Below are 144,179 nucleotides of genomic sequence, written 5' to 3' on the forward strand. Positions count from 1 at the left end.
AGGAATGGCTGCGAGGCTGCTCCGTACGGTATCCAGCATCGCCCTGTAATAATTATTCAGAAATTGACTTCCCTCAACAAGCATGGCGTTCGAAAGCAAAACCACGACGATAGGAGAGATGTCAGTTCAATACACAAGAGACATAACATCATTAGTTATATCCCGCACCCCTTTCAGGGGCTATTTTGATAGTCTGTTCAAAATCGCTAAATGAATCGTTGATTCCGACAGTGATAGTAGTTGGTTGTATCATATGGTAGCCATTAAGCTGTGGTTGCAATATTTGGACGTGTTTTTACTGTTCGGGCATGTCTTTAGTGTTTAATACTCTTTGCTCTGAACGTGGCATCGCTTGTCGCGATTGCGTCCGCGCGCGAGCTATAGGATGCGTGACGTCTCAGCCGAGTACCCGGACATCGCGCCTGCATTCTCCACCCTTCTTTATATGACGCGGCCAGGCAGTCTCCACCCCCTCCCGCCCATCCGCTACCGCTCGCTCTCCCTCCTTCCTTATCATTCTCCGACGCTGTGGCTCAGTGTCTGTACCGTCTGGAGCGCAGAGCGGCTCCGTTACCGGCTACGGCGAGTGCTAAGTCAGTGACGGCATAACTCGAGACCAAGCAAGCACCGAGCGTCAGGCAGTCACCACAGAGCAGCCAACATGGTGAGGGCTGTTTGGGGACGGGCGGCCCGGGGTGGGTCAGTGGCGGTCCCCGATTTCAGAGCCGCATTGCAGAGGGAGGAGGGGGATGACAGGTTATATACATTCGGGCCTGCGGGCCTTGGAGGAGCCTTTACTCCTCTTCTCACCTCCGCCCTTTGCTGGGTGCAGCCGCCGCCTGTGACAGTCTGCTCCTGGCATGATAAATGTATTTTGTGCTGTGTGTCATGAGAGTGTGAGGAACGGCCTGTGGTGTGTAACGTGTGGTTATTGTGTACATACGTGTGACATGTATAGCGGCTGCTGTTGTTGGTTTAGCACCTGCTGACAACAATTCCTTCATCTCCTGCTGGGGGCTGATGGGACTTGTAGTGCGTTGACAGCTGGAGGGCAGCTTTTGCCCTAGCCTTGCCCTGTCCAGGGATTTTCAGCAATATCCAGCCCTCATTGATCTCTTTGATCCCCCTCACCGTGATTGAGATGCTTGTCCCTGATGGGGTGGCCCTTATTAGGTGACATTAAATCAGCTGACCTTTTCATTATTTACTATAAGTGTTATCATAGGCTTCTAGGCTTACATCTTGGCAGCCAGTGGGTTAACTGTGGCAATGGCGTATGATCCACAGGCAGTGTGCATATGAGGGTGGGAGAGGATATAGGAGGACACATCCACCATAATGAGGCATTTCCCTGCGCATTATTCCTGTGCATTCCCGTCGTAGCCTCTTCCACCCATCATCCCTGTCGCTCCGGAGACCCCTCTCATTTAAATGCTCGTTTTCTCTTAATGACTCCATATACCCTCTAGTGAGTGCCGCTGGCTTAAAGCCAGACACTTTTGCATCAAGCCCTAACCGCTCTTGGAATAATTTGTGTTAAAATCTGCCCAAAATCCCCATTCTTTTTCTATAGGGATTGATTTATTTCCGAATCTAGCTGCTCAGCGCCGTCTTCTGCAAAACGTTGACGTCGTGTAAATACTATTGTTTTTGTTTTCTTGCTCGTGAAAGGATTAGAGCCATACAGTGTCGCACATCCCCGTTCACAGGAATATGTTTCTGTTCAACTAAATCCATAATTCTCAATATTCCATAACTGTATATGTATATATATATATATATATATATATACACTCTCACACACTGCATAATATTCTGCAGTGCTTAACAATGTCCATATATTATAATGTAGAAGAGATTGTGTATGCCTGGGTGCTGCCCCTCGGCTGAAAGCTATAATTTTGAAGTGTCGGCATACCAAGGGTTTTAAATAAAAAGCCATTTCTTTTAAATGTAGGGTTTATATAGAAATCCTTGGTATTTGGCTTTTGGTTTTAAAAGTCCTGGTGTGCCTTAGCATGTAGATGATTTCTACATACTGTAAGTGTGTGTATGTGTGTATATTATATATATATATATATATATATATATATATATATATACACACACACACACACAATTGGTATAATTTGCATCACCTGTGAGTTTAATCCACTGATGGCAATAATGTTACATGTAATAACTGAATGAAGTGTGATTAAAACGTAGCTTTTTTATTTTATTTATTCTAGAGTAAATACATCTCTTTGTAAGCAAATCACTTTATGTATTCCTATATTAACACTTTGTGTGACCTTTTGTCATATTGCACTGGCAAGTAAAACAGATTTCCCTTTTCCTGCTTTCCACATATAATCAATTTATTAATCAATGTCTTAATCAATGTATCTATGCGGTATCGTTAGTGGCTGCAGCTGCCATGTATGTGTTTGTATCACATCATGAATATACATACATTTCTGAATTTGGGTTAGTGCGAATGGTATATTCCAGGGGTAGCCTTGGTTATATATTTTCTATATGATGGAAGAGATGTATTGGTGACTTATTTGAAGACGGTTCATTAGGGCAGCTGCCATTTGTATTTTTATAGATCTTGAGTTTGGTTAATAAGTCAGCCAAAAATAGTGATTTCTTTACAGCCTGTCTTTGGACTGACACATGATATAGTAAATTCACATAACCAGTACTTAAATCGGTCAGTACATGATATACGGGAACAGAGCGAACCTACGGCACGTGATGGACTTTGTGCTGTCGTATTACTACATCATGCCTCGAATTAAATGGGTTGCTTGCTTTAGTGTGATATTTCTAGAATAAACTACCATGCTATTAAATGGCTTGTATTAGGAATCTGTTGGTATTGCTCTGAGATACCAACATGCATCTGATTGGTCTGTCTTTACCTTGTATGCTTGTGATTGGCTGCACGTTATTTTCTATGCCTGAACGCAGGCCACATAGATTATACAAGAGCAAATGGTTTTTATTGTCATTAGTGGTCAAAAATACATCCAGTAATATCTGATAAGTACCTTAAAAAAAAAAAGTTAAGCATTGTGATGGTCTTAGGAGGCATGGGTCTCACTAGTGAAAAAAAACAAGCGTTTTTGTCTTTTTACATTTCCCAATGAAAACTAGCTTTATTTTGTTATTTTGCAGACTTTTCTAACCACGGGTTCATCAGCTTGATAACCTGATTTGCATCTGTCCCACTATTATATATCAATCATAAGGGTTTTTTTTTTGTGTAGCGATAGAACAATTTGTTGCGTTTATATTTTTTTTATGTATGTTGAGGAAAATGTTGTCTTGTGATTAGAGGAACTGATAAACTTCACTTATCTTAAATCTTGTTTAAGTTCAATTGTAGATTCAGCATTATCTTAAACCTGATGGGCTTTAAAGGCACCGTCTGCAAAACATGGTCTATTATATGATAATAGTGCATAGAAACCAATCCATCCATTTGTGGCAGAACTGCGAATCAAGCAAAATTATATTTCTGCGTAGATTGTGCTGTTGCCTTATAGCACCATATATTCTACATTGCTTTATTTTTTTGCATATGGTGTGTTGTGATTAAAATCGGTCTCTCCCAACAAACTCCAAATCCTCTGTCTTGGCTCCATAGGTTTATCTTAATGTAATGTGTACATCACCTAATAATACCCTTGCGTAACAAGTCCCTTGAAATGAAATAAATGTTTCACATCGTATGTGGGTGTTACTAAATGTTACTGGTAACAGGACACTAATATGGGTAAAATCACCCAGAACTATTGGACTTCCGTATGCCTGTCAATGTGTAAAGCTGTTGGGTGGAAGCGGGAATCTCAACTACAGGTATTCACGTTACTGGCTTTTTCAGTTTGATGTTTCCATCTACGTGCTTCTGGAATGATTCTATTTCAAAACAGCGAATCCATTGACATCTAAAGCGAGTTTTAACACTCATCCTGCAAGGGTGGTCCCGCTGCATTACCCACAGCTCGCCGCAGCCAAGAACTATCCGCGTGTATATACTTGTTTAAGAGTGTGGGTGGTGGAAAGCCATCTGTGCTAAACCTGCAAGATCCGAATACAGCCAAAAAACATGAGTAAGATCTTTGGAAGAGCCATACAACAGATCTGCTCATTTCTTACTGTAATCCACAAACTTGTTTTTCACGCATTGCCGTTGTTTTAACACATCAAAAAAAAAATACTGGTGTCCGTCAGGTTGCCTGCCGTATGACAGATTAGTATTACATGAGTAAAAATGGAGGCTCCCACCTTTTATATCATTTTTGTTTTAAGGAACGTTTATGTAATATTTGTCTTGGCTAATTGAATAATCGTTCTTTTTTTGCCTCATGTGGCTGTAAAATATGCTTACGTGAGCCACGGTTTGTCGAAAAATACTTTACTCTGGCTTTGCATACAGCGCTTCTGACATCTCAGACTAGTATTCAGTCTCAGCGTCCCAAATTCTGCTAGAAAAGTAGACTCACATCTATAGTGAGTACTGGCTGTGCACTGGGAAAACGGGAACTAAGGAACACCCATGCAAAACTCTATAACTTTTCCTGCTCTTCTGCTTCAGGTAACTGAAACCTACTTTGCATGTATTGCTAGGTATGCTGCGGACAATTTAAATGCCACGTACAGAGAGAGTAGTGGGAGTTACCCTTTAAACATTAGGATACCTTAAATTACCATGAGTGGCTCACACAACCAGTATATGCCAAGTTTATTGTTTTTAACTAGACATACACGATGCGCGACTAAATACAATATAGTGTGGCATAGTAGTAAAAAAATAAATAATAATAATAAAATATATATGTGTGTGTGTATATATATATATATATATATATATATATATATATATATATGTATGTGTGTGTACAAGACAAAGAATGCATCTTTACTTCTCTTGCTTTAAGCCGTTGCCGTACAGAGGTATGTACCCAAGCCAGCCAAAAAAGGAGCTGTATTTTTTTGCCACCAGATATGTTTTTGTTTTTATATATTTAAGATTTTTGTCGTATCTCCCCTTTCCTTCTTCGTCGGTAATGCTCCACCAAAAATCCCCTTGCTAATGATAAATATATCATGATCAAGAACTATGTCCTGTTTTAAAGATCTCACAAAATATACATAATAGAAAAAAGTTTTAATAAAGTATTGATCTATAATTCAGTGTTTGGCAAAGATAGTGAATCCATTTAATAATTGACAGAAGAAACAAATCTTTTTAATAAGCTGCTGAATACATTAGGTTTTTAGTAGATCAAGTTAATATTGTATCTAGCTTACACACTCTTAACACCGTACAGTAATACACACGCTAATACCACATGCTCCTGTACATGCATGCTAACATCATGCTATAATGTACACAAACTTTGACATAGATTCATACTAATGACTTCCACTATACTCGTACCACCACATGCTCATATGCACCAACACCACACTCTTATACATGTGCACCGACACACGCTCCGTGTACACTCACACACACACACTCCATACCGCTCTGCACTGAGTGTGAGCTGCCTGCACCTCCGCAGGGTCACGTAACACAAGCGCCTGGGCGTCTTGCACCATCACCACAACCCCGCGTTTGGCCGGGCCGGATACATCAGTGCTGGACGCCCTCCTTTAGCTGCAGTAATAAGGCTCTGTTATCATTTTGTATTCATATTCGTGATATATCTTCTATCTCTTTATCCCAGAAACAACTGCTGCCTTTAAAATAGCGTATAGTTCTATTAAAGGCATGCACTAGTAAATCTGTAACCAAGTCATGTTTATTAAAGATAAGTTTTATAATAGTGTTTAAATACCGAGCGTCAAGGAGCCGTGTATTCTAAAACACTGCAGTAAACCCAACATGTACATTTCTCTAGCTTGTAAAAAAATTTGCTCTGACTGAATAGTATGTGTTTGGAAACGAAGGTTATTTGTCCTAAGAAGTGTAAGAGTTAATCATGTAGGGATCACATAACATGAAATGACTTTGGCACCCCTGTGGGATTTCAAGTCCCCCTCCATGCTAGGCTATATACTCACCCCTGAGGCCTGTGTCCTCCCCTTGCGATTGTTAGGTCTGCTGTATCTTGGATCACTTGATTGATCTCAAAACCACTCAGCAGTAGCCTGTGACAGTAATGCGGTTATAACGCCGCTGCAGTGAGAGAGCGTGTCGCAAATATGTTGCCAACTCTGGACTTGCTGAATAGCGTTCCCATTTTGGCGGGGGCCATCTGCATGTTGAAGTTCTTCTGTAACCAAGTGAGGGGATGTTTATAACACTGCTAGGTCCTCAATCTCATAATAGACTACATTAGACATATAGCGTGCCTGGCCCAGCTGATTATCTCTGCCCGCCGTCATAATACAGTCATCGGTTTCTTCAGAAGATAATGGACGGTTACCAAGGTACACACTCTGCTTAACTGCAGCCCCAAAGCTGTTACTTCCATTGTTCTGCCTTGTATAAGATGCCCTGATCTGCACAGGCAAGTAGGCTTTAGTGCTGCACAAGCGGGGTCTAAAATTCATGGTTTGTCTAGTTGGCATTTAGGTAGGAAATAGTTTAGTGTTTACTTGCTGTGCAGGGACAGTGTGCTTCTGCTTTGCATTAATACCAAGGTCGGTTAGCTCAACACACGGTGTCTAAGGGTGATTGATGCCAAGCTGCCAGCTTGAAAGTGTTCACTTTCTACACCCCTCCATCTGCTTTTTTTTCTTTCTTTTGGTAGAACTCAAAATTCTTCACCTACAAATTTTCCGCTGTGCATTGACCATTTATGAAGCGTGGACACCATTGTTTTTCCTGTTGCATTTGACAGTGTTCCCTCACACCTAGATTATAGCACACCTTTTGTTACTGTATTTCTTATTTGCTTTAATTACAGGCTTCATAAAGATATGGTCTCAACTACTCCTGCGTAGACTAGAATACATGGATTAGGCAATCTATCTGAGGGATACATATGGTGTGCCAAAGCCTTCAGAGAAGCTTAGAATGTTCACGTTCTCTTCCTTGTTCATTTTTTCCTTGTTAGCTGAGGATAATACTGTAGCAGATTTCTGTAAACACTAATCCACTTTATACACAAAAGGTTGAAACTTTTTGCAGTAAACATAATAGCCTTTCGAACTAGGGAGAGGATGCTTTGTACACTGTGTAACGATTAATGTGAGCAAGTATGTTCCTTGCAGGCATCCTGGCTATCTGTACCCAGAATCTTTCTTTGCGTTGGCTAACATGTTAGAAGTTTTGTTATCCTATAGACATGGATAGATTGTTTCATATGAAGCCACTAGCTCCTTCTTCTGAAGATCTGAAAGTGGTCAGACTGGACAGTGTTAGCCATCTTGGATTAAATATAATCATTTTTGGACAGTTCAGAGGCCTGTTGATTTCCCCCCATGTTTGTTGGGCAAACTTGGACTGCATGGACTAGCCCTATGCGGTAGAAAGCCTTTTGCTGGGCTTTGTATAACGTGGTAAGGTCACCTTTTTTCTTTAGAACAGAACATTGATGAGTTTATGAGATGTTACACTTTACAAAACAGACAGTTAATTGTTGTGATTAATAAATTATTGTGTTATAAAGTACAGTGAAGGCTGCGTGGGAAGTTTTGCTGTCTGAGTTGGAATTAAGTAAATCATTAGCAATTTTTTTTTAAATTATTATGAAAATAGACAACAGTATTAGATCATGATTGATTTTCATAGCAGCGTCATATTCTGCGGAGCTCAACAATGGCTTTAATCTGCCAATTGCTTGTTACAATGGATTTGCTCTAATGCTTTTGTACAGTGGTTCAGGACCGGTTCATGAAAGCATGGACTTTCAAGCATTCTTTCTATTTACGTTTCCAGTCTGTTCCTTTCTGTTACACGAGGACACCTGCTTTCAGCCTACAAACAGTTCCTGAAATGAGGAAAGGACATCTGCATCTTCTGGCCTACAGAGTAACAGCACATGCAGTTTGAAATATTGTAAACAAAGCTGTTTGTTGCACGCATATAGACCCATCAGTCACTTTGTACTTTAACATGCCCTGTATATCTGTGTTCAAGGCAAGCGGGAGATGTATGCCCCACATGACATCTCATGCAAGCTGAGGAGCTAGGAGTGGGAAAGGAGGCAAACGCTTGCCTTTACAAGGGGCACAAAATAATTTCAAAGGAGGACACTCTGCTATCCTGTGTATTAAAATGTGTGTGATGGCCTTGTTTCCCTTTAATAAAATGAAATACCACACCAGAAGAAAACTATTGCTTTAAAAAAAATGGCCCCAGAGAGGAGATGTGTATAGACGCTAGAGTCATAAGACTGGGGTCTATTCATTAAAGGAAGAGTTTGCAGAAGAGGTTATGGTTTCAACTCCTTATTGCTATGCATTATGAAATTTCAGCTCAACTGAGCCTCCTCCTCTGTATAATGCAGTGAGAAGTCTCCTCAACCACTAAGTTATGCAATGTCCAGGGCCAGGTCAGCCTTTCTTTCTGGATAAAAGTCTGTGAGTGTTGGCTCTTCATCCTATGAAACGTCTGTACAATGGAGCTTCTCTGTCAGCCCAGATAGCAACGGGAGTTTTCTAGCTCTGAGCCTTTTGTCAGTTAATGTCAATCAGTCACTGTCCATGTCATCTGTCTCTTTCCAGTAGCGAACAGTTTGCAGATCCCTTTATTTCTGGAAGGGCTTCCCTGAGCATAGCATTTTGTGAGGTGGCTTTTGCCTAGTTTGGGTAGAATATTAGCGCTGGTCCCGGAGCCCATCTCGCCACAATGTGATCTTTTCTGATGCCTGGAGCCTTCTACGCTGATTAGTTTTATTTGCAGGCAGCAGGGAGTGCTCTGTGCTGCACTGAAGTAATGTGCGTTGGTGGAACAATTCCTCCACACTGCCACGGCAAAGTGCTGTTTGATTGGAATTTTATGTTTTTCTACACCCACCTCCAGGACAGCAATAAACCAAAGGAAAATGTTACAGATTTTGTTCTTTCTGGGATTATCCGTTAAATGTAATTACTATGTTATACTTCAAACCTATTGTTTCTATTTCACAAAGTTCTTGTTTGTTTACGGTGTTCCCGGGTAGCGTTTGGCCCTTGTTTTTTACATGGTAAATGTGGCAAAATGCTTGGATACTGAAATAAATGAAAGCAACTCACAATATTTCATTTGGTCTTTAATGCCAGATGGCCCGAGAGCCAATTGAATAAAGGGCAATACTGGTGCAAACTCAATATAAGGACCCTGGCAACCGATGGAGTGCCCCCGTTTCTCCACTGTTACCAATTTTGCAGTAGAACTGCAGTTTAAACAAAACCCCCATCCTTTCCAGAAGCAGAAGGGAACCTCGGTGAAGTCATGGCACCTGGAGAATCTCGGGTTACAAAGGACTCCCTTCTTCTGTTCCGTGGATCTTAACGGATATAGGCGTAATTTTATTGTCCAAAAGGTTCTGTAGTAAATCATGGATGTTTTTAATGCTTGCTGATACACTAGGGGAAATGTGATCATTTTAATTAGTGCTTTTCCTGCCACCAGCTTTTTTTTTTTTTTTATTATAATCCTGTTCAAAGAAACAAATCTGTTCAAGTACATACAACATGAAGTTATCTTTATACTACAGAAGCATCTAAAAACGTAGAAACATGGATTTTGATGGCAGGTATGACCAATTACTTGGTCTTGTCTTTGATTCAGGACAGCCATGCTTATCCCATGCACACTTAAACTCCCTTACTGTTAACCTCTGTCACTATTTTATAAAAATGACCCATATGACATCATGGTTCCCAAGCTACACAACGTTATAATTAACATCATCTCAAACATACATTGTATTGTGGATGGTTTGGTAGGAGGCAACATTGCTCCCCAAAGCATGGCCCATTTAGGGGGTATCCCTTAATAGTCAGACATTACAACATCCTCAGAGAATCTCTGCGGTCTATAACATGTGGTGTTGCTATCCTAGACTGAAATGGATACTTGAGCGTACTGAGGGGGAACCCTGGGATGTACAGTAGTATGCTATAGAATCTCCAGAGTCTGTGGCATCCATGTTTCTCTTACTTAACAACCACAGGGGTGTAATGTATGCAATTCGCAAGGATTATTTTCCTTACAGCTATGTTGTGCTGTCAGAAGCGGCTTTAATGGAAATAACCTAATGGTTCCAGTGCTTGCATCTTGAAGCTCCTGAGGCTGTTGGTTCTGCCCTGCTTTTCTAGAAGGGACTTCCCAAGTGTCACTGAAAACGTGACATTTTGTTTCTGCTCATCTCTGTGCTCAAACCTTTAGTAGAATATGGATTGATGCACCGGTTATGATGCTGCCGTTGCCACACAATTTTTTGAGTTTATCGTTGCGACACACACACACACACACACTTCTGCTAATGAAACTAATGGTAATTCCTCATAATATTGTCACACATCAAGTATTAGTCTTTCTATAATTTTTTTTTTTTTTTTTAAGCGGTTGTGTGATTTCCCCCCCCCCGTTGTGAATTGTGAATTGTGATTTGTGTAAGGCGGCTTGCATTATGAGGAATTTTTGATCAGTTTTTTAAATGTTTACATTGTATTGCACTAAAGCAGAGGTGCGGATCTCCAGTCCACGAGCACCTGCAAAGAGGCCAGAGATTCTGTATATTCTTACCTGCAAACAGTTTAATGAGTTTTTAATTAATGTGCTCAAGTTGGGATATCGAGGAGTTATACCCCCAGTTATACCCCAATTGCAGCCCTCTAGCTAGAGTTGTGCACCTCTGTTCCAAGGCTGAGACCGGTAACCAAAATCATGGACGCCTAACAAGAGTAAGTTACTTTGTGTGTTTCTTCACAACATCGGTCTTGTCAATGCTAGATTTCGTTGGTTGGCTTCAGACATGTACGTCGCTCTGGCTGATCCTCTGTCTTTTCTTCTGAAGTCGTACGTGATGCATTTTCAAAGTACCATTTGATCTGTAAGGGTTCCTTTGTTACAAAACCTATGAGACGCTCCTTGAAACATGGCTATACATGGCTAGAGCAGTACATGGTGTCTATACTGCTGCGGAGGGCTGAGAGAGGAAAGGTTCACATGGGCTGCCAGGCTTGGAAGTTGCTGTGTATGTGCAATCCCCTTGGCCTTTTGCACATATCAGAAAACTGATACTCTGGGGGGGAATCCTTGTGTATAAGAGGATCAATCATGTCAGCTGAGTTGAGGCGCTTTCTGTACAGACATCTGTTAAGTCATTTAAACGGAAGCAAATCGGCAGGGCTTTGCGGCTCCTGTCAGGGAATGCTGCCTGTGCACTGAAGCCATGCATACAGGTGATTGCCCAGGAACGTAGATGGTGGGGGAGAAGGCATTTCCGTGCTGGCAGTCAACTCGTGGCCTCTTCTGATTTCTGATCTCATGCTACTTTGAAACACTTTTTTGTTTTGTTATGAATTAACAGGATATTCTTGTTGCGTGTGTGTTTCTAAATGGTTTGTATAATACAGAGGTCAACAAATTGGCTTTGGATCTAGGAGGCAGCGAAAAAATTTAGGAGCCAACTTTTTTTTTTCTTCTTCTCCCAATAATGTTTTAATTTATTACCTCCTGGTCTGCAGTGAAAGTATATTTATTGGGCCAACATGACCTAAAACACGCATTTCTTCACTGCAATGCAGTGTACCACTTTGTACAGTACTGCGGTTAACCCCTTCATGAGGGGTATTTTATAACATAAAGACTCAAGGTTTTATGTCTAACCATTATTCTTACACAAACACACGCTAATGTTTTATGCTTACAAACATATTAACAGACTGAATCCAGCAAAATATATATATATATATATATATACATATATATATATATACACACACACACACACACACACACACACACACACACGCAACTCCCCTCCCCCACTCACCTTGTGTAGACTAGCCTATCTTCTGCCATTGTGACCCCAGCAGCCTACATTTGCGTGTGAGCCATGAGACGCCCAGCAGTGTCGCATAACGTCCATTACATGACCCCGCTGGGCACCGTGCCCCTGCAGGATAGCGTTGGGTGCTGGATTCACAATGGCAGCCCGGGCCAGTTTTTACTCCCTTGTCCCGCAAAACCCTGCGGAAGTGTCTTCTAGTCGCCATGGCCACTGGGGTTTGCCGAGGCCTGGTATAATGTATATGCATGCGTGTGGGTGGGCAGTGGATGTGACAACACTGCTTCCTGGTGTGGGTGTGTGAGTGAGAGATATGGATGTATACATAGAATTTTTGCACACACCTATGTTTATCAATAGATGAAATGTTACGGTATCTAAATGGGAAAGGATGTTCTCTTTATTGTTAGCGGTAGTTTATTAGATGTATGGATGGATCGGGGTGTCTGCTCCCTCAGGAGCTCCAAACACACTTTGTTTTGGATGATACGTGGCACAAAATGCCGTATGATTACGTTTTAATTAAACCAGGCACTTTGACTCTGGGAGGTTAACTAATCATCTTATTAAGCGGTATCTAATTTGTTTTGTTTGCTTTTCAGGGAAATGAGGCAAGCTATCCATTGGAAATGTGCTCACATTGTAAGTAGCTAATTTATTTTGCAAGTTTGGTTTTATCTTATTCGCTCTATACGCATGTCAAATTCTGAAAATGTTTACCATAAAATCAACTTGCATAGCTGTACTTTTGCTCGAATCAAGAGAATAACGTGAGATGATACGAGGTGGCTATATGTATTTCCTCCAGTAAGAGCGGCCACTTCAACTACCTGTTTGCAGCATTTGGATACTTACTGTTTTTAGAATCCTATAAAGACAAAAAATGGGACACTGGTACCTGTGATTTACATATCTGTGCCACAGACGAAAGTATACCCTTATCCAAAGAGAAGGATACGATAACGTATAGTAACGCATTACCATCACATTCGGCAGGATATGTGACGTAGGGAGACAACATCCTCTGGTAATACCCCACAAGCACCATTTCTATTCATAAATGCTACTTCACGCACTATTTTTACTGTGACATTGTGGTTCCCCCCCCCCCCTTCATTTCAATGTTCTGTATTTGGCCATGGAGATCTTCCTGCTGATGCAAAATACTGTATTGGCTCAAATTATAGAATGCACCCGATTATAAGCTGCACCCTAAAACGTTGGTGTTATTTTAAAGAAACATTTATTAAATTTAGTAAAGGGTCAATTTACTGCCCCATGCAGCATCCCTGGAATTACATGTATATTACATAACTAGTATTTATATGGTGCCTTTCCCCAAGTGAGCGCATGATCTTGGAATTAACCAAATCGGCAGCTGAAGAATAGCTGTTATTTTTACCTTGGAAGCTTATATGAAGGGCTTAGTTGACCCTACTTGGTGTTGAACCTGTGACCCTATGTCTTGCTGCTCAAAGTCAGTCTGCGGCTGGAAAGCACCTTTAAAACCTCTCCTGCAAGACAAGAGTCTGGGGTGAAGAAAGAGGCAAACGGGTGGGAGGAATTCTGCTGAATCAGAGGAGGATTATAAAATGCTTTTACAAGGGGGTTAAAATAGTAATTAAAGGAGACACTGGTGTACTCATTGTACAGCCCTGTGGAATATGATGGTGCTATGTAACTGAGTGCAAGGTCACATGATGGCTGCAGTGCCCCTTTAATATAATATCTATGCCACCTGTGGTTGCATTGGTCCCCTATCTCCAAAGCAATTATACTGAATGATAAGCAAGCTTATAGGTTATTCTCGTGAATTAATTGGGTTGTGCTGAAATACACGAGTGATTTCCACTTCAACACAGAATACTTTGCTGCGGCTTATTTGAAAAGTGACAGGTTTGAGTAAGACAGCTGTTTGTGTCTGCAAATATTTGCAGAGTCAAGGAATCCTGCTATGACCAAAAATAAGCTTTCTGTTTATCTTACAGAAGGAGGACTTTAAATAGATGGCGTGGGGGAGGGGCTCAAGTAAATAGCAACATATGTCATTTCTGTGCACCTTCCTATGCTTTGGTCGTGTGAGGCCAGCACTTATGGGGTACACTTCCTATAGAGCCCCTCATTTCCCCAGCTGGTCCATGATCCCCATTGCCTGCAAAAGCGGGACAGTACCAAAAATTCAGGACACTTGGGGTAATTGCTGTGCTGGGTAACTGGTGTGATGAGAGCGATGCAGGCTATGGTAATGCATGTTTGATCTTAAGGGCTTGGAACTAACCTGAAATGGTAAATTGTCCGCGTTTTACATCCATTGTTTTTGTAATTGGTGCATAAATCTGTTGTGATTATTCCGGCTCGCTTGGGTCCTCATCACAGGAAATGACAGAATTTCAATGTGGCGTTTCCTCTCGTCTCTATTCAGTATGTCTATGTATATCTTCAAGGGCACAGCCTCTGTAACGCGAGCAGGGGATTGAAATAGATGCCGCGCTGCTTTCCCTTAAACAGTGTGCTTATGAATCAAAATGAGCTTTAATGCAGGCAACGGCGCTTTCTCATTAAACACAAATTATCATGAAAAACGCTGATGAATAATGTATTGAGTAGGAATATTAATATTGCTGTCCTGCTCCTCGGTGACTGTATAATTACCATATAGTTCCTCTTTAGGCACTCTATATCTAAACTGCACAGTTTCATATATTTTACAGTTTCTTCTGCCAGGTTTTGCCTGCCGTCTTTAAAAACAGCGTCCGCTGTTTATATCACATACTCATGGCAAGCCATTTTACTAAATAAACACTTTACATACAAAACTAGATGGCAATGTGCAGAAAAATGAATTAACCTGCTTAGCGGGGGAGATAATAGACGGAGTAATAACATTTAGGCAGGGCAAAGCTTTAACAAATATTTGCTTTTAATATATATTAATGTATATTATGTAGTTTATATCTTAAATTGTTTAATATTTGACTTTATCCCCAGTGCCCTTATACTGGTTTAAAAATGAGCATTTAAGTAAAAGTAAGCTTGTGAGCAGAGCCCTTCTTCCTGATGTATCAGTTTGTCTTAGTCTTCTATAGCTTTGTTAAACCCCATGAACATATATTCTAGAAAGCACTATGTAAATAGAAGATAACGAAATAAAAGGTTGTGTCCCCAACAAGCATCTCCTCTGTTATAAATGGGGAAAGAAACACATGGGTTACAATACGCTTACCCCTCGGCTCAGGCAGTGTAGTGATTGGAGGAGCCGACGGGTACGCTACCATTCAAAAGTTTGGGGTCATTTACAAACATCCTCATTTTTGAATGAAAAGCAAATTGCGTCTATTTAAATAACATTAAGTGGATCAGAAACAGTGCAGACATTGACAATGTTATAAATGACTATTGTAACTGGAAGTGGCTGATTTTTTTTTCTTTTTTTTTTTCTTCTATGGAATATCTTCATATCTTCTTATCACTCCTGTGTTCCTATATCACATTGTGATAACTAATCCAAAATTAAAAAAAACTTGATTAAATTATTAGATTACATTAGTTGCATTTCCTTGATTTCCATGAAAACAGCAGAGTGACCCCAAACTTTTGAACAGCAGTGTAGTTCCCCGGCTGCTGAATTATAAAGCTTTTAATTTAGATCTTCAGTTTTGGTGCTTTCTGGCACGCGTAGCTGTAGATTTGCAGGAAGAAAATGGTCTTGCTGGTATAAAGTGACCGATCTGCTTAGCGTGTCCAAATTAATTACGCCATGTGATCATTTGGTATTAACGAAGCATTAGCAGCGCTTTACTGCTTAGTGCCGGAGTCTGCATACTTCCAAGTCAGCCGCACATTTCTCTATTATGGCCGCTGCTGGCAGAAAGCTTGGTAATTACCCGGAACGTCTCCCGTTATGTGATATTTATTGGCCGTGCCGGTTAAAAAGAGAAAATAGATGTATGTTTGCGCCTCTCGACCCTGTTCTGATTTATGAGCAAGATGACTTTTTTTCCTGTTCTGCTTATAGTTGATGCCGATGAGATCAAGAGGTTAGGAAAACGGTTTAAAAAACTTGACTTGGACAACTCTGGTTCTCTGAGCGTGGAGGAGTTCATGTCTTTGCCGGAGCTGCAGCAGAACCCTCTTGTCCAGCGGGTAATCGACATATTCGATACAGATGGCAACGGAGAGGTAGATTTTAAAGGTAAGCTACCGCGCAACTTTCTTTCCAGCTAAAGTGTGTAATCGCAAATTAACATCATGGAGAAATACCTATTCCTCTTCCTTCCTGTTCCTATAGTCATGCGGTATACCCTGTTGTCGCGTCTGTATACGTTGCATGCGGTGTTGCACTTGTAGCTGTATCTTGCGTTTGCAAAGCACTCTGTAAAGCAGCCTTGAGGTGTGTCAAATCCTATTACAGCCTCCATCATATGACCCTGAACGTTATCGTGGGGGAGGGTCGCTGGTGAAAGGATCGGCAATAAAGTGCTTTCTTCCTGCTTTCACTGCCGACATGTTTTCGGGGAGCGGCTTCAAAGGTAGATGAGTATTTAATACGTTTCTGTCCTTTTCCTTATGTATAGAATTCATTGAAGGGGTGTCGCAGTTCAGTGTCAAAGGTGATAAGGAACAGAAATTGAGGTGTAAGTATTCTTGCGTTTTTGGTCTAAATTACAAAATACATGAGGTTTTATTTTGGGGGGGGTTGTATTCAGGATAATTAGTGCATAATGGCAGTTTTCATTAACAGACCTGCAGTAACACAGGCATGAAACAATCTAAATCAATATGCTGTATTTTATACATCATCAAACACTGGCTCTTGTGAGCTGCAGGCATGTCTACTTCTGTTCCTGCTATTTTTACATCCCATTTATTGAAGACCACAATGTATTTTAGTTGAATTGTTAAAACATTATTACATTGACGGCTTTTAATGGGTTGTGGACAGTAGGGGTTTAGCCGGATACTATTGTAGGGCTACTTCCATTCCACCAAGAAGGTTAGATATGAAATGGTGTTAGAATGTGCTGTACCATGTATGTTTAATATAACCAAGCCTTTTCTTCCTTTGCTAGTTGCTTTTCGTATATATGATATGGACAAGGATGGCTATATCTCCAATGGTGAGCTTTTCCAGGTGCTGAAGATGATGGTTGGAAACAACCTCAAAGACACACAATTACAGCAAATAGTAGACAAAACTATAATCAATGCAGATAAAGATGGTGATGGCAGAATATCGTTTGAAGAATTCTGTGCTGTAAGTAACAACCGTAGCTTTGAAACATTAATCTATTCGAACACATCATTTGCCTGCGTCCTGGTATAAAGATTAGCGGGATCAATTACTAATAGATGTAGACATATTGTAGGCAAGTAAAACTACTTCTTGCCTACAATACAATATATCTACATCTATTAGTAATTGATCCCGCTAATCTTTAGTGATTTATTCTAGTTGAGAATGAAAACAAACCTTTTTTTAAAATGTATGCAAATGCCATGTAATTCAATACATTTAAAGCGGACACGTTTAGGCCCCATTATTATGTCTCTTTGAGATGATTACATTTGGTAAAGATGATACCTTTTATTGATATTGTCTGATGTGTAATGGGTTGCCAGCTTTCAAGACTATCTAGGTCCTGCAGACAGAAAATGGATTCTAAAGACTTTCAGCATAAATATTGATTACAGCCACAGTTAAAGTGATTATAGACACTCACTGTCTACATAAGTGTATGAATACACATTCAGATTCCCATACACATTCTGATCTACATCCAGATTCTTTGGGAACATTTTACAAAATAAATACAATTAACCACGAACAGGCCATACAGTCACTTTTTCGTTAACTTTTTGTTTCGCTATAGTCATGTTTCAGATCCAATTCCATTTAATATAAAGGTAGCCGTCGGCTATTGTCGGGGTGCTGTCTTTAATAGATTACATTTGTCTTATTACTATACCGGGGGGACTGAGGGTTTTCTCTCCAATCTCGGGGTCACACAGACTGGAGCTATATTCATATATTGCTTTGATCATAAATAAGACAGCCAGTTGGTGCTTTTGCTACCAGTGTGACTAGTTTGGCAGAGTCTCCTAGGCGTATTTTAATTTGTCATTGATCATCTGTGTATTGGAGGAGCGTTAGTGAAACTCTAGATGTTTTATTCCAGAGTAGGTGGGAACATCATTATCTGCTGGGTTTGTCCAAAGAAAGTTGTGGTAGAGTCTGTTTGTTTGATTCCATAAGGAACCCAAGGATCTTGCCTGCGTTAGTCGCAGCTTTTGGTGCTCTGGAGGCTAAACTATGCCCATTGTTCTGCAAAATACTTGGGTTTTTCATGAAAGCGTTTGTGTTTACATCTAAATGTTTAGGTAGTCACTGTACAGATGAACAACCATATGAAGTATATTGTGGGCTCCCTTTTCCAGTGTTGAGGATGTGCATAGGGGTGATATCGTTGTGGAATATCCTTTAAATAAATTGTGAAAATTGCAACATATCTCGTGATTGCTAGATTTTGTTAAATTATTGTAAATGGGATGAAAATTGCACTGTATGAGGTCTGTTAAATTGTATATGCGTCCAAGGCTATCATGAAAACTATTGTATGGTGCTCGTAAATATTTGAAAGACCTGGTGATATTTTTTAATAATTAATGTAACTTATCGTTTGCTACAGGTTGTAGGAGGCTTAGATATCCACAAAAAGATGGTGGTAGATGTGTGACTCTCCAGAGCAGCACCAACACTTCTGCTCTCTTCTCCATCTCTGAAGATCTGCTCAAGACGTCCAGCAACGCTCTCTGTGTATTTTAAATGGAAGTATTCTCTGTGAAGCCACATTTTCCAACATGAGCCTCATGAAGCCAACTTAGTGTTATTGAACTTTTTTATCTCTCAATAACTTGGTGTAGCACTTTAAAGTCTGAAGGACAGCAAGATGGGGAAGAGTATATCAGTGTGGTGGGGAAAAAAGAAAGGGAGTTGGCTTTTTATTTATTTTTTCTTCTTTTATAACAAGGAATATATATATAGCTTTCTATGTAGTCATTAGGTGGGCTTTAATTTAATACTTGAGTCAAAAACACAACTAGTATACAAAGTGCCAAGCAGAACATAAGTTGTTCAGTACATGAATACAAATCCTTACTTTTACTTCACACAGTAGTATATTAGTGTGTTTATGTATGTGTATATATATATATATATGTGTGTGTGTATATATACATATAATAAACTATCATGTGGGTGTCTGGTCGATGGGATATTTTTCTGTGATCCTTTTTTTTCTTTTCATTCTTGTTAATTCTTATATTGGTATATTAACAGGCTGATCAACACTGTTGCTTCCTGTTAATTTACATGTCTCTTTTCTTCACACAGGAAATGTATATGTTTAATTTATACACGTTACTCTAGTACCGTTACTCTATTAAAATTGCTTTTTTATGTGCATGTAGCACCTGCACAGTGCTTGGGTCCCATTCAGCTTTGCCAAGTATCTAGCTTCAGATGCCCTCTAAGAGGACCTGTTTTATATACATATATGTTTTTTTTTCATTCATCAATGCTGAAATGTCTTACATCAACACTTAACGCATACGTTCTTTTCTATTTTACAAGCATTGGTATTTTTACAATTAAACATGTTAGTGGGGTTCAACCCATTGAACTTATGCTCACCCCCTGTCAGAAACGTAACAACATTACTGCAGGCAGCATGGCTGGTAAAATCTTCATTTCTATATGTGTATAGGAGAGGGAATTCCTTGTTTAGGAGAAATGGCTTTCTCCTCTTCTGTAATTGCCCCATCTCCTTTTTTGTGCATGTCTATAGAATACATATTTTGTGTGATCTAAAAGTAGCGAGACATTTTCTGCAACTTTCTAATCTCTCCCTTTTCTGCTCTGGTACTATTGGCTGGAAAAAACATTAACAAATTATTTAAGGTAGTAAATCTTTTGGACGCATATCCGGTTTTCTTCTTCTTTTTCTATGTATTAAAATGGAAAGGAGCAGGTTAACGTACATTGTAAGCGCCTACCTGCCATAGCTGTCCCTTCTACTGAGTGCTGCACATCATGGGCTCTGTCTGTGCGAGAGAAATCCAGGTGCTTGGTGTCCTTGCATGACATGGAGTTTTGCATGCAGAACGAATGAAATGTTCCTCTTGTTTACATAAATTGCATTCTATATGGTTAAAAGGAAAAAAAGGAAATGTTGCCAAACTTTGGTACATGTTTATGTTCAAACAGTCCCCACTATGTGTAACTTTGTTCCTCTGGATCAGAACGTGGTTAATGATCCCAGCCAGTGGTTGTCTTCTCCAGTGTCACCTGCCGCGTGCTCAGCTTCTAGGGGGTGGAACGGTTTAATATTTTTCTTTTTTTGTACATAAGTCGTGTTTATAAATATTCTAGCAAATGCTTTCTATTTCTCTTGCTTGTGCATATCTTGGCTAGTGTTTAAGAAAATAGCAAATATTTCCTTTAATGGAGATTTTTTTTTTTCTAGGGTTTTTGTTTGTGTGGGGAAATGGTTAATGTTGAATGTTTATTTTTTTTCCCTCTGCATGCTATATAACTTGTAGGAACAATAGAACTTGATACTGTATGAATAAAAAAAAATGAAATTTGTTGTACTGTTTCCTCTGCTTTTGTTCAGATTCATTCTTAACTTCATAAGCGTGTGTATATTTCAAGGCAACCATCTGTAAAACAAAAAAAACTGCATTGATCAACAAGGAAACAAATAGGGTACTGCACCTCTCACAACCATCAGGGAACCTAACTATATATATATTTAAATTTTGTTTTTAAAGGACAAGTTCAGCTGCAAATGGATACCTAATTAAAAGGAAACATTGTATCCCATCACACCATGGTGTAAAAAACAAAAAAATGTATGTATATCCCAGGTGCAAAACATCTGTACCTGCCAAGCAAAAAATAATGAGGCAAAAACACTTTAAACCCCCCACCGCTTGTTCGGATTATCCAATAGCTGGCATCTATAAGTTAATAGAAAACCTGCAGTTCGTTGGCATGTCAGTGCTTTCATCTTGGAAGCTGCTGTAGCCTTCTTTGTCACGTTGTGTTTGTAGCAAGCTGAGGAAGCTCTGGCAGTAAGATCTTGGGATGAGGATGTTGGTTGGTTCCTCGTAGTCCCCCAGTCCCGGCACAAAGTAGGTCTGTGGGAGGACTTGGTTCTTTGCTTCATGTGTCATGTAGAGCAATTGAGGGAATAATTAAGTGAAAATGAGCTGTTTGGGTCCTGGTGGGCTATTATAACAAAACAAACTGACAGACTAAGACTAATACATTAGGGAGAGGGGGCCTTGCACACAATATTACAATCTAGACTACCTGTGATTCCTCTGCTGGAAGAACCATTGGGCAGGCTCCCGTAATGCAAATCAGTGGTGAGATCCCGTTGGCAGGCTCTATCTCCATCAACAGGAGACAAACTAGTTCAATCATAGCTGAGCAGGGGAGTCACTAGACTCTGGAGTGAAGAATGCTTCACATCTGGAAATCTGGATGGATTTGTTACCGAACCAGAATGCAGAGTGGCTAATTTAAAGTTGGGTGGAGGAAAAATAATGGTCTAGTGCTGCTACTCAGGGTTTCGCTTGGTCCCCTAGGTACAGTGAATTATGTTAAATCTATAGCATGCAAAGACATTTTAGCCAATTGAATCCTTCTAAAGTTGTTGCGGCAGTCAAATGCTGTTTCCTGTTTCAGCATGGCTTTGTCCCTATGCACACAACAAGGTCCATAAACACGTGGCTTGGTGTGAGGAACGTGAGTGGACTGCACCTTAACCCTATTTGATACCTTTGGGATGGATTGGAACATGGATTGCGAGCCAGGCTTTCTCGTTCAGCATCAGTTTTTTGATACTAGAGGGTGTTTTCATGAATTTGGTGTTTTCTTGTGCGGAGTCATTATTTTTGTACAGTTTATGAATATGTTTTTGTGCCCCATTTCACTTTTTCAGCAAAAAATCACCTTTATTCCACAGGCCACCTCTTACCACTTTTTATAGATCTTCTCATCCAACATGACGTGGAGGTTATTATAGCCATATAGGGAAGGGGATGGGTACAATTGCATATTAACCCTTTAATGACAAAGCCCGTACATGTACGGGCTCAAAAATGGGTTTAGGGACCGCCCATTGTCCTTAAGGGGTTAATGCCCATGTTATTGGAATGGGATTGCCAACAAGGTCATTTAGGTGTCATGGTGAGGTGTCCCATACTTTTGGTTATATAGTACACTGCTCAAAATAATAAAAGGAACACTAAGATTACACATCCTAGATCTGAATGAATGAACTAATTGTATGACATGCTTTCGTCTTTACATAGTTGAATGTGCTGACAACAAAATCACACAAAAATTCTCAATGGAAATCAAATTTATCAACCCATGGAGGTCTGGATATGGAGTCATACTCAAAATCAAAATGGAAAACCACACTACAGGCTGATCCAACTTTGATGTAATGTCCTTAAAACAAGTCACAATGAGGCTCAGTAGTGTGTGTGGCCTCCACGTGCCCAAATGACCTCCCTACAACGCCTGGGCATGCTCCTGATGAGGTTGCGGATGGTCTCCTGAGGGATGTCCTCCCAGACCTGGACTAAAGCATCCGCCAGCTCCTGGACAATCTGTGGTGCAACGTGGTGTTGGTGGATGGAGCAAAACATGATGTCCCACATGTGCTCAATCGGATTCAGATCTGGGGAACGGGTGGGGCAGTCCATAGCATCAATGCCTTCCTCTTGCAGGAACTGCTGACACACTCCAGCCACATGAGGTCTAGCATTGTCTTGCATTAGGAGGAACCCAGGGCCAACTGCACCAGCATATGGTCTCACAAGGGGTCTGAGGATCTCATCTCGGTACCTAATGGCAGTCAGGCTACCTCTGGCAAGCACATGGAGGGCTGTGCGGCCCCCCAAAGAAATGCCACCCCACACCATTACCGACCCACCGCCTAACCGGTAATGCTGGAGGATGTTGCAGGCAGCAGAACGTTCTCCATGGCGTCTCCAGACTCTGTCACGTCTGTCACATGTGCTCAGTGTGAACCTGCTTTCATCTGTGAAGAGCACAGGGCACCAGTGGCGAATATGCAAATCCTGGTGTTCTCTGGCAAATGCCAAAAGTCCTGCACGGTGTTGGGGCTGTAAGCACAACCCCCACCTGTGGACGTTGGGTCCTCATACCACCCTCATGGAGTCTGTTTCTGACGGTTTGAGTGGACACATGCACATTTGTGGCCTGCTGGAGGTTATTTTGCAGGGCTCTGGCAGTGCTCCTCCTGCTCCTCCTTGCACAAAGGCAGAGGTAGCAGTCCTGCTGCTGGGTTGTTGCCCTCCTACCGCCTCCTCCACGTTTCCTGATGTACTGGCCTGTCTCCTGGTAGCGCCTCCATGCTCTGGACACTACACTGACAGACACAGCAAACCTTCTTGCCACAGCTCGCATTGATGTGCCATCCTGGATGAGCTGCACTACCTGAGCCACTTGTGTGGGTTGTAGACTCCTTCTCATGCTACCACTAGAGTGAAAGCACCGCCAGCATTCAAAAGTGACCAAAACATCAGCCAGGAAGCATAGGAACTGAGAAGTGGTCTGTGGTCACCACCTGCAGAACCACTCCTTTATTGGGGTGTCTTGCTAATTGCCTATAATTTCCACCTGTTGTCTGTTCCATTTGCACAACAGCATGTGAAATTGATTGTCCATCAGTGTTGCTTCCTGAGTGGAGTGTGATTTCACAGATGTGTGACTGACTTTGAGTTACATTGTGTTGTTTAAGTGTTCCCTTTATTATTTTGAGCAGTGTACATTCAGCATACATACATTCTTTCTCCTGTAGTTGGAGCTATCCTGTTTGAAAGTAAAAAATAGCAAACAGAAATAGATATGCTACTGCTTATAAGATGTTCTCTAGTGATGCTCTCTTAGAAACTCCTGTCATCCATCAATACCCCAAGCTGCCGAGTTCCTCCGTTTGGCTTCTCCAAAGGTCTCTGCTTGGCTACAATTACAGTTTGAGTGGGATTTTGGACATAAATTTGGACTCTTACCCTTGGGTCTGGAAATTTGTTACGGCATTATCCGGAGAACCCTGGTTCCGCACTCAGTTTGAGCCTCTTGGATTGACTTCCCTTCACATTCTCACATCGAAAGTTGTATTTTTTGGTTGAGATTACAGCCGTCTATCCATCCTCCATTCCTGAAGATCCAGGATAGTGTGGTCCTGTGTTTACCACTGAAATTCATTCCTAAGTAATTTTCTTCTGTTCATACAAATCAGGACATTATTTCAACATTTTTATTTTATTACCCAAGAATGTGAAAGAGATTGAGCTGCATTCCATTGATGTTAGAATATCTCTACTGATTTTTTTGAGAGGACTGCTCAATTTTGCAGGTCCACCAACCTGCTTATTTAATTTGCAGGGGTCTGGGAGAGATTAAAAGTTCCAGAGAGATCAACTCTTCCAAGGGTTCTCCTCCTCCTGTGGGACTTAAGGCTCATTCTACACAGTCCATATCTGGTTCATGTGCTGAGCTAGCAGATGCACCTCTAGGTCAGATTTGTGGAGCAGCTGTTTGGTCCTCACTCTTTGTCAAGCATTATTGATTTCATGTATTGTCTGCTGAAGAATCAATCAATTGGAAGATGGGTTTTGCAGTCTGTTATATCTTTCCCACCCTTATATCTTTTGCACGTCTCATGTGTCAGTGCTGCCAGGGATCAAAAGGGCCACAGTTAATTCTTACCTGGCAGCTTGGTTTTCTTGTAGTTTTTGTATGATGCAATAAATCTTGCATGTTAGTAGGGATCACTTTTTCCCTGCATGCATGCCAGATGGTCTCAGAATAGATCAGATTACACGCAGCTACTTTTTAAAAAAAAATATTTAAGGTAGCCATATAAGACTGCGTGTCCCATGGACCAATCACCCATCTAAAGGCAAGGATCTGATTTCAAGTCTACTTGTATTATACAGCTGTAGAAGTTGTAGACCAGTTACAGGTAACCATCAGCAGCTTTGTCTTCACCTAAATGGAATGGTTTCAAGTAACACTCAATCACAGCACAAAGAATGCCACCACGTACGGCCTACCTAGTGGCACAGTAAGAGTTCCAGTAACAGAAATGCATAGACACTTTACCCGCCACCACCCTCAATAAAAAAACATGTGAGTCCCCACCCTAGATTGCCAGCAACTCTGCTGTGGGTTCTACCACTGTCTCACTAAAAGCAAAGAAGACACACATCCAGGCCAACTGCAGCTGCGATTTATTCCACCCCAGGCAGTGTTTTGAACTTGCCTGGATGACTGGACCAGATTTTCATCAGTTACAGCAAGGTTTGTCAACGGTGAGTCAGGCGTTTACGGCGTCTGCCTATGACAGACCATCAAATAAAAACTCAATTAATGCTACAAGATTTATTACATGGAGCCTGGTAAAACCTCTTAACCCTCACTGCCTGCTCTGGTTCTAGAAGTGTTCCACGGCATGTGACAGCCCATAAGGGTGCCATCAGGTCAGATCCCAAATGATTCAAAACTACAATATTATTTTAAATGGCCGTTCTACTATCTAGAAATATGTTGTACTAATTTGTTGTTGGAAGCTGCACTGACCGCCTAAGGTCAAGTACAACTATTACTTTGCTCACAGCCGATCTTATTTGTCAGTTTTTCTTGTAAATGTGACATTTCATTGCTTGCTGGTTTCTCTTTGTGTTGCTGAGGGTGTCACTTTAAATGTGCATCTTCTCCATAAGCATACCAAATCTAAGACTAGGTGCAGATCTCAGATTTACCTGCATAGGTCTCAGCTTGTCTTACTGATGAGCAAGCAAAGCTTCCAGGCCTTTTCGCCAATATCAAGTGTATTAACTGTAAGAGGGAGGCACTTGGTCCTCTGGCTTAAAGCCCAGTATTTTTCGAAATCCACCAGTGAGACCACAACCTGGGGGACCATCCGCTGTGTGTATCTGGTGAGGGGTACACATGGCCGGTCACAATGGGGTCCTTGCTAAGTGCACAAGCAGCACTATAGACCTTCATTGCATTAAAAAAAAAATCTGTTTAACATACCTATTCTGTAAAGTTTTCTGGATTACCAATACATGTTGTTGCACAGTAATGTACTATACAAATCAACAAAGCGGTTTTAGAGTTTATTTTTAAGAAGTTAGAGGCCATAAGGTTTTGTTCTAGACAATCTTAAAACTCTATCCTTTTGTTGAAAGTCTGAATGGTTTCAGCCCAATGTGCAAACTCGGCAGGCCTAGATTTAATTCCAAAGGCAAGATGGCCAAGTATTCCAAAACGTGCAACTTTTCCAAACTGCCTACTGCTTGTTCCAGCGGCACAGCAGAAATTCCCATGAAAGGTCACGTCAGTCCGATCTCTGTGTTAAAAGCGTTCAGCTGCCCTGCTTGCCACAGCCCGGATATTTCCATATACTTTTGATGGTGGGCTTCCTGTTGAACAAAAACAGGAGACAAGAAGGTCAAACATTACATGAGAGTTAATGGAAACCTAAGCATGATGAGCGCGACAGAACAAACTTCAAAACATACAGCATCAAAGGGTGCGTATACGATACAGTAGGACTGTGTTTCAACCTACATATTAAATCGATGATCATTAGAACCAGTTTGGTGTATGATTAAACAATTTACACCAAACTATCTGCCAACAAAACCCCTGTTTTGAAGGCAAAGGGTGGTCACACTAAATATTGATTTGGTTTAGATTTTTCTTCTGTTTGCTCACTTTGCATTTTGTTAAATGATAAAAATAAACTATTAACATGTCTATTTTTGAAAGCATTCTTACTTTACTGCATTTTTCCCCACATCTGCCTACAACGTTGGCACAGTACTGTACAAACATTTACTACGATTATAGACAAAAATTCTCTTACCCAAAATAAGGTTACATATCGCGGTCCTCGCCATCTTTATGTTTTGAAATGATCCCAGGATGTGTATTTTTCTGTGGGGTAAAGAGAAAAAATAAAATAAAACGTAAAACAAACAAGGAACAAAAAAAAATGTATATAAGTCTGCATCGGGTGCTCCCAATTAAGATAGAAATAAAAAAATTACACAAAACTAAACTTAAGATCTAACCATCATGGTGAAATATTTCTATTATTACAATGGAAGCAGCAACTCTTATATAGCAAAAACAGATCCGCAGGGCCTTAAAATATGGCTGCGGGTGGGAATGTAAAGGTGCTTCATCAGGAATACCTGAGCAAACTTACTACTATTTTAATGACTTTATCAAGTTGCTAGAAACTTACGAATCTGCAAGAACTATCCTTGTCCTGGTGACATTTTCTATGGTGAATTTTGTCTTTCCTCCTTTCCCGGCTATTCTTCCAATTGCACGAGAGAGATGGTCTCCTTTCAAAGGCTTAACTTTTATTAGGAAAGAGGAAAAAAAATAAGTGACCTGAATGAATTGGAATTGTGCAAGCAGTGCTGTCATTAGCTATTTTCGGTTGGTGGACTGTTCCACGGACTTGGAGTCAGTACAACGAGGGGGCATGATGTCCCCCAAATGATCACACCCAAGTAATATTTAATGTGGTAATAAAGAAGCCACTGTTTTCTTCAATGCACTTTTAAGGAGTGCTTGCGAAAACAAAAGAAAACGGGAAAAAATGATTAAAAATCAAAGATAAAATTTAATTTGTGATTTTTTTTTTTTTTTTTAAATGATTAACCACTAAACCCAACACCAAAAAATGAAATTATAAGCGTAATATATACAAGTGTAATCTATTATATGTAAAAAAAATCTCTTTACTTTGGTCAGACACACTGGCATCAGACTAAATAAATCTAAGGTACTGAATGTTTAATGTTTTTACTGAATAATCTGCCACATACAAGCATCCAGACGCTACCAAGATGGACCAAGAGTTTTCGTCAATTTAACTCTCAGAATAAACTAAGATGGAAGAATCAAAATCTACACACAGTTCAAAACGCCAACATTAACTACGCGTGTGCCAATTATCTACCCTGTTAATTTGATGGAGCTAGATAAAACAATAGATAATAATAATAATAAATGCCTGCTGGTACATTAGAGTTAACTTACCATCCGTCACCTCGAAGGACTCCAAAAACAGGTCATCGAGTCGAACCAGGGCTAAAGCGTCCTGCAACACGAACAGGGTGTTCTTTTAGGATAATAAATACCCCTAGGGCATGGCGCGTGAAACGGAGCATCCATTTCTAACAGAACGCTTGGGCTTTGTTAAATCTCCCGAGTATGGATCTCTATCCACCCACTAAATATCTCAAGCTGGCAGAACCCAGTATATATTTTTTTTAAATTTAAACGTGGCACGTTAATAGCCATACGGGACCGATCTAGACACACACACTTCCGGTGCAGAGTTTACTTTTTATCGATACATTATAACATCTCAATGGCATTTGCTATGTTGCCATAAACCTGTTCATAGTTATTGGATTTTATGTTCTGGGAATATTCAGAATCATTGATGGGTTTCTCAATCAAAGTTCAGCAGGCAACTTACCTCTACTTGAAATCCCAGGATGAAAGCTTTCACAAAGTCAGAGGCTTTCGTGAGAGCCGCCACATCCGTGGTCTCTTTACACGTCTGTAATAATAAATAATAATCAGAACCTGTCAAGGAGCTATCATCATCGCTAAAAGTCACAACCCCTGAGTAGAAACAATTAAGACCGTCTACCATTAGATTTGATTACAGTAAAAGCACAGCAAAGTTTATTGCTTAAAAAAATAATAATAAAAAAAAAACTTTACCCTTATTTCCACATTTCTTGATTTTAGGTTGAATCGAATTTGCAGATGTAAATGTTCCACTATTGGGGTGAAGATCTTCATCCAGTTTTCTTTGAGTGGGGTGTATCTGTGAGACGGTACCGGGATTTTTCTCATCTCATCTTTGTCTCCCTACAAGATGTGCGATAGTTAAAAGACGGAAAAAAAAACGCGTACCCACAGGCACGATGCGGCTCAATGGATTCGGCTGTCCCCTGGAAATTACTATGAAGGTTTTTTGGGTGAACAAGAATTTGATAGCATTTGCTTTTTTCCACCCCAGGCAATTAATATGTGCCTGAAATTCACATATGACCCTTAGAGCCCTGCCCTACATCTCTACCCTCTTATCCAAGTACACCTGTACCTGACCCGCGTCTCTCTTCTACCCTCATTACCTCTTCTCACTCCCATATGCCGGATTTCACCCGCACTGCGCCCCTCCTGCGGAATTCCCTTCTCCGTTCCGTCAGACTTTCTACCTTGTACGCAACTTTTAAAGCCTCTCTAAAAACCCACCTTTTTTGAGAAGCGTAGAATATCTTCTTAACTCTCTCAGCCATCATCCTAATCAAGCCATATGAACGACCACCAGCCTCTACAGATTATCCAGACCGATCAATTTATCACAATCCAAGCAGTCCTTGACTACTGTTCTCACTTCCCCCCTCAACCCCGATTAGATTGTAAACCCTCCAGCCCCTTGGCTTCTTTACCCAAACACATCTCCTGCCTGCTGGTGCCCAAAGCTCTGTGCCCACTGCCAGCGCTGCCTCACAAAGCAGCAACAGAGGGTCTAAAGAGGGCTTTAAGTGGCACAAGAAGAGATGTATTCCTGGAGCTGCAGCTTCCTCTCAAAGTGTTCCTGTACACTGGGTAGGTGATCTCTATACATTGTGTCTTAATGAGTTGTGAGGAGGGGGCGTCACCCAAACACCACCTGACTACCAAACAGCAACCCCCCGACCGCATGTCACATCCAACGCTCAAAATACGTTTCCGGGGTCCTTTCCCTTTAAGAAGTAATTTAATGTTCTTTAACCCCACACACCCCAAGGCCTGTTTACACAGAGCCCACTAGGCCTCGGCATCACTCGTTACTAAGGGACCCGAACGACCTACCATTAACTTGTCCCCAGATATCGGGGGGAAGTCGGGCCTCTTGGTTGGCTTCTCCCCGGTGTCCATCGGCTTCTCAGTCGCCTTCCTTTTCCTGCTTTTCACGCTGGTGAAGGCCTCCTCTGGGGCGGCCGCGCTCTCTGTCTCCATCATGTCGGCGATCAGCTCCACAGCTCGCTCAGAAACACTTAACTACTAACTTCGCCGAGACTAGACCCACGCGTGCACAGCAGCAGCCATCACTGGGGCTCCGAAAGGGCGGAGCCTGAGTTTTCCAAACGCTAGAACGCATAGACCACTTTCACAATGACGTCAAATTGAAGGCCCCATTGCACTACATCCGGTAGAGTTCTGAAAAACTGTCCTATTAGTTGCCTGTGTAAGGATACACTATTTATGCCCCCTCACATTGTATTCGAGGAGTTTTAGAGATTTTGAGGTGTAATTCAATTTTACTATCACTAGTGACTAATATATGTTAGACCAAAATTAAAAAATAAAATATGTCAATAACACACGTGCGGGGCTAGGACAGCCGGCGTCTTGACAGTACCTGTTGGTGTCAGTTTGAGGAGTGGGAGGGTCGGTTTGAGAGTGTGTTTGGGTTCTGTGCAGTGAGTTGACTTCTGTGTCACAGGGACCATGTCTTCGCCTCTGGAGAAGCCGCAGATCATCGCCCACGTACAGAAGTCTGTCAATTACACTCTGTTTGACTGCAAATGGATCCCGTGCAGCGCCAAGTTCGTGTGTCTGGGGAACACGGCCAGAGGAAGCGGCATCTTACAGATCTACGAGATCAACCACGGGGAGGCCAAGCTCGTCAAGGAGGTCAGGGCATTTCTGGGCAAACAGGAGTGACACGAAACACCTAGTAAACCCGACGCATTTTAGCTTTACTGCTCTCTGCACTCTTACGGGTGTAGATTTCACCAAATCTTGAGGTTTTAACTGACTTTTTTTTTTTTGCATGGCTGGTTGTCATGGTAACCGACCGACGCCAGTGGTCGTTTGAACGACCAAACAGCATAGTAATACTCAACGCGCGGCGCTTAACAGGGGGTAAAATCCACAGAAACATTGCAATATAAATCTAAGAATAATTTCCTATTTAACAAACATTAACCTCCCATCTGTGGTTATTTGGTCCTTTTGTGTTTTTTTTATTTACTATTGCTGTATTTTTTTGGTCCTAATATATTCCATTAGAACAAAAATAGCCAATAAAGCTGGACGACTTTGTAAAAGTAACTAATGGAATGATCCAGTCAGGAGAAGCATCCTGTCAGATGTTATGGGGAGACGTCCGCATCACGCAGACCTAATGCAAGCAATATATTTACTGTTACTTCGTTAATGGGGAAAAATACAAGCAAACGTGTATATCCCGCATATATTACTGGGGCGTTTATTATAATCGCACCCCACCGGCCTCTTCCAGAATGAAGTTCTCAATTGCTTCTTCTAAGAAACCTACCCCTTTTGAAGAAACCTCATTCCAGGGAAATCGCTCATTCCAATAACTGACTAAACAAGTGACTAAATCAAACCTCCAGGTTAAGTCACATAGTACCCCGTAGATAATAGATCCTATGAGGCCCGTTTCAGTTGTAGTCCAGTCCCCCCTCATTATGTTTTCTTTAATACTCAATTTTGCGATCTCTTTAGATTTCATTATCGGTTTGATTCTGTTATCTCTGGAGCAGGAGAGACAGCATTGTCCTACAGAGGCGATTGCAGAATGTTCTTGGTTTTATCAGGCCGGTTGGGAGATGGGTAGATACAGAAACACTTGTTAAAGCCAGGCAAAGATGCCCTCTTTAACCACACAGAGACTATTGGTCAAGAGGTTACTGGTGCTCTATAGCGCTACATTATTTCTGAATATATTAGATTAGAACACATCTTAGTATTAATGATACAGCTTGTAACAACCTAGCAACCATCAGGGAGATGTTAACATCAGACTCCTTGTCTCATTTTTTGGGTTCCTGATGGAGTAAATAAAGCTAGTAGTATACTTTTTGTGTGACCCTCACATCTTGTCTCAAAGACAAGCAAACATAGAATGTTGAATGTGATCCACAGACTCTGAATGTTGCTACCAAAATCTTTTCTTCATTTCGTATCTTCTAGATTGAAAAAGCAAGACCTTTAAAATGTGGGACCTTCGGAGCAAGTTCTTTACAGCAAAGAAATTTAGCAACGGGAGATTTCGATGGAAACCTCCATGTGTGGTAAGCAGCTGCCAATGCTATTTTCTAATGTTACATTTTGCTTATAGTCCCAAATTCTATGGAATAATAATATATATATTTTATAAGGAACTTGGAAGCCGCCGAGACTCCAGTGTACTCTGTGAAAGGCCACAAAGAAATCGTAAACTGTATAGATGGAGTGGGAGGATTAGGCATTGGGGAAGGTGCCCCAGAGATTGTAACTGGAAGTCGTGATGGTAAGTAGCTCTTTTAATAGATTTATTTATACTACATTAATTAAATAAACTTTCAGCTATTTTCCCTGTTTTTTCTCTGCTTTATATTGTGAAAAACAGATGAATTATCTCCCTGTAGATAAAGCCCATAGTTGGGTATTTTTTTGTTTTATATTTATATATTTATAATGTAATGCATTTAAAGGAACTCCACCACATAGAAACTACATACATTCAGTGTACAGACTATAATGTTATGTAGTGATCTGTATTATATATGTATGTATAATAAATATATATATATATAATTCCGTTACAGAAATGTCTGCATTTACACATGTATTTAGTAGTTACTGTGGTATACAAAGGAAATACTGGCTAATGTCTGAAGAGTAAATCTGTGACTCGTCTCGGCTTTTTCACTTATTCTTTAAGAATGACGGAGGTTACGACTTTGAAACCAGAATTTTCAATACCTTGTTTTATGCAGTTTGTTTTATGCAATTTAATAAGTAAAATAAATCTTCCAACAGAACCAACTGAACCAAAAATGTGGCTCAATCAATTCAGATTTTACTCAGAACAATGATTTGTGATGGTGCTTAGCAGAATCATAACTGGTTTTGTTTCAGGAACCGTGAAAGTTTGGGACACAAGGCAAAAGGATGTGCCAGTTGCTAATATGGAACCAATGGAAGGAGAAACCAAGAGGGATTGCTGGACAGTGGCATTTGGTAGGTGATATATCTAGGTGGGTCTGTAGGGAACCTATTCAACAATTGCATGATCAGAAGGAGCGTTAAGTGGGTTCCTAAAAAACTTGTGATTTGTGATTTTATAGAAATATAACAGGAGGGTGTTTTAGGGAGCAGGCAGTTTATATCACAAAAAAATATCTTGTGTGAAATTGTTGTTATTGCTGTAATCTCGCACCTACTCTGTTTAGAACATTCTGCTTAATGGGATATCTATTCACGTCTTGTCGTAGAGCATGGATAGAAACTCGGTCCACAGTATGTTCATTGCAGGGGTAAACTTGCAGGGAGACTTGCGTTATTTTTATTTTATGCTGTATTTGATTTGATGCAAACTTGAATGTGTGAAAGTATTTTCTAACTTATGAATGTGTCTTTCTGATTTGTCTTTTATGAAGGCCATGCCTATAATCAGCAGGAACGTGCTGTATGTGCTGGGTATGACAACGGTGACATTAAGCTGTTTGACCTCCGCAACATGTCCCTTCGATGGGAGACAAATATTAGGAATGGGGTAAGGGTTTTTACACAAATATAATGGAAATGGACATAGCTCATATTTATCGGGGTTATTGTAGGACTAAGAACTCAAATATCTGCTACGGTCATAGCTAAAAGGTGCAATGGCTTACACCAGACTCATGTTCCATTCACAATATGTCTAAGGCTACTCATATAAGAGACACAAGAGAATCTGCCTTCCTGGAGTGTGTATATATATATATATATATATATATATATATATATACACGAATGTGTGTATATTTAGTCATGCATAATACACTCCTAGATGGTATTAGGTTATTTAGTTATTATGTTTATTATAATAGACCTATAGCATATTTAGTATCAACTGCCATAAAAGTAGTTTTTTTTTTTTTGCTGTTTGTAGGTCTGCAGCGTTGAGTTTGACAGAAAGGACATCATGATGAACAAACTGGTTGCCACTTCGTTAGAAGGAAAATTTCATGTATTTGACATGAGGACCCAGCACCCGACCAAAGGTTTTGCCAGCGTCTCAGAAAAGGTAACGCCATTTTTCCCAAGCTTACTTAACCTACCAAGAATAATGTATGTTTGTGGACTTCATCATGATCCTATGCTTGGTCATTTAATGCGCCACCTATTCAAGGAGAATTTCCTTATACTTATAGGCATGAATTCAACGGCTAAAATCTCCGTCGGTCATAACAATTAAACAGAAATATCTGGTTTAGCAATGTTTATACGATAAACTTAGTCCATGCTTCAATTCAGATGCACAGAATGCATGTTCGTTTTTACGTTATGTTGCTCTGCAAGTTCAAACCCATGCCTGAAAATGTCATTTTCTCGCTCTGTTGGCTGTGATTCTTATTTAACTTTATTTTTAATTGTGAACCAGGCTCACAAATCTACTGTATGGCAAGTACGCCATCTCCCACAAAACAGAGATATCTTCATGACAGCAGGAGGTGCGGGAAGTCTCCATCTTTGGAAATAGTAAGTGTATGACAGGATTACAGCACTTCAGGGTAGGGTATTTAAGGGTGCTGATCCTTCTAGTCTGCTAAATTTAACACTTTTGTAACTAAATGTCGCTAAATACTGTTGAATGCCCAAATCCTTCCCAAAAATAGTTCTTTAATCAGCAAAATTTCAATTCATTTGCCTTTCCTTTTTTTCTTAGTGAGTATCCAGCTCAGCGAACGAAAAAAGACTCTGATGATGTGGATATGGGAGTAGCTGGGACCGTCAGCCTCTTACAGAATGTGACGCTATCGACACAACCAATTTCTAGCTTGGACTGGAGTCCGGATAAAAAAGGATTGTGTGTTTCCTCATCATTTGACCAGACTGTCAGAGTCCTGATAGTTACCAAGTTGAATAAACTTTGATCCAGATGTTTTAAACTGACCAAAATAGCTCTCCAAAGACAATAAGGATCCAGGGTTTCAAATTTGACATTTGAATAATCGCGTCTCCGTCTCGAGGCCGATCATCTATCTGTTACCCATCTGAATATACTGCGAAATGAATCCATAGTTTAATATTTCATATTGTATTTCATTGTCTTCCGTTCAGTGCCATGACTGTGGCTTGGAAGTTTTTATATAATGCAAGTGCCTGGTTAATCTTTATTTTGTTAAACTGCAGAACAAGGCTCCTAGGATCTTGGTTATATGTTGCAAATAAACTGCAGCTTCTTTATTGTTCACAATGATGTTTGATGTGTTTTCCCCCAAAATATTTCATACATTTTGTATGGTCTGTTAGGGGGTAGCTTTAGGGAAACACGTTATATTATAAGCATTGTTCTGTTTTATTTAAGACCAAAATGATAAGTGTTCTTTAACATAAAATGAGAAAGTGATGATAAAAATATGTTTGTAGAAGAATTTAGTTATAGGGTGCAGACTAGCAAACCCCTTTACATGTTTTTCTTTATGTATTTATTGCATTGATCAAAAAAGTCTCAATAGTTTATTCAGAGAGAGTTTGCAGTAGATTTGGAGCAAGACTAATTGTACTGCACTTAGTTGCAATATGCAGAGGATGGTTTTAATAGACAGTATATCTTACAATTTGTGTGCAGTCTTCTCAAATCCAACATTTAAAACGAAAGAAATTCTGGAGGTCTTCGTCATCAACTGGCTTGTTATGGATGCCTGCATAGACGGTCTTGAGGAGGTTGGTTTTCAGTTTATCGTCAAGAATTCCAATATACTTTTCCAAACAGCCTAGAATGGCAGAATGAGAAATACAATTTAAAATGTAAAAAATAGATGTCACAACCCGTAACTCATATAAAAAAATTGGTTATTAATGTTGATAACCAATATGGGAATTGGCAAAATTCTGACAGAATTCAGATACAGCAATAAAACTATGGTCTCATTTTAACCCACATGCTCAACCCTTTGATACACTTATAGCCTCGGTGTCATCTTCTTGAATACCTAACGTAAATGGAGCCAATAGGGCACAGATAACACCCCTCCATAACCGTTTCATACCTCAACTTCCTAGTATTCGTAGCTACCTTCTAATGCAAAAATAAATCTGGTGCAATTCTTCAATGCATTATGCAGGCCCTGCTCAGCTCTTCTTTTAGAGAAACCTGCCAGGGATAATGCTTCTTACTGCAAAAAAATCTCCTGCAACAATATTGAATAAACCTCAAAGTTTGGGGTGCCGCTTTTCAGCGCTATTCATAATTTATGGAATGGAGTGTTATTAAAGTATTATTAGTGCTCCTAGCAGTGCTACAGCTATTTGAGTGTCAAGGCATATGGTATTTTATTGGCGTGTACAAAAGGCTTCCATCATTTGTACAGATGTTACAAGGAACACAAGTTGGACAGTGTGAAAGTTTGGAAGTCACCAGAATTAGGAATCTGCACTCACTCCCCACAGGAACTCAGGTGCTTAGCTGTGCCAGGAAGGGCCAGCTCCCCAGTAAATCAAAAATAGAAGAAGGCTCCAGGCACGCAGGGGTTCCATCAGACAGATTTATTGTAGGAAACAGACAACAACGTTTCGACCTCACAATGAGGTTTTTATCAAGTTAAGATAACTTGATAAAGACCTCATTGTGAGGTCGAAACGTTGTTGTCTGTTTCCTACAATAAATCTGTCTGATGGAACCCCTGCGTGCCTGGAGCCTTCTTCTAAGTGTGAAAGTTTGGGACACAAGGCAAAAGGATGTGCCAGTTGCTAACATGGAACCAATGAGGGATTGCTGGACAATGGCATTTGGTAGGTGATATATCTAAGTGGGTCTGTACAGGATCGTTTCAACAATTGCATGATCAGAATGAGATGGAATTGTCTTATGGAGCGGGCAGTTCATATCGCAAAGAGTATCTTGTGTGAAATTGTTGTTATTGCTATGATCTCGCACCTACTCTGTTTAGAACGTTCTGCTTAATGGGATATTTATTCACGTCTTGTAACTTGTTGTAGAGCGAAGCTACAAACTCGATTTGTATATGTATATAAATTAGATGGTCTACATAACTGCTATGTTCGTTGTGGGGGTGAAGCTAAGAATTGTGTTATTTTTATTTTCTTATTTGGAATGACAAGGATGTCACCAACAAAAAACCTTGTCTTATAATCGAGCAAATATGGTATTAGTCTTGGGCCTCAATACTAATCCCTTATAATTCAGGAACCAGTATTTTTATTATAATTCAAAATCCACTCTTCACCAACAGATATGGTAAACTGTACAAGGAATACCGCCATCTGTCCAAGACTAGTGTAAACTATCCGGCATATTTAATTATACTGTTCACTAGAAACCTGTCTATTGAAATAATGGGAGAAACAGCATATAAACTTTATAAAGAGCAGGCGTGTAAAAAAACACTTGGTTTATCATAGCTTTATGCAGTATCTGGAAGATTCACAAACGGCATTTTCACATGTGTTCCTGTGAAATCTGATCAGTATACAGATAGTATCAGAAGGTCTCTGAAAATCCTTTTCCAAAATAACATTTAATCTTCAAAAACATATATAAGCATAAGTGTCCACTCTAATAATCCCAACCAGTTTTTATCCCAACTGGTCTGTAGTCTTCCCTGCTAGCTTTTTTGTAAAGTGGTGCTACAATTGTCAACCTCCAGTCTACTGGAACTACTCCTGCCAACAGTGATTGGTTAAATAAGTCTGCCAACAGTGATTGGTTAAATAAGTCTGCCAACAGTGATTGGTTAAATAAGTCTGCCAACAGTTTTGCCAGGACATTGTGAAGCTCTTTTAATAATTGATCCCATTGGGTCCTAGGTATTTTGTCTGTTTTTACTTTGGAGAGTTCCTCTGTAAACACACACGTTTACATGTCACCCTATTTCTCTTTTCTAATTGGGGTCCCTCACCTTCGCCTTCCTCTCTAAAAACAGAGCAGAAGTGCTTATTTAACCATCAATGCCATAAAACACCTTGAAAGCCAGTGGCTTCTATTTTATAATTAATGCTTCCCATTATGTATATTTTTGAATATACTTTTTTTCTTTTTGACATATGTTGTTTTTTCAATGTCCTCATTGTGCCTCACCACACTACATGTTTACATTTGTCTTCTTTCCATGGTTACTGAGCAGAGACATTCTGATTTCCATAAATAAAAGGCTAGTAATCGACCAGTTGAACCCAGCTGTATAAGTATAAATATGCCATGTTATTAACCTAATGAATTATCGTAACCTGATGGATTATCGTAATAGAAATATAGAAATATTTTATATCCTGAAATATATACATATGTAAGAATAAATGGTGATGAGAATATAAGAATTTGATTTCAAATGATTGCCTGTCTTTTCCAGCAAGTACCAGTATTCTGTACATTTCCACTATTTCTTAGTCTGCATCTTTCTAGATGTTTCCCAGGAGACCTTGAATGACATGCACCATTGATGGTGGGTCAACGTGGTTGCCTGGTAACCTCCCCACAGAAGCGGCAGAATGCAAACTAATGAACACCAGAGTTCTGGTTATACAATTCTCGTTGGCAGTGCATTCTATTTTTGAGGAGGTATAAGACAATATTGTTAATGTTAACATAATCAGATGTTACCATATCCATTGAATAGATTTTGTACTCATTCATTCTGGAATGCTGTTAATATTTTTGATCCATAGAGAGCATGAGGCATGCGTTGGAATATGATGATGCTTTATAAAACAAATAATAATACTCTATTTGCCCGATTATAGGCCGCACTGCCCCTCCTTAAGTTTTTAAAGTGGGGGTGCGGCCTATAATCGGGGTTTAGCGCAGGATTTCTTTTTCTTCTTTATCTGGTTCCAGATCCCCCGCACCACTGCAGTACCTGGATCCTCCTCTCTGGCAGCCGGTGGACGTCTGCACGATGCAGACAATCCCTGCTGCAGCCGGCACTTCTGCCAGGGCTTGTATGAAGGAGCGCCGACGTTACATGACCTTCCGGGACTCCACCATAGAAGCCCTGCGGAAGTACTGGCCAGCAGCGGAGGCTGTCTGAGCATATCGTGCAGACATTCAATGGCTGGCAGAGAGGAGGATCCCCCGCAGCGTTGCAGGGGACCTGTGTTCTCCACTCTAGCTGCCGGTTGAACGTCTGTGCAATGCGCGCAGACAACTTCCGCCGGGGCTTCTATGATCGGCATAGAAGCCCCGACGGAAGTGGCTAACAGCAGCAGAGGTTAGCTACGCGCATCGCGCAAATGTCCACCAGCTGCCCCCCCAAGACACCAAGGAGTCTGGGGATGCATTGGTAAGTCGGGAGGGGTGCAGAGTGGCATTATCAGGAGGCAGAGTGACATATCACGGGAGCAGAGTGGCATATCTGGGGAGGCAGTAAAGTGCATTATGAATTAAGGAGGGGGGCTTAAAAAGGCTTTTGGTTTTCCAAAATTATGTTTGTATATAACCTATGCTGATTAACTGTAAAATAGATACCAAAAATGTTAAAATACATGTATTCCTCTTCATTAGATTAAATACTGTTTTACCATTCCACTAATGTATATTTTTTCTGTAAAAATTTTTTTTTCTTTAAAATGGCACCAAACTTTAAGGGTGCGGCCTATAATCGTGTGCGGCCTATATTCGAGCCAATACGTTATATTGAATGGATGGCTGGTTTAACCATACACTTTGAGGATAACAATTCCCTCAAGAGGGATTTTTTTCTTACCTATTCCCATGACTTTCCCGTATGATATCATGTTGGTAGGTAAACGTGGGTCATCATACTTTTCACATTTCATAAGTAGACGTATAATCTCTCCAGGAATAAACGCATCGTCAAACGATTGTTCCTCAGCTGGTTTTTGGGGATACTGGCAATAAACATCCACAGCCGCAAGAGGGTCTGTGTTGGAAATGAGATCTGCCAATTCTATATAGGCATCGGGAACCTAAAATAATTGAAACAGATACAGGACAGAAATGTATTCAGAATATGTTTAAGTGTCTAGTGCACAATCTGCCACATAAGGCTGGCACTCCCATTGACCCTGGGACCCTGTGGAACTCTTGAGTGATCCATCACTGGAGGCGGTTGGTGGTGGTAAGAAGCCGATACATTTGGCCAACAAATCTTCTGCAAGCCAAGGAGATGGGGAGCAGGTAAAATTCCAAATGCATAGGGGGAAAAGAAAACCTTTATGTTTAAAGGGACACTCGGACTATCATATACATTGAATAGTGTGCAATGGCTGGAGTGTTCTTGTGTCATGTGCATCAAAACCTGCATAGTATAGCTTTCCTTACCATAACTTACTATTACACAGAGGTTAATGACTTACATACCAAAATGTATGTTTGTAAATGACATCCACTGCTTATGGAATACCCTTAGCATGGTGAAAAAAAGATCTGAAACTTCTATGTCTATCTACAACTGTTTCACTACAGTTTGGTTTGTGCGGTCACAAAGTACAGAGTACAGGTATAGAGTTCAAGTTCAACATAACTAGGTAGCAGATCCACTTTAATTTGCTTTGAGAAATTTCAGGCAAACTTCAGCTATGATGAAACTCCATACCTGTACAATGCATACCCAAACCATTCACAATATATACATGTTGATTGGCAAAACTCCCTCTGGCATACCTAATATAATTTAATTTTTTTAAAAAAGTGGTATATAAAATATAATAAAAAAAAATAAACTAAAAAAAAGACAAACAAAAAAGTTTTAAATCTAAAGTTTCTTGGGTGATTCATCTTAAAGAAAAAAAATGACATTGCTACTAAATAAGTTATTCTTATATTTCTCTTCATTAATGTGCAACATGTTGTTAATATACCTCTGGTGCCATATTAATGACTTCTCTGTAAAGAGTTGTAGCATCTTCAGCTGTTTCCTTGGAGCGAGAAAGTGCTCGTGCTAAACCCAGGCGATATACAAAGGAACGTCGATTCAGAGATATTGATCCAGACGCAACAGCTACATGGGAGAAATGACATCCTTTACTTAGTGTATTATTACCGTATTTGCTCGATTATAAGACGACCCCGATTATAAGACGACCCCCCAAAATCAAAATATTAATTTAGGAAAAAAACAAAAAGCCTGAATATAAGACGACCCTATAGGAAAAAAAGTTTTACCAGTAAATATTAATTCATGTAAATATATTTTTTAAATTTCCTTTTATTTGCCAACCTGCCCCCCCCAGTTATGCCACTCTGCCCCCAGAAATGCTTTATACCCCCCTATTTGCCACTCTGCCCCATGATATGCCTTATACCCCTATATGCCACTCTGGCATATAGGGGGTTAAAAGGCATATCATGGGGCTGAGTGGCATATAGGGGGTTAAAATGCATTTCTGGAGGTATATATGCATATCATGGGGCTGAGTGGCATATAGGGGGTTAAAATGCATTCAGCCCCATGATATGCCATGATATGCCTTTTAACCCAGCATGTACTGGCTGCCTTGGCTTGATAGGAGTGTGATTGCTGCTAACAGCAATCACACTCCTATCAAGCCAAGGCAGCCAGTACATGCTGGAACCTGGGGATGATAGTAGTGGGATTACAGCCTCCCTATGCCATGCTACAACCCCCACCCCCCTTACACATCCATGCTATCACACACAAACACACATTCACAAACATTTAAATACTCATTCATTCCATTAATCACACATACTTCACACATTAATCACACATACTTACCCAAAAACCCTCCCCCACCCCCTTACCTGAACTGCAGATCTCTCACTCGAAGACTTCTGCAGGGGACCGGCTGTACCAGCAACTTCTCTGGCCCCGCCCCCAGAGGAGGGAGGGGGAGATAGAGTTCTGTGAGGAAGCTACAAGCTTCCTGTCCTCCTGCTTCTAACGGAAGAGACGCTGCTCGCGACCGGTAAGCAGCATGGCCCCAGCCATTTTTTTGGGGTCTGATTAGAAGACGACCCCGATTATAAGACGAGGGGTATTTTTCAGAGCATTTGCTCTGGAAAAAACCTCGTCTTATAATCGAGCAAATACGGTAATACATAATAAGAACAGACAGTGTATATCCAAATGATTAAAGGTCTTCTAATCAAATACAGTATAAGGAGGCTGTAAAAAAACCACAAACTGCTCCATATAAAGTGATGTCCCGGTGAAGGTAAAGTTGGAGTCATCTGTAGCCTGATACTGGCAGTACCTCCTGCAGGTATTAACTTCAATCTTATTATATTAACCAAGGCTAGAGAATGTTGATATTTTGTTCTTTGATGAAGTTGGTTTGAACAAAGTGTGGACGGGTAATTTTTTTCTTGAGTACTGGCATCAACGGAATAACGTTTCCCCGCGCCACATATATTGTCTGGGCTACCTCCATCACATCTAAGAGCGCATACTGCATCTTCCATGTGTCCATTCGGAATGAACGACATTGCTCCCACACGAGGATGCCCTCGAGGCACTTCATTACTACATCTTACTAGTTTGCATAAGGAGGATGAGAACCCTGTCAAGGGCAGCTGTGGAGAGGGTCTCCATTTTTTTAAGCGTTTCTATTTGTCAGAAATTGCATTGTATTTGTTAGTGTTTTAACTATAGACTTTTTTCTTCTTTGGAATTTATTATATACGAGGACCATTCCTACTTCCTGCGAGATTTCTATTCATACTGATATGGTGGTACCTTTCTAACCAGTATATTTGGCTAGGATTTTGGGAGATCAGAGTTACCTTGAAAAGCTGGCCTTTTCATCTTACATACAAGGACCGGTGTAACTAGAAGGTGAGTCTGGCATGCCAGGTTAAGGTCCTCTTTTTGTGCTGTGCCATCACTCGCTGGAGAATGTCTAGTTACAATAAGTAGAATAAATCTACTTATTGCGTTTCAGCACAGTATCATTAATTACCTTGAACCGGCACAAGCTCCACGTCTGTTGATGGGGGTTTCTCCGCTGAAGATAGTTGTGTTTCAGCAGGTTTTCCAGAGCTGATGATATTGACTGGAGCTTTTGGCTTAGAAGTTACAGCCACAGTACGTTTTAATGAGCCTGGTGTGCCCTGCCCTCTAGTGGAAGATACAATTATTGCATGAAACCATACAAAAAAGGCAACTGAAATTACTTGTAGAGTACTAAATAAATCAAGATGAAACCATGGGCTGATCTTAGTATTTCGCTGCTCACTGCTCACTGCTCAGTGACCCTCCACTAGGTCATCAAATAAAGGGTCTTAGCCACTGATCCAGCAACACACATCATGGCCCATTGATGTATATTCAGATCCACATGGCTCCGAGGATTGTGTTTATGGACATATGCAAAATAAACAATTCCTGATTTAGCTTATAGATGATAAGACTTTCTGCACAAACATCGGACTCTATACAATGAAGCATTGCCATACCTGGCTATGGAGGGGGCCACGGGTTTTGTGACTTTTGCTGTAGGTGTTGATGTAGCTGTTTTCTTAGAGACAGGACAGGGTCTGGATGTGGTATTTGCTCCTCTGGATACTGGAGTCGCTCCTCTTCCTTTACTGGCTCTCTTTGTAGATGCAGCAGGGAATGCTACAGGTTTATCTGCTTCACATGCTTTGTTCAACTCCTTCTGTTTTTTCTCTTCTTCTGCAGCCTTGAACTCTTGCCACCACTTCTGATCTGTAGAAATTTAGGGATAAAGACATATATATTCCTTATAGTAAACTAAGGACAACTAAGAGGCAATTCTCTTGCAGTTACACAGCTCAATTGACATTCATTTTATTTAACTGTGTAAAAAATATTTGGCCTGTATAACATTTATCGCTATTGATTTTTCTTCGTTAAAGTCTTCACTGAAAAATAAAATAGTAAAAGCTATTATGTATTGCTACTAAACTTTCATATGATAACATGTAATGCTCTGCATAGCAGTATATGCTGTTTTCTTTCTTTCATTCATACTGAAATTAACTCATGAGGAACATAACTGTATTACATTATTTAAAACGTTCCTACTTGTTAATTCAGGTGGAGCTGGTCCTTTGGTTGGCATATTTTCCAGACTTATACTGGCTTTAAAGCTGAGCATGGCATCTTGGAGAACACTTTGGGCATCCTCAGAAGAAGACTTATCATACCGGGCCAGCTGTGCAAGCCCTAATAAGTAGAGTGAGTAGCTGTTGCAGGGAGATGCAATGACACCAAGCCGGCAAACCTGAAACCCCAGGGAACATTGTAAAAAGACACGAAATCTAGATAGGCGATACCTACTGCTCGTCCTTGTCTATTATTTTAGTTCCACAGTCAAAGAAATAGATTAAGTTGGATTGACCAGATCTCCCTGCAGTAAACCCATGCGAGTTCTGATCATGCAACCAATTTAAATGTACCCTTCCATTTCTATTAATTTGCCAACCACTGACTTAATGGTCACAACGGCTCCTGTCAAAAGTGATTGGTTAAATAAGTCTGCCAATGGTTTTGCCAGGATACTACAAAATTATTTTAATAACTTTGGGTATATCCCATTGGGTCCCATGGACTTGTCTGTCTTACTTGTACAACTCCCCCCCTGTAATCACAGATGCTTTAGTTATCTCCTTTCTAACTGAGGTCAACTACCCTCATCTTCCTCTAAAAATTGAGCCAAAGTATTTCATTATGAAGTCAGCTGGATGTTTTCCTTATTTGCATAACTTGCTTCATTTACTCCTTAATTACATTTTCTCCTTTCACTTATATAAAAAAAATATTACCCTTTTGTGTTAACCTGGCAATTTTTTCCTCAGTGTTTGTTTTAGCGCATCAAGACTTTCTAAAATCTAAAACCTTTTAGTGTAATGCAGCGCATTCTCTTTCATTATATTAAACCACCTTGATAAAGACAACATTTTAATTCAGTGGTCTTGATAGGTCAAGGTAGTACTCAAGACACGTTGGCCAAAAGATAACGGTATTTGATTAGGATACACGTTAGGTAAACACTGGGGTACTACTGAGCATGTGCACTGGAAATCTGGTACCTGGAAAGGGTTGAGGAACATTATTCTGGTCCATAAAGACATAAACAAGATATGATCACTGCGTTGCAGTCCACACTTGCTGCTTATAGATAGCTTGGCATCTAATGTATTGTACTAACTGCAACTAAAGCTGCTTTATAAAACTGTGTATTGTGTGTAAAATGATGTTGCTTACCTTTTCCTGCATATCCAAAAGTTCCTTACACTCAGGTATGGAGGTGAGACGTATGAGTGCAGACATTGCTTGGCATCTCATTCTAATCCAGTCCTGTTGGTGTGGCGCATCTTGAACAAGATGTTCAAGAAGACTGTAACATGACCCTTGCAGGACCCTCTCTAACCCCTGGGTGATCTCTCCTTTTGGGGGGCACAGATGCAGCCCCTTTGCCGTCCAATCAGCAACTCTAAGATGGAAACAAGTTCACAGCTACAAATGCTTCCACACATCAAAAAATAAAAAAATACTAAACAAAACATTATACAGCCTAAAAAGTGTTAGCTTTACGTAACTCCACCGGATACCCGCCTCTGCCGGGTGGGCCAGTCCAAGTTGGCACCAGGGTGGATAAAACTGCTTGAAAAGATGTGTACACAGTGGCAAGATATTAGGGCTTTATTATAGAGCTCTATAGTTAAGGGCCAAGATGTTACATTTTAAAGCCCCTCCTGGCTGCCTCTCCTGAAAGCAGGTATGTAAACTTGTTGCACTTGCCCCGTGGTTGTCTCATTGAAGTCACTGAACCACCAGTGAAAAGCATGTATGAAGATCTGGGTGTTCAGATAGCACACATGCCATTAGATGCTGACACTCAAACTGATTTAAATGGGAGCTCAGCCCTTTTGACTAGAATGGGAGTTCTACTGAGCAGACACAGAAATCATATCATGCTTTAAGTAGAGGCAGCTGGGAGAGGAGTCTGATGATACTAGGATAGGACTGGCAAGGGGGCAGGAGGGCAACTGCCCCAAGGGCTGGCCTGATTTAAAGATTTTGGACCACTACTTGAAGTGCCTTCAATTCTACATATAGGATGTCTAGAGGAAAGAGGTCTTTACGTGACATTTACATGATGACTTTTTGTCTATGCATTTTCTTTCTGTAAATGTGTTGTGCATATTGATGTGTCTTCTACTGCTTTATTAATGGGCCACTTGGCTGCCCCACTTGGGCATTCAGCCCATGTTGGGCAGCCAAGTGGCCCATTAACAAAGTAGTTGCCGGCCATCCGCTTAATGAATAAGAGGCACTTTGATAACTAAGGAATGCCTCCATGCACTAAGATGCAAGACTTTATGCAAGACTAACTTTAATATGCATTCAACATGAAAAATTTGGCTGGGATGTTTCTTTACGTATTTCCATTTTTAAACATTTACTTAATACAATATGTCAGGTAGTTGGTGCTACTTACATATGAAGAATTTGTATAGCCGGCATGATGTGATGAGATGGCTGTAACACATTTCTCTTAAGTAATTTCCCCAATTTCAGAAATCCTCCAAGAAGTTGAAAATTTAGCAAACAGAAGAGATTATTCACCTGAAGCAGTTTTGTGCTAAAACCAAAACAGACAACAATGAATCATTGATGTTTCTTTATATTCATAAAAGCAACCCAGATGGGTCTCCGGAGGTTGCATGGACTTACGTTGGCAGTTGACCAACATTTACAACGTGACTATTAACTTTAATCAACAGTAATCAGATAACTTGAAGAAGCCTTTCTTCTATATTATTATGACGTCAAAAACATTCTCTCTGTCTGTAATAATAGTATTAAAGACTGACCAATCTGATGATGTAAGGAGTCCACTGAGCATCATTTCCAGTCCCTGGTGAAGGTACAGTATTGATTCCTGTATTTTTGGGTTTGATGCATCATCCTGCTCTAAGTAGGCCAGACCAACATAACACCTATGAAAACAAGAAAATGCACACATTTCCATTCATAGATCCACCAAAAATGCTGAGCATCAGAACTCAAACTCATTATTTACCAAATACAAACCTGTATAAAGCTTGTAAAAGCAAACCCTGTAGGGTGTATTCACTAGTGTAAGATGTTGAAGGATGGCAGGTATAGGTTTAGCAACAATAATTCTACAAAGCCTCAAATCTTGAAATGTTTGATATGTATCTGTGTTGGAGAGGTAGGAACAATAACCAAGCTATGCAACTTTTAGAACCACTGATTTTGGTAGCTTTTACCATAAATGAATTAATTTACTAAAATTAGCTATAGCTTGTGCTCTTTGTTAATTGGAGCTAATTAATTAATGTAGGTAATTAATGTAAAGCTCACATGAATAGGAAGTGAAGATAGTTCCTCCTATGGTGTACACATAAGACTTATTGTTATTAAATTAAATTAATTGGCTTGCTTAGTGTACAGAATCGTAAGATGTAGGATTTAGGGAAAGCTGAAGATCCACTTTATGAGAAGGCATAAGAGTCCAAGAAAAAGCTAGGTTGGGTTAGCTTTGTAACCAATATGGCAGCTATGATTACGGAGTGAGAAAGAAGCCGCGTGCCCCCCTGCCTAATTATGCACTGTCCATTTGGAATAAATACGTTTGTGTCATTATACATTTTACTTGCATCCTCTAAGTGATCTTTACAATTGATCCTTGTTATTTCTGTAATCCCAGAGGGGTCTTCTTGGTTTGCTTTAGTAAATGTCTCACAAAAAGGACCACTAACAGTCCTGGGTTTAAGAATTGCCTTAATGTATTCCAATATTGAGATCGTTAAGAGAAGAGTCATTGACATTGACAAATATGAAAAATCTGCTTTAATTAAATGTTGTTTATGTATGGCAGTAGTTGACATCATGCCATGAACCTGGATTTCCAAGGCAGGCATCAAGCCCATACTTTGTCGCTCCAATGTAAAGAAGGTAGTGAACAAACAAGAAGAAAATACTTGTTTAATTTTAACTGTTATGTAGCCGGATCTTTCATTGGAAATGCAGGAAAACCATTTCACAAACGACCATAGTTTTGCAGTTCATCCATCATGTCAGTTAAACTTACCTGGCGATCGCAGAGGCTGGATTAAGTGCCAGAGCGTTCTGTAGCAGTAACAGCGCATCTGTCTTGTTATTCTGTAATAACAGGTGTCTGCCCACGTGAAGATTGTATAGCCAGTTACTCGGGTCCAGGCACAAAGCGTCTTCATACTTTAGAAAAGCTTGAGTTAATGGGTTCTCTTCATCTATGGAAAAGGCTCCTGTCTTTTGAGTCATTAAAAAAAACCCCATCATTTAGATAACATATTATCAGGAAATTCGACATACATATCACACATCAGTGTGGAATCCCTAAAATAAACGTTAATAAAACGCAATTTAAATATATGACAAATTTAGGTTAAGACGTGTAGGTATTATTTCAGGAGCAATGAATTTATTATAAGTCACAGCAGAGAAAATAGATCTATTGCACTTAGTCATTTATAATTTCTCAAAGCATAAGTGTACATAGAATTTCATTTGTCTCTTTGATCGTTTGTCACTTTGTTTCTTTTTTAACCCCTTAAGGACAATGGGCGGTTCCTAAACCCATTGAAAACCATGCATTTTGAGCCCGTACATGTACGGGCTTTGTCATTAAGGGGTTAAATATGCTTATCAACATATACTATATGACACCGTAATTAAAAAAAAGTAAAAAAAAAAAAAAGACATTATACACTTGAAAATGTACTTTCTGAGCCTGAACCACAATGGTCATGTCTGGCCCTATTTGATTTAATAAGCAATTTATATTTTATTGGGGTAATTGTATTGCTCCACACTAGAGATTTGCTTCTAACGCACATTGATTTGCTTTTCAGCAATTGCCAAATGGCTCCCCCATCACTTATATCACACCGCAGAAAACTCTATTTGCAAGGCCATTTAGAGGAGCACTAACACAACTCATGTTACTTAGCCTGCAATATCACTTCCAGCAAATGACCATTTACTATGGGGAGACGACTAATGCAGGGTTCAATTTAAATAGAACGTGTCAATGTGTTGGAACAGAGTTCAAATAAGGAATTCCTCTTAAACGGTATGTATATAGAAGCCATTAGAGAAGATGTTAATTTTGGTTTGCCATGTTTTGGCTTGTTTGGTTTCAACATTAGTAAAAAAAAAGCACAAACATAAAATTGATTAATTGCCACAGTTTGAACATTTGATTTCTCCTCCATGCCATGCATCACTAAAAATCCTCTAGTTATAGCATTTGATTGAGTTTACACCCCATGCTTGTGACTAAGCTGTGACATGGTAATACCAAAGAACAGATGGGAAATGTGAAATACAGATGTGAATTTCTACAGAAATTTTACTCTACACCATTACACTATCCGAGGTATAAATATCCACTATGTGGATAAACGTATTGGGACACCTGACCATTACACTATTTTTTTTCTAAATACATAGAAATTAATATGTAGTTGGTCCCGCTTTTGCAGTTCTGGGAAGATTTTGGAGTATTTCAGTGAAACACTGGAATTGGATGTTCTTGACCTAAGTTGCTGGTTCAGGCAGCTTTTGGAAGGGTCGGGTGAACAGAGGCAAGATAAATTCACAACATGAAACTTATATTCTAGTTCTGCCCCATTTTGCCACAAACAACAGATTTCATATAATCTCTTGCATTTGCAAAACATATCTTCAAACCGTTGTATTGTTTTGTGCCCTGGATGTAAAAAAAATCATCATAATAGATTTAATAAATTAATTAATTTAGTTTTGCGATGGGTCTGATCAGTTGCTTTTCATTGAAAACTCCTCTGAAGGTTAAAGTGCTGTGATATTAACAACCTCACCTTTCCAGCCTGCTTTGACTTCCATGCAAAAAGATTCTGAACGGTATCCGCTTTGCCGGACTGTCCCTGCTCTTTGAGTTGATGATATTCTGCATCTAATGCTTTTAACTGTTGTTCAACACTTGGTTTTCCTGAAAAGCCATGAAGTTTGCAAATAGCCAGGATTTCTTCATCTTTTCCCGTTGATTTTGCATTACTAAAATCTGGCGCATGCTCTTCGCTCTAGAATAGAATTTGTACAAAACACAATAAAAAGTTGGCATGAAATGTACATTTTAGTTATAATGGTTTCATTTGATAAAACTAGCAATTTCCTTCAAATCAGTTTCCACTTATCAAAAACACTAGAGCTAAATTATGCAAATTCTATGATTTTAATCATATTACTGTACTTAATAATGTGCACTGATCAGCTATGTGTAATTAAAACCCTCTGTTTATTTCTCAGTATCTGGTTCATCTTACAACTACATATCAGAGCTGGCGTAGAGATAAGCCTGGACTGGGAGGTCACGAATAAGGATAGATAAGGATAGAATATGTGCCTTGATTACACTTCTAATGGAAATAATAAAGACAAAACAGAAAAGTATTTCAAAAAATGTTTGGGATGTCCATGGAGCTATCCTAAAGAATTATTAGGTAGAAAGTGCATCGCAGGCTGCAGACTAGATGAGTCAATTGTTTCTTTTCTGCCATCACCATGGGTGTATCTATGAGGCAGAAATGGGCAAAGATGACCAGAGCGCCACTTACCACCCCAACATCAAATTCTAACACTCAAGGCCAAGCAGTCAGCTGCCATTGCTGAGACGTCTTGGGCGACTATGGAGACTTCTAAAGAATATCAATGATGTTTCTCAACCTGTCACATGAGTAGCACTTGGGTATACATCCAGGTAATATTTGTTGTTGGTTAGCAGTTGAAATAAGAGTAACACCCTGCAATACTCCGTGTGATAAGGAGTTGTACTCATGCAGCTGTTCTTTCTCCTTGGTGTTCTTTTTTCTGCTTCCATGCTGTACTTGCTTCTTGGCACATGGCCATAGTGTTTGCATAGTCTTTGCGCATGGTGCTTGCTGGACCTTGGACTACTGTCTCTTGCACAGTTATTCATTTGAAGATATCCCGCAATATCGTACTGCAGCTTCGCGTCCAGCGATTCTGTGCTCTCAGTCATGTGCTTCCCCTACATTGTTAACTGAACTGAAGCTAGGTACATGCTTTTGATATGTTTTAACGTAATAAATCCTGTTTAATTGCATGCACGTGTGTCTGGTGTTATGAGATCTGAACTCGTTTCCTGATGTAATGTATTTTCCGTGGGCTCACACTCTGTTGTGATCATCTGTGGTGTCTTAGAGAGATGCTACCAACACCACCCATAACATTGCATTACTTCTTTCTTTATTGTAGTACAAATGTATCCTTTATATTTAGCCTGATCGCTAAAATTGATCACATCTGTTCAGTTATGTGATAAAGCACATACAGTGTCTTGTCTCCACCGGTTTAGTTTCCTTCAGATGACCATTTGGACTTCCTTGATTGTAAGTACAAGTTCTGGAGTCTGTTGATACGAGATATAGCTCAGTTCTTCACCACATCCTGTTATTGCGCACAACTGACATATGGATATGCTCTGTAATTTAAAGTAGGAACCTTTATCTAAGCCTACATCTTGGCATGCATGCCGGGTTAAAAAGATGCTTTAATCAGAAAGTACATGAGCCTGGAGTTTTGTTCTCTTATACAAAAATACTTAATCATGTTTGATGTTATTCATCTGGCTACATTTTGTGTTTTGACTTTGAAATCTTTTTTTGTGAAAGTTGCATGGTATGGAGATTATTTACGGTATATGTAATGTGTGGTAACGAGAATAACAGTTCCGGGATGAAAATACGGGCAGCTTTTCCAAGTAAAAACAAAAACATCTCAAAGGAAATAAAAGTTTGATTCTGTTTGCTGATAATCGTATGCTTCCATTTCTCTTCTTGCTATAAAACAACAGTAGAATTATATACGTAATTATAGTATTGTTTGTGTTAAGATATCGTCAGAGCTAGAACATGTTTTATAAACTAACCTGCCATACAGTGGGTATTTCTGCCGCATTTAAAAAAAAAACACATTTTCATAATTAAGTTTGTATTTTAATAATGAACATACTTTTTTCCTCAGGCCATATATTTTTTCCGCATAATAATGTTCTTCTAACACCATGCCAAGTTGGAAATGGAGCTTGGCATCTCTGGGCTTCAGTTTGATTGCCGAAGCATAAGCCACTGCGGCCTGATGAAGAGCATCCAGGGGTGACGTTCCTTCTTGGTAATGAAGCGCATCGCCTGTAATTCCATAAGACATCAAATAACGATAGCCTCGTTGCGTTCGATCTGCTCAGGTACTTGGGCTTAGATTAAAACGTAAACATTTCATTAAACCCAGCTCCTTGTTTCAGGTTTTGGCACAGTAAAAAATATTCTGTTTTGTTTTCCATGAACTAGATGAACTTATCTGCCCTACAAGGAGAAGGTAGTAAGAGACAGGTGAGGGGACGGCTGCCAACATTCAGCCTGGGGGGAAGTCCAGCACGTTCAAAGTCTACGCAATGCCCAAAAGCGCTGTATAACCCGTAAAAGAGACAAACTATTTAAATAATAAACTAAATTTTGGTTACTATATATCTTGTGAATGTATGTCATATTGTAAGCAAAACACAAAGGCTTCAGACAGTAGCTTAAGGTATTTAAATCAGATGAATAGTTGCCCTTTGCATGTTCGATAACACTCGCACCCCTCTGCCCCCCCATGAGAATCAAGGAGAAGAATCAAGAACTCTATCTTACTCCCCAAACGTGGGGTACTTTGACGTAGTAACGGGCTAAGCAATATATGGCCATATATTGTAAGCTTGTTTGAGCTCGTTTACACCTGCTGTTTGTGTAAGTCAAATTGTTATGTTTTGTTACCATTATGGTATTCGCTGGGTATGCGCTAAACTCCATCACATGGAAATTAAATCATTTTAAACAATGTAATGTTGAGATGGGGATAGGTTATGATTCACACTGTGATTTTTCTTCAGTTGCCTAAAAGGTCAGCCATGTTAGTAACTGTAAGAGATGCTGATAGAGGGGAAGATAAGGAGAAGGAGCCCTTAGATCCTGGGTCTACTGGGAAAAAGCTCCGAGCATATAGGAGAATACATAAGGTAGAGGAGGATTACAACATTCACATGAAAAGAGTAATGTGATTATACATTGGACTTTATAATATTGCAGTAGGCTATGTTATAGAGTCCATGTGTGGAGTCATAAGCCAAGCCAAGCCTAGAAACATCCCTGTTAAACTAGCTAATGTTGGCAGCCATTAACAGTACACTATGTGCCTCTGTTCTAAAGAAATGTGACGTTATTGCTACTAGCGGCATAACTGCTCACTTGCTCCTAAACTAATGGTGTAGAGGATCGTACAAAGTGCAATCAGCCAATCTACAGATACTGCGGCCAAACTGGCGTCGGAAATGAACAGATTCCACAACATCCAGTGTCACGCGTCTCTTGTAACTCCAGTGCACTCCTAACAACACGGTGGATCGTTATTTTTGTTTTGTGCAAAAGCAGAAATGCTTGAGCGATAAAAGCCTAAATAAACACAACATACAAGTTTCTCATTGAACAATCCATTAACTCTGATCCTTCTGACTGTGGCTGCTTGTAACCAGAGTCTGCTGCGTTCAGCCCAGCATAGAATCTGTAAACTAAAAGTTAGAAAGAATATGCCGTGCAGATTTATAAAAAGAAAATGATTGCTGCTATGTAACCGGCATGATGTATATTTCTTTTATAAATATTTGCCAACTATTCTAGTGTGGTGATTGTTATAATGAGAGTATTAGATAGTTATAGAATATAGTGTTATTGCCGTAGCAACCAATGGAATTGTCCAATGCACCTGAATCACCTGTTATCCATAGTCTGCATTGCCTCTGACTGTAAGGCTGACACGGTCGCTAGTCTTAAACACTCACCTGGTATAGAGAGACATTGTTTATACAGAACTATCTGTTGTTCTGCCTGAGCGCACAGTTTATCCATCGGACTGTCTTCACTCTCTTGCTGTAACTTCTTTTCCCAGCTCTTCTCCTGTAAAGAAGTTGATGATAAAAAGTAAAGCATCTAAAGGATGATGTTAATAAATTATTCAAGCCACTTTACTGTAACGTCTTTGATTTCATCCAAAATTCATCAATTCAGAAGATCTGGGAAGCTACATGTAAGGCAGTACTACAACATGTCCTGGTACTTCTGCCACCATCATTATGCATTAACAGAATTCAGGAGGATAAGTATGCTGCCGCGCATCTACACAAAGCTAACCCAAATAAAAAAATGACGGCATTCGGAATAATCATGTTTAGACAATAAATAGAAAACGCAAGATGTACGATCTAGATATAGAGGGTATTATATACGGTTACTTATATATCAATATAACTTTATAGCCCACAGTACGGTAAGCAGACACAGCATCAAGGACTAAAATAACATGGCTACCAAATGTTGGTTAAGGCAGTCCCGCCAAAGCCACTTAGAAACAGCAAAGATCAGTGTATAAAACTGTGACTGTGAGATTTATGAAATAAGATAGATCCACTTTAAGGCTGTGATGCAAGAGGAGTGTTTACTTATTGCAGCAGAATATTTATGACAGGTGCGTGTAATAGGGAAACAGGTCAAGAAACAATATACAGTGACGCATTATCACATTCTCATTTTATTGAGCTCGTTAAATTTAATGAAGTTAACTCTGCTGAGTAATAAAAGCGGCATAAGTCCGCTAACCACATATTTACACTTTCTGGCACTCGGATCAAAGTCAGTCTTTACAGAAGAATAATGTATGTTGTTTTTTATAAGCCGTATAAATCTTAACCCCTTGCATGACGGCAAAGCAATCCTGGCTCCTGCCGTGCAGAAGGTTTTGCTTTTAGTGCGGCAATAAAGTTTATTACAAGGCTTTTTCCCTCTACATGTCTTCAAAGCACCTTGCAATAAAAAGTAAGCGAAAAAGACAATAAAAATGCGAGAGAGACCTTTTATGGATGTATAAAGCAAAAGCATTGGCATTTTGCACTACACTAAAGTTTGCATTTAGAATCATCATAAAACAATGGTACAAAAAACCTTTCTAAAATACATTCAATACAATAATATATGTGTGTATATATATATATATATATATATATATATATATATGTGCCTATATACGAAAAATCAGGGCCCTCTGCACCTGTTGTTTCTGTAAATCAAATCACTTGTTTTGTCCCATTTATCCATTGTACAGCGCTGTGGAATATTATGGCGCTATATAAAACAATAATAATAAAAATGTAATTTGAAACATTATGCTATAGAGGCTTGTCCTAACAAGGTTACATGAACACTGTGTTGGTTATAAGAAATCACTCCTGCTGAGTATGGGGTATACATGAGCAAGAAGGAATGCCAGTTCTATGCAATGCTAAGTGAAGAAGACCTGCAACCTTTTGTTCTAGAAAAAAACTAACTCTGGCCTTTGCTAGTAATTGTCACGTTCTAGTTATATATTTGCTTGTAACCCATAGAAAGTACAGTCCTTGTTGCTAAATTATATGTCAATAACCAAACCTGGGAACTCTCCGGGTTTGCCCGGAGATTGCCGGGTGAAGCACCGCTTCTCCGCGTTGCGGGAGTGGGGTCCCCGCCCATTTTCCATTTAAATGGGGGTGTTTCCCGCTGACATCCGCAGGACCTCCCACCGACATCACAGGACCGCCTGCTGACATCAGCGGGACCTCCCACCGACATCACGGGACCACCTGCTGACATCAGCGGGACCTCCCACCGACATCACAGGACCGCCTGCTGACGTCAGTGTGCAGTCCTGGCCGCGTCCCACAAGGGAAGGCTCCGGGTAGCCGGAGCCCAGAAGTTCCCAGGTATGTCAATAACACATAAAAATAATATAATATAAATATACAGTATAGTAAGTATGTACGTCTGTATATCTTTACCTGTACAGTATGTTTTAGGAGATGCTCACATTTTTTGGTAGCACAGAATTCTTTGTACCAATCCGTTTCTGTAACATCCTATTAAAAAGAATATTTATTTCATCATAAATATATTTTAAAAAATGTTATTTATATGAATAGCCAATTTACTCAAGCTAGTGCTATAATGTATTATATAAAAATGTGCTAGTGTTTAATCAAAACAGGAACATACAACTATTTGAAGATTACATCAACATACACAGTTTTTCATGCCTCTAATACAAAGTACAGAAATATTAATATATGTATATATATATATATATATATATATATATATTTATAAGGATATTTTCTCCAAAGAGGTAAATAGGAAGACTGCAACAGAACAGAAAATCATATAAAAAGGTGGGTGAAAGAGTTAACTCATATTCTAATGATATTTTATGGAAAACAGTGTTTCTAACCTAGATTTTTCAGTTCCAGTCACATTTAGGGAGTATTTAGAATTGTTGCAGGCATCGTGACTTCAGTGGCTGCCTATTTGAAGTTCCGGCACTATTTCCAAAGGCCCCTTAGCATTCCAGCCAGAGCTTTTATAAAAAAATAGTTACTGGAAATCAATAGGCTGGGAATGTGGCCGATAGAATGCTCGTCACAGTGCGGCCCCTTAAAAAAGCAATTTGTTCATATTATAATACTGAGAGTGTCTTACCTTGGCATCTAGTTCAGTCTGTGGTTTAAACGAACAACTTTGCGCATGATGACCAAATTCAGAAAGTTTTATAACGCTGCTGCAGCCTGCATAAATACAAACATTTACATTATTTTTCAGAGGTATTTACTATTTTGCTTACTATATATATATTACAGTATGTTGTGTAGTGAGATGATACATTTGTATGTTTTTTATTATGATCTTAAATTACACATCTCACGCCACTTACACATACATGCGCACACACATCTATGTTCACACACAATAACACATACACATCTATGCTAACATACAAACACTTAGAAATTCATGCTCACAGGTCAGGTCTTGAATGTGTAACTTATGGTTAAGTGAATAAAAATTGTATTGTAATAGTCTCACACTAAGAGGTTTTTTTTTGTTTAAACTAAAGAGGCAGTTGGAGAAAACGTTTGCAAAATCCGTCGCCAATGAGCTTTTGCTCCAAGAATAGTTTTGATGGCCCCGTCAAAAGCATATTTTAATTGGTGAAACTTTTTGGAAGACATCTTAGTGACTGAACTATACATTATGCAGGGCCAGCTAAGCACTTCCTGAAGAAAAAACAGTTTCTCATTTAGCAAATAAAAATGAAAAATCTGTTTATAGACTGTTTTTATGTAATTTAACTGACTGAACACAATGACCGATTTCTTAAAGCTTTCTATTCACCCTAAAGCCCTTCTTTAATATCTGAAGTGACTGACTGAATATGGACTGATTGACTAAACTTAACCAGACCAAAGATGATTTAAAGCAGGGGTAAATTCAGAGATGGCACTTTTGCACTGCTCCTTTAATTGTATTCTTTGCCCACCATATTGGCGCACAATTTTGGTTCACTGACCGCGCTACGCGTTAGACAGTTGTACCTCGATAAGCAAAAATACATCGGACAATTGCTGCCGACATTTTCATGTCTAATTCATACTCAGGAACCCTCCAGTTCTCTTGAAGGGGCGTTTCATCCAGGGGGTCTGTTTTTGATCTTCTTGTTAGTAGATCCATGTATGGACCTGAGATAATGTGTTTGGGATCACTGCAAGAAATCATGCATATGAATGGAATAATAATCCTCTGTTTATAAAACCATTACGTCTCTTGTGGGTCTTCAGTTATATGGAATACAGAGATATAATGCTTTAAAATGTCCATTTTATTTAAAAACGTGTAAACGCGTTGATTTATTCCCAGTTGTTCGCTATACATAGGCTGGTAGTTACAATACAATATATTTTTATATATATTTAAAGTCCCCAGTACAAAGGATACCGAAACGCACAAAGCTACTTTGTAAAAAAGGCTTTGGGACACCCACCTCATTTACTGTCTTGGTTTATTCTAATAGCAGTAAAGAAACAGATGGGGGCTTCAAGGATTTAAAGACCTGTATTTTATGTTATATGGTACAGAAAAGTAGACTGTAATCTTGTGTAAAGATCTAGATTACCAAGAACATTCAAAACGTTTGCCCTTCTTGTCCTGCAGAGTGCACATTACCATTATAATAGATTTTGAGCGATTCTTGATGAGAACCAGTCTACGGGTCATAGCGTGGTTATAGCTGAGGGTGCGCAGTTTATTTTGGTCAATTTAATGATTGCCTTTTATAGATATAAACATTTGCCTTACCTTCCTTTGATGCAGACAGGTCTGTAAAAAGCAGTCAGAGAAATCGGACACTCATAATTCACTTGATCTTGAGGGTCCACAAAGTGGACACAGCATGGCAGCGCGGAACGAGTAACAATGAGGCTATAAACCTATTTCCAAATACATTTTTTAGTGTTTCATGCATCAAAAAAAGCTACTGCTGCAGTAAACAACCTATTGTTTAACATAATGTGCATACAAAATAACTCCAAATCAGGTCCCTTTATAAAAACATGGTTGTAACTGGAAAAAAAACAAATTAATTATTATTATTAGCTATTATTTATATAGCATCAATAAAAATAGTGTCTTGTGTAATCACCCTTAAATATCTGGTTCATACATGGTGAAGAAGAAAACATAATAATAAAAATGGTTGGGTTTATTACAGTACCTGGGATCTAGTGCCATCTGCCGACGTCACTTGAAGTTCTATAAGTGTGTCCCCAAAGGCAAGAGGAATGGGTTTAATATCATCAGATCCATTAAGCTTTACACTCATTTTCTTATCCACAAAAAACGGATGGATTGTGATAGAGTCCTGGAAAAATGGAACTGTGCCTAGATATATTTTAAAAAGAAAATGTCAGCTTCAGAATGATTACTTAAGGTAAATATTATTAAACAAATATAAAAGGATTTCTAATATATCTATATATATATGAAGTCCATAATGACCAAGGTTCAGTAGCATGCATCTGCATGCAACAAAACACAATAATTTTACACTAGAATACATACTAAACCACTCATAGTAAAAAGTACCGCGACTGACGAGCTCCACTGAGACTGATGCATTTTCTGCAACAGTTATTTCTTTTTCAATAGAAAAAATTATTTATAATAAAGTATGGCAGCAGTGATGTAACAAACTTACCAGAAATCAAATATGTTATTTACCTGGAAAGACTTACATGAATATTCATACACGTCTGGAAGAAAAGATGGAATTAGTTTCAGGTCCTCAGGAAGCTTGATATCCTGGAGTGAAGCCTGGCTTGCAGACATCTTAGTAACCTCTAGAATATAGTTCTTTTCCGTTCCATCTTCTGCTGTCACCTCAACTACTATATTATTAAGCCCATCTTTCAATGTCACACACTTTGAGCTGCCACCTCCCTAGAGATATAAAGTTTTAATTTAATTTTCAACTCTTACCTTACAAATGATTTACATATACTTATATAAACAAATCAGCTTGTGTAGGATTGCATGGCCCACATTTATTTTTCATTGAGAGTAAATATGGCCCAACCTGCCCAAAATTCACAATAATATTCAGTATTATTAACATGGAGAATGTATAATAAAATTGTAAAATAAAAAAAATGATTGGTGAAACTAATCAAGTGTCACTAATAATTCATCAGGTTACAATAATTACGTATTAAAAATACAATGTTTTTTTTATTCATAATGTGTGTGTTTTTTCTTTACCTTGGATGATCCAACCCATCTCCCTGTGACAGCCTTTACTTATGGGGGAGGACATCAAGTGACATCATAATTATCAGATCACTACTAGTGATCAGGAGTAATCTGATCATCTAAACTACTGCAGAGTCTAACTAGCAGCAATTGACCTGGTATCATGGAATGATGTCCATAGTGATACGCAAAGCAGTGATGAGCGAATCAGCATTCACAAGACAAAGCCAATGTTTACAAACACTGGCTTTGCTTCCAATATTCCTCTTGGTGCACTTCATTGGTTGACGGCAGAGGAGGTCCCTGCCGGCGACCAATAGAGTTGCTCACACGGACCTTTAAAATCCTGGCGCCAAAGCTGCCGCATACCGCGTTAACCCCGTAATAAACCCTTCTACAAAAAAACAAAGAAAAAAATGAACACGAAGAATGTACATGAATACGTTCCAAACGTTCCAAACACAGGAACGGGCGAATATTTGTGGAATAAGAAGATTTTTTCCCCACAAAGGCACCCAAGTGTAGTAATAAACAAAACATTTTTAATTAGCACTCATGTTAACAATGTTCTGATTTAAGAAATGTTCTGATCTGTTCTGGTCCTCTAGGTTACACTTTCTAGGTTGTGCCCTTTACATTAAGTAGCCCCGATCAGATGATCCACGTGTACTCACCAGCAATGCGCATGAGGCTCCTGTGTCACTGGGATACATATCCAAAGTAATTTGCGTTATTTGACTAGGCACTGTTGCATTATAGCTTGTAATATCTGGTCTGAAAGGAGGCACCAGCTTCACTCCAGGAACAGAAAGTTTTTCAAGATCACAGTTATTCATCTTTTAAGTGTGGATAGAAAATCTTAAAAACATAAAATAAAAATATTAATAATAATAAATCTCCAGTGGTCTAGCAACTTGGCCTGGGGAACCTGGAGCAACTTCTCCTGGAAGCAATGGGGACATGGTCTGTGCCAAATAATAATACCGGTAATAATAGTAATTATATAATATATATGAATATCTGTTATTCTTATATATATATATATATATATATATATATATATATATATATATATATATATATATAGTAAGCCATATCTATATATCTACGCTATATATATATATATATATATATATATATATATATATATATATATATATATATATATATATATATATATATATATATGCATATATTATACTTTGTACAGATGCAGCTACTGTTCCATTCATTCCAAACTTAAAGCACTCAGCTCACCCCCTGATCCAGATCCAGGTAGCTGGAGAAAAATGCTAACATATACATATATATATATATATATATGTATATATAATCACACACACACATAGATATATATATATATATATCATATTCCCCATCCACCTGCTGTAGCAACAACATTCGCTGACAGACAGAACAAATATTTATGGTTATGGTTAATGCGATGTACTTCTCTCGATGTTCCGTGTCTGCAGGTCGGCTGCGAGTGTAGGACGCGGTTGTCATAGTAACGCTGGCTACGTAAGAAGCCATGGACGAGAGCGAAATACAGAGACTGGCGTAACGGAGGCTGTACAGAAGGAGCTCCTCCAACACCGGCGCCATCGAGCCCTTCCCCTCTATGCTCGGTTCCTGCGCGCTGACTAAGAGCGCAGGAATATGACGCCATTTGCCGGCGCCCAGATGCAGGCAGTGTGTGAGGACTGCGAGAGAGCAGAACACGAGATAGCCAGTGGACTTACCCCTCCTCAGCTAACAAGGATGTGTGCTAATGTGTGCACGTACGTGTATGTATGTGTAATTGTGTTACCTTGTGTGGGAATTTGTGAGCGTGTCTGTGCTTCTGTGTGAGGTTGTGTTTTACTATGTGTCTTAGTATGTTACCTTATGCCAACTGGCAACTGTATACTTGGCAGCTGTATATGTGGCAACTGTATACTTGGCAACTGGCCTGATTCTGCCAAGAAAGTGTTGATTTTCCAGGCATTGTCCGAGGAAAATTTTGTCCTGGCTTGTGTCCCCACGTATGCATCTCTCACCACCCTCCACTGAGCCATGGGAACTTCTGGGCTCCGGCTACCCGGAGCCTTCCCTTGCGGGATGCGGGCCAAGGCTGCCCACTGAGTGAATGTTTGAGAGCGAGAGTAAGAGAGCATGAATTAGTAAATGTGAGAGCATGAGTGAGAGAACGCGAGAGACCGTGAATAAGAGTGTGAGAGCATGACCACCATCTATGCCTGGATGTATAATGATAGGAGTCATGGTGTACCATCATCTGTGTCTGGATCACTATATAATGATGGGAGTTGTGGTACACCACTGTCAGGCTTTGAATATATTGGTGGGCGTTATTCTGTACCACTTTCATGCTCATGATATAGCGACGGGAGTTATGCGCTACCATTGTCACTGTCTGGCTTGCTATATAAAACCGTATTTGGTCAATTATTATGATTATAAGACGACCCCCCAAAATGTGAATATTAATTTAGGAAAAAAGAAAAAGCCTGAACATAACACTACCCTATAGGAAAAGGTTTTTACTAGTAAATATTAATTCACAGGTAAACTATTTTTTTATGTTTAATAAAAACTATGATTAAAAAATGTTTTTTTGTTTTTATTTCCTTTTATCTGCCAGTCTGCCCCATGTATGCACATCTGCACCCCAGATATGCCTTATACCCCCTATATGCAACTCTGCCTCCCTGACCTGCATTTTAACCCCCTATTTGCCACTCCCCCCCAGATATGCCTTATACCCCCTATATGCCACCCTGCCTCCCTGATATGCATTTTAACCCCCAAATGCCACTCTGCCTCCAGAAAACCATTAAACCCCCCATACCACTCTTAACCCCCCTGACTTACCTGTGCAGCCCTTTACTTGTTGTGACCCCTGCTTCAGCCTCCCTGGTGTCTTGTGGGGCAGCCTGTGCGATGCAGACCTCCGCTTCTGCTGGTCAGTACTTCTGCCAGGGCTTCTATGACTGAGTGCCGGCATCACATAACCTTCCGGTGCTCCACCATAGAAGCCCCGGCGGAAGTGCAGGCAGCAGCGGAGGTTGTCTGTGCGCATCCCGCAAACATTCACCGGCTGCGGGATGCGCACAGACAACCTCCGCTGCTGCCAGCACCTCTGCCAGTGCTTCTATGGTGGAGCACCAGAAAGTCATGTGATGCCGGTGCTCCGTCATAGAAGTCCCGGCAGAAGTGCCGGCAGTAATGGAGGTTGTCTCTGTGCATCGCACAGACCTCCACCGGCTGCCAGAGAGGCGGATCCGAGTCCCCTGCAGCACTGCGGGGGGTCTGGATCTTAGTCTTGTAGTCAGACCTCTATTTGAGGTCTGATTAGAAGATGACCTCGAATATAAGATAAGAGATATTTTTCAGAGCATTTGCTCTGAAAAAAACTCTTATAATCGAGCAAATACGGTAATTGGAGCTATGCTGTATTACTGTCATTGTCTGGCTTTATATATAATGATGGTAGTTATGAAGTAAAACCATCATTGTCTGGATCACTACCCTCACTGGGCACTTTAGTAGGTACACCTTGCTAGTACTGGGTTGGACCCCCTTTTGCCTTCAGAACTGCCTTCATTCTTCGTGGCATACTTTCTACAAGGTGCTGGAAACATTCCTGAGATTTTGGTCCATATGGACACAGTTGCTGCAGATTTGTCAGCTGCACATCCATGATGCCAATCTTCCATTCCACCACATCCCAAAGGTGCTCTACTTGGTTGGGGTTTGGTGACTGTGGAGGAGTACAGTGAACTCATTGTCATGTTCAAGAAACCAATTTAAGATGAGGTGAGCTTTGTGACATGGCGCATTATCCTGCTGGAAGTAGCCATCAGAAGATGGGTACACTGTGGTCATAAAGGGATGGACATGGCCAGCAACAATACTCAGGTCGGCTGTCACGTTAAAATGATGCTCAATTGGTGCTAAAGGGCCCAAAGTGTCCCAAGAAAATGTCCCCTACACCATTACACCACCACCACCACCCTGAACCGTTGATGCAAGGCAGGATGGATCCATGCTTTCATATTGTTTACCCCAAAGTCTGACCCTGCCATCTGAATGTCACAGCTGGAATTGAGACTCATCAGACCAGGCAACATTCTTCCAGTCTTACATTGCCCAATTTTGGTGAGACTGTGTGAATTGTAGCCTCAGTTTCCTGTTCATAGCTGAAAGGAGTGGGACCCAGTGTGTTCTTTTAATGCTGTAGCCCATCTGCTTCAAGGGTCCACGTGTTGTGCTATCAGAGATGGTATTCTGCATACCTTGGTTGTAACGAGTGGTTATTTGAGTTACTGTTGCCCTTCTGTCATCTCAAACCAGTCTGCCCATTCTCCTCTGACCTCTGACATCAACAAGGCACACAACTGCAGTTTGTGAAATACTCAGACCAGCCCGTCTGGCACCAACAACCATGCCATTTTCAAAGTCACTTAAATCCCCTGTCTTCCCCATTCCGATGCCCGGTTTGAACTTCAGCAAGTTGTGTTGACCACATCTATATGCCTAAATGCATTGAGTTGCTGCCATGTGATTGGCTGATTAGCTATTTGTGTTAACAAGGAATTGAACAGGTGTGCCTAATAAAGTGGCCAGTGAGTGTATATAATAATGGGCTTTATGCTGTATAACACGTCAGGTTTACTATGTGCTTTTGCCCACTATGAGCTGCACTGTATGATATATACATGTCTGGCTGTATGCTGATGAAGGCTATTACACCTGCACATGCATAATGGGGATCTAAAGTGCCCAAGGTTACTTCACTGTCCCAGTGTCCCTAATATCCCATTAAGCTCATCCAAAACACTTACTCAGCCCCCCAAATGTGAATAAATCACTGTGCTTGGGGACATTTGCCTCACTGTTATTTTTTAATTTTATGCCAAAGGTTTCTTCACTGTTCTTTTTAATTCTATGCCAAAGGTTACTTCATTTTTCCATTGTCCCTAATATCCCATTAAGCTCATGCAAAACACTTGCTCAGGCCCCCGAAATGTGAATAAATCACTAGGTTTGCGGAAATTTGTATTTGCATCACTATTATTTTTTAATTCTATGCCACTCTAATATCGTTTATTTCCTTCTTATATATTTATCTACTTTCCTCAATATAACCTATTTAACCCCTTGAGGACCAGGCTGTTTTTTACTTTGTGTACCCTTTGGGACCAAGGCTGTTTTAACACTTTTGCGGTTCTAGTGTTTAGATGTAATTTTCTCCTCACCCATTTAGTGTATCATATTATCTAATTTCCTATAAAAAAAGAAAATGATGAAAAATTTAAAAAATAAACTTTTTCTAACTTTAATTTGAAAAATCTTTTAATCATCCAAAAAAGCTAATGAAAAAACCTGCTAAATAGATTCTACTATTTGTCCTGAGTTTAGAAAACCCAATGTTTAATGTTTTTTTGCTTTTTTTTCTGCAAATTATTGGGCTATAAGTACAAGTAGCGTGACAATGTGATTAGTAAAATATATAAAAAAGAAAAATAGTTTAAATAAAATAAAAAAGTGGTAAAAAATAATTCTCCAGTCATGTCACCATCAGGGAAACCGTCCAGTTCCAACAAAATCTAAAAAATATATCTATACAAATAAACAATTTCTAGAATTAGCACTGTATCTTCCCAAAAACCCTGGCATGGAAAGAGTTAAAATGTTAGAGTTTGAAATACCCATGGGCTGTCTAGATTAAAAAAAATATATGGTTTGATGAGGTAAATTGAATTGGCCGGTGTAAGGACTTACCTGCCTCTCCGGTCCCGCGCCGTGGCTGGTCCCGCGACGCTGCCTCCTCAGCCGGCTTCCCGGGCAGCTAGTACCACCGCTACCCGGTCGGCGTCTTCACCGCGTGGCCGACCACGCGGCAAACAGGTAGCACAGCGCCACCGTGTGGCCAAAAAGTAATATTACACGTTACATACATAACGTGTTCTTATAGCCTCGGGTGACCTCCTTAATGCAGGACACACCTCCACCTGTCCCTATTTAAACCTGGACTTCCTCTTCTGGTTCACCCTTGGTTGGTGTATTCTGTGGTTTTCCTGTACGAGTTGCTGTGACTATTTCTTCGTTTGACCCGGCTTGCTGACTTCGTTCCTGTCTCCTGATTTGGCTCCTGATTCCTGTTCGTCTGGTATTTGATTCGGCTTGTTTGACCTCGTCTCTGGATTCTGATTTGGCTTATCCTGATTACCTGTCTGACCCAGTTGGTTCTCTGACTTTCTGGTTCCTGTTTGGCCTGGCTAACTCTGCCATCTGGGGTCCTACCTCACCATAATCATTACAGTACCAAGGGTCACCATGGACCCCGCGGAGATTGGCCAGAAGATGTCTACCTGTGAAGCCCGTATTGAAAGTCTGGATCATCGCATGGACCAGTTTACGCAGGCTTTGCAAACACTCCTGGCGAGGACCGATCCAGCACGTGGTCCTCCTCCTGTGCCTGCTGCTGCACCTGTTGCTGTTCCACCGCCTGCTGATCCAGGTCTTCATACCCTCCGTTTACCACCTCCTCCCAGATATGGAGGAGATCCTGCTACCTGTCGTGGATTCCTCAATCAGTGCTCCATTAACTTTGAGATGTCTCCCTACTTGTTTCCTTCCGACAGAGCTCGTGTGGGGTATGTCATCTCCCTACTCACTGACAGGGCTCTGGCCTGGGCAACTCCTCTTTGGGAACGCAATTCTCCAGTGGTCAACGATTATACTGACTTTGTAACCACTTTCCGTCAAGTGTTTGATAGGCCGGGTCGTGGCCATATTGCCTCGTCAAGTCTTTTTTCACTGCGTCAGGGTACACGCAGTTTATCTGACTATGCCATTGAGTTCCGTACCCTGGCTGCAGAAGTGGCATGGAACAACGATGCCTTGGTTGCTGCCTTCACTAATGGCCTATCTGACCGCCTAAAAGATGAGGTGGCTGCCCGGGACCTGCCCACGGATTTGGAAGAACTCATCGCCTACATTGGCCACATTGATCTGCGCCTCCGGGAACGCCAGGTACAGCGAGATCGCCAAAGGAGGGCTCCAGTACGTTTTGTTCCACGTCCGGCTTCTTCTGACTCTGCTTCTCTTCCGCCTGAGGAGCCCATGCAGATCGGCTCCACACGTCTCTCTGAGGAGGAGAGATCCCTGCGGCGGCAACAGAACCTCTGTATGTACTGTGGCAAACAAGGACATTATGTGCGTTCCTGCCCTGTGAAGCAGGGAAACTACAAGGCCTAAGGAGGGTTGGGGTACCTCCTCTAGGCCTTTCTGCTGCCTTTCCCCATGACCGGGCGCCTCGTATGTTTGTGCCTACATCTCTCACTATTCAGGAAAGCACCATTCTGGCTCCAGCCCTTATAGACTCTGGAGCTGCAGGAAACTTTATTGACCATGACTTCTGCAGGCTCCACAATATACCCTTGCAGGAGAAAACCTCCCCGATCTTCGTGGAGGCCATTGACGGTCGACCTCTTCAACCTGCAGCGGTGACCCACGAAACTATCCCGCTTCGTCTCAGAGTTGGGGTTCTCCATACAGAGACTATAACGCTCCATGTGATAACTACTCCAGCTGCCCCCATTGTCTTGGGCTACCCTTGGCTGCAGCTGCATAACCCTGACATCGATTGGTCTACCCGTGAGATCACTTCCTGGCGGTGCTCCTCCTGCATGTTCCCTCAACCATGCTTAGTGAAAATCGCCTCTTTGGATACCACCACCCTGCCTCCGCAATACCAGGGATATGCTGACGTGTTTGATAAGAAAGAGGCTGACTCCTTGCCTCCTCACCGTCCCTATGATTGCCCTATTGACCTGCTTCCTGGCACCGTACCCCCAAGGGGCAGAGTGTATCCGTTATCCCCGGCCGAGACTGAGGCCATGGAGGCCTACGTCCAAGAAAACCTCCAAAAGGGCTTTATCCGCCGCTCCGCTTCTCCCGCCGGTGCAGGCTTCTTTTTTGTGTCTAAAAAAGATGGCGGTCTACGCCCGTGCATAGACTATCGGGGCCTCAATCGAATCACCATTAAAAACACATACCCCTTGCTACTCATTACCGAGTTGTTCGACCGCCTGAAGGGATCAAAGGTGTTCACTAAATTGGACTTACGTGGTGCTTACAACCTCATTCGTATCCGTCAGAACGATGAGTGGAAGACAGCTTTTAATACCCGCTCTGGCCATTACGAGTATACAGTAATGCCATTTGGGCTCTGTAACGCCCCAGCAGTATTTCAGGAATTCGTTAATGACTGTTTCCGGGACTATCTTCACCAATTCGTTGTCATCTACCTTGATGACATACTTATCCACTCGCCGGACCCTATTTCACATCGGATACACGTTAAAAAGGTCCTGGCACGCCTTCGTGAAAACCGTTTATACGCTAAATTGGAGAAATGCGTATTTGAAGTTTCCCGCGTACCCTTCCTTGGTTATGTCATTAGCGATACAGGGTTCGAAATGGATCCTGACAAGCTGCATGCCATTCTGCAATGGCCTCAACCACAAGGACTGAAAGCCCTCCAGAGGTTCCTCGGCTTTGCTAACTATTATAGACGATTTATCCGAGACTTTTCTAAGGTTGTGGCTCCCATGACTGCGCTCACTAAAAAGGGGTCTGACTGTCATAATTGGCCTGCCTCCGCTGTTCAGGCCTTCCAGAAATTGAAGAATCTGTGTGTGCTCCGGTCCTCGTTCACCCTGATGTCTCTCAACCCTTCGTTATAGAAGTAGACGCTTCAGAAATCGGCGCTGGAGCGGTCTTATCTCAGCGGAAAACATATGAAGGGCCGCTACATCCTTGTGGGTTCTTTTCCAAACGCTTTTCTCATGCGGAGAGGAACTATGACATCGGCAACCGGGAACTACTGGCAGTCATCCTCGCCCTTACTGAGTGGCGTCATCTCCTGGAGGGTTCCCGCATACCTGTTACTATTCTCACAGACCACAAGAACCTCCAGTATATTGCTGATGCCAAACGTTTAACCCCCAGGCAAGCACGATGGACTCTCTTCTTATCCCGTTTTAATTATGTTATTTCCTATCGCCCGGGGTCTAAAAATACCAAGGCCGACGCTTTATCCCGTATGTTCTGCACAGCCACAGAGGAGAAACCAGACCCGGAACCCATCGTCCCAGCTAACCGCATTATCTCCGCTGTATCTCTAGCCGTTGCTTCTCCCCTCCTGCAACGCATTCAAGCCAGCCAACCATCTGCTCCAGCCCATACTCCACCTGGCAAACTGTTTGTGCCTCCTGTGTACCGTGAAAGGATACTTCAGTTACACCATTCCACAAAGTTTTCTGGCCACCTTGGTCTTCGACGCACCTGCCAGGCCCTAGGCCTCCGTTTTTGGTGGCCCTCCTGGAGACAAGACGTGGCTGATTACCTCAGATCCTGCCGCATATGTGCCACTACCAAGACCCCCAGGACTCCTCCAGCTGGTCACCTACGGCCCCTTCCAGTGCCTTGTCGTCCCTGGACCCATATTGCCATGGACTTCATAGTGGAACTTCCTCTATCCCGCCGCTACACCACCATACTCACCATCGTGGACCGCTTTTCCAGGATGGTTCATTTTGTTCCGCTAGTTAAACTTCCCTCAGCCAGAGAACTCGCGGACATCTTCATGAGAGAAGTTGTTAGACTCCACGGAATTCCCCAGGACATCGTATCTGACCGTGGAGTCCAGTTCATCTCCCGGTTCTGGAGGTCCTTCTGTAAAGCCATAGGTATCACCCTGTCCTTTTCCACGGCTTATCACCCCCAAACCAACGGGGCAGCGGAACGTTCTAATCAGCGCCTTGAACAATATCTACGAGCTTTTGTTAACGACAACCAGAACGACTGGGCTGACCTCCTCCCGCTTGCGGAGTTCGCCCTCAATAACTCCGTGCAAGGCTCCACCCAACACACTCCCTTTTATTGTGTCTACGGTTTCCACCCGGTTGTTTTGCCTACAGACACCCCAGAGGTAGGGGTACCTGCTTTGGACGCACACCTAAAACACCTGTCTTCTGTTTGGTCCTCTGTCCGCTCTGTGTCCATAGCTGCTTCTCAGACACAAAAGAGGTATTATGACCGTAAAAGGTTACCTGCCCCTTCCTATATGCCTGGAGACAAGGTGTGGCTCTCTACCCGTCACATACGCCTTCGCTGTCCTTCGCAAAAACTAGCACCGTGCTTTATTGGACCATACTCCATCCTCCGCCGTATCAACCCTGTCACATATGAACTGAACCTGCCACGTAACCTTCGTATTCCTCGCACGTTTCATGTCTCCCTCCTGAAACCAGTGTTGTTCTCCCGTTTTACTCGTCCTCTGGCCAGCCCTGGTCCCGTTTCTGTCACTTCCTCGGAGAACTACGAGATCCGTTCCATCCTCGATTCCCGCATCTTCCGGGGTGCTCTGCAATATCTGGTTCACTGGAAGGGTTATGGACCTGAAGAAAGATCTTGGGTGCCCGCCTCCGAAGTCCGCGCGCCTCGGCTGGTTCGCCTCTTCCATTCCAAATACCCCGGGAGGCCTGGCAGGGGTCCTGGTCGCCCTTCGGGCGGTTCTCGAGGGGGGGGTACTGTAAGGACTTACCTGCCTCTCCGGTCCCGCGCCGTGGCTGGTCCCGCGACGCTGCCTCCTCAGCCGGCTTCCCGGGCAGCTAGTACCACCGCTACCCGGTCGGCGTCTTCACCGCGTGGCCGACCACGCGGCAAACAGGTAGCACAGCGCCACCGTGTGGCCAAAAAGTAATATTACACGTTACATACATAACGTGTTCTTATAGCCTCGGGTGACCTCCTTAATGCAGGACACACCTCCACCTGTCCCTATTTAAACCTGGACTTCCTCTTCTGGTTCACCCTTGGTTGGTGTATTCTGTGGTTTTCCTGTACGAGTTGCTGTGACTATTTCTTCGTTTGACCCGGCTTGCTGACTTCGTTCCTGTCTCCTGATTTGGCTCCTGATTCCTGTTCGTCTGGTATTTGATTCGGCTTGTTTGACCTCGTCTCTGGATTCTGATTTGGCTTATCCTGATTACCTGTCTGACCCAGTTGGTTCTCTGACTTTCTGGTTCCTGTTTGGCCTGGCTAACTCTGCCATCTGGGGTCCTACCTCACCATAATCATTACAGCCGGGTTCAAAGATGTCCCAAATAGGACATGGGTACAGACTGTCCAGAAGTCAAAATGAAACAAATACAAACAGTGTACCTCTTGAATGTGGACTTTTAGCCCCCAAACAACCTGACAACCCTATGTATGGGTGGTATCACTGTACCGAGGAGATGTTGTTGAACACATATTGGGTATTATTCAGCAGTGACCAGGAGCTGTAAAGCAATGTGTGTGAAAAAGAAAAACTAAAAATACTACAGCACTCTAGCTAAATGGCTAAACCTGTTGTCTACATGTTATTATTGTGATTGAGGCAACGGCCATTAGCTGTAGCTTGTCCAGGGACTACATTAGGATGGGCAAAAAAGTTGTGAAAGAGTGAGATCAAACCACATCAGCTATGTCATACATATTTATTCCAGGCTACTCACCCCCTCTGTAGATGGCATTGCCCTTTTGCTGTTGCAGTATCAAATGCCTGTTACTGTAGCCAACATGCTTGTTGGCCTCCATCACATTGATACCAGTGCATCCTAATATTAATAGCCTAAAAAAGCCTTAAGAACCCTATGATGGTGGTTTAACCTTTTAGAAATACAGGGTCTCCAGCTTGCGAGGCCTGTCAGACAGTATTAAAGATACAATTGAAATATTAAAGCTATTAAAGTTGATTTGTCCAATTACATTTGAGCCCCTGTATAAAAATGGTTGCAATTCCTAATCCTTTCATACAATATTTGTGTTCAACTCCTTGAATTAAAGCTGAAAGTTGCATCTTGGTTGTTTCATTTCACATTCATTGTGGTGGTGTACAGAGCTTAAATTATGAAAAAATCTGTCAGTGTCCAAATATTACCGGACCTAATTGTATATATATAATACCTATGCACTACTTTCATGTGCCAGTTTATGCATTATGTTCATATTACAATAGTCATTGTGAGATTCAATATAGACAAAAAAAATACAAAGGTCTGGAATGCTGTGAAACACATCACATTAAGTGGACAAGATGACATTATCTAACCTGCTCTGAGCCCACTGGGGTTTTAGGTGACCACCATAAAATTAATATATTTATTTGGAAAAATTGAGACAAATTCAATAAATGGAGTTAGTGGTGTTCTTGCGCTCATTCTTTTGTTTATTTTTATGTTTGTGATACATGTCTCCATGAAAAATAAAATGATTAAAAGCAACTCTCTTACTGGTCTTAATGGCCAATGACATGCCAGGCACATCATGGAAAAATGGTCAGTTAACGTCCAATGATGTGCCTGGCATGTCATGGCATTAAATAAGCTTAGAAAGCGACCAAAGATGTTGCTGTAATGCCTTTGAGCAACACTGAAATCTGCTAGGGACCCTGTTTAATTCTCCCCCCTGGGAGTCAACTTCCACCATATACAATATATATTGTATATATAAAAGCTCTTGTTGTCCTGAAATAAACAATATATAATTTGTGTGTGTACACTAAATGAGAAAGCTAAACAGCAACACCCATTTTTTTTTAAAACAACCATTGTCACGAAGGGTGCAAAAAAAACTGCTGTCCTTAAAGGGTTATAGACCACCAGATCTTTTTCACAAGAACAACAAATATGGAAATCATGATCTACATGATGGGATATTAAATTAATATTTGTGCCGAAAAATTGAGACCTTCAAAAGATACCTAGATGCCTTTAAGATTATACGCAACACTACGAAGGCTGCATATCACAAAATAATTTCCTTTTAATTGAAACAATGAATAACCAATAAATACAGAGTCAAAGTCTTGGAGATGGACGTTGGTGATCAGCAGCTTCTCAGTAACTAACTCTCTGGGTATTTATCATATACAAATTTTATTTATAATGTACTTGATATGTAAACAGACACCAGAATAATGGTTTATATAGCGGCAATGAGTCATTTAGGCCCACTTTTCTTGGCAGAATTGTTTCATAGCCACATTGGAGAGTCTTGGAGCGTAAACTGCCTTTTAAGGTGATGTCACAAGATTTCAATCAAATTCAAGTTAGGACTTTAACTAGGACTCCCCAAAACCTTTATTTTGGTTACTTTGAGCCTTTCAGAGGCAGACTTTTATGTGTTTCGGATCATTGTCCCGCTGTATAACCCATCCAAGCTTTGCCAGACATTCTCCTTCAGAACCGGTTATTAGGTTAAGAAAGGCAATTACTTTTTCACATGGTTGAAACAGGTTTTGATTAACTCTTTACCTTTAATCAATGAATTGATTATATAAAAGTTGCTTTTTATGTTTACTCATTGTCATAGAAAAAAAGAGGACACTGGAGGGGGGGTACTTTTTCACAGCACTGTATATTAGATTTTATATGTGGTAATTTAACCCCTTTTCTTTGGCATTCAACTGTGCATCAAACTCCCTGGGCATTTTTATCAGTTTCTTCGATACCGTCGGAATTCGATAAGTTGAGGGTTTCTTACACTTTTATGTATTACGGATCCAAAGTTGTTAAAATGTTAGGACAATCTCTCCTTTTGAAGTCAAAATCCATCTTTGCAATAGCAGAAGTGGGACCAAACTATGTAAGAAGCGAGAGTTTACCTTCACACTCGTTTTTTAATAATGTTAAGAAAAGGTTCAAATGAAAACACAGGACAGTTAACATTTTTGAAGAACATTTTTTATTTATATTATAACAGAAAATAGAACATGGACAAGGAAGGGAAAAAACCTTTAGGGCAATTAAACATGCCTAAAGGAAAAAAAAATCCTTCCAGAACCTAGAACTACTCTACAGCCTGCATCCTAAACTGCCAACCTAGTGATCCAGAAGAAGGCAAAAAAACTTGGAGGACCAAGGTTGTCACTATATTCCAAGTAAAAAATTCCTTCCTGACCCCTGGATAAAGGCGATCGGTAACTTTTCCCTGGATCAAAGAGGGATCAAAGATCCACACAAACAATAGTTAAGAACTGATAATGTATTGTGCTGCACAAAAGCAAGACGGATAGATCCCAAAACTGTAACTCTCATGATGTCGATAATCTAGATAACTAAAGATCATCTATCCTATCTCTGAGGTCACTTGCTAAAGGCATCTGCTTTTATAGTTCTGGTCTATTTTGATACAGCTAAAAGGTGAAAAAAAACTTGGGAGAACCAAGGTTGTCACTCTAATCTAAGCAAACAAAAATCTTCCTGATACAGTGAACACGGTGAACAGTTACTTTACCCTGGATCGAAAGAAAATCATAGATCCACACAAACAATCGTCAAGAACTGATAATACATTGCACTGCCAGGGAGCAATAATGAAAGGATCCCAAAACCCCAACTTTCAAGATGTCTGGATAACTCATGAACCTCTATTCTACCTCTCAGCTCACATGCTGCAGGCATGTGATTTTATAGCTTTGGCTTTTTTTATGACATTGCCAATCTAATAACAAAAATAGAGAAGGAGGGAAAGAAACTTAATTAAACAGGCCTAAAGGGGAAAAAAGATCTGTCAAGCTTTTACAACTAGTTTACAGCCTACTGTACATCCTAAACTGTCTATCTAGTGATCCAGAAGAAAGCAAAACATTTATGGGGCCAAGGTTGTCACTGTATTCAAAACAAAAAATGTCTTTCTTATCCCCTTAATAAGGAAATTGGTTACTTTTTCCTGGAAAGACAGTAGTCAAAGACTGATAATGTAATGCCTTCCAGACCCTAAAACTACTCTACAGCCTATGTCCCAAACTGCCTACCTAGTGATCTAGAAGAAGGACAACAAAACTTGGATGACTAAGGTAGTCACTGTATTAAATGCAAAAAATCTCTTCCTCATCCCCAAAAATGGTGATGGTTTTTTCCCCCTGGATTGAAGAGGGATCACAGATCCTCACAAACATTAGTAAAAAACTGATAATAAGTTGTGCTGCTCGAGAGCAAGACCCTAACTCTCAAGACATCAATAGATAACTCCATGTCCTCTATCCTACCTCTAAGCTCACATGCTGCAGGCGCTTGCTTTGAAAGCTTTGACCTATTATGAGACAGCCAAGCTTATAATAAAAAATTGTACATAGACAAGGAAGGCAAACATTTTAGGTGTCTAATGTGAAATAAATACACATTTTAGAGCCTACATCCTAAACTGTCTACCTAGTGATCTAGAAGAAGGACAAAAAACTTGGACGACTAAGGTAGTCACTGTATTAATAATAAAAAAAAGTACATAGAAAAGGAAGGCAAACATTTTAGGGGCCTAATGTGAAAAAATACACATTTTAAAACCTTAGAACTAGTCTAGAGTCTACATCCTAAACTGTCTACCTAGTAATCTAGAAGAAAGCTAAAAATTGGAGGACCGTGGTTGTCACTGTATTCAAAGCAAAAAAATCCTTCCTGATCCTCTTTAAAATGTGATTGGTTTCTTTTTCATGGACAAACATTAGTTAGGCTCCTACTTTTATAGGTTCGGCCCATTATGACACAGCCAAGCTGATGACAAAATTAGTATATATACAAGGAAGGAAAAAAGAATAGGGCAATTAAACAGGTGTAATGGGAAAAATATACATTTCAAACCTTTAGAACTAGTCAACAGCCTACATCCTAAACTATCTACCTAGTAGTCTAGAATAAAGCAAAAACACTTGAGGACCAAGGTTTTTACTCTATTCCAAGCAAAAAAATCTATCCTTTAAAGGAGCTTGGTTACCTTTTCCTGGACAAACATTAGTCAAGAGCTTACAATGTGTTGTGCTGCCCGAGAGCACGAAGGGATGTATCCCCAAACCCTAACTCCGAAGAGTTAGGCCTAATGGGAAAAAAAATCCACATCCTAAAACTAGTCTACAGTCTACAGCCTAAACTGCCTACATATTGCCGAAAAACTTGGAGGAGCAAGGTTGTCACTGTATTCCAAATAAAAAATTCCTTCCTGACCTACTTAAAAGAGGTCATTGGTTACTTTTCCATGGATCATATTGGGGGATAACAAATCCGTAAAAACTTTAGTCAAGAACTAAAAAATGTTTTGTGCTTAATAATAAACTTTAGGGACTTAAAAGGGCCTAAAGAAATCCTTCCCTAGAACTAGTTGTCGAGCTCACTTACCACAACGGACAGGGTGTGGAAGACTGGCGGGTGCCGCTTCTTCTAGCAACGTTCAGTAGGACGTCACTTCCAGAAAAGCCCCATAAAGGCACAAAGGTTGTCACTGTATTTCAAGCAAAGCATTCCTTTATGACCCCCTGAAAAATGTGATGGGTTACTTTTTCCTGGATTAAGGAGAAACAACACATCCGCACAAACATTAGTCAAGAACTGATAATGTACTGTGCTGCCCGAAAGCAAGGATGGATCCCTAAACCCTAATCCTGAACATGTCTAGATAATTTAAGATCCTCTCTTCTACCTCTGAGCTCCTTTGCTGCAGGCACCAGCTTTTTTAGCTTCGCCTTTTTATGACATAATCAAGCTTTATGAGGTAATGTGAGTGTGACTTTACCAAGATTCATGGAGGGGAAAAAAACACATCTAGGTGTCGCTTTAACTTATGCATGTCTCTTACAAATAATATAAGGAATTACTGCCAATTGCTACACTAAGAGACCATGCTGTGCTTCTTGAAAGCAGCGTGCCATGCAGCCGTGACCAATAAATGTTCATTGTTTTAATAGACTATATTTAATAAAAGTTTCACATTAAGAAACAGCTCCTCAAACCTCATTTTTTATTTCATGCATGCGCTATTGTGTATTGTGGAAGTACCCTACTGTGTTTGTTACTGTGTGTAGGTAGTAGTATGATTTAGTGTGTACGTATGTGTATGTGTGCGTGTAAGTAATATGTTACTGCGTGTGCTTGTGTGTGTGTGTGTGTGTGTGTGTGTAATTCTTGCGGGTGTGGGCGGCATTTTTGTTTCGCCACTGCACGAAACTTCATAGCTAGACTACAATTAGTCATCTTCGTGTTGGACTAACGATAGTAACGGCAGTAACGAACGAAGAACTTATTTGGAGAAAAAAACTTCATATCCCATACTGCATTGCAAGAGGCCTGTGACGTATATCCACCGCGACCAGGAAAAAGCTGCACGCGTGTGCAAGAGACTGAGAACAGGTATATCTATACAAATAATAACGATGTATATTTCATTTTAGTTAGTTCGTGGTTTGGGGCGGGTTCGAATGTATTATGTGTAAAGAACTGTGCGTTACCGAGTGTTAAGTTGGAACACTAGTCACAAAACCGAAACATGTTTTCTCGTAATGTTCCGAATGGCTATATTTAACGGGTTTCCTTCTTAGGTATTTAATAAATAAATGCTTCCTTCAGAAATCTGATCTGTTTCAGCATATAACTGCGAGAGTTTTTAAATATTGCGGCACGTTTCTGTGTGCCATAGAGTGTAGGTAAGTGCTGCGTATTGTATATTGTGGGTCGCTGCCGGTTCGGTATCCGTTTAATGTCTGCCTGAAAACGTCTTTCTCGGATCTTACTTGGGGTGCAGTCACTGAAAATGCACATCATTAACGATAAATGGTTGCTTTACCCATATTCATACTGTCTGTGTACAGATCAGGTGCTATATTACACTTTATGCACATAGTTAATGAAATGACATTCTATCTACTCCTTAGTGTAGTTAATAAACCTCTCGATATCTGTGTGCTTTTTAAGAGGTGATGGAAAGAACACCGCAAGTCCAGAGATGATTGATAACATTGTTGTCCTCTGCTTGATGGTGCAAAGTTTGAAAACTGATCCTCAAATCCGTATCAAATGATAAAATAGGACAACAAGCAAGATGCGTGTTGGCTGCAATCACAATAAAGTCCTCTTTTCAAACTTTGCGTAACTGCTTTGGAGATGCCTGGCCAGATTCACCGACCCCTCTAGATTCCATACTTTGGGGAGAAAACCAAAGTGCTAAATTAAGTTGCAATCCTGGCAGCTGTTTTCATCCAGCAGTGAAAGGGTTCATTTGTTGATGCTAAAGTCTATTTATCTTCCTCTATGCGTGTGCCACATGTTTTATCATTTAAGGGTGCGTTAAAGAAGTTAAGACCCCTTTGCAGATGTTTCTATTATCTTTTGTAGTAGCGTTTTAAGCAGTACTTTGTTTATGATTTCAGAAAAGTGATCCACATCAGGCTTCTTCTGCTATTTGTGTAGGTAAAAAGTCCTTTTGAAAGAGACAGTTTTATGTACCTGACACCCCTTCTAAGGATGAATACATAGTAAGGCCTGGCACTGAAAGGGTTACTGTGTGCCTATGCAGCTTCCGCCACAAAAGAAGTTGATGGGACATCTTGCAATGAACCCATTCAGTGTATGGTCAGGATAAGAGTCGGTTAAACAAGCTTTTTGTCAGCACAAGGGAAGGATCTAGTCACGTAGAGTAGGGTTTCTCATCAAAATCCTGCTGAAAGGAACAATTTTTTTGAGAAATGGATTATGGTAACAAGTTCTGAAATAATATGGCACAGCAACAGCTGATATAAGTAGATATTTTCCAAACTAGTGGAAAGGACATGTAGTCATTATTGGCTGTGTGCTTATGAATCCCGAGAAACGAAAGATTGTTTGACTTGACGCGGTGCCCGTAATCTCTTCTAAGGAAACCCCTATTGCCAAGCAGATGCATTAATATTTCAGTTTACGTTTGCTGGAGGCTGCCAGTCGTTAAATGCCCTTGATGTGGTTAGTCGTCTCGTTTTGGCTGTTTCCTGTAGAAATTAAAATGTACCTGCAAATGAAAGATGCCTTCTCCTGGGGAGGATGGAATTGGCATGCTGGATGTGACCTGACCTTTTCTATGACTTTTGGAGAAGATAGTTAACAAAATATTGTTTCATTTACTTTCCATTGTGGTAAATGGAAGCATTGCCAAAGTACTGTCTAATATGCAAAATGTCTAAAAACATTTGTGTATAGAATAACGTAACACAAATGAGCTGACGGTATCATTGAAGTGTCAGAAAGCACACCTTTCATCAGACTGGAAGTCCTTGTGGTCCAAGCATGAGAGCCTATATCCTTCAAGACGTTCTTAGCCTGGCTCAACTCGCAAAGTGAATCCAAGGCGGTTCTTTGGCTTGGTCCTGGGAAGACAAATACTACTTAGAATAACAGACCATAAGTTTTATCTTTATCAGTTGTGAGTTACTGACTCGGTGGAAACCCTTTTTTAACCCTGATTTACATTGTATTGAATGTCCTAGCGTGCAATAAAGCTCTTTCTCAATGTAATAATTATTATTAGACTTAAAGATTAAGAAAATTGGGTTTATGACATGAGGAGAGAACACAAAGTCGATTGTGTCATCTGTCATAAAAGAAAATAGTGTGGTTATGCAAAAGCATTTTTATTCTTGATTTCGCTTTTAGCTAACTTAATTCAGTGTTAGCCTTAATCCTATTGTATTTATTGCATTACTTTTAACAGTTTACAAGCCAAATAAGGGTAGAAGTAAATTTCGATAAGCCCAGTCACCAAGAGGGAACCGTGGGATTGGGGAGCAATGTGTTCCAGGCTGATTTTTCACTCCATGCTGTGGGTTCCCCCTGGGTTGTACAAATGGAACATTAGGACCAGCCGACAACCATTTTTAAACAACCAAGATCATGAACATTAATGTAGGCACAGGTTCATGTACACATAAACGATAGATACTTTAACCTTCAAACATGGCACAGCGAGCTTCAGTACTGGCTTATAATAAAGGCAATCGCCTCTTTAGGAAAAGCAAACTGTCCGCACTAGTCTTGTTTTGGCAGTGGCAGGGTAACCCTCCATCTGAAACCAGTGGAAGCCCTTTGTGTATGGTGGTGGTGGTGGTGGTGGTGGGGTCCTCTCTCCCTGCATATGCAGAATCCCATAGATCATGGCAGTTTTGCGTAATATGTATGTGTTTTTTTTTGTTTTTTTTTGTCTAATTTTAAAAACCTAGCTTTATTTGTAAATACCTAGGTGAAGGTCTTGTGTTGGAATGATATGGAATACTTTAAATGTTATCCATACGTGTTACAAAAATATTTGGTACAGAGCTTTGTTACCTGGCAACGGCAAAATACGTATTTTTGGATTGTGCCAAGTGTGATCTATGCCCTTTACTTGCTTGTTATTACAAGAGATCAAAAGTGTACGCATCACGATGTGTACGTGCTTGAGATTTCTCAATTCCTTCCAGTTGTATCCTGTTATAGAATCTCAACTGTATTTCTTATTCACCACTCCCTTACCTAACACAATCAAATTTAAAGGATTAGGAACAGGATTACCCTCAGGACATTTGAGGGTTTTTTTGTGTGAGGTCTGCGTTTTTGGCATCCTCTGTTGGTGCGAACGTGCCATGGGATTGTTGGTTTTGGCATTTGGCGCTTGGTTTTCAGTGTGTTTTTGTTAGTTTCATGTATCCTGGTGAAATCATATTTATGAAATATTTTCTTGCTGAGCCGCTCACATTAGCAGTTGTAATGCTTTCAGTATTCATAGCCCTTAAAATCAAGTGTTGCAAAATAACAGTGACTGCAAGTAGGAAGGAGAGCATACTACAGTCAGTTGACTTTTCTATAACATCCCATTGTATTTTTGCTAATATTTTTGGGGCAATACGATGTGGGTGCTGAATGCATGGAACTTATTTAAATACATTTCTGAATACCTTTCTTTTATGGTTTCAGACCAAGATGGCTGATGAAGAAATGGTTGCCGAAGAGTACCCCACCGAAATCCACGAGTACCTTTCAGCTTTTGAAAATTCTGTTGGCTCAGTAGATGACATGTTGAACAGAATGATGTCCGTTTCAAGACCTGAGCTCCTTCAAAGGGTATATACTACTACCGTGTTTCCCCGAAAGTAAGACAGTGTCTTACTTTCTTTTTATCCCTAAAAGCCCCACTATGTCTTACTTTCGGGGTATGTCTTATATTGGGAAAAAATTGAGAGTGATGGGAGTTATGATGTACTTTTAGAGCATAATTAGATCATGAAAAAGACATTGGAAATGGTACAGCATAACACCCATCACTCTCACACACTTACCAATCAACACACCTACCAATCCACACGTATACCAATCCACACACATATACACCAATCCACACGTATACACAAATCCACACACATATACACTAATCCACACACATATACCAATCCACACACATATACACCAATCCACACACATATATACACCAATCCACACACATATATACACCAATCCACACACACATATACACCAATCCACACACACATATACACCAATCCACACACACATATACCAATCCACACACATATACACCAATCCACACACATATACACCAATCCACACACATATACACCAATCCACACACACATACACCAATCCACACACACATATACACCAATCCACTCTCACTTAATGCTTTCCTACCTTTCCTTTCTTCTTTCAGCTTCTTTTCCTCCTCTTCGCTCCTCTTCTTCAGTTCTTGTCTCCTTCCGGGTCAGAGGGCACGGACAGCGGTGGGCGCGGCTTCAGTGTTGTGCGCCGGGATCTGACAAGAAACCCCGGCGCACAACAGCTGTTGCCGCGCAGATCACAAGGGAGCGGTATCGGAGGTCATTAACAGACCTCCGGCTCCCTTGAGTGATTTTAAGCCGGGTTGAACCCGGCTTAAAATCACTCAAGGGAGCCGGAGGTCTGTTAAAGACCTCCGATACCGCTCCCTTGCGAGCCTGCTCCTCCAGCGGCGGACATTACTGTCCGTCTCTGGAGGGGTGCCGGGTGCCGCAGGTTGGCACCAGCTGGAGTGTGGCGCCCTGTGCGGTCGCACACCCCAAAGGTCGGCCCTGCTCTAAGGGGCCGGCCTTAGGGGTCTGCGGCCGCACAGGGTTTAAATAAAAACATCGGGTTTTTTTTTCAACTTTATTTAACATCCTCCATGTTAAATAAAGTTAAAAAAACTTTATTTAACATGGAGGATGTTAAATAAAGTTAAAAAAAACCCCCGATGTTTTAATTTAAATCCTGTGCGGCCGCAGACACGTAAGGCCGGCCTTGGTGGGGACTTCCCGGCCCCTTAGAGTGGCGGACCCGGCAAATCCCCCGTGTTTCCCCGAAAGTAAGACATATGTCTTACTTTCGGGGTACGGCTTATATTAGCCGACCCCTCTGAAACCCCCGATACGTCTTACAATCGGGGGTGTCTTACTATCGGGGAAACACGGTAGTAATTCTTACACAAATGAAGTATCAGTGGTATCTTGCGATAAACCTTATTTGTCGTGCTTGTTAAGACACATACGCTTTGAAGACACCAGAGATCATGTTTCCATATATTTCCCATCCCATCAAGCCTTTGCTGAACAGTGTCTTTGGTAGCATCAGATAATTTAATGGTTTTACAGAACACTGCAATCCTGTTTGCTCTAATTCAGTAGTAGGGGAGCAACAAGACATTGTCATAGTTGTGTTTACTTTCGTTACTGACCAGGGGCAACTGAATCTCAGTGCTATACTATGGGCTCAGTTATACCAGTTTAATCCAAGGCTTCAGGAAATAACTTCCTTCCTCCCACCTACTGTCTAGTGTGTATTTTAGCAGGACATGTGAATCAAAGGGGGTTAGTTAATGGCAGCCCTGTCCACCGCTTTATATGCTCTGCCTATTCTGACCAATCTCTGCATTCTCCTTATTCTTTTTGTAATTTTATACCAATATCACTTCTACAAAACCTTTTAGCCATTTAAGTGTCTAGCTGGTTATTCATTAGGCAAACCATGCCTCATATAACATGATGTAATAGAAGAAAATCAAAAATACTATTTTTCTTTTATATGCCATGCCACCTTAAGTAACACCATACCGCTTTTTTATTGAAAGCCGGTACCCAATTAGTAAATGTATCCAAAATGTGGTTGTACATACATGTAGTCTGCACAAAGCCAATAAAAATCACTGTACACATCATGTGGGGGGGTATACTCTTCTGCCCACCCCAAATATGCCTATATGTCATAGTGCCCTCTGATATGCCTCATACACCTCTGATATGCCACTCTGCCTAAGCCCCCCCCCAACTTACCCCTGTGCTCCATATTCCTTGGTGTCTAGTAGGGACAGCCGGTGAACGTCTGCGCGATGCGTGTAGACAAACTGCTGGCTGGAGCTTTTTCTGGAGCTTCTATGACTGAGCACCGGAAGGTCATGTGACGTCGGTGCTCCATCATAGGGGCCCCAGCGGAAGTGCTGGGAGTAGCGGAGGTTGTGGACCGGCACAGACGTGGACCCGGCTGCCAGAGACGCGCAGGCAACCTCCGCTGCTTGCTGGCCGGTACTTCCACCGGGGCTTCTATACTGGAGCACTGGAAGGTCATATCATGCTGGTGCTCCATCATAGAAGCCCCGGTGGAAGTGCCAGCAGCAGCGGAGGATGTCTGCGTGTATCGCACACCCACCGGATGCCGAAGAGAAAGATCCAGGTCCCCTGCAGTGCTGCGTAGGATCTGGATCTTAGTGTTGTTATCTGACCTCGGTTTGTGGTCAGATTATAAGAGGTGTATTTTTAAGAGCATTTGTTCTAGGAAAAAAACCCCTCATCTTCGATAAAACCAATTCAACTAATCGATAATGAAATTTGTTGCCAATGAATTTCATCATCGATTTTATCGATTAGTTGTTGCAGCCCTATATAAAATACGTATGTCTGCAATTTTTAATGACACAAGCTTGATTTAAAGCTCAAGTTGCAACAAACCTCTACTTATATTTTGTTTTGTACCTGTGTGCAAATGCACCCAGTCTTTTTAGGTATTTAACTTCAGAGTGGGGTGTAACGGTTTGGGTAGAAAAGAGGCATACTGACACAACATATGAAGGGCTGTACTGTTTGCTAGTTTGTTTTTGGCTGGTTAATTGACAATTGATGTTGCACTTTTTTATTGCAGGTAGATCCTTTGGAACAAGCAAAATTAGATTTGGTTTCAGCATACACATTAAATTCACTTTTTTGGGGTAAGTGGATTAATTTAGACATACATAGAAATAAAACGGCATTTAAGCCCTATTTCTTTGCAGATTTTAACCATTTAATAACTCCATAATCACTGCTGTTTTAACTCTTATAACACTGCATTTGCTGTAATTTAATTGCGACTAGTAAATATGCCAGTTTGCACTTGATTAATGAATAAAGGCAAATAATGCATGTTTTTTTATCTTCATTTTTTATTTTTATTTAACAGTATATTTGGTCACACAAGGAGTCAATCCTAAGGAGCATCCGGTCAAAGAAGAGCTGGTAAAACATTAAATTCCTAATCTTAACATATAATATTGAGAGCAGGGCTACTAAATACTGTGGAAATTGACCCAGAGAAAGGACACATGCTTTTGTGTTTTCACACAAAAAGGGGGCAAGTGAACATGCACTAAACATCAGGTATGATGAAGTTTAACATTAGGAATTTTTTTCCCATCAAAATAAAATCAGATTCTGCTTTAAGAGTGCATCATGTTGTTCTTATCAAAATCTCCATCTATATGTCAGTTTTAGCTTTGCCATACTGTAGGAAGTGCTGCATAAGTTGTATAAATCGAAGATACCGTATATACCGGCGTATAAGACGACTTTTTAACCCCAGAAAATCTTCTTAAAAGTGGGGGGTCGTCTTATACGCCGGGTACTAACTTAGAAACCCCTAAGAAATGCATCCGCCGGGTACTTACCAAGCCGGAGGTTCCCACGAAGCCACCAATCTCTAGGGGAGGGGCGAGTGAAGAAGCCGCCTCCGCTGGGCCGGTCTTCAGGGTTGCGCCGAGGTAGGTGCAAGATCGTGATCTCCCCCAACTAGCCCTGATCAGCAGGGCTGGTTGGGGAGATCACGACCTCCCTCTAACTAGCCCGACATTAGGGAACTCGAGGTCTGGCACTTCAGACCTCGGCTTCCCTGCTCTCTAATCACTACGCGCCGGCTATTGAAGCCGAGCGCAGGGATGACGTCATGTCCCGGCGCTCGGCCTCAATTGCCGGCGCGTAGTGATGAGGGAGCAGGGAAGCTGAGGTCTGAAGTGCCAGACCTCGCGCTCCCACAACTGGATGGAAGAAAGAATACAGAAGATAAGGTAAGAGATGGGGAGAAAGGGGTGTGAGTGCAGTGTATGTATGTTGGTGTGATATGGTCAGTGTATTTGTAAGCGTGTGTGTGTGTGTGTGTGTGTGTGTGTGTGTGTGTGTGTGTGTGTGTGTATATATATATATATATATATATGTATATATATGTATGTATATGTGTGTGTGTGTGTAAGGGCAGTGCATGTATGTATGTCAGCAAATCACCGGTAAGGTACATTGCTTGCCGTGATTGGCTGGTTGTTGTATGCTGGGTAGAGGGTAGTCTTCTACGGCGAGTATAGTCCAAACTCTATATTTGAACTGTAAAAGTTGGGGGTCGTCTTATACGCCCAAAATAAAGAAGCAGAGGCTCAGCACTTCAAATGATAAGGTGAGTTTATTTCACACAGGCAACGTTTCGACGCACAGGTCTTTCTCAAACCTGTGCGTCGAAACGTTGTGCTGAGCCTCTGCTTCTTTATTTTGGATTTATTGAGGGACTTGGTGGTACCCTGGCTAGTGCACCATTTCACTGCTGAGTGCTGCATTCCAACCTCTCTTTTTGTGTCTTATACGCCCAGTCGTCTTATACGCCGGAATATACGGTAATAAATAAAAAATATATATGTTAAAATTAACTTTTGGTTTTGGTGAAGATGGATGTGAGTGTGCTGATATCTATCGCGTTTCATTTTTCAATAATACAATATACATTACTATATAAAAATAACCAGCCCTCCCTCTGTTAATAGTTTTAGCCACGTGGGGGATGTATTCAGGAGGATAAAATGTCTGAGTGAGGTTTGGCCCTTTCCAGCACATATTTGCCAATAGGCACTGAAAAGAAAATGAGTAAAACATACATACATACTGGCTGTGTTACTGTAGACACCCTTGCGGCTGTATGTTTGATTAGAAGTAAACACACGCAAAGCCTTCAGATGGTATTACAAAACCATAAAATCTGTGTTCCTCATTCCACTCCTGGTCTTGAAGCAGTAGAGAAATGGTCCTGTGAAATCTTTTTGCCCTCGCCCTCCCTTTTAAGAATGAAGCCGAATAAATCTTGCTTCTAGCAGCTGTGTGTAAATTATACAGCTGTAACCAGCAGCATTATATTTTCTTTGAAGCGATATATATCTTGTTGAAACTACAGGAATGAGAACATCACAGCCAGCACCACTATCCATCATCTCCAAAGAAAAACCATGACAAATAAAATAATTAGAACAGTAAGGTTTAGCACAAAGATAGAGATTTAAGATTCGGCCATGAGCCAACAGACCTTGGCATCATTCCTTTACAGTAAATCTGAAGAATTACATTTGTATGGAATCTTCCAACCTGATGAGCTGGCCATCTATAAGAAGGGTGGCAGAGTGCTGATTTTTGGGCAATATAAAAATATGATTCTAGCAGTTGGGTAATGAGATTGCCTCTCCATTTTTAAAGCTGATCATGATCCTGCTAACATTTTCTGTTTTTGGAAACTGTTGGTCCTGGAACTATATGAAGTCCCATTTATTGTGTTGAGTTTAAGAGGTGGGGGCAATAACTTTTTTTTTTTCCTCTCTCCACACCTGAATATTGTATTTGATTACACGTTAAGCAAACCCCAAACTTTGGTGGCATTTCTGTTCTGGTCTAGAAGGTCCAGGAGCGGCAGCCCTTGAGGTGTTCTGGGCAATCATATTCTATGGTGATCTGCTTAATTTATTATTTACATTATAGCGTTAAAATGATACGACCAAAATCAATATGAATATATTCAACAATTTTGTGACATCACAGAAACCAATAGCCTTGCCTGATACCAATGTACGAAAGACACTGTCCCACCTGAACATATAAAACTATTATAATTAAATGCATTATTAGAAACGTTATCCCTAGTTCTGTTACATACCAAATTCCTTCTCAGAAATAATTCCTTTAGTTGTCATAATCATCAGTCTTGCCTTCATATTTCTTTTAGGGATTTTTTTTGACATGTGACATATAAGCAGGCACTGATAAAAGCTTTTTTTTTTTATTTATTTATTTTTAAAAAAAGCTTTTTAAAGCTTCTTTATTTTTATGTCATTAAACCTTCTTTGGAACTAATACAATGACAGGTCTGGTAAGAACTTGATTTTGAATAACGATTTGGGTAGTCACTCCATAAGGCTTGTTCTCCCAGATAGTTCCTTTTTTGGTGCAACAATATTATATAAAGGTGATCCTTGTATAAATGCTGATCTGTATCCATTTTCTGTGTTACTCCCTTAATGACGCTAACTGATTTACTAGCAAAGTACAAAGTATCCTTCTTCCTAGCGAGCCTTCACACACATGCACCCATTCACTCCTACAACCAACATCCAATTCCTTTATTAATTCATTTTCTCAACGGTAAAGAATTTTGTTCTGCAACAAAGCTAAAAGCTTTTTTGGCATCCACCGCCTGTGTACTGTCCAGTAATCCTGTATAAGTGACATATTTACAACTTGTAATAAATCTCTCAGGTTTGTCTTTGTATTCCATTAAGTTGAATGAACAGATTGAATATATATGGTCTATATTTCACAATTCCTGCCAGCAGAGAACATCAAAGCATATCATTGATTTAAAACTATGAAATATTATAAATTAAAATGAACTGGTTCCATTTTGACTTGTCACACAGGAATAATAATGGATATGAAACATGGAAATGTAGATTTTTATATGAAAAAATTCAGAGCCAAGCAAAATATAAAATTGGTATATTTCGTGAGACGATATATTTCTTTCATCTTTTTTTACAATTTGTTCGCTTCTCACAATGTGTTTTTTAATTGTGATAGCTGTTTATCCATCTGTTTTCATCCACGATCATATTAAAATGTTCTGTGTCCAAGTGCCAAAGAGAAAAACAGAAATCTCTGTAGGAATTCTCCAAAAGTATTTTTTGTGGATACAAGCACAGTATACTCCTTAACATCTCTGACAGTATAGGTAAATACGAACTCAGAACCACGACAAATTACACCGTGGCATGATTTATTCAACAAAAATAAAGCAAAAATGCAGAATCCATGTGTGAAAAATGACCTTATGATTCAATAGGTTGTAGAACCACCTTTAGCAGCAAAAACTTGAAGTAATTGTTTTCTGTATAACTTCTATATTAGTCTCTTACATCATTGCGGAGGAATTTTGGCCCACTCTTCTTTACAATGTTGCTTCAGTTCATTGAGTTTGTTTATGCACAGCTCTCTTGAGGTCCCGCCTAAGCATTTAAATCTGGTTGAGGTCTGGACTTTAACCGGGCCATTGCAACACCATGATTCTTTTATTTTTCAGCCATTCTGTTGTAGATTTGCTGGTAACCTTGGGATCAATGTCCTGTTGGATGACCCAATTCCGGCCAAGCTTTAGTGGTCGGGCAGGTGGCCTCAAATTTAACTCTAGAATACTTTGGTATACAGAGGAGTACATGGTAGACTCAATGACTCTCAGATCCTCTGTCTGCAAAACAAGCCCCAATCATCACCCCTCCACCACCGTGCTGGACAGTTGGGATGAGGTGTTTGTACTATGTTTGGTTTTCACGACGTCCACTCCTGGGAAGGTTTTGAATTTTTTTTTTTTTTTTTATTTTTTTTTTTTACTTTTTGCATAATCTTTCTCACTGTAGAATCATGGACTTAAAGCCATTTCCAAATAATGTAATAACCCTTCCCAGATTGATGGGCATCAATGGGCAGTGCACATTTCATCTTCATTTTGCATATTTAGTTCACCATGTTAACTACACAGACATCTTTTTTTTTTTTTTTTACTTAGATAAATATTTTTGTACTTTTTTTGTTTGTTTTTTTATGAACTGTCGCCTAATAAGGTGTGTATATCCTGTGCAGTGACTGCATTTTAAAATGTTTCTTTTAGACAATAGACATTTGGATTGTAGGACTTTATGAATAATATGAACAAAAATGTTGTGTGTTCTAGGAAAGAATAAGAAGTTACATGAACAGAGTCAAAGAAATTGCAGATCGCAAGAAAGCTGCCAGACTCGACAAAGGAGCTGCACAAAGATTTATAAAACATGCGCTGTGTGACCCAGAGGCCGAGCAGGGACTTTCAGCCAAAAAAGCCTGCAAACCAAAGACAAAGAGCAAATAGGCTTTCCACGCAAAATTATTAGACAAAAATCCTTTTTTTGTTTTTTTGTTTACTTTATCATTATTGTACAGATTTATGGCTCTCTGGACTCTGTGTGTACAAACAAATTAAATTGCTCAGTTAACATACTGTTAGCTGTGTACGCATTTTATTTAGCCCTTATCAGATTTGACCAGAATGCATAATAAATGTTACCAATATCTCATCTTGAAAACGAGCTTTCTATAAAGTTATTTAGTGAAAAGTTTGGGGTACAACGCAAAGTAAGGTGGGTTTTTCTAAATCTATCGCAGGACACTCAAGGTAAGCACCATGGAGCGTGTTTCATGGAATCTGTCACATGGACAGTCGGTGCAAACTGCTGGGAATTTGAGACACCAGCATATTTATTAGCCTCATACTGATTGAAAAAGTATATACGGAATGTTTTTTTTTTTTATTTAATAACTATTGTGATGAAATTGTATGAGCATGACATCCTTTAGTGAAACTCACAATCTCAGCAGAACAAATATCCTGTTTTGAAGCGCCCCCATCTCTTCACCTTTCCAAACCAACCAGATAGATATCCTTTGAAATGAAAGTTTAAAATGTCGGCTCCTAGTGGCACATAATGCATATGTATGGCCTTATCTAGTCTAAAAATACAGTATGAATAAAGTAAAATTGAGGAAAAAAAAATAAAAAATTGGCAAACTCTTCATTAAGGATGAGCGGTAAGATGCCCGTTGGGAAGAAGACATTTTGAATAACTCATGTTTTTTGTTTCATACCAAGCAGAATTGATTTAGTGGCTGGTGATGACAGATTCTAAAACTCTTGTATCCACATGTATTTCTCATAAAAACAAATTATCCGTTGACATTCATTGCCCTAAGAACAAATTAAAGAAATCAAAATGCTCCCAGGATACGTTTTGGGAAATTTATAGTTGAGACGATATCTTTGTTTTCATTGTCCTTTTTTAAGGTCAAAGAATCTTCTACTTAAGTATATACTCTGTTTTGGCAATAAGTGTTATGGCCTGGATTTCAAACGGATGCAGGGTAAGTCTTGTCAACATGTGTACACACCCATTAGCAGAACAGGTGTGTGAGTGTTTCAGGCTTTTTGTCTTGATTCTTTGCCAAGATTAGTTGATTTAGTCTCATGGAAATAGCATTTATCAACAAGCACCAGTAAGGCAGTGATATGAATAGTTTCTAGGGGTGTTTGATCACAATGATGCTTGGGAAGAGACATTTATTTTAATTTCATCTTCTTGCAGGGTAACATTTTTAGTTTTGTTCATTTTGGGTGACCAAATTTTATTTCATTAAAAATAGTGATTAAACAATGCTGACTGGCATTTTGAAGGCTTTGGATATCTTTTAATATCCTTTTCCATCTTTATAAAGTTCCATTACTTTATTAGACAGGTCTTCTTTTCTGCGCCCCGTGGCTCAGTATCTAGCCTGCTCAGTGCTTCCACGTGAGAGCTGACAAACTCATTGACTTTTTATACACAGACGCTAATCGCGAGTGGGAAATTAACCTTTAATTGCCATTTTAACCTGTGTGGGTCATATTGTGTATCTGTAACAAGGCCAAACATTCAAGGGTATGTAAAACAGGGCCATTTGGGTGATATCATTGTGGTTTAAAAAGAAGCCAAACAACAATGTGCTCATGGAATGAAGACTCAATTTTGAGGTTTTAATGTATTATGAAATATAAAGAATCATGGGAATCGTGTAACAAGTGATATTTCCCGTTACACTGCCACTTATGAGGTCTTCTGGAAAATCATAATGTCTTTTCTTTATAGCCTATGGCTTAAAGAGAATAACTGTAGACAGGGATAAGGCCACTCCAAATAAATTAGTTAATTCAGAGTACCCGAACAAATGAAGGCTGCCACAAATTCCAATCGTATAGTTCTCCATTGGAATAGCTTGTGGTTAGCTTGAGCATAATAAATAATGTGTTCTATGTTTGTCAAAGGCAGTGAAAGACCTGCGTACATTGTCCTCTTTCAAACACTCGAGTTGCCTTTCTCATTACTACTACGTAACATGACAATTGAGTAAGATTTACTCAAGTGAAACATGAACAAATATGCTTTGTATATCCAACACGGAATCGGAAAAGAAAATCCATGGTCACAGATCTAGCAGAAATGTCATTTTTGGCTCCACCGTATTTCATTTTTTTTTTTTTTTTTAGCAGCAAGGGTATCCTGAAAACGGTTTTCTGTCTCGTCTTTGAATGGCTAATGTCTTGAGATCCAAACTCAGGATTTAATGATCTTCTCATGTGCATTTGCCACTGCAGACATTTCGAAAGCTCTACGTGTTCTGTGTGCTACTGGGGCAAATGCCTCCCCATGAATCAAAAATGTAAGGGCTGATTAGAGTTGACAGTCGACAATACCTGATTTAGTATGTATCACAAACTCTATTCTTTTTTTATTCTATTCCTATGTTATATTTGTTAATATAAACCCTCCAGGACTGCAAGAATTTAATTTAAAGAAGTATCACTGGTTAAAGAGAAGATAGGATAACCCATTGTTAGATGGTCATAAGGACTGACTGTGGGAACTGCAATGTTTAACAACTTCACTTAGTATGTATGGGCTGTAATCTGAGTAACTTTAACAGAGCTGCTTACCAGGAATAACTATTCACGCCACCAATTAATCAATCCAAGAGCTACAATTCTTTTATAAAAGTAAGTCATTAGTAAACAATGTGCTTTGTGCTTGCGGGGTATATTACGAGGAAAGTGTATACGCATTATTATCCCTAGAATAATTATATACTATAAAATATGTATTAAATTAACTAATGATCGCAATTTGCAAGTCTCTTCAGGCAAGTTCTCAATGCACATCTGTGGATAACCATATTGTGTAAATCTCATGAAAGGGGCTCTCGGCGATACTGCAGTTACCTGATCTTTCAGAACGCTTCCTTGTTCATTTTTTAAATTGCCTTCTTTATAATGGCTGTCGCTTAACCTGTTAAGTTCCAGGGCAAGAACAGTGTTCACAAAGAAACCAGAAATGTAACCAGGCATTATGATCATTTAATAGCAGTTTTTTTACGTTAAACAAGTTCCCTAGATTAATGTTGAGCCATTGTTTGTGAAATGCCCCAGAAGAAGTGATCTGGGTTAACTCAATAAGGGAATTTAAACATGCATGGGGTAGGCATGTGGCTCTCTTGAATCTAAGACAAGATCAAGAACTGATTAAGGTTTGAGTCTTCAGAGCAAGAAAAATTGTCCAGACAAGATGGGCTGTCAAATTCTCCAACATCCATATAATGCTGAAACCACTTAGCCCCAATTGCTAATACTCCTACTTTTCATTACTCTCTTAGATTGTAAGCTTCTGTTGTGTAAAAGTACCTTAAAGCTAGATGCTATGGAGGAAGTGCCCAGCGATACCCACCATCGCAGAATCCTTAAAGCCTTATCCCACCTCTAAGCAGCGGCCATGTAGGAGTTGGAGGTGTTGTCCTGGCTAGTGGCCATCCTGAACACATTGCCCCCAGGGTGGAGTTTATTGAAAACTATAACCCATGACTAAGCTGAAGCTACATTTTTAGGCATCAGTTACACCCTGGTCTTTTTATACAATAAAAAGACTGCCAGTATGTTCTGGTGCAGTAATTGTGCCACATGTATATTTCAACCATTTGGCTCTGTTTGCCACCAAAGCTATAGCTGGCACTCTTTCTTGAGAAGAACACCTATTACAAAAGGAATTATTTTATTGCAGTCGAGCATCAACCCACAGATCCACAGCTGACTATGAGTTAAACTCAAAAGTTGGCAATACATTATATTTATGTGAAGTTACTCCGCATAGCTGAAATTTATTCTACAATGAATTCAAATTAGGATTTTGCGTCTGTACTTTTACTGAAAGCACTAATTAGTTTTGTATATCCTTTTGTTTCATCTTCAGTCTCCGTAAATCCTTTATTGTTTCCCCACAATTATAATAATTCTTTATAGTGTTTACTGTGCAAGTGTTATTACTGTCAATTACTCACTAACTCATTAAATAATTACAGAATCGAAAATTATAGCTGCCCATCAGCTCCGTATAAAACATATGGGTGTGTGTGTGCTAGGAAAATATTTGAAAAAAAAATTATTGTGAAATTCTGAGATTTGTCAAACCAATATGAGGCGCATATAAATAACTCTATAATAAAATAAATAATAATATTTTTTTAAATCTCAAAATGAACAAGCAATGCATATGTTTACAGGGGGACAGGGAAGGAGACAAATGCATATGGGGATGATTCTACTGAATATTTCTATGCACTTGTAATGGGAAAATTATTATTTAAAGGGCCCACATCTATTGTGTGCATTAAACTGCATATGATCGCTTAAGTGTCCCTTTAAGTGGACAACCCAAATGAGTATGGAAAGGTAAAAAGTATTAAACTGCTTCACTTCATTTATAAACTTTATTTTTTCTTTATTTTTTTTGAAAATATGACGGTTTCCATCACTTTATTTCCTTCGATACGTGGCTGTTTGCCTTCATATTAAAGCTTTAGGAAGTTCTTCTCCTGTTAATTGAAATCCACTCCACTGAAAGGAAGTCCCGAATCCCAAGAACGATTGATTTAATCTGGTGTTTTACAAAGAGCACACATGAAGTTTAGCAGCTAAAAGCACATCAAACAAGAAAGCCAAGCCAAGCACTGACAGGTTAATCTTCAAAAACAGCAAGTCGTGTGCAGCTTCGTATGTGTTTAGCCATTAGCGCTCAACCCAGGGATTTAATATCTCCCGCACTAGAATGGCGGCAATTGTTCTGCTAATGAATTATTTAACTGTTTAAAATCAGGGATGATGAGATTTCAAGTCTTTGATCCACCATAAGAACTGGTCTTCAAGTATCAATAGATTCTTATCTGTGGTTTGCTCAGGGAAAAACTAAACATATTAAATGTTTATATATAAAAATATCAGTTTGGTTGCTTTTGATTACTACTATCCTTGTGTGGCTACTAATACTTCTTTTTATATATGTTGATATAGACTGATTCCTAACATTGATAAAGCTTCCCATTAAATTGAGAATATTATTAAGTAAGGGAGAGCTACCGAACTGAGAAGCCATATCTGATGTTATATTATTATTATTTTTAGAACCCAGCTAAAGAGTTTGAAAACATACTTTGCTAAATATGCTCTATAATAAAATATACAAGCTGGACAGGTACACACAATATGAAAACTCTAGCTCGCCACGACATAAAGGGACACTTCAGCCATTATATGCATATAAAGAGGTCCTTGTAAATTTACGTGGTGTCCCTCATACGAATGCATGGGGATTCGAATCACAGAGGAGATGGGGAGATGCAGCTTCTCTCGAAGGTAGGTAACCTTTATTTATTTATTTTCGCCTTTTTATAGAATGCATATTAACATACTCATTAAATACTTTAATATGGATTCTTCTTTGGTGATGCTGCCAGGGATTATTTCTTACATGTGTCCTAGGTATCTCTGTAATTAAATTAAATTAAAAAAAATATAAAATGTAGTCCTTTTTAAAAAAAAAATAATAATAATTGAATTTACTGTAGTTTAAATCCATATAGTGCTTCCAACAGAATCTTCTAAAGAATAGCAACACATGAGCTCAGAATCATGATGGTAACATAAAGTACAAAAATGTATGACAAGTTTATAACAAAAAAGTATTGGACACAAAAATCATCACAACTTATGTATTTTTGTTCTTTTCAATAATATATAGATATATATATTTTTTAAAATTCTTAAAATGTTTAAAATTATGCTTGCGGCAAGCGTTATGTCCTTTTAACTGCAGATCTGACAATGACTGTAAATGATCTGCATTGGGTTTGATTCCAAAGTTTAAAAGATTTGCTATTTTTTTCACAATTACCAATATATTCACCAAACAATTTTTATGTAAAAATATTACATAACAAACACCTTGAAAGGTTTATTATGGATCCATGTTTTATTCATATATAAATGTTAAAAAAAAAATGTATATTTAGCAATGCGTTTTTGTCTGTTTTCTTTGAAGTTAGAAATGGTGGTGTAGTTTGTTTTATGTATTCTAAGAGGAGGACTCTTTAGGGTTTGGAGTTATGATTCCAGCTCAGGATAATGTATTACTTTGCTCCGCTCTTTAATCAGTATAGCTGCATACTGCAGCATGTTCTCTCTCCCCGGGGAAATGTAGAATTCAGCTATACACAGGAATTCCTGCTTAGAAAGGTATATTGGACATGCAATAAAATGAATACCCCTGCTAAGTAAACCCCCCACCCACCCCACTGTCTTACTACAATTAGAAATATGTTCAATAGATTTTCAGCTTAATTCTACAAACTCTACAATATGAACTGACAACGCCGCCCTGATTTAAAAATAAATAAAATACGTTATTTAATCATAGGTGCAAATATCTGTAATGTCGATTTTGGTTAATGACAATTTGTTATATTTTTTTTATTACAAACAAGTAGGGACGCTTTGTGTGATGCCAATAGAATACTATATACCGGTGCTCCTTATATATATAATATTCACAGTATACTGGTATACAAAATATTAAAGGAACATAAACTCTCCATTTGTACACAATAATATACAATATCCTTTTCAAATATATAATATATTTTTATTCTCCCTGTAAAGAATCCCCAGATATTCAGGGTCATTTCTGATTTCTGGGAGACTGACAAATTATTTTTTCTATTAAGCCTTCAAAGGCTATTACAGTATTCAGCATTTTTCTTCTACATAGTTAAAATCTTCTAGATTGTAAGCTCGTTTGAGCAGAGCCTTAATCGCCTTTTGTTTCTGTCAGTCCAAGTTGTTTTGTGGTGCACTACTTCTTATTAGTGGCATATTCAATACAGCCCTAGTCCTAACCGAGGCCAGCCCCACCATTCACCTTCTTTGATCAGATTTCCTTACTGTTGATCACCGGGATATGATATATCCTGGCCCCTCGCTTTTTAAGGCCATGTGGTGCCAGATAGAAGTCAACTAGAGCTGGTTTGGCACAGTCCTCCATAGTGTTAGTAGGTTGGTTGGCTAGATCAGTGATCTCCGTTTTAACCAGCCAGCTGAACAGTGGTGCTTGATTGCCCAAGATAATAATATTATTATTATTATTATTATTATTAACTGTTTAAATGCTCCGATGACTTCATTCAGTGCTATGGACTCCTTACCAATATATACAAGTCCTCACGAAAAAATCTTCACTATTTAACTTGCGATATAGCTAATAGAACCCTTGTTAAATGGTTAAATATTTTGAGATTGTAAAAACGCGTGCCAAATAAGACACGTTACATAAGCATAAAGAAAAGGCTCTTTTTTATTGCACTAACGGATATTTTTACTAGGTATTCATTTGGAGGACAAAAATAATAAGTGCTCGGATGTTGGCGGGCGAAATGGTTCTGTCACTGGCTGCTATCTCACTAGCAGCTGTTTTTATTGGACGAGAACATTAGTTTGTTTTTCCATTTTTATTGTTTTGTAATCTGTCAATCTCTCCCTTCAGGCTAGCATACAGTTTGTGGCATTGTCTTCTTATTCAAGCGCTCCTTACAGTTATATCTATTTTGTTAGCTAAGTAAAATATTAATAATTACTATACAGTGGAGAATTATTATTGTTTCCCTCCACCCTTGCCCTTATATCTCTATCTCTCTCAACATTTTAATGATCTTTGAATGTTTGCTGATGCTTGCATTTAGGTGGTTGTGTTAAGGCAAGAAATCTTATAAATAAAGCGTATATCACCAAACGTTTAAGTGATATCCTAGACAATGGGGAATATTTATTAGGGACTGCAAGTGCGTGAAAGATGCAATGCATTACATTTCTTCCACCAATTTCAGCATATTGATGTGCAATTATTATTCTTAGCGTAGACCACCCGAAGTTCTCCCTGATCAGAGAAAGAAGAAACTGCCCTGGAGACCTAGGGAAGTAGCAATTCACCCCGAGACTCCAGGTCAAACTCAGAGAGACCTTTGTTGCAGATGTGATGGTACAGTTTTTTTAACGAAAAATTCAACAAAACATTTATACTTCAGATCCATCGCTTTTTGAAGGTGTGTTGGTTGACCTTTCCATTCACTGATCTAGTCTTTAGTGTGACTGTTGCATTCCAGAGTATTTTGTTACGCAACCATATATTTGTTGGCATCATCAATGTTTTGTCAGTTTTCCCACCCTTTTAATCCCTGCGACCCATTTATAAGTCACCTTCAAAGAATATGTTTTTAAAGGAGTTTGAGGCCTAGTTGATTCCTATAGTAGATACTGATAATGTATGAAATAATAAATGTATTGTATAGTGGAGGCAGGGAGAAAATATGAAACCATTTTAACTCACAACTATAATGTGATAAAAAAAGTGACCACTTATTTGTCATGATCGAACATAACTCATGTCTTGTTTTACGAGCTAAACGGAAGTTGTTAGTCTTGGACTAGTTTTTAAGCTTATAAGAGCAGAGCCGTTTTCTCCTTCTGCACCACTATGTCTTTACATGTGTTAATCTTATTGTGAATTTTGGAGTTACTGTTCATTTTGACTGTTCTCCTCTTGTACCCGCAATACGGAATCTGCCAATGCAATGAAAGTAAATTTAACGTCGATGACACGTTAACACACATCAGTCGTCTTATGGAATGTTGGCTACTTTTGATGACAAGTCATGATGTGGATATAATGAAGTGAATATGGTGTAAACACAGCAAAGTCTATTGTAGTGTCAAGCTGAGCTTATTGCTGGCAGCCATGTCTAGCGCCACACTTTTTCATACTTTCATCTCCAATACAATACCAAAATTGATATGTTTTTCACAAAATTCATACAGATAGCAACCAGTGTAATGACAAGGACTCAGTAAAGGTCACTAAAAGTTCAACACTTGGAGAGAACATTATGAATGCAAGAGCGCTTCAGTTTAATTATTTGGCTGACATCTTAATATCTTGAATCTGCTGTTATAATAATAATAAACAAGGCCTACTGGCTATTATTATATGGCTTTCTGCCACTTTATTTTGTGTCTCATCCCTACCCGACAGTGTGTACGTGTCGAATTAGTTAGAATTAGTCATATGTAGATTAGTGATTGCATTCACATCTTCTTCCTCCTCCACCTATTATCTGTTCTACACACACTATTAAGATGTATCGTAAGGAATTTTTCTTTGCCGAAATGGTGGTAGACAAGTGGAACAGCCTCCCAACAGAAGTGACACAGGCTAATACACTGGGGGAATTTAAACACGCATGCATCTAGACACATGGCTATCTGGATCTAAGACAAGACCAAGGATTGAGTTTTTACGCGGTATAAAACCACGCAGACTAGATGGGCCAAATGGTTGTTTTCTGGCATCAAATTCTATGCCTCTATGTTTCTGTTACCATATTTTAACCAGTAGTGTCTAATTGTATCATTTCAAAAGAATACATACATATTATACATAAATACTTACTTACGTACCGAAAAAGTTTAGTATTCCCTATAATATGATGGTGGGTTTTTTCCCATTTACCATAATAAACAGTATATTGTTAGTTTCCAGTGCTAGTTATAGAGTTTTCTTTATATATCCAAGAAAGTAATATTTTATATATGATTAATGTAGGAATTCTTCAAATGGCAAAAAAGTTATTATATTAATATATCAATATCAATATTATAATAATATTGATAATATTGTATTACTAATAAAATAATAATATATAATTAAAATAATATATTATATTTGATAATTTATAGAACTCTTCTTTTAAACAGTTTTCACTTTTTTTGTTATTATTATTTATTTTTTTTTACAGTAAATGAATTTTTATACAGTAAGGGAATTTAAACATGCATGGGATAGGACAGCAGCTCTCCTGAATGTATGATGAGACCAAGGACTGATCAAGGTCTCCACATCAGGACTAATGGGCAGGCGGGATGGGCCAAATGGGTCAAATTCTTTATTTCTATGATGGCAAAGGCAAGGAACCCTTGGTTTCATGTGATTTTGGACACTTAACAATCTAGTTCTGTACTCCACATGGTGGCAGCAAAGTTACACCAGAAAGACCCTTTTGTCCAAACCTGCCAAAACAGTAGAGAAAAAGTAAACAGAACTGGTGTACGCCTGGAGTCAAATGGGAGTGTTTCTGTGGCAAATAAACTGCACTATCTCACGTAGTCATAGATACAAAAGCTGCGTCTTAAATCTTAACAAGGTTGTGGTTATTGTAGTGTAATGTGGCTTGTAAACTGTGCTTGTTTGAACCGTTTTTTTCCCCCTTACATACAAGCTCTTTTATCTGAGCAAAAAGTGCGTGTAGTCTTATCTCTTGTAAAGAAAACAAATAATACAAGGTTTGGCGATTAAACATAAAAAAAAAAAACAAGTTTTGCTTCTTCATGTCATCTTCGAACAATAAAATAGACAAAGTACAGGAGTATTCCAGAAGTTAGGACAATTTCACCACTCCTTGTTCAACGGTTATAAAAAATGATTCTCTGCTTTTTGCTGAGAGGCAAAGCTTGCCGACAAATGGAAGGGATTTAACTAGCTTTGATTTTATCTCTTTTTTTAAACACCCAAAAAAAAAAATCTAATGTGTCTGTTTTGAAGAAACCTGTCTCATATGAGGTTACATTGGCTAAAGAATTTTAAATTCCACAGAAAGTACCCTATTAAAGTAATATGCCAGAGAGGAAATTCTCTATTGCCTTCTGTTTTTGAAACCAACAAACAACTCATAAATTATATTTTATACTTAAAGCAGAAAAATGTGTTAACTTGTTAGTTTTTCCATAATTTTATATCTAATAGTTTAAAATTATATTCACAAAGTGAACTGAGGGCTCATAAATCCTCTGCATACAGTAAATAGAATATTTAAGTGATTATTACATTATTATTAAATATAAAGTGCAAAAATACTTAAAATACAAAAAAAACCATTCATAGCATTAAGTATTTTTTTCTGCCTACCATTTGTATTTATACAGCATAAAATATTGTGTTTATTTGTGCACATGTTAAGATAATTATATATATATATATATATATATATATAATCTGAAAAATATACTTTTTATGTCACAAAACAAAATTAATATATAGTGATATTAGCTTATGAGCAATTGAGTCTTTAGTCAAAGTTGATATCTTTTTTTCTGCCAACATAGAAAAAAAAAATTAAAATTACATACACTTTTTAGACCAGCCACAAAAAAAATAAAAACAGAAACAATATTTATCATTTATTGATTTATATAGCACCGTAATATTCCGCAGCGCTGTACAATGTGTGATATGTGCAAAAATGCTTATTTTATTTGTCAAATTTACTAACTGAACCTCAAAGTAACAACACAAATAATGATACAGAAAAAAGCAAAAAATCATTTTTTTGTTACGTGCCGGCCTTAATTGTGCTGTAACATCTAAAATGTCACAACACAAACCAATGAGTTCAGTTTCACCGACAAACAAAAAATTACATTTAAAACTGAGCTGTGTGTCGAAGAATTCATAGAAGATTAGAATTTGCGATGACGGCTCCTACAATGTTAACCCATTCTGGGTTTAATAATTCATCACAATTAATAACATTGTTATTATTATTATTATTATTATTATCTTTTTTATATTACCAGCAAATTACTCAGCACTTGTTACAATACATATATCCAAAACCAGAAATGTCAAACTGATATATTAGGTAAAGAAGGCCCTGCTTGCAAGCTTACAATCTATGTTATCATTAGCTTAGTTAGCATCTTATCGCACATCGATTGAATATTGAGAACCCCAGTGAATATTGTAGTTCAATAAAAATTGATTTTAGTTTTCTAAATATAGAAAGTGGAATCGGTTGGATACTGTATATAAAAAATGATGAGAGTGAGTTTTAAATCCATGATAATGACAAATGCAGAGGGTGCCACTATTTGTATTATTTTTGGATATATAAACTCAGTTAATTGTCTTTTTTGAAGAAGTATGTTCATGAATTTGAATTAAGTTTTGATACCATCTACAAACAACGAGACAATACCAGAACCCAGCCCATCCCGGTCTACGTACGTAAACTGCGTTTTTCCTTAGGGTTAATAATAAAGTATTTAGGAAGAATGTGGAACACAGCTAGGCAAAAGAAGTGACCACGGCACCGTAACAGCATTTGGTTCCAGAAGGTTTTCGTTCAGAGCACTTCTCTGATGTTCTGTTGCAGAAAGCTTCTAGTTTATATTACTGGACGTTATTAGTCTGTATTTATTAAGAGCCAACATATGTCACAGCTCTGTACAATTTAAATATGGGGATATAACATGTACATATTAAAGATACGCTTACACATAGATACAGCAGGAGTTGAGGACCCTGCCAGTGATCTTACAATTACCGTAAGACATGTGAAAGTACAATGTAGCACATGAACGTATGTCACACGTTCAGCATGTGATGTGGACACCATAACATGATATTATGTTAAATTAAATGTATTTATAAAGTGCCAGCAGATTCCGTATATATGATTGTGTTTACCTCCGTGACTTCTAAATGAAAGTACATCACTACGGGTTTGTTGTTGTCGTTGTAGCAGTACCTGTTCAGCCGAGCTGATGAGTAATTTTCAAACACAATGAGAATCATAGTCTCAGGCATTTTCTTATGTCATATAGCCAAACCCTACTTCAATTATCATCTCACACCCCAGTAATTAGTGACGTCATTATCCCTATGTTGCGTATATCGTGATGCTCTAAAACCAATCCTGTTTTATGTACCCATGAAATATATTTTCACACAGGTCATTATGCTATTTAGCATAATGACCTGCTGTAACATTTATGCCATGCTGTAACATTTATCAAAAATTGTGTGACTTGTGTGTGTCGCACGTATTCTAAATGTATTTATTTTCATGAGATATTTTCCACTAGTGCCAGGCACTGCACATCGCAGATCAAGTATTTTCTACCAGCAAGTACCTACTAGAAACTGAAAATTCGAAGATTATATATGAGTACTATGTTTTACTTTTAAAATGAGTCCCGCTTGAATGTGTATGTAAGCAGTGATTTTGAAAACATGAAAAGTTTAAATGAATCCGAGAGATTGATTGCACTAACCTGAGCTTCCAAAGTGATATTCCATCTTTTATTAATTTTTTCTCCTAATTTTTTTTTGCTACATGGTAAACAAAGACACTCCAACAATAATGGCAAAAAATCACAACAAAAGAAGTTATTAATAATTGTCTAATAACTTTATTTAATAATAATTTAAAGGAACAGTTTAATGTCCCAGACAGCTTCACCAAGGAACAATGTGTATTCTGTAGATGCATTTTCATAAAAAATAAGCTTTGAAAAATATTAATATTTAAATTAATAATACTTAAAATTCTAGTGTTTGCATAATATAATCATATATGGGAACTCCCCTGGTTTGACCCACCCACATTCTGACACCCCGCCCACTTTCTCCCTGCTCTCCGCCCCTGTTTTCACCCAGTAGGTGTTGTCTGTTGCTGGCCCTGTCCCTACATGCAGTTATCCCCTCCCCCACATGCTGTTTCTATGCGCCTTACTGTGGCTTTGTTGGTAAACATTACCATTTGGACTATAAGGAAAAACCTGGTTTTTGACTAGTCGAAAAATAAGAGTTGGAATAAAAAAGGACAAGTTTCTTCCTGTTGCATAGCACAGGTTTAACTGGTTGGAAACTAAGCGTACCAAGTATAATAAGAAAAGAAAACAAGGAGGAAAAAATTGTGATTGTCTGAATCGCTGTATTAATATTGCTATATTAAAACATTAAAGTTTTTTTTAAAATCAGAAGCCCAAATAAGCAAAATCATTTCGAAATAGCAATAACACACAATATTGTAAAATATAAAGATTCATAGCAAATGCAGTATTAAAAACGACTTCTATGTGGTGTCGGCTTCCTTTTTTAAATTCAGTTGTGTAAATAACATACAATACATACAAAATATTTAGTTATAATAAAACGTATCAATAGCCGATGAAGTGGAAGGTTTTTATAAAGCGTTGCTCCCAACCACCCCATCTAAATTTAAGGTGTCCTTCTTTAATCACTTGAAATGTCGCGGCCCGGGAGGCAGCAGGTGATTGCCCCCCAGCTCCAAAAATCTTCAAACAGTTGGTTTCCTTGGGCAGCCCACTCACAGAGGTGGTAGCATAGTGGGGTCATGTAAAGCAACTTTTTTTAACAAATATTTTTATTTAGAATTAATTGCATGGATACAACAATTGTGTTTGCAAAGATGTAACAATAAATGTATCTGCCTTTGTCACATAGAAGAGCATCTTGTACAATAAAATCTTAAAATAGTGTGATGTGCGAGTTTGAATAAAAAGAAAAACAAAAAGAAAAGCGTGGAATGGGTATTGTGGGGCGGTTCAATCCATTAGTAATTTTATTGTTGTTTGCATGTGTCTGCCCTGTATCCATCTCGTTCTTCATCTATGATGTCAACTATGATGCTCAGTATTCTTTTATGGTATTTGGAGTAGATTTCATATGCCACAAGGTGCGGGTATCCAGTAGGAGGGCATTGATATAGTCTCGCCACATAGTGATAAAGCTGCTCATGTGTTTGTTTGTTTTTTTGAGTTGGTTCCTTTTGGTAATGTGAATATGTAGTAGGGCTGCTAAATTTATGGAGGGGATCAAAGCCTGATTAAGGGGTGATGAGTTGTATGTGCATGTATTTAAAATACAATCTAGGACCTGCCTTTATAATGCTACCAGGTTGTTTCCCCTGAAATTTGGTAGATGTAACCCTTTTGTTGCTTGTTGTAGTTTGGCGGGCTTATGTTCTTCTAGATAAAGGTTGGAAAAGCTGAGTTGAGTAGTTTAGGATCTTTATATTTAAATATAATAGGTAAGACCTGTAGCATGTATAGTAAGCAGGAAAAGCATTTTAAAAATGGCAGCCCTTCCCATGTAGGTCAGAGTCAGTGATTGGCAAGCTTTCAGTTCCGCAATGATTTTCAGCTATGATTAGTTCCATATTAATATTGTATTTCTTCTGACATTTTGGAATATTGAAACGTAGGTATTGTGAAGAAGATGTTACCCATGTAAGTGATGTCTGCAGCATATTTAAGGACTGTGTATGTTTTTTCAAACAAAGGGCAGTTGATTTATCATAATTTATTTTGAAACCACTTATTTTGCCAACATCATCAATGATGGGGAGGTTTGCCACATAGAGCAGAATATCGTCAGCAAAAGCTATGACTTTGAGTGATTGATTTCCTCAGAAATGGATCTAGTGCAATGTAAAATAATTGGTGGAGGCAGGGGACATCCCTGACGAACCCTTATTTCAACTGGTATGGGAAGAGTTTACTGTATTCGTAAAAATTACAGTAGTGGGATGTGTGTGTATAAATTTCTTGAAAAGGGCAAGTTGGTGCCGAAAAAAATAAATTTCTGGAGTAAGTGCTTTGTATATACCTATGACAAGGTTGCTGGATGTGACAAATCCTATTTGATTGGATGGTAAAATTAAGTGAAGTGTGGTGATTTCTGTGGAGTTGATGGAAAGCTTTAGGTGCCCTCACCACCTTCTTAATTGGTGTCCAGAAATGCTCTGGCTAGCTGATGGGAATAAAGCAGGAGTGGCTAGGGATGGAGAAATGGCTGCCTTTCCACCAGAGCCTTGTGTGGTGGCCACGTGGGAGCTGCAAGAGGTATCAGTGGGCCTCCAGCCCCTGAGCCTCAATGCAAAGGTTGCTAGCTCAGTGTGACATTGCCCAAACATTTGGACAGTCCCACAAAAAAGGACACTTGAGAGGTATGGTGTTTCTGGATTGTTTCTGCCCTTCAAGGTTCAAAAACCTGAAAGTCACACCACACAATACTGGCACATAAGTCAGAATAACGGTACATGGGAGGCATTAGGGGCACTGTGTAGACCTGGCCAGACCAGAAAAATCAGTTAAAACAAATATGAGCGCACTTAAGTTGACCTTAAGTTTTAACCTTTAGAGTTACAGAGAATAGGCAATGCTCTTCTGAAATCCAAGTTATTAAGATCTGTATTTGTAAATATAGGAAACGCTGTTTTTCATGAATTTGATTGCTTTGCAGACGGATCTATTTTTTACTTTTATTTGTGCTGTGAGCTGACAGAACGAAGGGGTGGAGGGAACACATATTTAGTGTCTCAGCATCTGAAAATGCAAATAATAAATGTTTATTTATCACACTCTCAAGTCTGAGTAATAATCTGAATTATTCTAGGTTAATTAGCATTATATTTACATTATATCTACATACCAAGTCATTTCCCTCCACATCCTTCCTAAATTTTCCTTCGCTGCTAGTATAATTATTAAGCAGAAGACTGCAACAGGGGAAAAGTAGGCAACATATCTTCAGACAGCTGTTTTGCACTTGTAATTTTAAGGCAAATTATTAGAGGTAGAAGATGTATCTATAGCTCAGTGTATCTAACATATTGGACTGGATTCAATACAACAATCATGGAAAGGCTGGCCTGGGGGCAGGGGGCAATTGCAGGGGTACAACTTGGACCAGCACAGTCTCAGAGGTGGCAACGCGGCTGGGTCACTTACCGCAATGTTACTTGACCCCATGGTAAAGGCGAGGCTATAAACATAACTTAACAGAAATAAATAATTGGGTGATAATGTGAGTGTTTGTGAATTGGCAAAAATGCAACTAAGTCTTACTTGCCAATTTGCAAAGTCAGGTTGCTTTAGCACTCACAAAATATAACTTTCAACAAGCATGCAGAGTTGAGTATATGTGAGTTGACACGAGTTGGAAAAAAGGTGGAATATATCTTCCAAATGCACGGGTTGCTGTTGCATGTGAGTAAATATAAATGCTCCTGCTCAGCCACTGACTGATCCTCTCTTCTCTCCGCAACGATTTTCACCATCCACCCTCATGGCAACCAAAGGGTGTATGGATAAACATCATCCCCATCATCCAAGGGGCTAAGAGGTGGGGAAGGTAGGTAGGGTTTTGCTTTTTCTTAAATAAAACTTCCCCACCACCTCACAGGGCAGGAATGAAAGAAGAGGGAGCCAAGGGATGGTATGGGGAGGGGCTTTTAATATTTTTTAACCTCTTTCATCCCCCAGTATTCCTAAAGGCTTAACATTTTATTTACTTGTTCAGATTCTATGCCTCTTTTTGGTTAGTTTTAATTTCTAAACCATCCCTCTAAGCATAGATGAAGGTGAGCGTGCTATAGTGCCTATTATATACCCTGAAGTTCATTAAATTAACCTCCGCATAAGCATGCACAGGGTGGGGGAGGAGGTTGATGTTCCTTTATTTGTAATTTTGTTATTTATTTTATTGAGTTGTTTAGCTGGCGAGAGTTGGTGGACTGGAGAGTTTCAGCTGAGGAAATGCAAGATTTAATTGAGCTTGCATGCCCTCACCTACAACTAGCAAAATTAAATGTTTCACATCCTTACAAAAAACTTGCATTTTGGTGAATAAGCGAGTTGTTAAAATGCAAGGCATACAAACATACAAAGTCTTGTTAGTTAACACTTACCTGAACTGACTTGATTTTTCCTTACCATTTTATTTACCTGTGAATTGCAATAAATAATAATAAGAAGCAATCTCTGGAGCCACCTCTGTTCATTTATCTCTAATTGTGTATATTTTTTTCCCATTGCAATTGATGCAATGATTATTATTCAATAACTTGTGACAGCATACAGCAAACTTAATACTAAAAAAGAAAAACGATAAAATAATATAATTAAAATGATAAAATATTTTATTACAACAAATATTTTATCAGAACAAATGTCTACAGCATACGTGGGCATTAATTTGGGTTTTTACACAGGTGTGAATTTGTACTATAAATATAACCATAATCAAGGAAAAAAAGGCAAAACATATTAGTGTTTTTTTGCTAATATTAAAATATATCAGTGGTGATGTATAAATAATACATATACATTATTAATAAATTATGTATTAATGCATAACTTTTGCACTTGAAAAAAGCTGATTAATCTTACATTTTTAAAAAAAATATTACTATTCATATGCACTGGAAATACCACAATTTGGCATAATAATAAATTGGCAACTAAGTATAATAATAATGTTAATAGAACAAACATAAAAATGTAATTTGCTGAGCTTTACTCAGTTCTTTTGTGTGAAGCAAATTAATCCACAAAAAGGATGCCAGTATAATTAACATGTAAAAACATTTTACGTTTTTAAAAATTAGATCTGAAATTATTTTCTATGTTAATGTACTGACTAACATATTTTGATGTATAATTTTTAAAATGAACTTATGTGTATAGTCTTCTACATAAAAAAGTTAAATTAATTTTCTACATTTTCTTTGATCCTAAAGTTGAAGCACTGCAGATTCTTCTAAAAAGTGAAGAAATTATAGAATGCATATGAAAGTTCTTAAACATGCCCTCTCTGTTGTGGGGCTGTTTGGGACAGTACACTGTCCCTTTAAGGATTTTAAAAGCATGTATATTCCAACAAAAATTCGGGAGGCCTAATGTTAATTAGGAGACCTGCTACAAAAGAAAAGCCTGACATATTCGTCCAAATATAATAATTGGGAAAATGAACTGACAAAAAGCTGTGAAATTTCCAGCCTTGTTATGTTGTTTAAAAAAATGAGGAGCAGAGGTGCGATGCTATTTCCTGCGAAACCGTTGATATATTCATGTTTGCAAAACCTCCCAGCTTGATTTGTTGGTCCTGTGAAATTATCAAGGGAATTGGATAAAAATACCTGGAAGATTGCTTGACATCAAAACAGACTGTAAGAGCTCTCTTCTTGTCATATGAAGCATTAATAAGAGAAAAAGCACAGCAGGCAGTCGGAAATGCCATTCCAAATTCATATGGCTATAGGTCCTTAATCAAAGGTTTTTATCCTATTATATCTAATTGACACAGAGCTTCTCATTAACAAATTGAGGGGTATTTATTTTGCGCAATATTTGATCTGTTCTAACTTGTATGACGGGTGATTTGAAAAGGGCCGTGTTGTGTCTAAAGTGCCATGGGCTGTTAAATATGATCTCATAAACTTAATGAAACCCCATTTGTCATAGGATATCAGGACGAGAGTGTGTTTTCACTGTAATAATAGTTGATGAAGGTGGATAACTGTCTGTTAGGGCTACTGGAAATATGTACAATTTATAGGTATAATTTCTCGCCCTATCATTAATCCTATTAAAAGTTCTAAGCCTCCTTTTCAGGGCACAGGTCAAGTGAGAATTGTTCAAAGTGTTGTTTATTCTTGATCCACCTTCCTCCATAGTTTCCTTTCGCCTGGTGCCGCGCATCCTTAAAAGTACAGCGCCATACACCCAGCGGTAAGGATGAAGGGTTAGAATGGGGCGGCTGTTGGAGCTGCCTTGGGTTAAGGCTAGGGCAGCAGTGACGATAAATATACCACCAGATATTACCCCTAAAGAGTTGCGAGAGGGAGATCATTTTGGAATTAGATAAAAAGAAATTACCAGTCTGCGGCATTCTTTTCTGTTTAACATTAAATGTGTGGCCCCCTCTTTAACAGAAATAATGCATGTACTGTTAAACACACAAAACTTTCCCTGCGACCGATTTGGCTCAGGAGTTGATTAGCAGCTGCTCTACGGAAAAGTATTAAGTGATATGTGAATACATAATTGGCTCCTGGGATCCATGTTGCCAACCACATATAATAAATATGGATTTTATTGAAAGGGTTAAATGGTTTTGCAATGCATATGGTCCAAACAATAAAGAATCTTCTACATAAGGACAAATTGCTGTAAATCCTATAATGATACAGAGCGGATTTTAAACTGAAATCCAGTTTTGAAACAGTTTGAAAAGTAGTCAAAATCAGCATGATCAGTTTTTAAGAGAATTTGCTGCATTTGAAACCGATATTTGCTTGTGTGTTTTTTCTGTTTTGTTTTTTTAAGATCTGTACATTAAAGCATTCCTGTGAGTTGAAGAAGGGTTTTGAAGTATGAAAACCTCAAATTACCCAGTAACAACTATTGTATTGTAAAACGAACAAAGAAATAACTTAAGACTAGGTCATAGTATTACTCACTTACCCTTACAAAATAAACAAAACATATAAGGGCAAAAATATTGTGTTCACATCCTGTTAACGCCTTTGCCTTTAAAGGACAATAAGGTATTAAATAAAGTAGTCAGACCTACAAATCTGCCTAGAGAGCAGAATATCTCTTTTATTCCTTTTCAGGATTTATATGATTATCTTTTGGTGGAAGCAGACATCCTTCTATGTAAAGTTAAGGAGAAGGAAGATGAGTTGAGGCCAGGCAAATAATTGTTAAGTGACTTTTGGCTGCTGATGTTAAGTTCTCTGACATAACAGACACTTGCTTTCAAAGCAAATAACATATATATATATATATATATATATATATATATATATATATATATATAATATATATTATGAAGAAGGAAAGACTTAAGCTATATAATAAACTAATAATAAATTAAATGATGCTACCATAATACATTATATTATTATTGCTAACATAATTATATGTATTTAAAAAAATAATATCTATATGTATTGCCAAGTAAAGCACTCCCCTATTTTCTGGTTTTGAGGGCATTACTTATGTATTGTAATATATTGTATAACAGAAAAAAACTTCTATATAGCATTAAGCTATAAATATAATAGGTAGTGCCTTACATAACTGGGAAGGCTGAATTAAAAATGAGTACATCAAGTTAAATCTTCCAAAAATATTCTTAATTGCATTGATACAGATGAAGAAAATAGAAACCTCTCACCACCATCATAGACAGTAGATTATAGAGCTTTACAGCTCTTACTGTAAAGAACACTCTTCACTGTTTAAATTGGAGCCACACCTCCTGTAATTCTAATATATATAACCTTTTGTTGCCCAATCTGTTGAGTGTGCACTATATTGACCTCTACGATACTTGATTTCTACACGGTGATGAGATGATCCCTTTCGCAAGTTCTGATTTCCATTGGTTAATCTTGGGCCCCATCATTCTCACAGTTACTAATTTCTCTGGGAAGGGGAGTGGTTTTTGGCCATGCCCAATTCCCACCCACTTTTCCTCCCACTCCTCACCCAATAAAGGTTGTCTTGGGCTAGCCCCACCCCTTCATTCAGAAACTCACTCCGAGCTCTTGGTAGCCTACCCTAGGAAGTTTCTGTTGTATTAATACAACTTTTTAATACATGGTATCTTCAATCAAACGTAAAACTATGTGTTACAAACAGCCAGATCTTGAGATCTGAGGATTTATTGATTGGGGAAATCTGAGCCATAACAGAGCTTTATAGCAAATTAACACTGGAACGAAATACCTTGCATCTAAAGAACATCACTAGCTTCCTTTTTTAAGTATAATTATCTGCTCTAATATAATTAAAATTAATTGGTTGACTTTAGTGATTTTTTTTCTACTTAAAAATACGAATCTTAATATTGGTTAAGAAATTGTTAGGAAACTGTTTTCCGTGCTAGGTTTTATTTCCGAGTGGTTGTATAATGTGGGTTAACAAAATATAATTAAAAGTTATCAGTCACTTATAATTTGTAATGTCACTGGTAACATTTGCTAATTAGCTTGTTGATATTTTATGTACATATTAATGCCTACTGCTGCCAAAGAAGCAATGTCATCTTTTGAAAGATTTCATATCCTGAAAAAATCTGTTTTACACATTTTCATACCCTCCAGTTACAACCAAATTAAGTTACGTTAGTATATAACACATTACCATTTTAAATGGGTAATGCTGTTAACCCTTTGCATATGTAATGCAACTTATGGGTAAATCACCAACCTGCGTGTACTTCTTGCTTGAATTTCATTGACAAAAATGCACATTTTCAGCTTTTTTTCAAGTTAAGATGAGATAAAAATAGGCATTTCCCTTATCTCAGTTAATGAGTTTAACTGGACAGTTTTAATGTCCTAGACAGCCTCACCAAAGATAAATGCATATTTTAATACAACATGCAGAAAGATGAGTACAGCAATATAGTATAATACTTTTTTATTGGACTAACATTCCATTAAAAGGAGAAGCTTTTAAGAGCATCAACCTCCCTTATCAAGTCAAAAGCAATGCAACATGTAAATTTAAAGGAACCTATCAGTTATCATATGCATTGAATTGTATGTGATGGTTGGAATGTCCCTTTGATAAGTTCTCCTAATTCAATAGCGCATGGGAAATTATTGTGTTAAAAACAATAACAACTGAACATCCGTGATATCATTGTGGCATTAGAGCATGTCTGAATTTTCACTTTTTGCCTTCAGGTGTTTCTCCAATCATGCTGTTATCCCACAAGGTTTATGTGGTTGTTTTATTTATTCTTAGCTGAACTAAGTGGCCCGGTACTCTCTTTTTTTATTGCATGACATATAACGTTGACTGTACCAGTTCCTCTTGTTTGTCTTCTATTGTCTTAAGGAAAATAGCTGTGGGGTAGAGCAGGCAGGTTAAGTCGAAGTTCGTTCAAGTTAAGCTGTCATGAAGAAACTTAATACACTCACAATCTGGAACTTTGCAACTGTTACATTAAGTATCTGATTAACTATTGTTCCACATTGATGAAGTAGTCTCTCTTCTTACTGATTCAAACCCTCTTCATAATCCCGTATCCTTAAACCTCTCTTCATTATCTGATCATAATTACTTCTATCTGGAGAGCGCATAACCTAGCACCTACATACAGTGAGTGCCAAGGTTTGAAACCATAATAAGCTAAATTCTCACCTTCTAAGCCATTATTTCAATCATTAGACTGCAGTTTATTCCTCTAGAGAGCATTAACATTTGAAAATGTGTCAACCAGAGTATGAGATTCATCATAATCATAGACCACCTGCCAACTCATTAGAATATAGCATTCCCATTTTCATGCACCCTTATATTAATCCAACATTTGACATGAGTTTATATGTTCAAATTGTTTTCAGGCAGTGGCGTGGGAAGGCCAGAGAAAAGTGATGTGAAACTGAAAATAAACTGCAATCAGGAATATAGGAGGAGATGCCAAATATGCAACCAGATTGCAGCTTCAAAGGGATAAATCATTCTCAAAACAAGTAATGACATATTTCCTACATGGGGGCTTTCTTAACCTAACCTTAGTCTACGGCAAAACTATTAACATAGTCAGCAACAATTACACAATAGTTACTGTTCGCACAGCTTTGTTCGTTTTTCCCAAAAAAAATGCAATCTATACATTGGATATGCTGAAATTTTGCAACATGTTCTATTGTCGAGATTTAAATTCTCCTATTCTCTTAACCTTTCCAAAACCTTTTCAAAACAACAATACAATTGTAACACTATTGTTATAACTTTTATATAATTATTTAAGTTAACAATTGTAACTCTGATTTTTATACATATTTTCTTTGTATGATTCCATAACCATTTAATTGTTTTGTTGTCTGGTACTATTTTGTGTCTTTTTCGTGTTACTATGTGATTGAGCTATGGATCTGTATGGTAGTTTTATCTACCTAATAAACTCTTTATTGTATCATTAAGATTGGTATTCTGTTAATTAGTGGAGATACACTATTATACTTTATACTTGATTCTTTTTTTTTTGGAAATGCCTTGAATCTGACCTTTTGCTATTAAAGAATACACACATTTGACTGCATTTTGCACACATATTATGGTGTGTATTTTTGGCAGATAACTATTAAAACAGCTATCTTATTTTTAAAAATATGCATTTCTATTCAGATGTTTGCTATCAAAAATGAATCCTTAAAATGAATGCATGATAAAGCAGAAGAATATTTCAAACAGGCTTATAACATTACAGAACTTGTTGGAGAGGTTTTACTAATGTTTTTATAACTCAAGAGGTATATTGTCATTTCAACTTACAAAAAGTTCTAGAACTGCAGCATGGAGTATCCTCAAACTGCACTCCAAGGAACATCTTATATTGGGGAATGTTACTTACTGTTTAAGTTAAATATAAAAATAATCATAAAGAATATGCGTAACTAAAGGTAGAGAGAATATATATATATATAATTATTATTTGTTTTATACAGCACAATCATATTCCATAGGGCTGTACAATGGGTAGGTTTTCAACAAAACATACAATTCTAAGGGCAATTTAAAAGGCAAAAAATAGTGATATATATACGGTATATATATATATATATATATATATATATATACATGACATGCTTATGTAAACAAGGCAAAATCATCAGAGCTGTACAAATAAATAATTTTCACAAAGTGACTCATAACATTATATAAAAAAAGAGAAGGGGAACTGTTGGTGAGAGAATACAAAGGTTGGGTGCTCTCCTAACACAGTCATTTCAGCAAAAGGTCAGGAAATTAGTCCAATGATCTCTGTTCATGGGACTGGATGCACAGCGGTGTTCATGTTAGTTCCTTAGCTGAAATAAATACATGACTGCATTTTGAATTTCATGGGGATACCAGGCAGCTGCATATTTTTCTTTGGGAGACAAGTGATGGTAGCCCCCAAGTCACTTTACTGGAGGCAGATTGGTCCGGCTGCATTATGTGATTTGTTTTATGTCAACAGTCAGTGAGTTACTATGACGGTGTACCTATGTTGGTAAATCCATATAAAGTATCCATGTATGTACCGAATAACATTAGTGTATTTAACACAAGTAGGGTACATGTGGATAATTCAAAATAAAAATATTAGCGCGCATTATTTCTTTATAATAGAAATAGAAATCCCATTAATATGTTTTCGATATCATCAAATAGATTGCTGGAGACTCAAGTTAGCACTGAACTGTATCATCTGAACACTTGAGGGCAGTGTGAGACTGTTCTGTGCTGATCCGAGCCAGCTCGAAACCTTCAAGGGTTAAACCTGCTGGAGACTGAGAAACAAGAAAGTCAGAGCTGGTAATTACTGTGCTTTGAATATTAGTGTGCAGGGTCAAATAAAAAGAATGCGACCAAGTTGAAGTATTGGGATCCTATGACAACTAAACTAAAATGTTGAGTGTCAATTCATTATATTCACTACTTGGTTTGTATACATTTAATTAACACCCCTTTCTTTTGTGCAGAGAAGCTATTGTATCATTTTAAGAACATTGTGATGTCAAACATTGCATTTGTTAGAAACTAAATATACTGGGTTGATTAAGTCTTTGTTAGGGGTAAGTGTCTGCGCAGGATACAACAGTCCTCATACGACATACGGGTAAATTACTGATTTATTGTATTGTAGTGTAATGGTGGCTGGTGTAGTAGATCTCACATTGTTTGTAGACTAATAATAATATGAGACGCGATGCACTTTGTAAATGCCAAAATACTGTACAAGGGATTTTGCTACGTAATGCCATTTTGCACTAACATTAAATTAGAGCTATTGTGGCCTGTGGGGTACAGTTATGGGGCTTGTGGGATGGATTATGACTCCAATTTGCCCTAGAGTAATTACCGATATAGGCCCCCTTTTCATTTCTTAAATCTTTTTTTGCTTGCCTGTCGGGGGGAGAAACCCCAATCCCTGGTGATCTAGGTTGAAGGGTCATGAGGTCTGTGCTTTAACAGTGTTTACCTTTCTTTCTGTCCCCTAACGCTTCTTTTTGTGACGTGGTAACACCAGAATCAATTGCCATTTATCATCCAGCAGAAATCATCTTATCTCCCATTGCTGGAACTCATCAGGCCAACTGAAAAGCCCCCTCTATAATATTGAGCCCTAGGTAATGTGTAGTCTGGCACTGGCGGATGGATGGATTCATCAAGTGTGTTTGAGTGACATCCCCGGACTGCCCGAAATACAAATTTCTTCGACTTTATAAAGTGAACTTGCAAATAAACACTCTTTGCACTCTTCCTATTATTCAGTTACTAATGTAATATATAGATTGATCAGTCACAAACTCTTTAACTCTTTCCATGCAAACATCGGTAATCAAGTGTTGAAACGAGCTATTTTGGTTTCTTGTACAATTTGAAAAAGACCAGCTTGTGACCAAAAGTTTATGGAGATACGATGCTTTATTTTCAGTTCTTTATTTCAGTGTCTTCGGAACTGAAGCCTTCATCTATTTTGTTTTATAAGCTTTTGTCAATTGCAGAACTAGTTTGGCTACTATCAGGTAAATCTTGTTTTGGCCTTCGGGGAGAGATTATCTGATTGTAGCTAAATTCCTGCAGTGTCTGATTGGCATGACAGTTGAAATGTAATTTAAGACATGAAACCAAATATGATGCATATACTATGCTTTAAAATGACACAGAGGGTTGAAGAGCTTAATAGGTTTCTTTTATTGGTAGCTTTGAAAGATTTTGTGGGATTTTTCCATGCTGATAACTTTTTTAAATAATAAAAAAATAAAATTATATATATATATATATATATAATAAAATGTAGTAAAGATCACGACTACGTCAGATTGTTAGTTATTCACCAAAATGTATTATATATAAATCACTAACACAAAGGTAAATATTTCAATTAAAAAATAGCTTTGCAGCAAATGTATTGATATCAAACCAATTATATATAGGGATTTATATATATATATATATATGTAGATATAGATATATTTATATATATCTATCTATATATATATATATATATAGTATATATATATATATATGTATATATAGATATATTTATATATATATCTATATCTATATATATATATATATATATATATATATATATATATATATATATATATATATATATATTAGCAATAGCTATTATACAATCACTTTTCTATTGTTTGCGGGAGAAGGTTAAACTAAACTTAAATAAACTCCAGTACTCCAACAACTTAATTTGAAGAACGCAAGAACTCAGCTCTCACACTTTATAACCTGGTTTCTTTGACACTTATAAAGAAATTACACTACCAGGATTAAGGCTGGGGTTAAGGCTAAATAATTATTCAAAGTATTGATGACAGATTTACTTTAAGGGATTAATTTATCACTTGACGTATAAGTGGTTTGTCTCGACATCGCATTTGTATGATACTTAATACAAGATTTACATTAAATACAATTGAAAAAAAGGCAGCAGTAGGGAAAATACTTTAATTTTTCCTAAGTTATTTATAGTTAAATTTAGTTAAAATTATATTATCAATCAGTTATATGTATAATCCAAATACCTTCCGGACAGTCCTGACTGAGAAAATGAGTCCCATGGTTTCTGGATAGCAGTAGAATTGCCTCCATGCTACTTATCAAGCAAGCGGTATGCAGGCAGCTGGATAGCAGGCCAATCCTGGGGCCAAATACCCCAAGCATAGAACACCTGTCACCATGTATGATGGAATATTTGTAATCTACCTTCATTTTTCGAAATGTGAAAAAGAAACTAGATTTTTTATAAAAAAATTGGACACCATGCTTTTTCACCTCTTAGTGAGTGCTACAACACTATTTTTAATGTTTCTAGCTTCGTTTTGAAGAATAGATATATATTAATTAGGTATGCTGAATATGAGTTCTGCTTTACAATGCTTTTAGTCTAGCTATTGTAGCTTATCTAGAACACGTGTAGCATTTTCTCATTACATAGAGGACCGTAATTGTTTTCAGAGGATATCTAAAGTACCGTGTTACAAATGACAGAACAAAATCGATAAAACTATTCAAAACAAATAAAAAATAAACAAGTAAACAGTTACAAGTGAAACAGTTTACACTGCTGCTCCCATAGTTGTAGATAGACCCTACGTACGCCTTACCCTCCCCTTCCATTTGCTAAAGGAGAATTGTATTTAAATGCCCCGTAGTGAAATACTAACCACTAATAATATAAGTTGGAATTATCACGTAATTAAAATCTTGAATGTCACATAAACTATGTATCGTATGGTATCCTCTGTACGTAGTGATGACAGCTGAGTGTTAGACATTTGATGCTCCAGAGACTTTTTGTGCATTGCTGTGTTTGCTTTTGGCTTGTTTCTCTTGTTCTCACATGGAGCTATCATTTGTTGTGTTATTTTAACATCTTAGGCGGATAAGTATGTGTTTGCTTTTCTTTCCCCGTAATACTCAAACCACCAAGCCTGTAAAATTATCCCCAGCACGGAAATATATATTTGAAATACCTCTCAATAATCTCAAAGAGTACAAATCAATATTTACCATTTCAAGCATACATTTAAGAAGCCTTTTCATTTCTCCTGATTCCTGTTTGGCTGTTTGCTTTATGTGAGGTAAGGCACCAGTGTAAATGTAATTTAAATGACTGGTTCCTGGTTAAACTGGGATTTCTTTGAAAGCAAATAACGCTCAGATTTCTGAAGGTACTTTAAAACCCATGACGTTGAAAGCATGTTGCCTGGCGGTAACCTATGCCTTTTAAAAATAGATATGATTCTCAGTTCGCAGGATTACTTTGCCAGCTATAAATAAAATGCCAAAAGTGTCTCGTGTAACAGCTTATAACATACTGAGAAAGGAAATAATCAAATATATTTTTATAGAGCAGTTTTATATTAAGTTGTAGCTGTAACCCCCCAAAAAGCTTTGCTATCTGCTATAGCTACGTCCACCGCCTTGGACACATGTGGTGACTTCTTCTGCTCATCTGACCAAATGTTTTAATATACATTTTATAGCTCTATACTTTTTTCCATAACAATTTCACGTGTATACTAGTTATATGTTATAAATAAATATCCTTTATTCTATAAACTATATTACATTTAATAAGCACAACGCTAATATCATTTGGGACTTGTTTCCTAGTCTTATGTATACTCTGTGCTGATTTGTGATGTTATCGTGTTCTAAATTATTCTCAGTGGGATGCAAATGGAGCTGATTCTGCTGCCATTATGAATATAGTTATAAAAGAGTGAATTTTATTCCACGTTGTGGATAAGGGGTGTGAGATCCCATAGGCACAGGCTATTTGTATGTGTAGCTGTTCGTCTTGGCCAAGGATGTGACTATATGAAACAAGGATCTGGATCTATGGAACAGGGATCTTGTTCTTTTCTTTCAATGAGTTATTTCTTTGTATTATTGACATGAAAAGTTTCACTGAACCCTGAGAAGAAAATAATAATAATAATAATAAATACCCAATAAATGGTAAAATAGTCTACTTGTTCAGTTAACCATTCATTCTAGAAGTATAAGACCTAAATGATAATTTATCATTCCAACTGGCTCAATGAATAGAATTAGACAGCGAGATCTGAAGACTACTCTTCTTCAGGTGTAATAAATAAAAACAAAATCAACTTGAGTTAAGAATTGTAATTATACTGACAAGGGAGATTTATGGAAGACATATTACATTTATAGCAAAGATCAGAAAATGATCCAACTGTTTGTAGCATATAGAGCTATATATTTTACTAGGAAGACCTGTCGAAGATGCTCCATTAAATAGTTAAAGGGCAGGGTTCTAGTTCAGGTAAAGTTTAGTGGCTGGAAGCCAAACAAACGTAGCTATGAGAAATTTGACATTAGCTACTCATTACCCTCAAGAAATAATTGGTATTCTTTGCCTGTTGTGAAGGCAAAGGCCATAAATCAGTTGCCACAATAAAACGTAAATATGTGATAGCATTGTGTTTTTCCATGCAATTTAATGTAAAGAACACGCCTGTGTAAATTGTACCGGCTCACATTTTGTTCATAGGGGACAAAGAATAGTGTGGTAAGGTTTTCTCCGTCACAGTTAAAGTATTTTGACTACTTCTTAGTAAAACATTGCATTAACATTAACAAGAAAAAAAAGTTAGGGACGTCTAGATGAATCATGTTTAATCTTGTATCAGACTTCTGCTTTTACCCTCAAGGCCAAATACATCATAACTTTGCTCTTCTTCTTCCCATATATTATTCAGTTTTCTTTAACCTGTCTCATATATCTTAAACACCTAAATCCCAGGATTATGTACCAAAACGCAATCGGAATTCTTTCACTGCTATATGTTATTGACTTTTTATGCCAGAATCATCCATGATGCGTCGTTGATTAATGTTCCAGTATTTGGAATTTCTTTGTATAAGGAAATATCACCTTGATTTTTTTCCCTGCCTCATATTTTACTGTGAGAACAATTGGTTGTCCAGCTAGGTGTTGAAGAGCTGTGGCCTTGCCAGAAGTTCAGGTTTTGGAACACTTGCTAGACTTATAATTAGGCAGAGGGGGTTTATTGCATTAAAGTGCGTATGATGGCTGCATTGTCCCTTGAGGAAGCCGATGAAGCGACAATAAGGTTAGGGGAGACTCTATTCAAAGCTCTCAGAGCAGTGACTTTGCTGAGTCCTCTATCACACAGCACATGGGAATTGGGTAATCTTCATCACGGTTCCATGTCTGTTTATAGTTACTTGGTAACAACATACATAATAAGCCTTGCAAAAGGGTCAAAAATATAGTCTCCTGCTGGGTAAAACAAGAGAGATCTACAATAATGGTTATTAACAGTGTAATGCATTGTAAGAGCACAGTTCTGTATTACAACATGTTGGCTTAGGAGGAAGATTCTGTCAAAGCTAAATTTAGAACCTAAAGAATTCAACTTTAAAAGATGCATTCACAAAAAAGTGAGATCAGCTGAGCAAAGGAAGGGCAATGCTTGTGCTTGTGCTCAGGTGAATTCCTGCTTTTGCAGGACAGATCTCAGTTGAAGCGCTCACGCGGCCACCAACGTGATATGATCTCGCATTCTGGCATTCTGATGCCATAAATTATAAGGTGGCTGGATGTGTAAGGTCCAATGTCCAGCCACAGTCCTTCCCTTAACCCTGCCCCTAACCACACCCCCAACATACGTGTCCTGCTTCAGGCACCTGAAATTTTGGGGGTGGGGGTGTGGTTTAGCTAGGCGGTCTTTATAAGACTTTATTGAAGGTCATATTCAAGTCTAGTCAATTATTAACATGTTTTTGTAGTTTCATTTTATATATATGCTTTATACAGAATGAATTATAATAAAATAATATAACTTTACATTTTTTTGTAACACATTTTCCTTGCCAAAAGACCTGAAAGGGTTAATTGTCTAGCGTAAAAAGAAATATTAAAGTATGAAAGTACTGCCAGTTTTTTTGCGGTCAATGTATTGAGTGTTGTTCAACGTGGATTTCGTTCTCATCACAACAGTACAAATGATTTGTGATTAATGGTTTAATGATTTTATCCCCCATTTTTATGACATCTTTTTAATTTTGCTTTTAAAAAACACATCAAAATAAATCTTACAATTTTTTTAATGTTCTAGTAAACAATAAAAACACATTTTTATAATGTCATTATATTATTCAACCCAAATTAGTCCACCCACAGACTGATTGTTGTTAATATGTTTAATGAAAAGAAATTGTAAGGCAATTCCTTTATGAATATTGTTCTATGCTTTAATGGTGATAGCGTTTTATATAGTAACCCTGTGTTTGCCATGTGGGTTCAGTGCAATGCCACCTCAAAATGTTCACTGACATGTTTTACATGGTCTTTTTTCATGGTTTTAATTATAATCTTTATGTGGCGTGATGAGACTGGTTTATGTGTTTCACCTGTGTCATTTTACCTTTTGATCTGCTGTGAGTTCAAAGCTTTCTGAAGTTCTTGATTCTTCACTTTTTCTTCCCATTAAAACGTTTCTTTGCTTTTTTAAATAAAATTATGTCAGAGCTTAATGATGCATAAATATTTTAAAAGGTGTATTTTTCAGGTTATGTTGTAATTATTTTTACATACTAATGGTCCTAACAATTAAGCATGCTTTTGTGAGAGACATAATGTTGCAATGCAAATTGTGACAAGTTGTATTGGTTTCATATATGGGTTTATTCAGAAAGCTGGAGCTTGCAGGACGACTTGCTGTTTCAGATGACTTCACTATGGATTATGAAGGGTGCAGTATCTCTTTGGTATATCCCCTCGCCATAACTAGCACAGAAAATTATCTTTCTCTTCGTTCTCCTCTCCCTTTCTATTGTGTCACTGATACTAGGCTCATCCCTTACTCTAACATCATACACTAACATACATACACTAAATGTTGACACACACTCATGCTTACACTATTTCTTAGCACTCACACTCTAACCACACTCCAACACTGTATGGTAACAGATGTACACATGCTAAAACCATATGCTTACACACACGCTTACTCCATACATATAAAAACATCATACACACTTGCACTCTGAGTAACTTGGTAGGTGACCTCACTGGGTATCTCAGTTATTGGGTTCTATGGTTTCCAGACATCTGGTTGCCCTGCACCTGCAGCAACCACCAGGGCCGGCCCAAGACAAAATGCCGCCTGGGGCGAAGTTTAAAATGCCGCCCCCCCATTATCTACCCTTCCTCTCCCTGCCGCCCCCCATTATCTACCCTTCCTCTCCCTGCCGCCCCCCCATTATCTACCCTTCCTCCCCCCCCGTACTTACCTTTCAGCAGTCCTGCGGTGAGTCTCCCTGCTCGGTCTCGGTGCCGGCTTGTAATGCTGAGCGCCGGAAATGACGTCATCTTCCGGCACTCAACATTACAAGCCGGCACCAAGACCGAGCTAGAGGGCTCGCAGAGGAGAGCGTGAGGGGCGCCGAGCGGGTACTGAAAACCACTCGGCGCCCCTCACTCTCTCTTCTCGGCGGTAAAAAAAAAAAAAAAGGCTTGGGGCGGCAAAGTGCCGCCCCTTCAAAAGTGCCGCCTGGAGCGGTTGCCCCACTCGGCTCCATTGTCGGGCCGGCCCTGGCAACCACCTTAGCACGTCGCTGCTCACTCAGGCCTTATATTAACAATGTAGGAAAAAAGTGAATAAGTGGGGTACATATCTGCTGTTTATTAACTGAGCAAAACACTAAAGCTATTTGGGATAGGCATAAGGCCTAGCTAGATATAGGATAAGGGCAGGTACCAAAGGAAAGTACTCAAAGGTTGGGCAGACTGGATGAGCCTACTGGTTCTTATCTGCCGTCACTTTCTATGTTTCTATATTTACCTAAGTTGAAAACCCTGTAATATAACATCATTTTTAAGAGAAGGAGGTCTCGCTTAATGGTTTGCCCACAAAAGGCTTGATAAATGTACAAAGAAGCATATGCCTGACGGGACCCGTAGGCTTGGGGAAATTCTCGAACGCAATCAACCTGCTTGAGTCTAGACAGGGCCCCCAGAAAGTTTGATGTTTATAATTATAGAGACAACAGTTAAGAAGTGTCATCTTTTTATTATAGTGTATACATGTGCATTGCTGTATTGGAGGAGTCCCATGTGAGCAGCAAACCCAGGCCACAAACTGTTTCTGTTTCTCCACTACAAAACCAAGGACCTCTAATCACCCTAACATATGGAACGGCTAAAAAATCAGGCATGAAGGCTCTTCAATTTGTATATATTCCCTTCTCCCCCATACATAATAGCTGGAGATTATGAACACTTCATTGTGGAATGTTTTCATTCCTTTTTAATGCTTTTTTCATGAGGAAATTATTTACTTCAAATGTCTGATTCGTTCTGCCTATTTTCCTTATTACATAGTTTTATAATATACATTAAAGTATGGAATAGTTCACGTGAAACACAAACAGGGGCCAATTTTATGAGATTCAATAGAATGAAGGATACGCATTCATGAAAGCCAAACGTGTCAGGCTATAATTATTGAATGAAAATGTGAAAAATATAAAGTTACGCACGAGACTCACATTTCAAAAGACAGATCCCACTTATGGATGTTTTTTAAGTTTTACTGCAGATTATACCAGAAAATGATGGTGCAATAAGGACCATATCGTTTCCGAGGCCAAAGCCTGTGAGCTCGTGATCTGATACTTTCTACCCAATTCATTTAAACATAGATAGCATTTGTGTGCTACTAGTGGATTGGTGCAATGACTAGGCATGTCCTAGTGGTTGTCATGGCAATAGGATCACTTTTGAACATCTATTTTCGTGTTTATAGACCAAGGCCAATGATTTAGATGGAGCAAATGGTTTTAACAGCAATCAAATTCTATGTTTCTATATATTTTTATATAGCACAGTTTACAATATAATTCAGGGGAGGTATGGTATTTACAGTCATTAAGTACTCTAGTTTACAGACCATTTAATAGGTATGAATAATGATAGAGAAAAAGGTTCCCTACCCAAAGAGCTTACATTCTAAGTGCCATTCTAGTGTACACATGAGGTAATTAACAGTTTATATTATTATCATAGAAAAACTTTGGGAAGTACCCATCATACCTGGGAACTTGTTAGCTCCGGCTACCCGGAACCTACCTTTGCGGGACACGGCCAGGACTTCCCAATGGGTTCTCCAGGGCCAAACCCAGAGAGTTCCCAGGTATGGTACCCACACCATTCTAAGTTATGATTGTTCAGCTGAACATATCTTCTTGCCAGGTTTGGTTTTGCCAATTATCATTTTATTGTGCCAATAAAATAGTATTTTTAGCCTTTGTTTAAGCATTCCTGGTATAGTGCGGTGAGCAGAGCAAACATAGACCAAAAGCTTTATAGTTAAAGAAACCAACTTGTTCTGCCTGGTTTCTTGAATAATAGATTAATTATAAAATCAATATTTTTCATTGGGAATATTATAACTAGTATATTAGGCACTGTTTAGTTTGGGCTAGTTTCATTATTATAAGGAGTGCTTTTTGTGGTCTTTTGTGTTATTAGCGGATAAAACGATTTAATAAAAGGGCAAAGAACAGTCAATATTATTAAATAAAACACTAATAATTAAACAGCAGGGCACCAACTACTATTCTAGAGAACGCTATGAACTTATAAACGTATTGTACAGAGTTCACAAGGCAACATAGTCTCCAACATCTACGGATTATTGAATGCATGTGTAATGCTTTCTTCTTCTGGCTCCATTTAACTCTCACCCTTTAGGTGTCACCTGTCATTCTCTGGAAGATCATCATGGTTAGTTTAGATTGATTCCTCTGTTTTCTTGGTAAAGATGACACCTATATTGCCTAACTGAAGTATAATAGATTTCAAGCTTTTGAGACTATCTTGGTCTCTGTTTCAGGCATATTCTATTGCAATCTATTATACTTTAGTTAGCCGCTAAAGGTATTATATTTACCAAATTAACATGGTTCAACTCTATACCTTTACCCCTTGTTTTCTGGCATTCTAACTCTAGGAGTGGGCTTGATATGTTTCCTTGAGAACCCCACTTAAAAATGGAGTGGGCCTATCCCCAGATAAGAAAGAAGAAAGAGGAAAGTGACCTGGAGACGTGGGGAAGCAGGGTTTCACACAGAGACTCCGGGTAACACCAGAAGATGTTCCAGGTAGTTCAGGACCTGTGGTATATTACCATGCCTTACAACATGATACATTTTATGTTAATAATTAAATGCAATTATGTGGTGCTTCAGCTCAACTAGCTTTTATGAGACAATAGCAACTTTTAAGCCATTTATACTGTGACATCAAAGTGGAAATAGCCCCAATCATGTTCTGTTCTTCACTTAGTATCATATTATTGCCTGTAAAACATGATGAGCTCTGAAGCTACAGGGATTGTCTCTGAAAGCTGTATTTCTACATACAGTGTTTTTGTAAGTTGTTCATATCCTAATTTCACCAGTTTTTCTTTTTTTTTTTTTTTACAGTTACCCATAATATGCTGATAATAATACTTGGCGGTATTATATGTAGTATATATGATTTTATAAAAACCTAGAATCATTTATGGACATGTTAAAGGGTTTATGAATATATACCCCTCCCAACCTAGGTCTACAAAGTGGTGAATCACAGACATAAGTGTGTTCTGGACATTTATTTTTTCATTTGTTCTAGAAAGCCTGAAGCATACTTTCTCTTTGTGTTTTTTCTTCTAAAGGAAAATATATGTATAAAAAATCTAGTGCTGTAGAACACTGGATATCTGTTAAAAAAAATCATACCCAACCAAAAATTCAATACCTACTTGATCCAGAAACTACAGCCAATAATGGAAAGTGGCATAGCTCATGTCACAAAGAAATTGGATGAAGTAAACTGTGCCAATTTTATGCCTAGATATTTCTGTGGTCAGCTTTGTTAATATAGCTTCATGCATGTACCACCAGGTTCTACAACACTGGAAAACAATAGTAAGTTGCATTTAAACGACTGCTAACCATACATAAACATACGCTACCACTAAACATGAAAATTCTTTCACCACCATAGAAGACATCGTCTTTCGTCTGTCACTCTGGTTTAATGGCACTATTGGCAAGGGCCTTGGCATATTGTTGGAATGCGAAAATGCTGTTATGTTTATTTTGATGTGTGATTCATTGCATGCAATAAACTTTTTCACTGGCATAGCATAACAAACATCTGGCCTCCATGAGCAAGCAACTCTGTAAACCCTCCAAAACCCCTTTTATGTCCTTTAGTTAATTAATTACATTTTAATTCCAATAATGTTCTTTTCAGCCCAAAGTTAATAACTCCCAAAAATGCACTAATTACTGGTTAAAGCTGCTTATCTCTTCAGTGCCAGTGACAGATTACTGTGCTGGGTGTAGATGGAGGAGACGGTGGAGGTCTGTAACGCAATATTTAATTTGTTAAACAATGCAAAGTGTCAAACATTTTGGGCTAAAATCTGGGTTATTGTTTATATTTAAGGTTTTTTGGATCCACTCAAAATTATGCATAATCCTAAATCCTGTTGGGTTTTCGGGCCTTGAGGACTTGAGTTCCTTATTGATCCTATAGTGAAGACATGCATTTTGTAAAACACATCTCAATATGTGAAGTAAAAAAATCTATTAAAAACTAAGAAAAGTCTTAAAAATGCATTTTAAGATTATCTTCTTTTTGAAGTGGTGAGGGCTTTGCTATTGTTTTGGTCACATGTAAGAGTTTCCACAAAATAAGGGACCAGTTCTAACAGATAGAAATCTACTTCTGGGTTATTAAGTGAGAGGGTAAGGGAGGGAGTATGTGTGTTAGAATGAGAGTCCTTGTATAAATGTTCGTGTGTGTGAGCATGAACGTGTGTGTTTGCATGAATACATGTGTTTATGTGTGTGTAAGCATGAATGTGTGTGTGTGTAAGAGCATGTGTGTGTATGTGAGCATGAATGTGTAAGTGTGTGTTACTGAGTACGTATACGTGCATATTGGTGAGTATGTGTTAGCGTGAATGTGTGTATCAGTACCTACTGTTGAGGTACCCAACACTGCTAGAGTTTACAAGATGTCTGCCCACATTACGTTACAGATCACAGCTTCCCGCTCCCTTTACATGTCCTGCCCATGACCCACACCATCTTAGACCCGTTTTGAACATACTGAACGTCCCATTTGCACATTGCATATCCAAAGTTGCCATGAAAATCAGGATGCTGATGACTGGTTGTCAGGGCTCTCAAATTCAAGACTTTTGGAAAACGTAGAAATGAGAGACTGTTCTAAGACATAACAACAAGAAATAAAATCTGAGTCATTTTAGAGCTTGTAAAGGTATGAACACGTTTGTGCAAATATATCTTTATATCTGCTCAAACAAGCTTTTTATTTAGAAAAATGTTGTATTTTGCTTATAATTGGCCTTTAAATGTTCTGATTGATGTTATTTGTACTTAATGGGTAATAACAACTGAAGTCTGATGTTTCCAGAGGCAATAATTAATCCATATACTGTTAAGCCATTAAAGAGATGGGTTGGTGCTGATTTGTACATAGCACACCCAGGCCCAGGCTCTTTGAAAGATAATGCAGTGTCACTTAGGATTAGCCCAAGGTATGGGAGGCCATACTTTAACCATAGGTGCTCCATAGATTGTCCAGGCCTTCACTCACCTTCTAAAGATTTTCTAAACATAATTGCAACAGAGGCTCAGCATTTCTTGTTACTAGCAACCTTTAGTAAAAAATACTTTTAAATTATGTTCTAAAATATGTCATAATACCCTCCAAATAGCCTTGAAAGTAAATTAGTTTGTAAGAGCCCATTTTAATTTGTTATTGCTATTAATACAGAGATTTAAATTGTGTTCTTTATTATGAACCTGTAATATATATTTAAATATTACAAAAATATAATTATGAATAAATATATATATGTATATGCTACAGATGAGCATGAATGGAGGGGTCATCTTTACCTAGTTTATCGGGGTGTCCTAGTCTGCCAATTCTATTTATGTGAGAACCGCGGCTTAAATTGTTGGTTCCTTTAATTTAGAAGATAAAGGTTATATTTTTGAAATTAAAAATAATGTTTAATTGAAAAGGTGAAATAATTATTTTTTTTAAAATAACTTACCACAACTTGTATTAGTGTATTCAACCCACTCGTAGAATCATAAAAATGTCACAAAAACATTTGACATTTCGTGCATCTAAGTACGGAGGTGAACGTTGGTAAACTAGAATGCATTTCAATACAAGCATGTTTATATAGGATTATATGTGAATAACATGGAAAGAATGTATGTTGCAGCAGTTCTAACCGTTGTAACATTAACATACAGCTATACATTTCTGTAAACAGGATATACTCTTACGTCTTTGTATATTTTTTTACCTCTATTAATAGACCGTAACTAAATGTTCTATTTCAAAACTGTAAGGGTTAAAATGCCATTTTTCTAAATGTTCTATACATGATTTATTTTGTGTTTAGTTGTGTTGACAGTCTACAAACTAAACTGGAATTTTACCACATTGTGATAAACAAGAGAACATATGGATCTTTAACCAGCAGTGGCACAATAAGACCTGATGGGACGAGGGGAAAAATAAGGTGGATCAAAATTGTGATTTTTTTTAATAAACCTCTAACTCGCTGAATTCCCTTGAAAAAAATGAACTTCTTGTTTTGGATGGCGAGAAAATATCTATCAAGATTTTACGTGAACCCAAAAACTAAAAATTGTTGTAATTTGAGTCCAAGAAAACAATGTCACCCTGGTCAGTGATTGGTCTTCGCATTTGTCGAGGAATGTGTTTCCTGGCTGTGATTAAGTCATGATTTATTTATGTATAAAGTAACATGTTTGACATAGGTAATACAATCCATTTTATCAATGTGCAATCAGGATGTCAAGTGGGGATCAAGCCACACTCCTGAGTATTTAAAGCAGCGAACCTAAGGCAACTCGGTTTTACTTAGCATAAATATTTAGCACAGTATTTAGTAACTTACAAATGTTACATTATATTCAACACCCTCGTTAACAGCCTCCTAGCCTTATTAACTCAGACACAGTTGTACGCCTGTTAACATAGCTAGAGATATCACTTGTGGAATACTAATGAACTGTCAAAAGCCTGTGTTATATATTTATCAAGTGCGCGCTTAAATGTATTAGAAATTAGAGAACATACTGCATTCGTAGCTAACAGTATTTAACCCTATGAATTCCACAGGGCTGTACAATGCACCATTGGCCAACATCTCAGCATTCTCGTTCTTCGCAGTTTTCTTCAATACCCTTATATGTGTTTATGAAAGGGACAGTGACATTAAAGTGTGAAATGTGTGTGTGTGTCTACACAAGTTTTTACACAATTTTAGCGTAGATTTGTAAAGGTAATAAGTATCTCATAGATTGTAGATATAGAGCATTGTATATTTTAAATAACATCACATACGCATATTTTATTGTATAGAATAATAAAATATTGGCTTTAATCAGAAGGGCCAGTGACGCAATTTATAATACATCTCACTATAGCTCAGGCAAGTGTAGAATTGAGCTCGAAATATCCTTTCAGCAGTGGTAATTTGGGCAAAAAGTTATAGTGATTTCATGAGCATTGTGTGTATTTCAGATAAGGGAAAAGTTGGCTAGAATGGCCATCAAAACCTTTATATAACATATACACCTAAGGCAAAAAATAAAGTACCACGCATCTGATCCATCAGTAAATGGTAAATATTCCATACAACTAATTATATGCCCAAGAGATGACTAATTGTGTGTAAAACACAAGCATTTTAATTATTAAAGATTCCAAGATTTAATAAACTATTAAGTATAACAGCATTAGTAAAATTGTCCTAAAAAACATCCTTAATATCCCTTCTTACAAATAGATACAGGGGAGATAAGCAGTATAGTGTAAACTTATTTTTCTTATCATTCCAATCTCAATACAATCCTGCTTTCTGAATTATCTTCAAAGATCCCTTTTGATTGAAAAATGCTAACTGATGCTAAAATATAATCTCCAAATACGACAGATCTCCAGGATGGACTCATTAGTTGATATATTTGGCTTGGACCCCAAACCTTTTATTATTTTTTATAATATATAATTAATGTCTGCCTCTCTTTAACCCCTTAAGGACAATGGGCGGTCCCTAAACCCATTGAAAACAATGCATTTTGAGCCCGTACATGTACAGGCTTTGTCATTAAGGGGTTAATATTTAAATAAATCTTGATGGGATACAATGTGGGGTGGGGCGGATAAAAAGCTTGGGCCAATTAACTGGAAACATACACAGATCTATGACACTTATTACACTTATTAGTACGGGGAAGGTAAACTTTTTTTACATGATGTAATATAATCTATAGAGTGGGATCCATTAATTAGTTAACGGCCGGTGTACTGATACAGTTAGAATGCATGTTTATGTACGATAGCTAAGCAGTTTAATACGTCGATCCAGAGGAACTATTAAATATGCTTGTTCAGGTCTTCGCATTATAAACATATGATGTCACATATTACTCACAATACACGGGGGCAGCTATAACTAACATAGCACATGTGCTCTTCATTTTCTTCCCACCGCCAACTGCCAGCAGATGTTAAAATAACAACTAAATAGAAGCAAAATGTAATGTGATATCTTTTTAACACAATATGCTATCATGCATGATTTCCAGCAAATACTATAATGCTTAGAATGTAAAATGGAGGTAAATGGATATTCTGAGGATAGAAGCACGTAGCTACAATTAGAAAAAAATAAGTTGAGTCCTCACAGCTGGTTCTTGATACAGACCAAAGTAAAATGTACCAAGATGACATCATGAACCATAGAAAGTAATGGAGGGCAACAGCTTAACTCAATGATTGCTCTGTCTGGGTATGGGATTCTTTTGAGTTTGTGTTTTATGGTCTTAAGAAGTCTGCAATCTGCTTTCAGAAACACACTAAGAACTGTGCAATGGCTTTTTAAACTTTAACCATTGGTGTATTTTACCATGATATGCTTGTATTTGTGATACTCAATGTTTAAATGTTCTTCATATATCTTTTGAGGTCTTTGATAAAGATCCAAATATGATTTTTAAGATGTAATTCCTGAATGGTCAGCATTCACTTCTCATCACTTGTACCACCTATGCTAGGGCCACCACTGCAAATACATTTCTGGGTATTATTGTTTTGATGTATTTATGTCAGTGCCAGCTTCTCTATTAGACATGCAAGGCATGTGCCTAGGTGGCCCTGAGAGCTAAGAGCTGCCAGTGATTTAATAGATCATTTGGCTATACTATAAGAGACTGAAGCTTAATGTACTACTAACATGAGTGTATGTACATGTGTCTCTGCCTAGGGTGGTGTATGTGTGTGCATGCCGATGACCTTCGAACAACCAGCAAACCGACGTGTATTATATATGATCTTGCAATATAGCATTTCTCTCATTTCACTTAAAACATCAAACACAAATTCCAAGACATACATTTACTAATGGGGCAAAAGGGGCATTAGTCCTTGGTGACATGGGGCCCACATGTCGTTTATAGGTTTCTCCACACTGTCTATAGCGGAACCACAGTGCTTGCTGGGTAATGTGTGTGCATGGTGAGGGGGTGGCAGTGGGTGCATGGGTTGCTTTTTCTGTAAAAACGTATATTTGCACAGACACAGACTGGTATATGACCAGTAATGGCAAAGTAAACTTCTCAGTTCCTGTCATGTTACAGTCTCAGTCAGTATGAAGCTCAGTTTGTGGTCATATACTGCCATTTCCAAAAGCAAGTCTCAGAGTTACTATGTCAAAATCTCCAGCCAGCAGCCCGTAGTCATGGTAGCAGAGATACTCTGTGGATGTAGGAATTTGGCTCTTTATATAAGTCATTGTGTAAGTATTTACGTGAGGATGTCTCTCTATGCATGCATGTGTTGGTGGCTGCATATCTATTTATGTTTGTTTATGTATTTGCTTTATCCCTTTTTTGTGTCTGTATATCAGCATAGCAGCACATGAAAAAAACTGTATTTTTTCTACTCATATCTTAGTTCATAGATTTTAGACACTTATTGGGGAAAAAAAGTCGTGATGTTCCCAGGATACATTTATTTTATGCATGTGTATGTGGGTGTATATGTGCATAAAGAAAAGGGGGATGCAGAGGAAAAACATCATACTAAACATGATTAATGGCTCTGGGAGTGCCTGGTTCCTAGGAATTTTGGAATATTGACTGTTTATGTAAGGTCATTGAAGAATATTTTATGCATAGGCTGAAAAGTTCACATATTGTTATGAGTTAGATTTTTCTTCTTAAGAACTCTCTTTCATCACCTTACAGATGCTTTCACTGCTAGTGGCACCATTTAGGAAATATAGCTTCTAGGCAAATTGTCATTTAAGTAAGATTAAAAAAGAAAGAGAGAATTACCCTTGGGCATTGCAATGAACTTCATGACTGACCTGATTTCTTCTTCAACTAATTTGTTTTCAAACTTGAACACGTTATTTGAAGCCCAAGGCAACTAATAGGTGAGACGTATCAAGGTAATCAAGGATATGATTAAAAGGTCTCAACAAATTCCATCTCCTCATATGGTTAACATGCGTAATATTCCACATAAATGATCACACAGAAAAATGAAGTCTTTCAGAAGACTGGCAAGCATTGGCAGTGAAGACATTTTAAGCTTCAATATGATTAAAACATCTATTCAAAAACTGATGAATTTAAAACTGAAGAATTGTATTAAGTGTACATGAAATGTTTGTTACTATATGATTTATTATTTATGTGAATAATAAAATGTGACAATTTTCTCTATGGATTATTAGATACTTTTTTCCTTAACCAGAGCTGGTGTGGCTCATAACCAAAGACGTTCGTTGCTGTCTTACTTGGATGGAAACTTTGTTGGTAATGAATTTACCACATTGCTTTAAGTTGGAGAAGTACAGGATTAATTATGGTTGTGAAGATTTTAGAAGTCTATGGGTTATAGCGAGTACCGTGTTTAATGTATCTCTAAAAATGTTCTTCATCAAGGCAGATTAATCAAGAAATAAAACAGAACTCGACAAGCATCAAGTCGAATATGACTTCCAGTGATTTAAGAGTACAAAAATTACAAAATGTTTATAAAGAACAGTTAAACAAAAAAGTGCTATTAAAAAGCTTACAAAAGAAAGTTTTTAATGCAGAAAATTAATACTTCCAAGTTCTTTAGATAATACATTAAACTATTTCTGATATCGTAATGCCATTTCTAACATTGCTTTCAGAATATGCCTCAGCTTTTGGTTGAAAGAGTATTTTCTTTTACTAAAGTCCATCCAAAGCTTTGGAAGCTTTTTTAATATCGCTCTTGAAACATGAGTTGCTTTTGTCTTGATAGGACTTGTCTGTTACCTCGTCCAGCCTTCTATATTGTTTACATAATATAACTTCCATCAACTGTTTAACGAAAGCTCTTTTAAGTCGTAGAAGCTTTCTGTTTCAGCAGGTGCCGATACTGGGAAATATGGAGTTTTAAAAATATCTCAGCAACTACCATATAAGCCTTAAACATCAAATGCCAGACTTCAGCTTGAAAAGTGTTACAGGTCAATGAAAAACCTTTACATTCCAAAGTCCACAATTCTAATTCTTCGCCTGTCAAGTAAATGTCATATCCTGAACAAGTTAAGTATTTGGAAAAGGAAACATTTTTTTTAATTTATTTTTTATAGCTGCTAGGAGTATACTTTAAATGCATTAGTTAAGAATGGTTACTATATCTATTTACTATTTATAGAGAATATCAATGCAAACTGCATATATCCTTCCTAGATATCTTATCCCAAATGTACCAGCTCATGGTTTTCTATGTGTTCCTTGGATCTTCGAAGCAGAATAAAATGTTTTATCAATCTGATAACACCACTTCAAGCAATTTTAACTCTAGGGCAAATTCATTTTTTTTAAAGATTTTTGAAATATTTCAAACAATTTTTTTTTAATTTCAAGAATCATTTCTTTGAAATGTGGCACAAGTAACACACGTCCATTGTCCATATCTGTTCATACTAAATTCAATTTCACACAACAGTTTTTCTTTTAGATATGACAAAGTGAATGTGTGGAACGCTTGTACACTAATAAAGTGGGTAAAATCACTCTAATTCCCCAAAATAACTTTATACTACATTTTTGCTAGCATTGTAATTGTAATAGAACCAGTAGTTACAAAATGAATCAACTTTAATTCGAATAAGAGGTTTCCTATACATACAAATTATTATTATTAGTGATTATTATTCAGATTTTGCATACTTATACTGTATAGATCCTCCGTTATAATAATGCTGTCCAGGACTCTAATGATTCCACTTTCAAATGTTAAGGTACGTTACCATATGATTTCTATTCTTCGACTTTTGCTAATATTGCGATTTATTGACAGGTCACTTTGGTTCTCCCATGTTGAGCCCATGACATCTATACTGAAATGAACTGAAAGTTCCTAATGAGAGGCCTCCACTAATCGTATGTTGTACATAAATCCCCCGTGAGAAGATCAATTGATTTTCTATGAAAAGGAGGAAATGAAAGATGAAGAATTTCAGATACAGGCTTGTGGAACTTTGCCACCACGGTTCAGTGGTTTACATCATTAATCATCCTTATATTGTCAGCATTTTCAATTTATTTTGCCACATGGTTAGTTACCGTGTTATGAATTCTATTTTCCAAACTGTGACACATGACATTTATGCTTAAAATGAATAGTATGACCGCATTACTATTTTCTCTGCATAATTCTGCTCAAGTCAGGCTTGCCTTGTTGTATTATTCAATTGTGCAATATCATTAAAATACAAACATTTTCTGAAATTAACACAATTTTTTGGAATGAACCGAAGGTGTGTTCCTTTATGATATTTTAAAAATACACATTTATTGGGTAATAGTGCATGTTAAGAAGTTAAGAACACTGGTCTCTGGTTTACAGAGGATCAGAATGAGAATTACAGGCTAGCATTATATAGTTCTGGGCTATATATATTGTATATTATATATACTGCTCTATATTTGTGTTTTTAGGTTTGTGTTCCACAGTGAAGCGCCAATAAATAGGCTGTTAGCAGGCTATCACACAAAATGGAGTGCACACTCAACCCTCCTTATATGCCTCATGCTCCATTGTCTAGTTGCACCCTTTCCCCACACAAATGCTATTCAAAAACTATTGTCATTTCCACCTATAATCTGAAATCCTAAATTCTTTACTGTTTCAGTTTATTTCAGCTCTTCCTTACTTCCTTCAATTGTAGCCCCTTGATTTTAATCTCATCCCATTTATTTTGTTCTTATTGTCAGCCTCTTTTTGTCTCCTCTCAATTCACCTCATTTGAGACATGTAAACCTCATCCCTTCACTTGCGTCCCTTCTTGCATTTCATCTTGCTTTTTCCACTTTAGCGTCCTTTCTCATTTGGACTAAATAGCCGTTCCCCTAATAAACTCCTTTAATGTAGATCAGCGCTCTCTGCCTCTTTCCATTCCAGCTGTCATTCACCTATGTTTGTCAGCTGTTGCTATTATGCCATGTTCTACTATTTTCTTGTTTTTTTTTCCTACTTCCATTCCCCTTCCTCATTTTCTATTTCCATTTTTCTTTCCTGGTTATGGCTGTCAGTTCTTTCCCTTACTCTGCTGTTTACATCAGCACGCTTTATTTAATATGCAAGAGATCTTAATCAGGGCCTCTTCACACAGAGAACTCCTTCAATGATGCAGTGCCTGTCCGTCAGCACGGATGGGTTACTATGTAGTGGTCAGTGTAGAGATTTAGATCACCAGTACATGTAATATACCCATTTTCCTCATAGGGTATTACCCACATCATGAATGGTTTCGTAGGATATACCGTATTTGCTCGATTATAAGACGACCCTGATTATAAGACGACCCCCCAAAATCTGAATATTAACTTAGGAAAAAAAGAAAAAGCCTGAATATAAGACGACCCTAAAGGAAAAAAGTTTTACCAGTAAATGTTAATTCATGTAAACTATTTTTTTTAATAAAAGCTATGATTGAGAAAAATATTTTTTTTTTGTTTTTATTTCTTTTATATTTTCTATTGTATTTTCCAACCTGTCCCCCAGTTACGCACATCTGCCCCCAGGCTTGCCACACCAATATGGCACTGTGGCCCATGATATGCCTTTTAACCCTCTATATGCCACTGTGCCCCATGGTATGCCTTTTGACCCCCTATGTGCCACTCTGCCTCCAGAAATGCCTTATACCCCTATATCCCATTCTGGCATTTAGGGGGTTAAAATGCATATTATGGGGCAGAGTGGCATATAGGGAGGTATAAGGCATTCCAGGAGGCAGAGTGGCATTAAGGGAGTTAAAAGGCATTGTATAGAGCACTCTGCCTCCAGAAATGCCTTATACCCCTATATGCCACTCTGGCATTTAGGGGGTTAAAAGGCATATTATGGGGCAGAGTGGCATATAGGGAGGTATAAGGCATTTCAGGAGGCAGAGTGCACTATTAAATGCCCCCTTAACGCCACTCTGCCTCCTGAAATGCCTTATACCTCCCTATATGCCACTCTGCCCCATAATATGCCTTTTAACCCCCTAAGTGCCAGAGTGGCATATAGGGGTGTAAGGCATTCCAGAAATCACACACACACACACACACACACACACACTTACTTACTTACTTACCGGTGCTTCCAATTTCCTGCTGTATTGCCGGGGCAGCGGGTTGACGTCTCATTCCGCGGCAGCCGGAAGGAGGTGGAGTTGGCAGCGGGGGTTTGTATGCGTCCGTCGCAAATACCTTCCCCGGCTGTCAGAGATCAGGAACTCTGGAACTCTGATCTCTGACAGTCGGGGAAGGTATTTGCGACGGACGCATACAAACCCCCGCTGCCAACTTCACCTCCGGAAGCACCGGTAAGTGTGTGTGTGTGTGGGGGGGCGACGACAGGAGGATCCAGGTCCCCTGCAGCGGTGCGGGGGATCTGGATCTTAGTCTCCTAATCAGACCTCTATTTGAGGTCTGATTAGAAGACGACCCCGATTATAAGACGAGGGGGATTTTTCAGAGCATTTGCTCTGAAAAAAACCTCGTCTTATAATCGAGCAAATACGGTAAATTGATTACATATCAGTAGGATAGATCATCCAAAAACCAGAAAAATGACACCATGCTCATACATTTTTTTTTCCTTCAAAACAAAAGCCCCAGTGGTGCTCAACTTTTTATTTGAATGGAAAGGATTTGCATTCGGAGAGATATGATAAAGGTCTCCATGTATCAACAATATTGATATTCTTTTTTATTTAAATGGTAAACTCCACACAAATATTATATGCCTCTAACGAGTCTTGATCATAGTTTGATGGAAATATCACATTTTCAAGTAATCACCAGTGTTTCATAGTTTCCATTAGGCTTTGGAAGAATCTGAATAACAAAAATTCTTTAGTGATTCCAGAGGTAGCCACAGACACGTTGAAATGTTGTTAAGGATTTTCTAAAAATGTTTGCCTCAACTTCTGGGTCACATACAAGATTAACTTCATCTACATGTTGTTCAACTGGAAAATCTTTACTCACAATAAATAAGAGATGTTGTGAATGTTGTCTGGCTTGCTTTGATGAGCGTGAAGGTGTTGAATGATTCTGTCCACTTGTTTTCTTGAGTAGACACAGATGCAAAGTCTACATGCCAGATTAGTTGTGTGTGGTATCCATTCTTTCTCTAGTCAGCTGTGTTATGTTTCCGTGGATATGCTTTTTTGTTTTTTAAGTGATATGGGAACCTATGTTCCTGTACCATAGGTCAATAAGATAAGATCTTCTTTGGCCCACAAATTCCACATTACCCAAAATGAGAAGGTCCATTGTTTTATTTTCAGTTAATATGTCCTACAGACACATTAGCCATTGTTGGTAATCTGGTTAACATGGGTTTAACATAAAGACTTGAAGACTATTGCAGCCTGCCCACAATGAAATCCAGAAACAATAAGTGTTAAGATCATCCAGTAAATATCTAATGTGAAGAATCAGAAGTAACAAAGCCCATGTCATATTACCACAAAAAAGATAACTTTTTGTAGAAGCCATAGATATAATTCCTTCAACATTCCAATGTAAAAATATGTGGCTTCTGTGATACATAGCATTTTCACTGCCACTTTATACAGTGCTAACAATACTGCCTAGGTCAGGGGTAGGCAACTTTCGGCACTCCGGGTGTTGTGGACTACATCTGCTACATAATGCTCTTACAGTCATAATGCTGGCAAAGCATCAAGGGAAATGCAGTTCACAACATCTGGAGTGCCGAAGGTTGCCTACCCCTGGCCTAGGTGTATGTATTCCAGAATTATCAATGTATATATCATCTTATAGAATTATTGCTCTAAAAATGATATATAACTTGTACTAACAAATTACACCCCTAAGTATAAAGCAACCTTTATCCACTTAAAATACACATCATAAATGGAAATACTAAATACTGCTGTATTCATAAATCCCTATTATTCCTCAGAATAAATAAATCACTAGGCCAGTGCAAGGTGACTGCTTCATCGATGGCATAGGAACTCTCCAAGATTAATCTGGAGCAGGGGAGCAGTGTTTGGCCCTTCCCACTTCCCTCTTACATCCCGCCTTCTTCCCCTGCCGATAAAGGTTATCTGGGTCCCTCCCTTATGCCTAGCTAGCCCTACATATACATGTGGCTAGCCCCACCCTTTCATGAAGCCACTCCCCCTAGAAGAGTGCGCTCAGAGTAGCTTACCTTGAATGGTACCAGCTATGCTGTGACTTTTTCAGGGACTAACTAATGAAGGCGTTTATATTTGTCGGTGTAGTTTGGAGTTTTCTGTGATATTTTCCCTTGTAGAATTTATGATCACATTAATACATTTGTCTAAATACCGATAACATAATATAATCAGTATTTTGATTATCCTTCTCCTAGTGACTATATTAATGTTTTTGTTTGTTGCTAAGATCATCTATTAAATAGAAGCCAATTATTGCCTAAATACATTCAGAACGTGGAGTACATTTTGCTACCTTTTGTTCTGTAAGCATTCCAGCTTGTACTGTCTATGTTCTATCTTCTAAGAGGAAAACTACGAGTTTACAATAATACACAAAATCTGTTTTCAATTGCATTAGAAAGAATGATTATTTTTCAAAGGTTGATTATGATATAAACTTAAGCATCGCCACTGATTTGTTTAGAAACGTTTTGGCAGTCATCGAATGCACAGACCAGTATAGGGCTACGGTGATATGGTACAGTTTGCATGCTAACCATTCTTGTAATTGATCTTTTAGGTTTTCCAAGCATCGTAAAAGTTTGTCAGCTGCCTCTTTTAAGTAAACTAATGTTTGTGTGGGAAAGCGTCACATTACCATTACAGAAACATGACTGCCATATGCAAATTGTATAGATCGAGGTAGAGAAAAAAAATAAACTGTTGAAAATTTGAGAAGGATCATTAAGCTACAATGAACACATTAATAAAGCAGCTAAAACTCTCAAGACTCTTAGCCACTGTCCTGCTGAATGGCACAAATGCTCGGTTTTTGCAGATGATGAGGACCATGAGCTGGTTGGGAAGATCCTATGTTCTCTCTTTATTTGCCCTTATCGTGTTGCGGCTCAGTTATGTCAATGTTTTGTGTATGCCTGATCATTGTAGTCTGTCCTTAGTATCCTACCATAAGTGACAGAAGATGTTGTAGTGATGATTTTGGCTTGTTTTGAAGCCACAGGGCCTAGGAAGCCTTGCAGTCATTGAGTCGACCATGAACTCCTTTGTATACAAAAGTATTCTAGAGTCAAATGTGAGGCCATCTGTCCAACAGACAAAACTTGGGTCATGCAACAGGACAATACTCCCAAGCACGCCAGCACAACAGAATGCCTGAAAAAGAAAAGAATCAAGGTATTTCCATGGCCCGGTCAAAGTCCAGACCTCAACACGATTGAAATGCTGTGGCGGGACCTTAAGAGAGCTGTGCATGAATAAATGCCCACAAAACTCAACGAACTAAAGCAACGTTCTAAAGGAGAGTGGGACAAAATTCCTCCACTACGGCGTGAGAGACTGATAAAGTCATATAAAAAACCATTACTTTAAATTGTTGCTGCTAAAGGTAGTTCATCTGAAATTGTTATTACGTCCTGATACGTAAAAAAACATGACTGTTTACTATCTTCATGTGTTTCTTGTGTATACGTAGATGGTGCTTTTATAGTACATTAATGTGGAGTATAGTCAGTCATCAGTCAGACAAATTGATAACATAATGAATGAGAAACACATTTCTATTTTTCAAAAGGGTTAACCACAGGACAGTTTAAAAAGACATTGCTGAAGCTATTATTTTCAACACATCTGTGAGAAAAAAAAGAAAAAGATTAATTTAGCAGTTGCTTTTGATCTGTTGTTTAAATCTGCTCTGGAAAGAAAGATTGGGCATATGATACATATTACACGAAACTAAACACTTTAATCCAAGTTAGCTATGTTACACATATTTCAAGTATCACATGCAAAATATAAGTACAAAGTACTACAATGTTCTACAAGATAACAACACATTAATGTTGTGAAAGCTACTGTGAATAATGACGCTGTTAAACAATGCGTGTTTGTATGGTTGTCATCAAGCTGTATGATTCTGGAGCACTACAGATCCATTGCAGGTGTTATATATATAAGCTTCAACACACAACAGGGAGTCCATAAAAAGCAAGATTGATGTTTGCACCATATGTGTTAGGTGAAAAAGCCAAGTACCCAACTGTTAAAGAAAAGTATATTACGTAAAAGAGAGAGAGAGACAGGAAGAAAAATGTACAATAAAGTATTGTCTATGAATATTGAGCATTTTTATTGTCAGAAGTCAAAAAGGTTAAACAAAAAAAAAAAATTATAAAGTTGATGTTATATAGAACTGTTGTGTTGCATTTTTTATTTTCACATCTGTTTATTGAGTTTTTCACTGAAAGAAAGAATGAGGATCAAAACAGAACATAATACAGAATGACTGGAAATATAGGTCATATTGTCATGGCACATGAATAGATGCATACATTCTAGACTATGTAGAGTTGACATCACCCAAATCACATTAAGTGTTGTAGTTACACAATAGTTTTCTGCATCGGACAGAGCATTACTTGATAAAGGTGGTTGAATTGGTTCTGTGTCATTTCTCAATCAGCTCTCATTCATATTAGGATGCCAAAAATACATCTCCACACCCATCTGTCTAGGTTATTTGAGGCATTGCAACAGCCAGAAGGACAATCATAAGAACCAAAAACCAGGTTAGACTACCTTATTTTGTGTTTTTCGGGGGTGTTCTCCAGAGATGCCTCAGTTGTGACATTGCTTGGTTGTTTCCTAGGGCATGAGAAGCGTACCGGGATGTGTGCCCAATCATAATGTGAATTTGGTTCCTCAGCTTGGGGCTCAGTGATAGCATGTACGGCGACCATGTTTGAAAGACATGTTTTGGTTTGGTTTAAATGCGCTTCAAACAAGTAGAATAGCTTATATCAGGGTTGGGCACACTACTACTTATCCACTTTGTAAGATGGTTTTCCTTGCGGAAATAACAATGTGTGTTTGTTTTGCTGACACATTGAATCCCAAGTGTGAACTTACAACATTTATTTTAATAAGAAACCCTTGTTTAGAAATGGTTATCTTTCCAAATAGTATTGGAAATGTGTCTGTGGTCAGTTGTTACACATGTTCATTACCTGTGTTTTTAGTGAAAAAATGTTTTCTCTCACTTATGTGCATTCCTGTCCCATATCAATATTGTAAGGAAGGATGACACATACTTATCTTTGCCAACCTCTTGATTGTTGAACCTTTCAATATTTTAGAGACAGTCTATGCAAGATAATGCAAGATAATGTTTTTTTGAGTTCACAGGTGAGTTTACAGGAGAGTTGAGGTTTGAGCTGACTGTTTTCATTATGTGTTATGGAGAGCCAACCCCTGAATAATTTAGTAGCTGGTTCTGCATAATGTATAGCGAAGCAATCTCACTGATATATGCATTATACAGGCCCAGATTGGCCATCAGGCAAGCCAGGAAAATGGCTAATCCCATTTATCGTTATTGCTGTTTGCATGGCAGATGCTTTAGCGTGTGGATACACATGGCCTGCTGCACGTTCTCCCTTTTTCTCTCTTTTTCTTTTTTTCCTTTTGTTATCGCAGCCTTATTATCAGTGGCGTCGGCAGGGGGGGGCCAGAGGGGGCCATGGCCCCCCCTACAGCATGCTGTGCCCCCCAGTGTGCCCCCCCAATTGAAACGCCGTCTTTTTTTTTTTCGCGGAGGCAGTACATTAAACGGCCGCGCGCAGAGGCGTATATAGGGTATGGCAGCCATGGCACGTGCCATGGGCGCCATCTCTAGGGGGGCGCCGGTGAGCGGCTTTTAAATGCCGCTCACCGGCATTTTTTTTTTTAATGCGGAGGAGAGAGAGGGGCGCCTAGCAACCGCTCGGCGCCCCTCATTCTCCTCCACGAGCCCTCTACTCCCGTCCCGGTGCCGGCATTTTATGCAGAGCGCCGCAATATGCCGGCATATTGCGGCGCTCTGCATGAAATGCTGGCTCCAGCGAGCGGCTTTTAAACACTGATGCGGAGGAGAGAGAGGGGCGCCTAGCAACCGCTCGGCGCCCCTCGTTCTCCCCCGCATCAAAAAAAAAAAGAAGACAGCGCTTTAAAGCTGCTCGCTGGTGTCCGCTGCTTCACTGGTGGGCGCCGAAATATGACGTCATATTACGGCGCTCAACAGTGAAGCAGCGGGCACCAGCGAGCGGTGCAGGAAGACAGCAGCATCGTGCTCCCGTCGCTGGACTTCAAGGTGAGAGAGGGGGGTTAGAAAGTGATGAGGGAGGGAGTTAAAAAGTGATGAGGGAGGGAGTTAAAAAGTGATGAGGGAGGGAGTTAAAAAGTGATGAGGGAGGGGGTTAAAAAGTGATGAGGGAGGGGGTTAAAAAGTGATGAATGACGGAGGGGGTTAAAAAGTGATGAATGAGGGAAGGGGGTTAAAAAGTGATGAATGAGGGAAGGGGGTTAAAAAGTGATGAATGAGGGAGGGGGTTAAAAAGTGATGAATGAGGGAGGGGGTTAAAAGTGATGAGGGAGGGAGTTAAAAAGTGATGAGGGAGGGGGTTAAAAAGTGATAGGGGAGGGGGTTAAAAAGTGATAGGGGAGGGAGAGGGGGTAGATATAAGTAAAGAGTGTGCATTAATGTGTGGATGCATTGAGTGAATGAGAGAGAGCATGAATTAATGTGTGGATGAATTGTCTGAATGAGGGAGAGCATGAGTTAATGTGTGGATGCATTGAGTGAATGAGGGAGAGCATGAGTTAATGTGTGGATGCATTGAGTGAATGAGGGAGAGCATGAGTTAATGTGTGGATGCATTGAGTGAATGAGGGAGAGCATGAGTTAATGTGTGGATGAATTGTCTGAATGAGGGAGAGCATGAGTTAATGTGTGGATGCATTGAGTGAATGAGGGAGTGCATGAGTTAATGTGTGGATGAGTTATCTGAATTAAAGTGTGAATTAGTGAGTGACTGTAAAAGTGTTTGTGTATCATAGATGTATAATTGTGGAAGGGCAAAGATGGCACTAGCAGGAGGTTTGAGCCTTGGGGACCAAGATGGCACAGGCAGGGTGTATATGGGACAAAGATGGCACTGGCTGGACTGTTTGGGGACAAAGTTGACTTGTGCTGGGCTATTTGGGGACACAGATTGCAAATCTTATGTGTGTAATCTGGGTGCTGGCCAGGTTCTATGTGGGCAGTGTGGACGCCAGGGCTGGTAAGCTGCATCCTGTGAGCTATACCTGTAATTTAGGGGGTTTTATCTATACCTTTAATGCTTAGTTGTTATGTGATTTCCAGTTGATCTGTACCTGCATAGCTGGGTTTGTGTGTCATTCTGTTGATCTGTATCTGCTATGCTATGCTTCCATACATTATTTATGTATACCTGCAAATACAGGGTTTGTATTTCTTATTCTGTTGTGTTGTTCATTTGATCTATACCTGAACTACAGGGTGTAAGTAAAAGAGCGGTATGGTTTAGTGAATGAGGGGACAAAGGGATGATTACAGGGGAGAGGACCTCTCAATGTCATGGTGCAGTCAGAAGGACTGACTCTCACTGTCTTCCCCTGATCTGCAGTCAGTGTGGCAAATATATTTTTTTGGTGTGGTAGCGGAGGGAGTGATTGCATGCAAAGGAGCATTGAGCAGGGCCCAAGGAAATGCTTGGGTAGGGTCCAATTTTTTCACTATAAAATATATTGGCAACAGGGTCTAATATTTATATATATATATATATTGGCAGCACGGGCAAATATTTATATTTTTATTTGCAGCAGGGGCAAATATGTATATATGTTTTGGCAGCAGGGTTTAATATTTATATATATATTGGCAGCAGGGTCTAATATTAATATATATCGGCAGCAGGGTATAATATAAGTATATATCCGCAGCAGGGGCTAATAATAATATATATCCGCAGCAGGGGCTAATATTAATATATATCGGAAGCAGGGTGTAATATTTCTATATATCGGCAGCAGGGTCTAATATTTATATATATATATATATATATATTGGCAGCAGGGGCTAATATTAAAGAATGAAAAATAACTGCCAGTTCAGCTGTT

General features: G+C 38.8%; 5 protein-coding genes across 5 annotated transcripts; 3 read left to right on the forward strand and 2 right to left on the reverse strand.

Annotated features, from left to right (window-relative positions):
- The first annotated feature begins 472 nt into the window (after positions 1 to 472).
- Positions 473 to 20,602, forward strand: PPP3R1 (protein phosphatase 3 regulatory subunit B, alpha). The gene is made up of 6 exons (XM_053461248.1): positions 473 to 664; positions 12,551 to 12,590; positions 15,964 to 16,140; positions 16,523 to 16,582; positions 17,018 to 17,202; positions 18,635 to 20,602. Exons 1-6 carry the CDS (start codon positions 662 to 664, stop codon positions 18,680 to 18,682), a joined length of 513 nt encoding a protein of 170 aa, XP_053317223.1. The 5' UTR covers positions 473 to 661; the 3' UTR covers positions 18,683 to 20,602.
- A 5,559-nt stretch (positions 20,603 to 26,161) lies between these two features.
- Positions 26,162 to 30,226, reverse strand: PNO1 (partner of NOB1 homolog). The gene is made up of 7 exons (XM_053461247.1): positions 29,953 to 30,226; positions 28,813 to 28,962; positions 28,562 to 28,645; positions 28,117 to 28,177; positions 27,311 to 27,428; positions 26,927 to 26,997; positions 26,162 to 26,480 (listed from the first exon to the last, which is right to left on the reverse strand). Exons 1-7 carry the CDS (start codon positions 30,100 to 30,102, stop codon positions 26,413 to 26,415), a joined length of 702 nt encoding a protein of 233 aa, XP_053317222.1. The 5' UTR covers positions 30,103 to 30,226; the 3' UTR covers positions 26,162 to 26,412.
- A 299-nt stretch (positions 30,227 to 30,525) lies between these two features.
- DNAAF10 (dynein axonemal assembly factor 10) lies at positions 30,526 to 35,335 on the forward strand. Its single transcript, XM_053459104.1, has 8 exons — positions 30,526 to 30,777; positions 32,083 to 32,183; positions 32,271 to 32,401; positions 33,013 to 33,114; positions 33,534 to 33,649; positions 34,028 to 34,162; positions 34,520 to 34,617; positions 34,805 to 35,335. The coding sequence occupies exons 1-8, from the start codon at positions 30,592 to 30,594 to the stop codon at positions 35,010 to 35,012; spliced, it is 1,077 nt and encodes a 358-aa protein (XP_053315079.1). The 5' UTR covers positions 30,526 to 30,591; the 3' UTR covers positions 35,013 to 35,335.
- A 74-nt stretch (positions 35,336 to 35,409) lies between these two features.
- On the reverse strand, positions 35,410 to 61,343 carry LOC128483919 (uncharacterized). The gene is made up of 21 exons (XM_053460240.1): positions 61,206 to 61,343; positions 60,430 to 60,613; positions 59,242 to 59,446; positions 58,722 to 58,888; positions 58,307 to 58,437; positions 57,547 to 57,713; positions 56,654 to 56,739; positions 55,960 to 56,037; positions 53,935 to 54,049; positions 52,074 to 52,249; positions 49,901 to 50,122; positions 48,109 to 48,308; positions 46,865 to 46,990; positions 46,489 to 46,632; positions 45,252 to 45,480; positions 44,070 to 44,268; positions 43,478 to 43,730; positions 42,982 to 43,139; positions 40,921 to 41,060; positions 39,804 to 40,026; positions 35,410 to 35,855 (listed from the first exon to the last, which is right to left on the reverse strand). The coding sequence occupies exons 2-21, from the start codon at positions 60,589 to 60,591 to the stop codon at positions 35,716 to 35,718; spliced, it is 3,321 nt and encodes a 1,106-aa protein (XP_053316215.1). The 5' UTR covers positions 60,592 to 60,613; positions 61,206 to 61,343; the 3' UTR covers positions 35,410 to 35,715.
- Positions 61,344 to 76,915: 15,572 nt separating this feature from the next.
- C1D (C1D nuclear receptor corepressor) lies at positions 76,916 to 89,141 on the forward strand. Its single transcript, XM_053459284.1, has 5 exons — positions 76,916 to 76,989; positions 80,557 to 80,703; positions 83,800 to 83,866; positions 84,097 to 84,152; positions 88,939 to 89,141. The coding sequence occupies exons 2-5, from the start codon at positions 80,563 to 80,565 to the stop codon at positions 89,110 to 89,112; spliced, it is 438 nt and encodes a 145-aa protein (XP_053315259.1). The 5' UTR covers positions 76,916 to 76,989; positions 80,557 to 80,562; the 3' UTR covers positions 89,113 to 89,141.
- Positions 89,142 to 144,179: the final 55,038 nt, after the last annotated feature.

Source organism: Spea bombifrons, chromosome 3, assembly GCF_027358695.1.
Source record: "Spea bombifrons isolate aSpeBom1 chromosome 3, aSpeBom1.2.pri, whole genome shotgun sequence".
Classification (NCBI taxonomy): Eukaryota; Metazoa; Chordata; class Amphibia; order Anura; family Pelobatidae; genus Spea; species Spea bombifrons.

Coding starts and splice junctions, on each gene's coding strand:
- PPP3R1 (XM_053461248.1), top strand. Junction 16,141..16,522: donor CGGAGAGGTAGATTTTAAAG/GTAAGCTACCGC, acceptor CCTTATGTATAG/AATTCATTGAAGGGGTGTCG. Junction 17,203..18,634: donor CGTTTGAAGAATTCTGTGCT/GTAAGTAACAAC, acceptor CGTTTGCTACAG/GTTGTAGGAGGCTTAGATAT.
- LOC128483919 (XM_053460240.1), bottom strand. CDS start 60,591: ATGAATAACTGTGATCTTGAAAAACTTTCTGTTCCTGGAGTGAAGCTG. Junction 52,250..53,934: donor ACAATGTCTCTCTATACCAG/GTGAGTGTTTAA, acceptor ATGGAATTACAG/GCGATGCGCTTCATTACCAA. Junction 35,856..39,803: donor CGGGAAAGTCATGGGAATAG/GTAAGAAAAAAA, acceptor CTGCCATTCTAG/GCTGTTTGGAAAAGTATATT.
- DNAAF10 (XM_053459104.1), top strand. CDS start 30,592: ATGTCTTCGCCTCTGGAGAAGCCGCAGATCATCGCCCACGTACAGAAG. Junction 32,402..33,012: donor TGTAACTGGAAGTCGTGATG/GTAAGTAGCTCT, acceptor GTTTTGTTTCAG/GAACCGTGAAAGTTTGGGAC. Junction 34,618..34,804: donor AGTCTCCATCTTTGGAAATA/GTAAGTGTATGA, acceptor TTTTTTTCTTAG/TGAGTATCCAGCTCAGCGAA.
- C1D (XM_053459284.1), top strand. CDS start 80,563: ATGGCTGATGAAGAAATGGTTGCCGAAGAGTACCCCACCGAAATCCAC. Junction 80,704..83,799: donor GACCTGAGCTCCTTCAAAGG/GTATATACTACT, acceptor TTTTTATTGCAG/GTAGATCCTTTGGAACAAGC. Junction 83,867..84,096: donor ATTAAATTCACTTTTTTGGG/GTAAGTGGATTA, acceptor TTTATTTAACAG/TATATTTGGTCACACAAGGA.
- PNO1 (XM_053461247.1), bottom strand. CDS start 30,102: ATGATGGAGACAGAGAGCGCGGCCGCCCCAGAGGAGGCCTTCACCAGC. Junction 28,646..28,812: donor CAAGAAATGTGGAAATAAGG/GTAAAGTTTTTT, acceptor TTATTATTACAG/ACGTGTAAAGAGACCACGGA. Junction 27,429..28,116: donor GTCCTTCGAGGTGACGGATG/GTAAGTTAACTC, acceptor TCCTAATAAAAG/TTAAGCCTTTGAAAGGAGAC.